At 41.4% G+C, this 115,966-nt stretch overlaps 4 protein-coding genes across 5 annotated transcripts; 2 read left to right on the forward strand and 2 right to left on the reverse strand.

The window, feature by feature from the left end:
* The first annotated feature begins 20,647 nt into the window (after nt 1-20,647).
* On the forward strand, nt 20,648-38,462 carry cables1 (Cdk5 and Abl enzyme substrate 1). 2 transcript variants are annotated; one of them, XM_029525496.1, is made up of 10 exons: nt 20,648-21,366; nt 28,070-28,141; nt 28,262-28,354; nt 29,428-29,505; nt 32,337-32,442; nt 33,025-33,181; nt 33,354-33,457; nt 35,792-35,898; nt 36,054-36,261; nt 36,926-38,462. In XM_029525496.1, exons 1-10 carry the CDS (start codon nt 20,771-20,773, stop codon nt 37,064-37,066), a joined length of 1,662 nt encoding a protein of 553 aa, XP_029381356.1. In that variant the 5' UTR covers nt 20,648-20,770; the 3' UTR covers nt 37,067-38,462. The 2 variants fall into 2 exon arrangements, with proteins under 2 accessions (XP_029381356.1, XP_029381357.1); XM_029525497.1 differs by lacking the exon at nt 29,428-29,505.
* Nucleotides 38,463-42,106: 3,644 nt separating this feature from the next.
* Nucleotides 42,107-55,096, reverse strand: npc1 (Niemann-Pick disease, type C1). Its single transcript, XM_029524440.1, has 25 exons — nt 54,939-55,096; nt 52,986-53,114; nt 52,746-52,852; nt 52,273-52,418; nt 51,806-51,973; nt 51,414-51,663; nt 51,199-51,281; nt 50,651-51,021; nt 50,233-50,459; nt 49,759-49,859; nt 49,362-49,464; nt 49,078-49,267; nt 48,654-48,836; nt 48,328-48,442; nt 48,082-48,209; nt 47,582-47,716; nt 47,309-47,398; nt 46,881-47,071; nt 46,637-46,752; nt 46,145-46,274; nt 45,773-45,958; nt 45,107-45,338; nt 44,608-44,721; nt 44,156-44,318; nt 42,107-44,048 (listed from the first exon to the last, which is right to left on the reverse strand). The coding sequence occupies exons 1-25, from the start codon at nt 55,014-55,016 to the stop codon at nt 43,966-43,968; spliced, it is 3,819 nt and encodes a 1,272-aa protein (XP_029380300.1). The 5' UTR covers nt 55,017-55,096; the 3' UTR covers nt 42,107-43,965.
* A 946-nt stretch (nt 55,097-56,042) lies between these two features.
* egfra (epidermal growth factor receptor a (erythroblastic leukemia viral (v-erb-b) oncogene homolog, avian)) lies at nt 56,043-92,668 on the reverse strand. Its single transcript, XM_029524083.1, has 28 exons — nt 92,395-92,668; nt 74,217-74,368; nt 73,293-73,479; nt 73,056-73,187; nt 72,855-72,923; nt 72,563-72,681; nt 72,031-72,172; nt 71,384-71,500; nt 70,960-71,086; nt 70,805-70,878; nt 70,629-70,716; nt 70,284-70,483; nt 69,945-70,077; nt 69,420-69,510; nt 68,923-69,080; nt 68,072-68,110; nt 67,825-67,969; nt 67,551-67,673; nt 66,249-66,347; nt 64,968-65,153; nt 64,270-64,425; nt 63,135-63,210; nt 62,206-62,352; nt 61,884-61,981; nt 61,599-61,766; nt 59,486-59,533; nt 59,272-59,365; nt 56,043-58,197 (listed from the first exon to the last, which is right to left on the reverse strand). Exons 1-28 carry the CDS (start codon nt 92,471-92,473, stop codon nt 57,854-57,856), a joined length of 3,591 nt encoding a protein of 1,196 aa, XP_029379943.1. The 5' UTR covers nt 92,474-92,668; the 3' UTR covers nt 56,043-57,853.
* A 7,451-nt stretch (nt 92,669-100,119) lies between these two features.
* mmp16b (matrix metallopeptidase 16b (membrane-inserted)) lies at nt 100,120-109,027 on the forward strand. Its single transcript, XM_029525065.1, has 9 exons — nt 100,120-100,240; nt 100,768-100,884; nt 101,980-102,284; nt 104,672-104,833; nt 105,210-105,427; nt 105,519-105,657; nt 106,680-106,830; nt 108,144-108,259; nt 108,669-109,027. Exons 1-9 carry the CDS (start codon nt 100,137-100,139, stop codon nt 109,025-109,027), a joined length of 1,671 nt encoding a protein of 556 aa, XP_029380925.1. The 5' UTR covers nt 100,120-100,136.
* Nucleotides 109,028-115,966: the final 6,939 nt, after the last annotated feature.

The raw sequence follows: 115,966 nt of genomic DNA on the forward strand, positions 1-115,966 counted from the left end.
CCTCTCTGGGCTGGTTTATGGGTCAGCTCTTCAGTAAACTCCCCCTCAACTAGAAAAACATCTCTTTTCATGCCATGTGTGTTTGCAGGAATAAATAGATTTTATGCAATGTCTGTGACAGGCCCGGCACAATTTGACTATCAAATCAATCCATGTTATAGACAATGGATTTCCAGTTTTGCCATGCAAGAGTTCTGTTAATCTCTAATGGAAAAGCTATTTCATTACCAGGCTCTCTGCCTAGAGGAGTCTGGGCTTTGAAACTCAGCCACTAAATCATGTAACTCGTGTAAGTATTTTCTGCTGTGGTGATCCAAGGAGTATGCAGAGATTCCTGTGAGTTCAATTTAAGGTTACAGCTATCTGTCCTCTCCTACTAGCCCAACAGTCAGCCTTGGGTCCAAGGCGTTTTGAATTAAGTTCAGCGCGCTCGCGTATGGGAACCTGAGCTCGCCGCCAAATGCAATACTTCCCGGAGTATTTCTGTCAGAACCCCGGCCTTTAAAAACAAAACATAGTGAAATCACAGCAGGCCTGTTTTAATCAATTAAACATATGTCAACAAGCAATATGCTAATCATTGTCTTGACAGGGAGAGCACATTCCCTCCTAGTGATGTATGATCACAAGTCAATCATGATTGTGGAAGGACTTGCAGGCAAAATTGGGTTCAGAGTTACGTTTTAGATAGATGAGAAATATTCTTTGTTGATCACATTTTGGGAAATTAAGTGGCACAAATCTAAAATGTCCCATGAATATTATTATTTTCGTGACATTTTAGCACTCATTCCGTGATATCTTTGTTGTTCAGGCTGGTGTGAATCCGACAAGGCTACATAGCGAGTCAGAGTTCCATGCTCTTGTGCAGCATGTTGCATGTTTGTGCTTTTTGTCTCGGTGTTTGGCTTGGATGAGGAGGGACCCATTCCTTCCTGGCCAGTATCAGTCACTGACGGAGAGTCAGTGCTTTAGTCATTTGGGTCAGCAGTGGGCTATGAATTTTGATGGAACTTAACCACAGCCCTTCCTACTCAGAATGCAGTGCAGCTTCTCAGACTTCAGGGCCCGCACTCTCTCAGAATGAGGTATGCTTGTGTAAACACCATTTGGTTCAGTGAAGTCTTGAAATGTCATAAATTTTCATCTAGAGCTCAAGATAGCTGCAGAGCCGTACACTGTATTTGAGGACGGGGGATAGATTGCAGGATGCAGCAGCCTAATGGAGGAGAAATTCGAGGCTGTCTGCTGATTGGGCAGCTCTCTGCTGTGACCCTCTCGTGAAAGCTCCTGATAAGCAAATGAGCATCTAAAATAAATAACAGGCTAGTGCATGACCAGGTCCCAAACAGAAGATACTTCTGGCTTTTAAAAACTCACCAGCCATCATAGTTTTTAAATCTTTTGAGCAAATGCTGCCACTAGTGAGCTAATCTGCATGCACGCTCACTGTTAGCAGCGTGAGCTCTTCTGATTCATAAACATTATTGTTGACTATTGATATTATTTGTCTACTGCAATAAAATCAAGCTGTTTTCCTTCATTATCAGACGTTCTTCTAACCCAGACGTTTTGACCTTTGAGTCCTTGAGTCAAAATCTGTATTTTGTATTCAAATTGTTGCTATCTACAAGTTAGGTTTGCACAAGTAGTCATACAGTATGTAGGAGGCACGTTGACTTGATACCGGTCTTTATTTGAACTTGTCGCTGCTCGCACAGCGGGACAGACCAACATGGCCACCAACAACCAACAGCATCTTATGTGGACTGAGCGATTTCCTGTCAATGTCCGATTTAGCATGCTTTAGTTTTCGTTTTAATAACATCAGAAGTATGATCTGTTTTCAGTCTGATGTGAACCCGGCGACTGAGCACAGCAACAGACCCACTTCCTTGCCTCTGCTCCCTTGACCAGGCAGACCCTCTGGCTGAGGCATCCAATTAATTATAGACGTGACTTTAAAACTTCCTGTTTTTCCCCTCTTAATGAAGCCAATCTGCCCTGCTGCTCTAAAGAGAGGAAATACCTCAAAATAGTTCCCAATTTCAGCACATTCAATTATTTTGTGCCCGCCACAGATTGCATCAGTCTTGTTAATGTACGAACCAACAACGTTTGATCGCTGGGAAATTATGTCTGTCATTTCTTCCTGCTTTGCTTCCAAATAATGTGGGAATTGTGAGGAGCCTTGGTGCCCGGGATGGGCATGGATTAGTAACTACGTGCCTTCAGTCAGGACCATCCGACATCAATCTCTGTCTGAGATGTTTATTATTACGCTCATGTGCTCACTTATTCTGAAGAGGGAGAAAAAAAAAAATCCTGATTTATGCCTCCACTGTTACCCTTTCCTGTCCTGATTTGTAAAAACAAAATTCCAGTGAATTCCTGCAGTATTGACGCTCGAAGCGGTTGCGAGGTCAAGCTTTCACTTACACTGCACAATTGAACTGGCCATCCACGGATTATGCTTTCACAGTTTGCCGTTTGGAGCAACATGCCACGAAAGAACAGTGAAGGAGGCTGCACACAAACTTCCAAACTGACCTTGACAGCAGACACACTCCGTATCTCACTCTGACCCCCCCCCCCCTTTTCACTACACTCTACTGTAAGTCAACTATACTGTTATCACAAATGCACCGCGCTTGTTGAATACCTGCCAGTACTTTTCAGAGGTGCCCTTTTAAACTCTGAACTGAGACCCACCTCTAGGCCTCACCCTCTGCTGATTTCACTGGAAAACAGGAAAAAGGAGAGAAAAGTGAAGATGTATGTAGATGCAAAAACCAGGGATAGAACATTTTAAAGCGTGGAAGTTATTTGGAGTAAAAAAATAAATAAATACAGACTTTCTCTCATTTGAGAATAGTGGGAAGTGACCGGTTCTTTCATTTGTCACAGCAGGTGAAAACAAACTTTTGTGCTCGGTTGTATCTTTGTGTCAGATCAGAGAAAGGAAGGGGAACAACTTCACCAAATATTCTCAGTGTCACAAACATATATTGTGCATTCCAAACTTTGTAACTGTCCTTGGAAGATCATATCAGTACAGTATTTTATTATACTGCACACAGATACATTTTCTTCCTGGAAGCAAAATATTTCTTGAAAATAAAAGCTTTTCCAGCAGTGTTTTTGAAAAAGGGGCATTTGGCCACAATGCTGATGAATTGACGTTAAATGATAGAGAAGGAAAGTTTTGTGGTTGGTATCAAGGTTACTTCATAGTGTCTGAAAACTCACATAGATGTGAATTCCTTTTCCTTTTCCCATTTCCCATTAGTGTGAATGAAAATGTGTAAACTATTCCACAAAAAGTGAAAGGTGAGCTATATGATACTCTCTGATAAAGTGTTAGCCGGTTCATGATACACAGCATAAATAAATAATATTTCAATTTCTCCTTTCTTTTACATGAGAATTAAATCAAGTGCTTGTCGTTGAGATATGATCTGAAATTTACTTTGTTAACTTGGGGAATATATTTTTTGTTTTGATATGCTGAGTGGGACTGACACTGCCTATGTCAGTCCCACTCAGCATATGACCCCATCTACCTTTAGGCGACAGTCAACCTGTAAATGTAGGTTAACATAACATCCCAACCTCCCGTTTTTAAAAAAAAAAGGAGCTCTGTGAAGCCACAGAAGAGGACGTCTTTTCTATTGCACCGACTGCTTTAAAGAGCCAGTCATCTAAAGATATTTAAATGGAAAAAGATAACAGGCTAATAGGTTCATGCAGAGCGCTACTTTGTTCCCAGTGGGTAATAAATCATAAAATATTGCATCAAAAATGTGCTAAGCATGTATATTGTTCTTCAAGTGGCTGAATTCCTGTAATTCTTTGGAATCTGAAGAAAGTGAAAACATACTCTTATAATTTGTTAATCTAAATACAAAGGAAACCGACCTGGTGGCTTATGACATACTTGGCAGGGTGGACCAGGACTGAGTTACAATCATTCTATATCAATTGTGACAGTGTTTTTCTTAAAAAACATTAAATAAAAATAGGCTTTGCACTAAAGAATTTTAGCATTTTAATGGCTTTTGACGGCTGCTTTCACATTGTCACACTTTTCTGTTTATTCATCGTGATACTTCCAAATTTGGCAACATATGAGGGCTGATCTTGAGTAAAAGGATGCCTGGTTTGGTGGACTGGCCGTATGATATCATCAAAAGGAAACCCAGGAAAGTCTACTAGCTGTCCCGCTAGAGGCCCCTCAATAAACAGGCTGGTTATCACATCACTAACATTTGCTTAACCCCTCTGCAGAAGGTGTTCTGTTAGAGAGTGTGCAGAGGGGGGAGCTGTTAACGAATCTCTTTGGCTGACCCATTACCAACCTTAGGCAATGTCCTAGCACGTGCAAACACAAACACACACATACACACACATTACACAAACTCAGGCACCAAACGCCCTCAGAGATTCATATATTGACACACAGTTGCTGTCTTCTCTCTGCCATTAAGACTTTTGGACTCATCTGAAGAAATCCCCCTGCTCCTTTGAGCTCCATTTTTCTCCTTCACCCACTTCATTCAGTCCTCCCAAGGTCTGATCATCTCTCTTGAACAGAGGACTGAAAATATGAGTTCAGAAAAGAGGGGGGTGAAAGGATGTGAGCATAAAAGGATGAGGGAACACTCCTATCCATGGATACTTCCCACCCACCCGTAACCGCATCCATTCCTTTCTTGTTCGTAGTGAGACGGTGCATGCAGCTCTCTCCCACACATCTCCACGTCCAAGCGCCAGGCCCTGTGTTTTCTTAATTCATTACTTAAGGAAAGAAATGTAGCCCATACCAAAATAAATACGGTCCTCTTGAATCAGACCATGTGTCATAGTGTGATAGCTCCTATGAAAAGGCTGTTGTTTTAACCGTAGGAGGATGGAACTGTTTGGCTCTGCGGAGCGTCTGTCACTCTGCTCTCTGTCTCTGTCACACAGAACAGCGAACAGCCTTATCGTGTGATTTAGACCTAAATACATTAAATCAAAGTGGGCTGGCTGCAGTTGCAGTACTCAGCAGTACAACCAGATTCAGTGGGTGTCACTGTAGAGTTAATGACCTGAGAATGAGCTCTTGGCTTTTTGTGCTTGTACAACCTTAGCCAGCAGCATGGCTGTAATGGTGTTAATGTCGGCTCGGGGGTCGGTGAGTTGGTCAGCCCGTCAATGTGAACAGCACACAAATGTCTGTTCATGACATATATTTCAACTTTGTGCATTAATTTACAGACAGACACTATCGGTCCTACAGGGATGAAGCCTAATGTCGCCTGTTTTGACCACGAAAGTTGATAAATGTGGTTTTGGTGAAAAAGCTCCAAAACCCCTCAAATGGATTGTATGAAGGACCAACTGAAAAAACGTTAATCATCCTTTAAATTTTATTCAGACACTCCCACCATGCCAAACCCGATTCAAGATAAACAATATACCTGCAAAGCGTCAGTGTTGTCCCGTCCTAGTTTCACCAAATATGTTCAAACCACGATTATAATCTCAGAGAGGCACAAGCACGGCTGTAGGTAAGACCATAATCACAAAATGCATTGTATTCTGTTTAATGTCAAGCTTTTGTATCAATATTTGGGCCGTTGGTGGATTTAGGGATAGTGATAACTTTAGACTATGACTTTGGAGGGCACTCAAATTCAAAATCGTTGTTTTCTGTTTTCTTGAAATGAGGTGTTGTGTATCGCGATCAGGACTTGGGTAATTATTTTTTTCCTATTTACAGTTTGCGGCTGTTTGTTTCAGGGAAGTCCAAGCACTTGTCATTCAGACTTGGTGGCTGTCTTCACAGAGTGTTCGCTTCGGGTGAGGTCTGTTAAATGGCCAATTGAATGCTCTGTCAAGCAGAACCTTCCTGTGACCCTAGCTCACTCACTCACACACACACACACACACACACACACACACACACACACACACGCACACACACCACACAAAAACCACACACACACAAACATTTACTGCACTGGCACAGTCTAGCACAATCCTTTGCTGGAACATCAATAGTTTGTTTATAATTAGCCCTGGCACCTCTTGACTACTTAGAGAGTGATTGTTTTTGAAAATGGCCCCTGGGGTCCTGTTGACTGATTGGCCTGAGGCGGTTCGCTGGCTGAGGGGGTTGTTCAGGGTCTGCAGTTGTAGTAGAGGGTCTGTTGGCCCACAGTTGTAAGCTGCATTCCTCTCAAGCTGCTCTGGACCCCGGTCTGACAGCCACGCCGATAATATCCCAGTCAGATAGAGTCGCAGGGCCGGCATGTCTGAGCCCTGTTCTGAATCACTCAATTAGTGGAGCAGAAGGAGGAGTGGGAGGAGGCGAGGAGGGAGTCTGAAACCACTTTGTTCCCCGCAACACAAAGGAACACAAAACAGCAACACGAACGGCTTATGCGCCATTAATAGTAGCACGGTCTACGCAGAGAAATGTGAGGTGTAAATACAGTTTGTGTGGTCTTGTGGCGAACTTGCTTTTGGTGCAGGAGGTGTGACTTTGTTTGTGTGTGTTTGTGCTGACACTCATAATGTTTATAGGAACATCACCTCCTAATTTCATGGGTGCCAACACCTGCTGAAGAGACGCACCACACGAATATGAATCTTGAATCTGCACCTGCATTTTGCCTGACTCGAATGTGTTGTTGTGTTTGAAATGTATTGTTCCAAAGAGATCTAACTCAGACGACGGAGTAGCGTTATTAAAAAAGAAAAGGATATAGGATATAGAGTCTTTAAAAAATATCATATCTTCCTTTTCTCACCTTTATTTCTGTTCATTACAACATCATACACACCCAATTGATGGCAGCAATCTGGTGAACCTTTTTATCGCTATGAAAAGGTTCAAAGGTCTGAACTGGGCTGGACTGTGTAAAATGGGCTATTAAAATAGCAGACAAGATGTAAACAAGCCTGATGGTTTGTCCAGATTACGTGGAGGTAAAATGAAGAAGGAAAACAAGGGTGGCGTGAAATATCGTTAGAAATCTCTCAGTGTTCAGAAAAACTGTCAGCAGGTATGAGTGAGAAATGTTGAACCAGGAAGCTGCTCTGAACTTGTGACAAATGTTTAAAACTGACAGTTTGACGCAGTTTTCTAGTTCCTTTTCTTTTCAAGTGTCTTTCTTTATCAAATTGGTGTCTCTTACCGTGCTTGTGTTTGGTTTATTACCAGGTTTATATCCTGAATGTTCCCCTTGTCTCGCCAAGTGATAACTTTTTTATTTTCCGATTGCTCAGTTTTTGTCTGTGCATGGATTTTATCTTTATGTGTGTTGGATTGTCATTTATGAGCGCTGATTTTATTCGACCGGGTTTAAAAAATTCTCAGCCACAAAAATTAAATGAGTTAATTAGATTTATTGCTACATATAAATTTTCTTTTGGCATTTAACAGGATAAGAAAAAATTATTGCATTATTTATTAAGACATTAAGCTACATTACTATAGAAGGAAATGAGAAACACAGCACAGAATTATGAATGAATGAATGAATACACAAAGAATACCGTCTACGGCATTGTGTAAAATCATTCCTGTTATGTAAGTCTGTGTGTGTGTGTGTGTTTCTTTTCTTAATCAGAGGTAATTTATATTGATATCGATACTCACTTTGTTTTACATACATAGGAGATTTTCTTCCTTCTTGCACATGAGACAAATACGTTTCACGGCCACCTGTGTCAGAGCCACAGATTACTCAGCCAGTCCTTTGATAAATATGTCTTGTCCACTTTATCGCATAATGAGCTGTGTCGTGTGTGTGTGGAGATATTTTTCATCAAGTCCATTGGGACTATCTGGTTTTAGGGGCCAAGAGCATAGTTTCAGCTGAGGTGCAGGATCTTTGACAGGTAGAAGTAAGAAGTCAGAGGAGCTTTCCTTTTTCTTTTTCTCGCCGTTGTTTCTCAGACTTGCGACTGACCCCTCACCTCCACGTGACCCTGTTACCTGCAGACACCCTCTGTGGCTGTCTTTGATGTGCTGTTTACTCTTGTGTACAGTAGGGGTTAATCACACACCTTGAGAGCAACGTGGCGTTCCATACAATGGCTTCGCTGGCTTGTGTTGTCAGAAGGCTAAAAGGAGGGATTAAAGATTTAAAGGCAGCCGGTGTGTGAGGCAAATAGCGGAGAACAATATTTTACCTACTCCACATTTAGTCAGCGGATGTTGATGTCAGTCGACTCTCTTTCTAGATATTGAGTTTTGACTAAAAGGCTGAAGGCTGCCAGGACTGTGTGTGTTCAGTTAGTTCTCTCATTGTTTTCACTTTTGACCAGGAATTTCCTGTAGTTAGGTATAAAAAACGTGGCAAAATAGGATGTATTTTAGGTTCTGCAGAGGAAAATATAAGCATTCAGGTGGCTAATTGTGATTGTAGTTACCACTGATGTTTGAAGACAGCATGACGTAAAGGCTGTGGGAACTTTGAGTTTTGGTTACATTTCTTGGAGCATTGAAAGTTATCTGATTTTGATTTTATTGGACTCATCATTTCATGCTCATACCTCTTGGTTTGACATTTGTTCTGGATTTATATTCAAATTGCACAAAAGAACACTCTTGGCCAGACCTCAGAAGGTGTCAATGGAAGTAATATTTCAAAGAATACATGATGTTGTTTAAGCTACCAGGTTGTGCTCCCTCACTTTTTATATCGAACATTTATGGGAAATGTTTTTTCTAAATCAAACAAAGACTCATTTCAGTGAAACCTAGGACAGCTAAACCATGACTACAACAAATATGCCACATCCATCAAACTAATGTTCCTTTCCGTCTCTGAACCCCCCCCACCCCCGCCCCCCCCAAAAAAAAAAAAAAAAAAATACAAATTTACCATCATTGATCTTCTAATCTGGGAAGTGACCCAACGTCTTTGTAATATTCATTCAATCTCTCAGCTTTATTGCAAAAACTTGCTCCTGCTGAAAGACAAACTCTTCAGAACAGAAAACATATTCCCTTGACCGATGAGCCCCGTGCAAAGGAATGGTGCCTTAATTGTAACAAGACACTCCCTCAAGAATATGGTCATTCACATGCTAATTGAAACTGAAGGACTTGAGTTATAGCGTAGTAATTTCTCATAAAAAGCAACATTTATTTTTGCAGCAGCAGAAAACAAACCAAACCAACAGTAGATATCCCTCGAGAAGGTATAAAAGACACATAAATAAAGCCGTCCCAGTGACACCGCACAGCCGTATTTCAGCCAAGCACATTGAGCCTTTGCACTGCCAGACAGCTTTAATGGTGAATAATATTGTGACAATATTGACCTTGAATCACAGTCTCTGCAACGCAACAGGACGGGGAGTGTAGCTGCACAACATCACATTTGTCACTGCCCTTTCAGACCATAACACCTGATCAGCAACCTTGTCACCGCCACAGCGTCATCTCAACTGCCTGTGTGACCGGCAGCGGCTGTTTCTTTCTTGGTAGCTTGCAGTGAGTATGATACTGGTGTTTGCTTAAAAAAAAAAAAAAGACTTAGGGTATAAAAACATAGTCAAAGACTTATTCACATTAAAAATAATTTTATGGACATGGATAAATATACTGCGTTCTGATTCACAGTGTTGAAATGCCCTGAAAATTATAAATCTAGACTGTGACATGGCCGAGAACCGAAATGTTAGACATTGGTGTTGAAACTTTGGCGTTTGATGTCTATCCATAAAGAGGCCAGAGACAGCGCTTCATGGACAGTGAAACACTCCCCAACAATAAATCTTTATGTTTTTTCTTTTGTTTTTTTTAATTAATGAATTAGCCGCTCCTTTAAACCCTCCCTGGATTCTGTTGACCAGCTGCTGATTAGTGGTTCATTTTGAATCACAAAAAAACCTGTGGTCAGATTTTCAGATGTTTCAGAGGCTCTCATGATGTCAGGCGCAAAAATTAAATAAAACCCCACTGAGAAATCACACACCTGGAAGGGACTGCCTTGTATGCACCATCTGTTTTGGTCGAATGCAATTTTATTAATGTTTGGAAATTACACTTTTATTCAATAGTCTCACATGAGCAAGAAGAGGTCTGTTTTCAGTTGTTCTTTTCTTTTGATTGCCATCATCACTTTGTGAAAAACATTTTGTGGATCTGGGAAATACAATTTTTCGTTTTCTTGCCAAGAGTTTGATATTATTGATGCTACTCTGTTCTTTGTCCATTCAACATGAGGCGATAGACTCAGGAGATGGCTATCTTTGCGTATCGGAGCTTAAGAAAGTAGAAAATTGCGTCCACAGCTAACATGGCTCTGTTGAGGACTCAAAGAGGCCATTAATAATTAAAAATCCCAATATTATGAAGGTGTGATCTTCTAATGTAACTGAGAAAAGAGTTAAAAACTTTATTTCTGTATTTTTAAAACACTGAACATAGCATTTCAAACTGGCTGATTTCGAGATTAGATATAAAGTTAATTTTCTCTGGAAACTAAGAAACAAGGATGGGAGTAAATATACCAAAAGATTTGATGCAGTTGAGTTCATTGGGATTTTCTGGTGCGTTTTCTCAGAAGGGATGTCAGTAGGAGTGGGCTGCTTGCCTGTGAACAGGCCTGGTTGCTCTTTGCACAACATGTCCATCCCTCCCCTCCCACTGGAATCTGATGACAAACTAGGTTAACCTCTCAGCTATGAGGAGCTCAGTCCAGCTCCTTATTGCTCTGTGTGGAGGAGTCGCTTGCTCAGTGGAAGATGATTCCTTGTGGTAGGTTATGATTCAAGGCAGAGGGAGCTTTGTATTTATGGTCAGTTCAGCCTACTGTGATTTTTACTGAGAAGCACCTTTAGTGCTATATCATTTGCAACTGCAATTTAAAATATGAAGAGATGGAATGGGAAACAATGAGGCCTCCCTCCCACAACTGGCTAAATATAACATGAGTGTGAGAAAAATCCACAAGATTGACTTTCAAGTACTTTCAATTTGAACCTGCATGATGTCATTTTTTGTCACAAATTTGAGATAGTGATTAAAGTCAGCATTAGCATTACAAATCTAACGCCTCACTTGTCACTTCAATTGTTAAATTAACAATAAAACGAAAGTCAGTGCATGCACCGCATACATTCTGATCATTTTTAGATTAGTCCACAGCCCATTTGGCACAGTCTGCGATTGCTATGTTATCAAGAATCTGCAGGCAATGAGTGGATATCAAAGATATACGCATTTTCAGAGCCTGTCGCTCAAATTAAAAGAGCATGATGTATTCATGTTGAGGTTGCTGCTTAAAGGAAAGACGTGTAGAGTTAATTCACACGTTCTTTTGGCACAAGGTGATACTCCGAGACTTGTTTAAAGTTTGGTAGGAATTTTGCAATTTTAAAAACATGCCAACTCTCTACTATGGACCTTTAAAATACTTTATATGTGATTCAAGTTTCCAGAGATCTGGCCACTGATTTGCTGGTGAAATCTAAATGGCGCTGTCTGATTGGCTGGCACACTGGTTTAAATATAGTCGTCGGTGGAGATAAAAACAAAAGTGAAAGCTCAATTATCTGCACTTCAAAGCAGTCCAATTGCCAATACGTCCCCCTGGCATTTCAAGTTGTGCCAGTTCTTTCATCTCTGCCCATGGTCCTCGAGGGCTAAGCGTTTAGATGGAGTCAGGAAGTCAGCAGTAATGTTTGGCATTCGGAGATGTATGGGGGGACTGGCACTGCATAATATACAGAAACAGTCATACTTACTGGAGCATATATATATATATATATATATATATATATATATATATATATATATATATATATATACTGGAGCAGTCCGACCTTGTTGCTGTACTTTGTGATATAGTGGTGTGTCTTTCTCCAAAGTTCATTTTCTCTAAGCTTCACTGACTCTGAATATATGACTTGCAATAAGAAGAATTCATGTTGTTTATTACTCCCTGCAGACAAAAGCCCTGACTATTGAGAAGCTCAAGCAGCTTTCTCTTATTGTCACCACTTGGTGCCACCAGCTCGGCTTTCGCATGACAAATCATCCTCATTTCCAGCCTAGGTGTTTCCTCCGAAGCCATTTCACAGACAAAAGAAACCGAAAAGTGCTGATGTAGCATGAAAGATGGTGTTTTCATAAGTGGTTCAGCGTCTCTGTCCCAGAGCCTTCCACACACCACTATCCATTATCTTTCTGTGGGACAGGGGAAGTTATCTTGAGGACCTATTGTGTACTCAGTAAAGTTTTGACTGTGTTAAATGTGTATGTGGCACCTCTGTTGCTCACACAGGAGGTGTCGGGGAGACCGGGGCTGGAGCCTCAGATCCCAGAGGAAAGTCTTGGCTCCAGGGGGCCTGTCTTCCCCTTTGGCCCCTGCTGGGCTGCCAGGGAAGCCAGGCGTGGACACAGTGGGATGGGGAGGGGGCGGGCGGCATGGAAGCGAATGAGCAGAGGAGGTGCTGGGCCGGCTCTTGCCCTCTCACTGACAGGATCTGGTCAATGTCCTGCCGCGTAGGGTCGCGGCCCAGCTTACGCACACAAACTTATCTCCAGTGCATCTGCCGGGCCGCCTGCGCAGTCAGGCTGTCTCCATTGCAGGCCACAAGCGTTTTCCTGCTGAGGGTGAGAGAAGGATGGTGGGAGGATGGAGGGAGGAAGGGGAGAAGGGGGGTGCAGGGGGGAGAGAGAAGCATGAAGCAGACAGAGACGGGCGGGGGCTCAATGTGAAACTGCCCCTACGCAGGCCTGCCAAGTCACTGAACTACATGGAAAACACGAGCCGCCTCCAGGGTAACAGGACCACTTCTGAATTTCTACAAACAAAAATAGCTCTGATGTCTGGCTACGACCTTTCTGTTCTCTGGCCCTCGTCGCTCTCTGCATGTCTGTCACATTCAAATTCCCACACAAAGACCAAGCTCATGCTCAAACCTAAACAATCCGAACAACCTCATTTTCTTTTGAGTAGAGAGAGAAAAAAAAGAAGGCAGAAATGTAATAATTATGTGGAGGAGAATGTATTTGTCATTCCCTCTCTTCTCTCAGATGGAGATGACCTCTTGGTGACCAATCGCGTGGACCTCAGTCGAGGTCCCTTTGGTGAACCATTTCATCATTTAAACAGCACCAGTTCCAATTCTCATGACCTAATGCGTTGTAGAATGCCTGAAATCCGCTGCTTGTGTTTTCTCTTCTCTCCCTCAACCCTTTCTCATCAACAGCAGCAGGGATCTGTAACAGGAAAAAGTGCCTGACAACTCTGAGCTGCCGGGACGAGGTGATGAGCTCGCAGGCCTGAACTTTGTGTTGTCGAAGAAACTATTTCCATTTCGATTAATCCATCATTCGTACCGTTGATGCTATAAGCTTTTCTTTTTTTTGCCTTTCCTTGACTGTTGACGTATGAAATGGAAAAAGGAGCGACAGAATTGTGATGTGCTTCAAAGGCCTTCTGCAGAAACTGTTGTATGAACACCTCGTGATCTTCATTTTCAGAAGAATCTTATTTTTGGCCTTCATTGGCCTTCATTGCTACTGCTTATCATAACAGTGTCCATGCCAAAATATTTGCTGGAATCTGGCAATGTGTCAACTTTTGTGGAAATTTGGGGTAAAAAAAAAAAGTATTAGACATATCTATCGGAAGTAGACCTCAATTTTAAATAATCGATAACCCTCAGTGGAATGATCACAACGACAATTAGTTGGCTTCAGCAGGTCAAAGTTGAACCCAGAAGCTGGTGTGTAAATTGTGATGAATGTTTAAAGTGACTGTGCGAGCAACACTTCGTTTATCTTAGTTTCCTGTCACACACAACCCCCCCAACCTGTACAGAAAAGATGTTAATTCCAAAACTTTCCTCATTTTAATTCTGACAGAAAGCTGTACCTCCACTTAGCTAAGTTTAGCATAGCACCTTAAAACTGAGTTTTCCTGGCTCTGTCTGTACGTCACAAAATCTCACTTAAGCTCACTTAACATCCTACGAATGTAGACGGCCAATAAACAAGGAGCAGATATGTGAATTGATATCTTATATACTCCGTCACTATCCAAGCACAACACTGCCTCTGCTTTGGCACTAAGTATTAGCCAAAACAGTTTATGACCATTTTCCCCGTTCATATCGTACATCTTTTTCACAAAGTGACCATGTTACCAAATCTAATATCTTAGCTTGATGCAACATTTATGTTACCAATGGGAACAATCGCCAAAATAATAGTTATAAATAAAGGCAGGAACAGCAGTTTAATTATTTGGAAATTCTTCTTATGTTTCAGACAAGTTCTCAAGCCTCACAACGAGAAAAACAAGACACATTTGACCTTTTTTGGCTTTCTGAGATTTAGGTTCCTCTGTGGTCTTTGGGTCAGTTACGTTTAAGGATAATATTTCACATTTTGGCTCTAAAGCAGTGTTATTCCTCCTGCACTAAAGTCCCAAGACCTGCAATAGATCCTCCAAGTGCTGCATGACAGCACACCTGACACTGACACATGCACACCTATAAACCTTACACACACAACTCCCCTCATCTGCTACTCATTGGGTGCACTGTTAAAGCAGGACCTTTAACACAAAGGTAAAACCCTGCAATGGGTGTTTACAAGGTAAAGTTTAGCCATGTGACCTCCAGCGCTAAAGCAGTTTGACAGTAACTGAAGGAGAAAGGGAGCAGCAGGGTGAGGGCTTGATGAAGGTGTGCTGCTCTTCAACCTTTACACACTCGTGATGTTAGGAAATAAAAGACAGTCTAAGTTCATTTAGTGAATAGAAAGGTGAATGGGAAGTGGTGCATATATGAGGAAGAAGTTGATGTACCCTCGAATTAGAACTTTGCTTTTTACAGGTTTTAGAGATAGTTTTTTGTTTTTATAGGGGTAGAAGGAGAAAGGCAAGAAAGAAAAAGGAAACGAAGAAGAAAAAGGCTGAGGCAAAAAAAGACAAGAAGCTAGACGACCTTCTTAATGTACATTCTGTTCTGCTTTGGCTGTGATTCACAAGGTTGCCTGTCTATTGTGTGCATGCATGTGTGTACGTGTGTGTGTGTGTGTGTGTGTGTGTGTGTGTGTGTGTGTGTGTGTGTATGTGCAGTGGTGCCAGGCACAGCGTCTCTTTTGGCTCGCACACTGTTGACCCTGCCCTGTACTCTCCTCCTACTATGGGCGAGGCTTGGTGGTGCAGCACGTAGCAACACTGCTTAATGCTGATATGTTCATACACACAGATAGGTGTGGACGCTCACGGGCCAACAGACAGACACACATACGCACAAACATACACACCTACGCACCCTTAGAGAATGAAGAGTGTGATATTTGCTCACTGCAATAACACCTTTAAAGTTCAGGATTATCAGGAAAGAATCACTGCTCGTAGTGAGCAGCAAAAGGCTCAGCTGCAATCATTCACTGCTTTGCTGTGGCTGCGGCCAAAAGGCTGCCAATCAGAACAGCACTGTAGTGTTAAGTGTAAGAAGTCATCAGAGGTTGTTGGGGGTTTTTTTTTTCTTTCTTTTTTGAATAGAGCGCTTTAAAAGAACAAATAATTCATATAAAAGAAGGCCTTTTCTTCCCCTTCAGCTGACCCCACCATTAATATTGTTAAACGCCGTCCGCCGCCACTTCCATAAGTGAGACGAATATTCCAATGTGAAATGAATTGCAAAAGTATGTGACGGTACATTCCTGCAAATGACTGATTTAAGGCTTTCTGCTCCAACATTTAGGCTGTTTAAAACCGCCATGTTCATGTGAGTGAGTCCATGTACCCGTAGTTACACAGCCTGATCGTATCTTGCTACCAGCCCACTTTATGTCTCTCACCCACTCAATTCCAAATGAATATAAATGAGTGTTTTCATTGTGAGACAGAACAAAAACAACAAAGTATGTTATTAAAAACACTGACTAATACTTGCCGTGAACCAAAACAAAAGTGGCATATTCTTGCATAAAAAAAAAAGAAGAAGTTGTAGACAAACTGTTTTTTATGTCTGCGTTTGGCTAATGTGGAAGCTGCAGACGAGCTGGTGGATGTAGGAAAGATAAGCAAGAGTCAAAACCATTTACTGTAGCTAACAGTTAATAATTAATGTCTATTGTAATAGATTTGAAAATCAACTCATGTTTTATTTTTGGCATTTTGCTGTTAATCTAAACCATCTTCCAATAAGGGCAGCAGTAAAACCGGCCTACATTCCTGGACTAAAAACATTACAAAGTGACTAATAGGAGGGAGTGCAAAGGTCAAAGCAACAGGAACAAGTCACTACATATGACACAAATTTGTAAAAAAAAAAAAAAAGAGAGAGACTAAAATTTTTATGTACAAGAACCACACATCCTAGCTTCCTATTTAAGAGGAAATGTTAAAAAAAAAAAAAAAAAAGACACCCGCACTATTTTCCTTTAAAGATTACGTCATTTTTGTGGAATTTTGGAAGATGCCAGGAAAAAGTCAAAGATATAAAGGAGGTTTTGAATAACTTGAACCCTGCCTGCCTCATGTTTTAACACAAAGTATGCGCTAATGTGTTTATAGCATTAGAAGAATAATTACAACAACGCACACACACAAGGGTATCAACTACTAAAATGACATTCGTGGGTAATCAATCAACTGTGATCGATAATTGGGATATAAATATCAGCTGGCTAACTGCTGAATGACTTCACTAACTGGTCTGTAGCAGAGTCTGGGATGTCTTCTTCTGGGTCTTACTAGGATGTGAAGGATGCCTCAGTGTAAATCTCTCAGTTCAGGACCTGGGCTGACCCCAAGTTTTAGCCTTTGTTTGGCAGACGCCTTGGCCCCCTTTAATCTTGAGAAGAGATAAATCCTTTGATGGACCTGGCCTGCATCAGTTGAAAGTGCTGCCCAGCCATCTCCATATATCAACATAATACAGCATGTTTGATGTTGGGGGGCTGTGGCACACGGGTGGGCTCTTTCTCCGCGACCTATAACAGAGTCATTAATCCCAGGCCACAACCGCAAGACCCCATCACCTCTCCACGCCTCCTGTGTCCTCCCTCTTTTCCCTCCAACCCCCCACTCCATCTCCTCTGGACATGCACCCGACCACAACCAGCTCTGCCCTCTTGACCAGAGAACACTCACACTCAACCAGGATAAGCATATCTGTCCGTGTCAGACACAAACAGGCAGACTCCGAGACGACAGCTTTTTGACACAAAGATGCATATTCGGTGTAATAACTCCTTTCAATTTAAAGGAATAGAGCAGTACCCAGCTAAAATTTCATCAAAAGTCATACAACATCTAAATATATAACATCATGCCAAGCTTGCTAACCTGCTTCTGGCTCCAGCATTACATTGCATTGAAAGATATGAAAGTGGTGTCAGTCTCCTCATGTATCTCTGGGCAAGGAAGCAAAAGCCTCCCTAAATATTAAACTATTCCTTTGAATGCACTACAGATAATTTCCTCATCTTCTTCCTCTGAGACTTGATGAACTGTTGACTCATCATTATTCCTGGAATAAATGAAAATATTCTCTCGATGTTTTCTTCCCTATGTCACGTAGTGTTGTTTTTTTTTTTTTTTTTTCCTTCCATGATTGTCTCTCTTGTGAAAGTGAATGGTGCTCACTAGCGTACACCACGGGGCTATCTCAGTGTCATCCAAAAACCTGTGATTAAACTGAGGTGAACTTCAGGGAGCTCTTTAGATTCCTCTGATAAGACCCCAGGTTCTATTAAGACAGGCAGTCTCTGTGTGAGAGCTCATTGCTGGCCTCACACACTCGCCCTTATCTTAATCCTTCATCAACACACACCTAATCTGACCACGGCTGCTAATGTTGATAGATCTGATTCCTGACAGGGGAATACGAGAGAACTCTGACTCAAAAATCAAACAAGACCAATTCCATTTCTTTATCTGAATGTATACATTCATCTTAATCATAGTTAGAATAAAGTCTCATGGCACTGTCTACTGTGCAGTATATGCATAAGTGCGGTATGTGGTAGTTTTGTTATTCAGGAGAAGCAGGTGTTGAGGCGCTCTATAGGTGATGCTGTCATGCTTTCCTGGCCTCACGGTGTGTGTGTGTGTGTGTCTGTGTGTGTGTGTGATTGTCTGCATGTAAAGAGTGTGTCCCAGCAAGACCAACTAAGGCAAGCAGCGACATTAGCACCCCTGAAATAGCTTGGCAGGCATTTTAATTGCTTTTCCCTGCAATGGCTCAAAATGTTATTGGTATAAAAAAAAACAAAAGGGTGAAACCTTTCCCAGGCGTAGGATTACCAAAAACATTAATCATACGTCACTGACAGGGAGTCTCTCTCAGTAAGTGCTAAATTCCATAACTTAAATAGAACAATAAATACCTGGATAACTGGGTTTTATTTCTCTATTGTTGTCCCTGATCTTTGCCCTCTTCCTACCCAAGTTTAGCCTCTCACCTTCATCCCATTTTTCTTTTAAACTTCTGTTCCCATTAATAAGGCCATAGCTATTGCAACGCTGCATCCGCTACGAGATTACAGTACAGTCGTGTCTCAATAGGAAAATTTATGATGCACACCGGCATGATGTTTGTCTTTAATCATTGTAAACGTAATAGCAGAGTCATGTGCATGAAGCCTCACAATGAGGTGCTGAAGTGCTGTATGAGTAGGAAACTTCACACAAACACAGGAAGCTCAGTGTTTCTCACCAAGGGCAGGAGTCTTTACTGTGCTGCTACAGGGGCTGATGGGACGCTCAGATTAAATGGGGCCAAAGAACCTGCAGTTCCTACACTTCATTGTTACCCAGGCCGTCTGCAGAGAGACATTGGAGCGCAGATCTGCAGAGTATCGTGTTCGCACCCCATGATTAATGCTAAATGTAGACATACTGTACGTAGCATTCTGCCAGGAAATGTTGACACTTTCCATGTACAATAATACAGTAAGCACTCGATTGGATGAAATACATCATCTTTGGGTTATCATTAGAAATGGAAATAGAATAAATCCAAAAATGGAGAATGAGTCATCATAGATTAGTTGTCTGAATTATTACCAGAACCTCACAGAAAGGAGAATTAACAACACTGATGAGGCAATATCATGCAGTTTAGTGTAGATTTGAGGTCCAACAGAGACCTCTGTTGGTAAATAAACGTTAGGTCCTTTGCAGTTTCTACAAAGTACATTCCTGTGGCTGACATGTCCATTATATTATTTATTTTACGTTGAATGAGCTGTAAGTCAAAGTTGATTCTTTACAAATCATTCAAGAAATGTCTTCTACATTTATGTCAGCGTGTACATTTGCCTGTTATTTTGATGCTTATATGGACTGTGATCATGAACATGAGACTTTGAGGGAGTCATGTGAGAGATCAGTAAATGTTTCGATTGATAGTCTGCATTTTGACATGAGATTAACAGACAGGCATTTTTCACATCTCTGCCTCAAATATTTCAACAGTTGTGTCAATGATGTTCAATTGTGCTCAGCTAAATAGATTAAATTTACCAGGTTGTACGCTAGATGACGACAAAGAACATCACATTTGATTATTCAGCACTGCTTTAACTCAGTTCCCTTTTCTCTGTGGCCTCAAGTGTGAAAGTCTGAATGTGTGACCGGTAACAACTGTTACCTGTGTCATCTTGGTCGTAGCTACCGATGTAATTTCCCTTTATTACAGTGGTCTGTCTGTTCATGATCATTTGATTGTTGGCAAATTATTAGAACTGGCTGCTGAACTTTGCTCTGTGCTCACACGGCATTTATTCTTAAATGAAGCATTGTTTCATTGAAATAACCTCCTGAACACCTGACACAGAGACAGTGTTTACAGGAGTGGTTGTTCTGGAGGTGCCAAATAAACTTGTTTGGCCTGTCATGTTTTGTTTTGTTTTGTTTTTTGTCCTTTTATCACATCCATTTGCAAATAATGTGCTCAATAATTTGGTCAAACCTTCAAAAAGATTATTCTATGTCTGATTTCCACCAATGTCCTGCTTCCCGTGAACTCTTGATCAAAAATGTGAAGCCTACTGTGGATGCGCCCCCCCAATAAAAAAAAAAAAAAAAAAAAACCCCAAAACCACTAGATGGCATAATTAACAGGGTTTGTGGCCAAAAATCTGCAGACGCAATGTGAGCAAAGCAGACAGATGGCGCAATTGTCGCGTAGCTGCTGACTGGTCCGGCTGAGAAAGTGATCTATTTCCTCCAAACAAACAGAGCCAGGCCCCGTTCAGGTCAGAGCCATGTGCACAAACACATCATGGCTGAGGGGAATCTGGGGTGCAGGAAGCTGTGGCAAATGTTCCCTTGCCATTATGTGAAATCTTTATTGGAGGACTGCCTAATGCATATTGATGGATGGGGGTGGTGGTGGGAGGAGGGGGGGGGGGGGGGGGTAAGATGAAATGTTGATTTCAGACTACTATTGTGCAAACCTGACAGTTGTCCAGATGCCGTGCCTGGCTGCTGGTTTGTGTAATTTTGCCATGCAGAGAGGAGCAGAGAGGAGCAGGGGACGCTCCAGCAGTCAGGAAAAGGTATTGGGGAAAAAAAAAAAAAAACGTTTTCCTGGCAGCTCATTGGTCCAAATTTTCCCTGTGCTGCCACAATACTGCACACACGTGACCTCCCTGTTTTCACCCAGTTAAACGCATGTACTTAAAAGACAGGCCACTGCCATTCACCAGCTCAGGCAGCGACCGTCACCGCCTCCATGTCGCCGAGCTAAGGTCCGCCGCTGCGGGGACTCGGATCGCCGGACGGGGGCCATGGCGGCCGCCACGAGCAGCAACACATCCGCGGCCACGCTTCAGATGAAGCACCCCAGTATGGAGCATACGCGGAAACGCATCGACCCGAGGAGGAGGCAAGCGGCGCTGTCTTTTCTCAGCAACATTTCTTTGGATGGGCGACCGGTGCAGGACGACGGGGACAATCGAACCGAGGAGGACGTGTCGCTCGAACCGAGGACTAGACTGAGCCTGGCCGCCTCGGAGCGCTCGGCGTGCGGCGCCGCTGGCTCCGGAGCCGCGGGGGCTGCAGCGGCTGCGGCGGCGGCGGCGGCGGCGGCGGCCGCCCAGGCGCTCGCCTTCGCGAACCAGGCTCTGCTGGCCGGCAGCCGGGCCAGTTTTGGGTCGGCTTCGGCTGCTGTCCCATCGGCGGCGGCTGCAGACGCGGAGGGCGACGCTTTCGTGTCCTCGACGTTCAGCTCGCCTTTCTCCGCCGTCCCAGCCTCGACCAGAGGGAGGCTGCAGACCTACACTCAGGGAATCCTTCCTGCCTCCTACTCCAGACAGCCCTCCCAGAGCTACTGCCTGGAGGGCGGACAGATAGCCAACTCTGCCATAGAGCTCCAGAGGTCCAGGTAATCCTCCTCTGCTGCATGTGGGACAGTCTGATGTTATGTTGGTCAATATATCCATGCAGGTCTGCAGGATTCTGCAGCCAGGCCATTGTTTACTTGTTTATTATCTAGAACAACCCCCCCCCCCTCTCTAGATTTCAAAAGTGTGCCAAGTAGTGTGCACAAAAGCTGGAGGTCATCTTGTGTGTTTGGTTAGAGTTAGAATGAGATCTCACCGACACACCCCTCATTGCGTTTCATTCTGCTGGTCTGAATGCCAACCCACAGCCAGACAATCATTTCATTTGTGAATCACAGTTCATTCATCTAAAGGTGTGAGGTTGAGTTTGCACGTTGTGTGTTTAGCCTCTAATGGGTTAAGCTTGTTTGAATGAATGAGCTCGAGGAACACTTTTCCTCCAGATTTCTTACAGTCAGCTGTTTTGAAAAGGGGGCAATTTTGGGTCCGAGCGAGGCGCTCTGCCTGGACTCAACAATAGACAGCAGGAGCAGAGAGAGTTCACTTGTTTGTATATTTTCTCCTTGCAGATGGTCGCAATGACTCACAGGTCCGAACCAGGAAAAATAAATACATACAGAACGATCACAGGTCCAACAGCTGTGCAGGCATAACCCAGTTTCCCTGGAGAGGGGACTCAGCATCACACCTCATCAGTTTCTCTCTGTCTATGTTTCGGCCATGTTCTCTTGCTCTGTCAAATTTATTAGACCTCAAATTATTTTTAGTGAATGTCATTCCAAAGCTTGGCATGCACCTGCTGTCTCTTTGGCATGAAGTTAACATCCTGTAACTCTACACTCATGTTCACACAAGAGCAAGACCATGTGGAAGTCTTTTTTTTTTTTTTTTTTTCCCAATCCCCCTCTTTGTTTGCTTTGTCTTCACTTGGGAGGAACGAGGAGAGGTTGGAGGGTCTCACCTCGCAGCGGGGCAGCTGTCAGTAACAGTCGTCCCGTGGCTCTCTCACTGTCAGAACCTGTTGTCAGAATCTTTTGTGCGCTCCGCTTCATTCAGAGTCCCCTCTCTTTCCTCAATCTTCTCCACTTACTGGTGACATTTCTCAGGAAGCGTTAATATATGGTGAAACTAGTTCCCCTTCCTGAGCTCATGGAAGTTGCACTGCTGAACTAACAGCTTCCGAAAGTTTTAATCTGTACTTTTTGACAGAGAAAGAAGTGGCTTAAAAGTTGCGTAACACTCCAAGACCTCATCAGTCTTGTAAATGACAGACTATCTGCAAGACAGAAACACCTACTATGGCTCCAGAAATAGTAACACAGGTCCACAGTGCTTTGATTCCGTCAAATTGCTTGTTTAAATTTCCATCTTCCTGTGCATTTTAAAGGTCCGGACCCTTTTATTTTGGAGTAAAATTAAGATTTAATGTTCATACTTAACCATGGAAACTTCATTTAACAAGATAATTTCCCAAGAAAGAAAAGAAGCCTGCACTTTCGTGACAGCTGAGCAAAGTGGTGTGATGTGGTAGAAAGCTCCAGACCAAATACTGACTGAGATTGCTCTGTCGACCCAAGTTATTACCCGAGGTCAGAATCGAATTTCTGCTTTTAAGGTGGCAGGGGTTTAGTTCAGAAGGGTATAGTTTGGTGGCCTTGGATTTTACTGGCATCTGTTTGAGCTTTGTTTAACACGCTAATACACGCTGTTGGTAACGTTGACTTTCTTTCACTTCCAACACAACATTGCCCGCTGATAGGACATTTTCTTAAATGTGGTACCCATACTGCAGCTTACATTTGTAAGAAAAGCATGTTTTTGTGACACGAATCTGGTATTTGTAAGTACACTGTGAAATTCTTAAACTCTACCTGCACCCCTGCTCTTTGGTATGTTTTTAGAGGACGTCCACACAAAATGAATTCTAATGTTGAGAGGTAAGCAACCTGTTGACGGAGCATGGCCATATTCCACCGCTGCGCAGACAGACAAGCGCCCCGCACAATGCCTGGTTTGTTTTCTGAGGGCAGCTGGTGGAAACGTGTCCAGGAGGTCCCTGGCTAGGAGAGACAGGATGCCCAGGCTCTCTGAGAAGCAGCCTGGCTCTCAGCTCTGTATTTTCTGTCCTCCACTTCCTCTCCCAGGGGCATCAAAAACACACTCTGCACTCAGACTTTTTGGCCTTCACTCCTGCTCCCCATTCAGGAAGTCTCCAAGCCTTTGATGCACGGCCAGAAACGACTCTCCCAGGCCAAAACTGCTTCAGACCATATCCTAATCAGAACCTAATGCGTGAAAATTATGGCTGATTTTTAATATTCAGGTTTCCTTCCACTCCGAATTCACCCATCAGGAATCAGCATGCTAAGAGCTGAGTTTTAAATATAGTATACAGTACCTATTACCATCTGGCGTTGTCCGCCTAAGGTGGAGAGCTATTTTAGCTCCATCCTTTCCCCACTAACACAGGAAGGCCAAGTCTGCTCGAGTTTTCTTTCAGTTAGGTCTCCGTCAACCCGAGAGCGTGCAAAATCATGTACTTTAATACGTTTTCTTCTCGAGGTTGAGTCACTTCGAAGCTGTGGCAGGAAAACAAGCAGCACAAGCCGTCATAATGATCCTGTGGATTCTTTTGCGAATGGGTCACATACTTTTGGTCATGATTGATTGTTGTTCGCTGAGGTCATGGTTGGCATAATCACAGGCTTACATAACCATGCTTCATTTTCCTTCAGTTTCTCAGCTTAAAAATGGCCATAAGATTTGAATGAAATTCCCACAGTGAGTAAAAACAATGAAACAAGGGTTGCCATGTGTTTTACCTCCATGCAAGATCAAGTGAGAACCCAGAGTTAGACTTCCACATTGTGATAGGTTTGGTCTCCGGGCCTGAACAGCTCAACGGTGTCATATATTTCTTTTAAACAAAGCAGAGCTCTTTTCCGTCTCTGTTCTCTCATCCTCTTTTTGTTCATTTATATTTCAAATCTGCTGACACTTCCCATTTATCTTCCCTGTACGTTTGAGGATCAGAGAGGCTGAATTGCTCTGAATGGATTTTTATGTTTGTTTTTTTTTTTAATCAGAATAATCACATTTCCGTTTTCTGGGGTGTATTTGGGAGAAAAGTCCAGAACATTACAGTTATTTCCATTCAGTGATTCTAATGGAGAAACAGAGGACTATGTCCTGTGGAAAGCTGCCAACAGGGCGTACGTGTGAGACTGTTTAATCTCCACATCTAAACGGTACACTTGAGTTTTATAGCGTTGTTTTAATGTCACCACTAGACACGAAATCATCAATAACTTTTTGAAAGGGGCTCATTTCCCAAAGGATGTTATTTTGGCTGCAGCAGAGCAGAAATAACGTTGAATGGGTTGCATTTTTGAAAAATGCTGGGAGAAAATTACTTGAGGCAATAGTCTCAGGAATTGTTTCAAAGACACAGAAGAATGCCTCTTGTGGTTTGTTTGCCATTGATTTATAACCAGGCTTCTGATACAGCCTTGTTAAAGTCAAACTCTGTAGAAATTGATTGTTTCTAATCCTACGTGGTGTCGTTTGTGTCTATAGTGAATAAGTCTCTCGGCCTGTGTTATTGTTTCCAGGCTGGAAAACATTTCTTGCAGTGAAACATGCTCTGCTGCAGCTGTTCATCTGCAGTGTCTGGATCAAAGTCCCCTCAAGCTCTGTTCACTTGATGACCTGGAAACAAGCCCGTTGGCCAAGTGGCGAATGATCTTTTTTGAAGAAAAGTAAAGACTCACAGAGATTTAGACTGGGGAAAATGGCAAAATGTCACACATAATGCAGGTGAATACTATGTAGCTTCAGTCGGGGGCATACAGTAGTTTTATAGTGGTAGCTTTCTGAAATTATCACGCCTGTCTACTTTGAGAGTGTCTGTGTAGTAATTTCCTCTGTTCTGTTTTTTCATTTGTGAAAAAGGTTTCAACTGCAGCAATCACAGTGCTCTGCAAAGTTGTTGCTAAAGTTGTTGGTTTGTTTGTTTGTTTGTTTGTTTGTTTGTTTATTTATTTATTTATTTATTTAGTTAGTTAGTGCGACATTTCAACTTTGCTGTGTTGCACTTACAGAGGGACGTTTGCACTAAATTAATAAAAAATAAAGTTATAGGGATGGCTTCCCTACTGGGATACATTATAGAAAATATCATTGTCACAATGTACATGTTAGCACGAGTAATATTTTAAGTTAACTGAAAAAAAAAAAAAGAAAAGAAACTGTACGACTATATGTCTGAATTATTTTGTCCAATTTGGCCAAGCTATCAACAACAAATATGACTTAAAATATTTGTTAGAAGTGTTAGCAAACTCTTTTTTTTTTTTTTCCTTTTAGACATCCAACAGAGACAACAGAAGATAGACAACCCTTTGGCGTTTATGGCCACCTAATCACTCAGTTTATCTGTTCTGGCCTCCACCAACCCCTGAGGGAAATACATGTTTCTTAAGCTACCAAACGCTCTGCTATCTTTGTCCAGTGTTACATTCTTAGCAGATAGATGACTAAGTTGTTGTTTTTTTTTTTGTTTTTTTTTTGGTTGGTTTGTTTGTTTTTTGTTTTTAAGCTTGATGAAAATATCTTTCTGCTGTCTAAAAAAAAAAAAAAAAAAAAAAAAACAACAACAATTGTGAGCTGTCTTTAATTAAAAGAGAGCTGGTGTGTTTGGGTGATGATTGTTTGTGGATTAGATACCACCAGAGATGCTTTTGATGTTACCCATAATCATTTGACTCATTGTACACATGAAAATATTGATCAGTGCAGTTTTAAATTAATCCTTCCTTTTTTTTTTCTTTTTTTTTAATTCTCATTAGATGAGGATTGCTTCCAAGATCTTGTTTGATCTTTAAATGCATCAAAAATAAAGACTTTTTTTTTTTTCTCCTCATGCCACAAATAGCTTTGAAAGCTTCATTTCCATCAAAGTAGTGATGCGCCAGCAGAGCAAAGCAGGAGGGTTGTTCACTTATAATTTATTCATCCAATCCATCGAGGAGGGTGATGTAAGACTGACCGTAAATCATGTGACCCCCCCAAAACTCATCTGACCTTCAGACAGAGGTCAAGCCCCTTCGTTATGACCCTCCCAGTGCACAGCAGCAGAGACAGTGTCGACGATGTCAGCCGTAATCATTCGGATTAAGAAGTGGACTGTTGATGCCTTTTATTGGAACTCGGTGTTCGTCCATCCAGTTTATGATCATCCAGGTTTGTCAGAATAAAAGCCCTAAGTGTCTTGTCTGTTTTAACAGTCTGCCTCCTTATGATGTAAACACTTATCTCAGCCCATCTCCGCACGTACACTGAGTTCACTCGGCCTGTGTTGGTTTAAACCCAGAGAGATCCTCGAGTACACAGTCATCTTTTGTTAATCTGTCCTCATGCGCTGTCGTTTATTAACCAGCCTTTACGCTTCGCTGTCTCTCCCTGTGGCTGAGACGCATCATGAAGAGGGTCAGCAGTATCATCAGCTTTCCCTTGTCCTCCGGCTGCAGGCTTTACAGCGTTTCACCACCTTTTGATTTGTTAAAATAATAAGTCCAAGAGGACGTACAATATCCAGGGTGTGAACAGGATCTTACTCAGCGTGGCAGCTGCAGAGCTGTTTCATACTTGATGACATACTTGAGTTAATGTCTTGTGTTTTCAGTTATTTGACCACCAGTGTGTTGATTTCTACTTACTTTTAATTGTGGCTACTTTGTAAAGCGGGTTAATGAGCTGGATTAGCTGTTGGTATGGTGCCAAACACCCAATCAGAATTTAATTTTGGAACAGCTCAGTCTTGCTTAGCTATCACATGTGAGGTTGTTTCTGATATTGGCAGCCAATCATTTAAAGCGTTCAGGCCAAATTCGGCTGTTGAGTCGTGCAATAAAGTGTGAAATAAAGGCCATCTGTGACAAAATGTGTTACACAAAATGTTTTCAGAGCCAGACGCTTATCCTCTTAGCAGGTCAGAGGCTGGAAAATTCTCTGCGATCTACACAAGCCTGAGGAGTGATCATTGAACACAAAGACACACACTGGACACAATGATGTTCAGCCATAACTCTGCTAGTGTAAATTAACCTGAGAAGATGGTGATCATTTAACACTGGTAAATGATCACCAGGGGGCCTTAACACCCTCATGTGAAGGGCTTCGTTCACCGCACACACTTTTTGGTCAGTATTAAAAAAAAATATATACTGTAATCTTATATTAAATATCTGCAACATCAAGTCCCAAGGAGTAATTTTTCTGATTATTTGATGCGAATACACAACATTTGGACACACTCTCTTGGCGTTCCTCAGCGGTTATTTAAAAGTACAGTGAAATGAATCGTGGATTATTGACGAGTTGCTTTGCAGTAAGTAGGTAAATGTAGATTTAGTTCATTCTGATATCTTGGTGTATTGTAGAATTTAAACTGACCTCAATTTGTGTGAAAAGGACCTTCTATGGATTTTCAGTGCTGACCTTTTCCATTTTAGTTATTAATGTGGAACAGACTTTGATTGACTGTATTGCTATTTTATCAAATTCTCTCACAGTGAAATGTATTCATATGTTTGTTATGAGAAAAATGCCACAATAAGGATGTTTTCTTCAATTCTTTCCACAGATGTTCATTTAAGAGCTGTTGAATGACGGTTGGCCCAGTTTGGCTTTGGTAATGTCATAATTTCCCCTAACGTTAAACTTCTCCTCTGCCTGCCTTATCAGACGAAGACTCATCTCCCAGCGCTCTTCGCTTGAAACGCTAGAGGACATTGAGGAAAATGCTCCTCTGCGCAGGTAGTACACTCCTCTGAATTACCCTTCTCATTCACGTTGCCCGGCCGATGTAATGTATCCTACTGGCACAGTTTCTCTCTTTTTCGCACACTGAAGCTGTGTGTTTATTTAACATTTCAGATGCCGAACCCTATCGGGTTCACCCCGACCAAAGAGCTTCAAGAAAATCCACTTCATAAAGAACATGAGGCAACATGATATGCGCAATGGAAGGTATGAAGGCAAACAATGCCATCCCTTAGTCAATACAAGTCCTCAGTGCATAATGGCAGGCAGCCCCAGTCAATGAACTGCAGTTTGATGTTTCTCGCATTACAAGCCACATAGCAGGCGAACAGACCAGGCTCATTCACAGCACAGAAATATTGTTTGTTTGTTTGTTTGTCCCCCCCCCACCCTTTATTTCTTCACTTTTCAAATTTTGGAATGACGCTGCAAGATCGATCTATTCAGCTGCTTAATGTCATATCCCCCCATCTTTGTGTCAAACAGACTGTGAACCCTTCGATACAGACATATATGATACATTTTGGTGCAGTGCTGTTAATGTTGAGACTTTACCAAGAAATGTTTTTGTTTTTTTTAATGTAGGCCAGGAGACCAATAATGCGCTGCTTCTTTTCAGACTGTGGCACTGAAAAGGAATTGAGTTAACATCTTTCCCTGCTATTTTGTGATGCAGAGTACAAGATCAGTGTTTGTTTTTTTGTTTTTTTTAAGTAAAGAAGCCCTTATTTTAACTTGACTGGTTCGTAAATCATCTATTAATTAATTAGTTAATTAAAAAAAAATATTTTTATTAAAGTCTCTCAGCATAATGAAGCAGTTAGTTTCTTTCCCTTATATCCAAATCTGATGTGAAAATATAAAGAGTTAGATTTTTCACATCATCAACACATCATGAGCTTGTTGATTAACTGATGCTGAAACAATGATGATTTTTATTCTGTGAGTTGCAGCTATTAAAAGAAGCAATTAAGATGTCATTTAAAGTCAAAGGCATTAAGTGATTCTTAGCAGGTGGTCTGACCACACACTGTTTGTAAGTTTAGGAATGGCGGACAATTCAAGTTATTAACGTTATAAGATTTTGCGGCAAAAATGCATCTTTGTTGCTCCCAAACCACTGACCATGAGCTCCGATGCAACCAAAACAACACACACTCAAACTGGATTTCCAGTTCATTCTCCTCATCCTGAGTTCTGACTGTACTTTTTCCAACTTTAACCTATGGGTCTTGTCAGATAGATATTCATTAGCTTGTTTACCATTTTTGTTTTTATAGGATAGTCCTAATCAGTGGCAGAAGATCCTTCTATAGTGTATTTTCTGTCCTGCCCTATCGAGATTGTAGCCAAGCAGGGTATGTATCCGACAGCATGCCGAACTTTGTAACCTCCTCCAGCCTGTGCTCCCTCTTTCCTTTTGTTTTCCCATCCCTCTTTTTCTGTGGATGTACTCTCCTCTGACTGATGCATACATCGCTACGGGTTGGTTTTGGTGGATGCATTTTTACACTAAAAAAAAAAACAAAACATAAACATTGGGCTATAATGGGCTTTAAAGGCTTACCCCTATGTAGCCTAATGCTTGTTGCTTGTATTGCTTTTTCCACAATGCCTCTGGTGGCTTTTTGGGCACTCATCCTTTTTGTTCAAGTCAACCCATTTTTGTCTGTTGCTGGCTTTGCTATGTAACATTCAAGACTCACCTTCCCTGGGTTCTTGCTGTCCTTGGGTTTTGACATTTTAAGTCTTAAATTGAAAGTGTTATTCAGTGGTCTAATCATCCTCGATGTTGACAGGTTGGTATATTTTTTGGGGGGGTTTGTTATCAACTGTGTTTTTCCTAGTCTAAGTCTTTGTTTAGAGTTTACATTTCTTTTAACTCGAACAGAAAACATCTCAGGCTTATCTGTAGATGTTTTTCCCTCTCTGTTTTTAACGCAGCATAAAGTTGTAGGTAAAAACAAACCCATGTGACTTGCATGGGGATCACTCTGTTATGGTTGGTCCTCTTGGCCCAGATGCCCCAGTGTCACATGAAACAGTGTGTTTTGGAGGAAGGGAAAGAAAAAGCTTAGTGAGGAGCATGGAGGGGTCAATCCCTTTGTGAAATTCTCCAAACAAGTTTATCAGTGCAAGGTCGAAGGTTAATACACCCCCAGGGATACACTTGATAGTTCATTGTTGCGGCTGGACAGTTTACAGTTAACTAAAAGGCGGCTCTGCTGTAAAACTGAGCCAACCAAAGTCTAAGTGTGCACCATTCCAAATTAATCCTCAGGCTCAGAAATCAAATATTGATTCTCAGTTCAAAACAATAGTAATGGTCTTATACAACACATAAGTATGTTGTATAAGACCCATTACCTGAGCTGACATATGACCTGTGTGCACGCATGCTTGAGCAAGTTGGTGCTCATTTGAAAGGTTACTGAGGTTAACCTCTGTTGCTGCATTGGTGAGGATTCACTTACAGCTAAGACCATGAATGTTTGACAGAGTTTCTAAAAAGTTTTATCATTTTGAGAATATGGCGGCGCAGACAGACAAACATCCAACTCAGTAGGATTGGCTGTAATTTGTGTGACAGCATTAAAGGTGAATGGACACACAGTGAACTGAAGCCACATTGGGCTCTTCCTTTCAGATGAGCTACAGTGCAGGCAAAGGTAGAAACAAGTTATACTCAAAAGTCAAAACATTAAACATTTTTGCTAGGTGATTTCTTGGCAAGAATGAGATGAGAAGATTGGTACTTCTTTTTGCATATATCTGTTATGAATATAAGACATCTGTGTGTTGCAGAGCTTTTCACACTGTAAAGCCGTCCCTACCTTCGATATTTAAAGGACTGGCTTGAAAGTTTCACAGCCCCTCTCATCTAAGAAATTAGAAAAGCCTGCCGCCTGTCGAAACTTAGGAAAAGACAAAAACCGACCAGTGCTGAGTGAAGGGCTATGTGACTGGACATTTGTTTGTGGGGCATCGCTGTCTCATGACAGCCTGATGCTCCTGTGTTCAAATCCCTCTGGAGTCAGCAGTATCCTTTCTGTCCGGACCTCACATGGTCTTTTTTGGGTTTTCTTCCATGCACTTGAAATCCTCTGACCCTAAAACATATACATGTTCATAGTCTTGGCACTGGAGAATAGCTGTGGATGAAGTTTTGAAGACTTTTGGTACTATTGGTACAAAACTAAAATGTTAATGACCCTTGAGGTTGGTGGTCCAGTAGCTTATAGGGGGCACGTTGAATTTGATCATGTTGGTTCTTTGTTTGCCTGGGGCTGGATTCAGAAACATTTGGCATGACACGATGAGCATTGAATTGATCATGATGCTACTAACATACAGTTTGAAGCCAGTGAATCCTGTCCATGCATGTTACTTGGCAGTATCAGCTTTTCTTATAATTTCCTTTCATCTCTCCTTATTCTCAGCGGACTGAAGCTTCATAGAAAAGCTCTCGTCATAGAAAGCTTTCTGTCTTGTGTGTTTCCCCCATTTTTTTTATTTATTCTTTTTTCTTTCTGTGCTGTAAGATGTCTGCTGCCTAATGAGCTCCATGTCTATGATGCATCTATCAACACTGTGTCCTGATGTGCCTGACTGCCAGATAACACTGTTTTCATTATAACAGACTGGCCTCACATGTCATCAAAACACTGGGAGAGTCATGTGAGGGCCAACTGTGTAATTCTTTTCTATTTATCTGGGATTCATGCTAATTCAATTTTACAAGTGATTGCCTCTGTCAACCCGTCGTACGTTTTCAGCAGCAGACATGAAATACAAAGAATATTTGGCCCATGCAAAATATGTTCAGTCACACTTTACTCTGCAGCCATATGTGGTTTTTACTTCAACAACCGTCTGACCTCCTGCGAATCTCCCACAGCAGTATGGCTTTTCAGGCTTTGGTGAGACAGTTTGAAGAGCCTGGCATGCTAGAATAAATCCATACTCTCCCCTATCCTTTCCTCCCATGGGTCTACATTATTTCTGATTTCCCTGAGTTGCACCCATGGACATGGACAATTGCAAAGGCTTGGTCAGCTGATGGGCACAGATCAATACGGGCCTGTATCCATGATGTAGTGTAGGAGGTCTGCTATAGAAAAGGCCCTAACAGGAGGAGATGGCAATGAAATGAGAAGTATTGTTTTAAAAACTGTGTGCTCATCATCAGGGATGTAAAGATGGAAGGCGGCCGTCAGCGGCACCCATCAGGAGGCGTCAGTGCCAAGGAGATGGTGATCGGGTTGGAAGGAGTGGAGTTGGGTGCAGATGGAAAGGTGAGAAATGAGCAGAAATGTGTGTGTATGTGGAAGTGGAAAGTTTTGAGGTTTTAAAATGTGGTTAGTAAAAATTCTGAAACGGCTGTCGGTCTTTAGTGAGTACAGTTGTAGAGTCCATGATGTTGCTGTGATGAGTCTAACCCTAACCCTTAAACATGCAGCCAATCCCATTTTAGCTGGGCACTTAAAAAAATGGCCTTTTATGTCCGTATGGAAATTTTCAATTATTTAATAGCTTTGGAAAAGGATGAGACTGGCTGAGGTTCAACAATATAAAGCCTCTTTCTAGCAGTTATTTTTTTTTCCCCATGAAAAGTGGTAGCTAATATTATTTGCAGTGGCACGTTAAAATGTTAATATCATGCTTAGTAACCATTTTCCACAGTATCCTCACACCTGTGAGTGTGTTAAATGCCTGCATAGTAAACACAATCGGCCAACCATACTGATTGAATTTTATTATATTATTGATGCAACTTGTTCTATTCTTGTTCTGATGAAATACTCTAAGAGGCTCCACAGATGCAACCTTATGTGGGGTTTTCTGATACAGACGTCTGTATATTTCCGTGTCTGCAGACTGTGTCCTACACTCAGTTCCTGTATCCCACTAATGTGCTGGGTGGTCGAAGAAACACCATCGACTCCACCTCTTCCTTTTCTCAATCTCGTAACGCCAGCCACCGCAGCCTCAGTCTGGGCCGAGCCAACAGCAACCAGAGCAGCCTAGACGCAGGTTAGTTGGCTGCTAAGACACGTATTAACTGCTCAACGTTATTCATGGCAGCTGATGTGTAATCCTAGCCCTCGTTTTTTTTTTGTTCTGTTTTTGTTTTGTTTGTTTTATCCAGTTTATTTTTATTGGAAGAGAAGTTGTGCCTCCAGTGTTGTGTTTGTGATCATGACAGGCAACGATTTGGGCGACTTCCGCGAGTACGATCCCAATCTGCTGGATGACCCTCAGTGGCCTTGTGGAAAACACAAGAGAGTCCTCATCTTCCCCTCCTACATGGTGAGAAAGTACTCTAGATGCGTACAACACAGTGCCATCAGCAGTAACAACAACAACTGCATCGTTGTCCTTTTGAGGGTTTAATGGAAAGGTTGTTTTTGTGCAGGACCTATTTAGCTTGAATAGATACAGCTCTGTTTTGACACGTTTTCTTCAGATGTCCTTCAAAACAACTTTTATCCCCGTGAGCCATTCAGGTTTCCCATCATAACTACAAACACTAACACACAAAGAAGATTTTTCTAACTTGAGAATCTTTCTTAAAAAGTCTTTCTGAATTTTATCATATGTCATTGAAAAGGAGCCAGCAGGATGTCTCAGATAGTTTTAATCAGGAAGGTCAGTGGGTGCTGACTCCCTCCCACCTTCTGAGGTTTAAATAATATACACACTTCATGCCCACGTTGAGTGCAGTAGCTGTTGCGCGGCCCTTGTCCGGTGCTGCTGTGTAGTGTTTGTCTCAGCACTAATCACTCTCACTTTTCCGGAAAAGAGCGGATGTTTTATTGTGGTTAGGGGGAAAAAAAAAAAAAAAACCCCACTCTGACTAGACTCCCACCTCATTCTTTCCTGGGCTCTGTTTTTGTTGCAGAGACTGGCAGAATACACAAGGACTGACATAGTTGAAATGTTTAGTCAAGGCCAGACTATACTTTTTTTTTTTTCCTGCCGTCTTCCTCCAATTACTAAAGCCAGCGTCTCACAACAATAGCTATTGTGTTTTGCTACAAGAATGCAACCAGTATACTCAACATTTCAGCATTAAACACAGACTGGGAGACATGACTCCCGAACTGAACTTCAAGTAGAGTTCAAGCAGGGATTAGATCTTCCGCATGCAATTGAGGAAGTGCTTGTATGAACTAGAATATGATTATGAAGCAAAGAAAACCCTACTCATTTTAAATGGGGCAAGTTTAATGTGTTGTACCTTTTTCATTTATTGCTTTTATTAAAAGCATGGAAGTGTTTTTGTGCGGATAAAAGTTAGCGTGAGACAGGGTCATTTTCTGTCATGCTGTCAGTGCTGCTCATTCTTCTGCTCATTACTTAAAGCTCCAACCATTGATAAGCATTCGTTCTCCCTAATGCTTCATGATCAGTAGCGCAGTGTGTTGAGGCTAAACACAATTATTCACACTCCACGCCCTGCCTGCAATGCCACACATACATACAGAGGATCATTTTTATATTTTTAGAACTACTGCATAGTGTGCCCTTATTTCATTGCTCATTCTCTCTCTAGACACTGTACTTAAGGATAACCTCATTGCTTGTACAAAAAGTCTTATTTTCAACGTCTTCTGCCATGAAAAGTAGAGAAAGTAGTTTTAAAAAGTTCTACTTTCATTCCCCCCCCCCCATCAAAAATAATGTCTTTCAACAATCCAAATAATTTATCACTCACAGGCAATGGTATTATATTCATTTTTTGGTGTAGCTGCAGTGCAAACAACCGATGCAGTTGTCTTGGAGTGCAGTAACAGTCAGCAGGGTAAGCGCGTATGTGTAAGTTAGAGTGAGATAAAAAATGGGTGTGTGTGCATAATCTGTGTATTTGATCTGTTAGAACGGTGAAATGCCAGTTGACTGCTTGAGGGAGTGGGAAGCAAAAAACAAATAAACGTACCTATAGGGTGGTTTGGATAAACTGCTTTGAGTGTTAGAGGTCAAATCAAAAGTCGGAGCAGCCAAAAGTTTTGGCAGTAATTCTGAGGTGAGTCGAGGTGAAACCAGAAAGTAGGCATTATGACTGATCTCGTGTTTTCAAAGGACCATTTGAATAATTATTTTTCTGTTTTGGTAACAACTTCAGCCTTCATCTCCCTTTGCTTATTCTGAAATGACTAATGCTAACCACGGGTTCACAGGCCCCATGTTGAAATGATTCGGAATAACTCCACATACGATTCAGGTTGTCACCCTAACCCTAGAAATGCACTTTGAGTTAATCCAAGAGTCAACTCCTCAATAAACTGTCCTAATGCGTCTCACTCACTTTGTGCTCAGAACGTGTTCTAACAAGCTCCGTTTGTTTTAGAGAACCCTGAAGAAGCTATAAAAACTCAGTGCGTTCTCTCTCCTCCAGGTTTGTAGAGGAAAAGGCTGGCGATAGTCCTTTTTTCTTATTGTCTCGAAATCTGTTCAAAAGATAAAGACTAAAAACGTGGCAGTTCTGTCAGTGGCCCTCAGATGTGCAGGAAAATATCACCCAGTGACACCAACGCTCAACAGGCCTCGCTGTGGGACGGTGGAATCCAACACTGGTGTGTGAGGATCCAGTCACCGTGCTCAGTTGTGAGCGTGTAGTCATTCTCCGGTTTTCCTTTTCAGACTACGGTCATTGAATACGTCAAACCCTCTGACCTCAAGAAGGACATGAACGAAACCTTCAAGGAGAAATTCCCCCACATACGGCTCACACTCAGCAAGATAAGAAGGTAAAATACACAGAAAGCAAGTTTTTTTTTTTTTTTACAATGAAGATTAAAATTTTAATTAGGCTGTATAATTTTGCTTGCTTCAATACTGTCTTTCTCTTAACTCTCCCCTTTCTCTTTTCTTTCTTTCTTTTTTTTTTTTTAACTTCTTCCAGCTTGAAAAGGGAGATAAGAAAGTTGGCCCAGGATGAGTGTGGTTATGAGGAACCAACAGTGGCCATGGCATTCGTCTACTTTGAAAAACTCGTTCTTCAAGGCAAACTACATAAGCAGAATCGTAAACTTTGTGCTGGGGCCTGCGTCCTTCTGGCGGCAAAGATTGGTGGTGATCTCAAGAAACATGAAGTGAAGCTCCTGATAGATGTAAGTTTTTTTTTTGTTTGTTTTTTTTTTAAACCCTTAGCAACACCTCAAAAAAATATAACACTGCAAGCTAAAAAAACACAGAAATCTGTCCACCGGGAAGTGAAATGTCTGATAAGCCAGGAGTTTTCATCGTTGTGAGAACCACAAAGAAAATGCTACTATAGCTGGCACCAGATGAAACAATACATGAGGGAAAAAAAAGATAACTTGAAAGATATAGCTGTGAGTATGTTTACAAACAGAAATGAAAAGGTATGATATTATAGTCTGTGAAAACAATATTAACAAAATGCGACACTATGAAATAAACACAGCTACAATACAAAAAAGACCTGTTGATATTAGCTTTCAGGAACATGAAAGCTGATCTTAAGAGCCACATCTAGTATTTCCCTGAAAGCAGCACCAGTCCAGTGGCCATCTGGTCTGGGTCTCTGACATGCTTCACCAAATGTAAAAATCAAAGTCTGTTATTTTAACATGAATAGGAATCACTTTTACTCTCTCTGTCTGAGTCGGCCTTCAGGTAGAGCAGGGCCCAGCTTTTTGCAGATGAATGGGTGGCATTAACAGCAATGAGGAATGCAGCGTTACACACATCTATTGTTTAATCTCTTTTTCTCTTCCTCGTCGTCGTCTTTTTTTTTTTTTTTCTTGGCAGAAACTGGAGGAGAGGTTCCGAGTGAACCGCAGAGAGCTGATAGCCTTCGAGTTCCCTGTCCTGGTGGCGCTAGAGTTCAACCTCCACCTGCCCGAGCACGAGATCATGCCCCACTACAGACGCCTGCTGCAGACCTCCTAGCATTAGTGACCTATCAGGAGGAGGGCTGGCAGGTCGTCCTCCTGATCTACTCCCCCACGGTATCCATCCTCCCACCGCTGTGTCACAGCTCTCACCCGCCGTTCGCGTTGTCGCCGGACAGCAGCCACTCACCACTGCCGACGACACTCTCCTTCATCTCAGAGACTTGGAACTAGCCAAAGGGACACATTTTTAAACAAACCATTCTCACGTTTTCTTTTTTTTGACTTCTTCATTCACCATCACTACATGGACTTCTAAAAGAAACTGTCTGCTGTCTGAAAACAAGCTGTTTTTTCCAGTTTGCATGTTTCACATCTTTTTGTATACTTTAGCACTCTCTTGTTGCTTAAGAGAGTTTTTTTTTTTTTTTTTGCTTGATGGTGATCTTAAATTTTTTATTTTAATTTTTTCCAGTTAAACCAACCAATGATTGTAACATTTTTATCATCTATTTTCTTTAATCCTTGTAAACATTTGGTATGATTTTTTTTGAAACAGAAGCCCTTTAAGTGGCTGGCTTTGGCTAGACTGATATTCCTCAGTGACTCATCTTCACATTGTCTTAAAAGTGCACTTTTTGAATATTGCAAGAGGTAGGTAGAGCGGGAACATTTTTTTTTCTCCCCCAGACTTTTAATGAGCTTGGGAATGAACCCTGACAAGAATCTGTGTTCACAAGCGCCACACACAGTTCGTTTGAATGGACCATTGGATTTGTTTTTCCTCTCCTGTGTTTTTTGTCACTATTTTCTAGCCACAGCGGCTCCGCATGACAAGAAATGATTGTTTGTACGCAGGTACTCACAGACAGGATGGGACTTCGTATTTTCCCTGAAGTGTTCCATTCATTTTATTTTTATTTTTTTTTCTACCAGTCGGATGTTTGCCATTGACGTAAGGAGACCAGACCCACTTTTATCAATGTCAAATTTCCTGTGCTCTATGTTAGAGTGTATCGCTTGCACATTTACAGTGCGGTAACGGAGGTTGAGGTGGTCGCACTGTGAAGTCGTTAGTGAGTGCAAAAATTGCCATTAACCAGTGATGAGGATCGGCAGCAGTGGGCCCCTGTTTCTTAGACCTGGTGGATCTGGGTCAAGTCCCCATGCCAGTAATTGTCCTCCTGCTGAAGTGTCTTTGAGCAAGACACCCAATCCCTTCAGGCTTTGGGAATGCTGCTCTCTAACTGACCCCGAATCGACAACGAGGATCAGTGACAGCCCCAACATTTACATAGATCTGGAATTTGCATCATTTGTTGATTTGTAATCTAAAAAAATTAAAACAAAAAGAGGAAAGAAATGTGCCAATGTGACCAATTTAAAAAAAAAAAAAAAGTATTCTATTTGTTTGGCATGTTATCTTAACTATATTTTCTTTATTACCTTGAAATCACACAATACCACAGTGTTGAGAGGCCGTCAACTCGGGCAGAAAGCCTTTTTGAAAATAGTATTTAATGCTGTTGCAAGTATTGATATCTGAGCTGAAACGATCACAAGACAAAAGCTAAATTGCAGCTATGGAAGTTTGGATTGTGCTGATTGTTGGGGACGGGTGGGGGTCCTGAGCTTCTTTCTGTTTGCAAGCCCAAAGATTTCGCTGTAAGGTGCACATGAAACACTCTGTGAGGAAAGACTCATGGGCGACACCTACTACCTGTGTATGTTTGTAAATAAAATGCTTTGCTTGTTCAATCTAAACTGAACTCTGATGTATTGATGCGCCGCCTCCATTAATCCTACTTTGAACCTTTTATTTGGATGACTTTAATGATCTCCAGGCTTTAGGTTAAGGTTACATGTCCCAGCAACGACTGGATGGACTGCTGCCAAAATAAAATTCAAGCACAGTCCTGCAGCTGCTAACACAGTGCTAGGCTAGTGGTTTCTAAAAAAACAAAAATAAAATCTTATCTTGGCTATTTTTTCTAATTTGATGAGCAGAGCAAGTTAGCTTTGCTTCAAATTCCTTGGCACACTGAAAACATGAAGATCAACTTGTATGCAGGTTTCATTTATGCATCTGGACGGCTGTCTTTTCAGTCTAAAGTTCAGCACCGTATTCTTTGGCCTTTTTAAATACACTGCAGTCATAACACAGCTAATGATTAACTCATGGCTGAGGACTCCTAAGGTTAAAATTCTCCATTTCTTTCTTGTTGACTTCATCTTAATCTTGTCAACTAAACACTTAAATTGAATTAGAAAAAGACAACGTAAACCCATCTGCAAAGATCTGAAATGCAACTTCAGCCTTGTGCAAATTACATTTTTAAATTTAAATTATTTAACTGCCAAATAATAAAAAAAAAAAAAAAAAAAAATGTAGATTCGATTCTATCTTTAAGATTGGGGGCTGCCTTTTATGTTACTTTGCAAGATGTCATTTACAAAGAAAAGTCCTATTAATCACATCGGACAATGTCATCAGTAACTGATGCTGCTCCATGCTGACAAAAGCTCCACTGTGTATGTCAGTATCAGCAATTCTGTTCATTTCTATTTCACTATTTTACCCTCCATATTTCACGTTTGACGTGTGCTGCACGGCAGCCACAAGCATCACAATGTTATTAAGTTCTTAGTCGATGGAGCTTTTTGTCAGAGTCATGAAGCAGCAGTTCTTAAACTTAACATGTCAAGACAAGTTTTTCCACAATAATGCCGGTCAATTTAACGAAACAGCGAACACAAGCCCAGGCCTGAAATTAATTGCACCTGTTTGCCTTGATGCGATTGGAGAGGTCAATTTCTCACTGAGTGGGAACGCTCCAGCCTGACACATATCCAACGTAAACAAGCCCCGCAGTCACGCCAGTCTCGTGCTGCCATCAAAACAAACAGGCCAGGGCCGAGTGTGGACACATGGCATACGTGGCTTAGTCCCTTCCATTGACGGCCTAATTCCCCCCTCACCGCCTCATAAAGGCCTCTATTGACAGCCCTTCCTGAGCCCTGCTCTCACATAAGTGGCCCTCATTGTGAAAATATGTGTACCATCGTTTGGGGCAAGCTGCGGTCTATTGCCCTTCCCTTTAAAATAACAACATTTGGCTGAAACGGCATTTTGCCCCTTTCCTGTCATGATACTGTGACTCAGGGATTTTCCACTATTAGTAGTAGGTAGTAAACATAGAAGTCTGGTCACTGAAGCTTGTGGCACAGTTAGCGTTGAAAGCTTTGGGTGGTGGGGGGGAACTGCTCGATTTCCTCAAATCTTCAATTTTGTTCAGCAGCAACCTCCACAGGAAATTATAAGTTTGTCTGTGCTTTCTCTGTTTTGGTTATTTGCAAAAAGTACAAGCAGGTTTCTAACGTGATCAGCTACCTTTAACTGTGCCAACCTTTAGGTCAAAACTGGTCTGTGGTCAGGAGGGGAAAGCACTGCAGATGGAGCTGAAAATCCGATCCTCTCTACATGTTTGACAAGGCCACCTAATCCCTTTTGTTCCAGCCAAAGAGTCTCTTTCAGAGGCAACTGAAGCCACTGTAACAGAAAACCAGTGACGCAAAGCGGCACATTAAACGCATCTTACACTTATTTATTGATGCGTCTTAAAAGAAAAAAAAAAAAAAAACAAAAAACAAGCAAACAACAAAACCCCCAGATCAACTTTTTAAAGTAGATCAGTTTGAGGCCTCAATGTGAGACCAAGGATGACTGTTGGAGGAAAGGCTGAAGGACGGACAGATAAGACTTGGTCTGTACAAAGGAGACTCTAGAGTCTTTAGAAAATCTGTTTTAGAAGCAGCTGTGATGCACACAACACATAACAGACCAGAAGTACGAGTTAACTGCATTCATGATATAACCTTAGATAAATAACGCCACACAGGCACTTTCTATCCCACACATAGCCACCAAATTCAGCAGAATGACTGTTGTAATTAGAGCTCTGGGGGTGTATTAGTTAAAAGATTATTGAGAGATTATTTTCCAGATTAAGTCTGTTATCCGAGAAAAAAAAAAAAAAAAAAAAAAATTCCTGGGATTGATAATGCACAACAGGGGGAGTCAGTGAGCAGGAGAGTCACTCACCCCATCAGAGTAAATTACCCCCCCTCAGAGAAAAAAAAACCATTATAAAATTCCCCTGCGTGACTTTGCAGGAAATTACATCACATAGATGAAATTTACTTTCAGTTATCATCACATTATGAAAAAGTCTGAAAACTGTCTAATTTCTCTATAATCTCTAAATTTAGTTTCAATTACTTTTTTTTTTTTTTATTCTTTCTACATTTGCACACAGCAACTGTAATTAGAATTCTTTTTTTTTCTTGGCTTTTGTTTCTCGAAGATGTTTCTTACACCCTGTTGAATGACAACACCCTTTTTTGTACAGTATGTGCCTGTCATAATAAAAGATGAGGGCAGGTCAGAGTCTAGTGAAAGGCAAAGCCTTCACGTCTTACATAACACTGCTCCCACAACCTGTGCATTCTCCCCTGCAGACAGCACAGCAGTCCCCCAGAGGAAATTAATATTTTAATCTCTCAGCCAGATTCAAAGAACTGGCCCTGCTCTCATGGGGAAACGGATAAATAAGTCATGAGCTGGAGGTTTGTGTGACAACAGGGCCGGACAGACAGTAACAACAACACACACTGGGAGGAAGTGAACAGCTCTGGATTTGGCAATGACTTTCCATTAGGATGTGACTGAATGATGGCCTATAAAGTTTTAGATTAAATATCCGACAGTTATTCTACCACAAATAGCTCCATCATTCTCTGCCAACTCTCAGATAGTGGCACCATGCACATATTTGGCCCACTGACAAAGTAAAAAAAAATAAATAAATAAGAAGGGTTGCTTCTCTTCCAGGCATAAAAATGAGGTCACTCCCACTATTTCACTAAGCATGATGCAGATGGAGCTTCATGAACAGATGACGCCACACTGTGGTCGGTCTGAACAATCTCAACATACATGAGTGAGTTTTATGTTTCAGACTCTACAGCTGCTCTTTTCTTCAAGGAACTTCTCCAAAAAGTCTTCCTCAGGCAAGAAATGAAAAGACAAGAGGGTATTTAAGAGGAACTTGATGGGTATAACTTTAGTGGTATATCCAATGCATCTGCAAAAACATCAGTACAGGACATACGCTTGGGGATAGGAAATATATTCATTAAAATTAATACATTTTAAAATTATTAAAAACTAAAACACAGGACTTGGTCTAATCCTCAATGCTGGAGATTATTTGCCCACGTCGACAGGGCGCAATGTTTACAAGCACAATTGTGTTACAACGTTTTCAGCCCGTCACTCATTGGCAAACATTTCTTCAACATTCCAAAATATATTACGGCATCATGAAGGGAAATAACAGCGGCAAAAGACTAAAAACAAAAACACACACACACACAAAAAAAAAAAATCTGTTCCTTCAAATACCCAAGCAGCATATCCTAATGTCTCAGTCATTAGGACCGAATGACAAGCTCCACTGAATGATGTCTCAGACATGCTGGGAGCGCAAAGCTTTTTGGAAAATTGGCCAAACAAATTAGAGGAACATACATAAAAAGGAGAGTAATGCAGGTAAAGTCATGTTAATGGTTTACAAAATAAAAAAACAATAACTTACATTTTTAGGAATGATTAACTCAGGACCATACCATTATCATGTGATTCTACAGATTTCTGTATATCGTAGTAAAAATGACCACAGAGAAAATCTTAATTAGTTGTGCAAATGCTATTTACAGTTAAACGTAAAGCTTTGTCTCTTGATGCTACACAAACCCTTTTGCTCAGTAACTGCTAAGTGTTTAATTTACACTTTAATGTAAAACCTTTATTAGCATTATAGCACCCTTTATATCTGGCATTTACATGCATCTTTGCTGATTTCAGTCTTATTGCCGTAACCATTTCTGTTGCACCCACAATTAACAAAACAAAGAAGCTAAAATGAAATGTGGGGCAGGATAACATCCACACATACCAATGAGATAGTAAGAGACATCGCATGGTGGATTTCGGAGAGCAACAATGCTTTTATGTTTTGGCTCTTAACTGAATCTGAATAGAAACAATACCTGTGAGGTTTCAGTTTCAAGGGTTTGTATATCCATGTCTATATGGATCATGTTATTTTTCACCCAAGAAAATAGTGTTACAATCCCTGCACTGCACTCCCGACTCAGATTTGAACAAAGACACTGTTTCATTTCAAACCCACTTCAGTCAACACAGCTACCCAAATAAGTGATAAAAACAACTTCCGCTTTCTTTTTGTGCGCAAAGAATATTAATACATATATTGCTAAATGGAGATATTGCAACTAGATGACCTGTGTTGTCATACAGCTCTGAATACGATTCATATTAATGCCAGGTATAATGTGGGCCTATAATATCACTATTGTTATCTGTTATTTCCAGTGTGGGCTCTGTTCCAACCATTAAATGGTACAAAATATCAAAATGCTCTATAAATGATTGCAAAAACAAGTTCTCTATTTTACAACTTTTTCTGGTATATATTATAAAAACCTGGAAAAAAAAAACTAACCAGTTTTACCCCTTTGAATTCTCCAAAATCAAAATAATAATAGCATATAGATCTGACTGAGGTTATGTCTGTAAACTAATGTTTGGACTGTGTCTCTCATACTTCCACACTGTCAAAGTTTTGTCATCTGTTCCATACGTGACTCTTCCTTCAGAGTCTGTAGTCATGTGTGTCCTGTAGTGCGAAGAGAGATGGTAGGGCGCCAATGTCCTCTTTTAAAATCAGTACATATGCAGCTGAGCAAAGGTTACTCAGTTGCTCCTGAGTTAAATCCGTGCAGAGTGTGTCAGTAATCACAGAAACAGCTTGCACTCATACCCACACAGTCCATCCGAGACAAACAGTTAGTCCATTGTTCCACTTTAGGCTGCTAGTAGTTGAGTAAGCGCTCCCTTTCTGTACCAACATAGCGCTGATGAGCTGCAAACACCTTTGCTTTGTTCACCGAAGGACCTGTAAACAGAGTCAAAACACATTACATTTAATATAAAATCAGCATTAAACATTTGCTCAAATCTTTGTTTTTATGTCTCTCATTTTAAGCGTGCGATATTACTGACCTATGTAGCTGAGGAGTACAGGGAGGAAGATAAGGCCATGCGTGGCCCCCAGAAGAACTATGGCCAAGTACATCCTAAAGTAGAAGACCTGAAAGATCTGTGACTTAGACAGTGCCAGGATTAAAATGCCCCCAAACTTCGTTAGCGTGATCCCACTGAAAACCTGTTTATAAAAAAAAAAAAAGGAACCAGTATTATTAAATTGTTTGTCATTAGGGTGACAATGAAAATTAGACTTCATGTGCAACAAGCAACAAGAAATTTTTAACAGCTAATTTTGTTTCAAAGAAATAAAAAAAAATTACTCTTTCAAGACAAAGCAGATATGATATGTAATTAGGTTTTGCCCCCAAACTAAATAAATATAAGCTTGTATAAACACTTAAATGCACATAATGAGCATGCAAACTTTTTTGTCTGGTCTGTTAGCTAAGAGGTAAAGTGCATCTTACAGAGCTGCCCATATAAGCTAGAGCCTCTTCAGCCCGCTCCACTCTGTTCTTCTTCACACTGATGGAAAATGCTCGTACAATGTGGCTGCAAAACTCCACTGAAATACCACAACTCTGCAACAGAGGACAGGAAATAACTCAGCATTAGAAACATGGAAATGCCAGGATGAAAGTCAACCAACCAAGATTGCCTTTGCTGTTATAAAGCAATTATTTATGGGGTGAGAAAAAGGCAAAGCTTCCAGTTCCCTGCTGCTTACAGCAACATTTTACTTTTCCAAAAACAGCTCCAGACATTTCAGAACATGGAGTCATTGCTTGAGAAAAGTCCTATAGAGTAAGTGAAGCAAGGGGTCAAACAGCCAGACAGAACGCAAAAAAATGACAAGTTCAACATTTTTTCTATTGCTTTACTTAAAACCTTTTAGTCATTCTGTCTGGGGTATCATTTATTTGTTGCAACCACTGTTAGTGTCAGATATGTTTTATGTTGCCTCACCATCACCAGGTTCACCAGGGAAACTGCATTGAGGCTGATATCCCACAGCCACATGACCCCGAACATGTTGACCAGGATCATGGCAATAGTTAGGCTGACAAGCACCGCTGACCACACCTCCAAGCCCAATAACACAGTCGACACAACAAATATGGCAGCCAGTGACACGCTCAAGTTCAGGGCTGTGTCATATGCGATGGTGAGGTACTGCTCATAAAACACATAGAAGACGCTGTAAAAGAAGGAAAACATATTAGATAATGGCTAGTATGAAATTTGCAAAAGTTGTCTAGTTACTTCAAGTGAAGAGAACGTCTAAACAAATCTACACTATTTAAAATTAGTTGATATTTATATCCGAGACCTCAGCATCTGCAGTGGTAATGTGACTTTTGTGATATAACATACAGTAAAACTGCAGGATAGTCATTTATTATTTTCCTTTGTGCTGGGCTTGACCTACTCCCATGACCTGCCCCCCCCCACCGATTCCCTTGAACCTTGAGTTCAAAACAAGTGCAATCTTAGGTGACAGTGTTTCACTTTGAAATACGCACACAAAAAAGCCCCAAATACAAAACAGAATTAAAAATACCTAATTATTTTCAAGAAGACAACATTGTTTATGATTTGTTTATACAGCTTTAAAAAGAAAGCACAACATACCTGTATGCAAAAACTTCATGGTCCATAGATTGGCTGATATTGTGAGCCAGAGCTCGGGCCATTTTCAGAGCATCGATGTAGTCGGGGGACTCCTTCAGGATGGTGTGGTAAGTCATAAAGTAAGTGGCTCCCACCCCTGTGTCGTCTGGATACAGGTCGACTGCTGTGGCATAGGCAGCATGGCCGCTGCAGGAGCATGAAACCAGTGTGAGTGAGATCAGAGAAGAGCCATATCACAGCCTACAACAGCACTGTTCACCTCAACTGGATACTTTTAAACACATGGGAAACAGAAGTTTTAGGGAAAGTTCAACTTCAACATTCAAAGCATCATATGTTTTCAATTAAGGTCTGACAGAGCTCTGAAATTACCCTTTTCCACACTTGACGTTGGGATTGTCTGACAGGAACATGGGGAGAAACCGCATGAAGTCTTCTCCTACGGGCCTCTGCTTTCCAGCAGAGGTCATGGGCCGACAGTGCACACAAGATGGGTTTACCACTGGAAAAACAACAGCCGGAGTAAAGTCATGGATTTTACCAATAGGTTGTTAAAAAGTATGTATTATAACTGAGACAGCCGTTAACTGTAAACAAATGAATAATAAAACGGAACAAAAGTCATGCTAATTATTAAAAATACTAAGTTCTAGATAAATATGTAAAAGCAATCCATATATTTGAAAGATTATATTAAATTTTGTTTTTAATTGCGTTAAATCTTTAATTAATTCGTTCTGCTGGAATTTTCCCTGGGGTGGTATTTTTTCCACTGCTTTCAAGTATGAGGAACTGCCCAAAACTGTTGAACATGTCACACCATGACTGTGCGTCAAAGGGCTCATTGTTGACGCTGGAATTTACCTGAGGCATTGCAGAAGGCCCCTGTGGTGTTGTAGTATCGGCAGCAGGTGGACTGAGGTTTCACCCAGTCAAAGTAGTCATCAATCCAAGAGGATGGTGTGAAAGCAATGGTTGTGCTAAAAAAAATTAAAAATGTAGAGATTATAGAATCGTACACTTGCTGGAGCTAAGCTTCAATATTGATTTTTTTTTTCCTGTCCAATCAAACCATCCATAATCTACTTTCTCCACATCTCCGTCTTACTAGTTGCTGATGAGCGAGGCTGCGTAGACTTGTTGAACCAGGGAGTTGTTGTTGCAGCCCACTCCTCCACAGACAACATTCTGGCCCTCCGGGCTGCTGTAGTTGAGACCATCCTTTACCACGAAGTACACTGGTGCGCCAGTGTGGAGATACTCGCTCATGTTCCCAAAGTAGTCCAGCACGTACGAGTCCTTGATGGACAAGCAAAGCGTCAAATTTAACCACAGCAAGTGAAGGAGCTCATAATATAGAAGAACCTTACAAAAATGTTAAGTTATGGGCATTTGAATAACACCACCACATGGAGAAAACTTAAAAAAAAAAATCTGCAGATATTCAAACATAATCACTTTTAAAGCAATGTTTAGAAATGGTGTCCAGTAGAAATCCATAAATAAACAGGTACAACATCAACCGAAATGACTTACATCAGGCATGGACAATTTCTGGTCGAGTCCAATCTCTACTTTGTTCACAACAGCGATGCTGAAGGAGAGTATTCCAACAAACACTGCCACCTAAAGAATGAGAAAGAGAAGGAGACGTGATCCATTTAGACTGACCAAAAACAATATTTTATTGATTGGAAGATATGTCTCAAACTCAATCCATCAACACATTAGAAAGCTGCATGACAGATGAAGTCTCTCTAGAGATAATGTTGACGTGGGTGACTAGCAAAGTGTGACCAAAGTACTTACTATTATTGGTCGCACCCACTCTTTGAGGATGAAAGGGGCATAGACTTTCTTGAAAAAACGGAAGAGGAACCCATCTGTCTTGGTTTCCTGAACTTCTGGTAGCTTCACACAGCAGACAATGTCAAATCTATTCCCCTTTTGAAACAGAACAGACAAACTGCATTTGAGATTCAGAATTCAGATTAACTTAATCTGGAACAAATCTAATGAATGAACTTCTAATATGTGTCACTGAGACCAAAGAGTAGAGCTGCAAACAATCGCCACACTGACAGTGCTCTTTCAGTGCTTCTCAATCAATCATTCAGTAAATATAGCTGAGTTAAATCAATAAGTACACTAACAGGAAATGTGTACGCGTGTCTGAGTGTGTGTTTGAAATTGATGTTGGGTTGTTGAATCTGTAGGAGAGTTGTTTTTTTTTTTTCCCCACATTAAATCCTTCAGCTCCTGACAAATCATCTTCATCAACTGCAATCTCAGGTTTCCCTCAAACGCACCTCCTGCCTTTTGGCGTCCAAACCGAGCAAGCTGACAAAGCAACTGATCTGCAGCAGGAAATCAATAAAAACAGCCAAGCCAGCAAACAGGGAGAAAGTCCTCACTGCAGGCATATTGGACAAAGCTCCTGCAGACAGAAAATTCAACAGTTCAATCAGCATGTGGCGAATCAGTAAACCAAAGCAGTTCCATTATATTGTAGTACAATTATTATTTTAATGACAATTATAACGGGCCCATTTCACCTAGAAAGAAGGCAACTGTCTCAGACAACGATGAGAGGAGCATGCTCGGAGCAACATCTCCAAGAATACGACCAATCTGCTGGTGAAGCTCCTCATGTGACATCCGCTCATCTCTCTGTTCACAATTGTGTAATAAAAAAAATCTGTTTTAGTCAGTTTAAGAAATTACTGGCCACATTTAAAAGCTGTATTGTTCTTGAAGTCAATATTTTTGTTCCCTGAGAGAGGAATTTTCTAAACCTTTGAACCACATGCACATTAAACGGCTCATTCTAAAAATTTTATTTGATTTTTTTATTTTTTAAGATGGGGAGAATGGGGGTTACCTGATATGTTTGCACTATAATAAAGATGTTGTCCACTCCAACAGCCAGCACCAGGAAGGGTATAACCTCAATAACAATGAGTGTGAGATGGATACCAGCATAGCTGAAAATTCCCAGTGAGGCAGACACAGAGCCGAGCACAATCAGGATGCCTGCTATACCCAGAGAAATCTTTGAGTCCACCTGTGTGTGCAAAGACATCAGGATGAGTCATGTTTTGGCTTTGACACCACCTTTTAAACGTAAGCAGAGGAAGGAAGTTGATAAGCAAGTTGTACCAGTTTTAGCTGTACCAAAGCTTGTGTATCACAAGCTGGAAAGACCAGTGGTAGTGCATGATTAAAACTATCCCAGGAATCAGTCAGGGCAACAAGCACATGGAATAAAAATGATACAGATGCTGTAGTGGGGCTTTGACACTTACCATCAGTCTGTCAAAGCTTTGAATGTGACCCAGAGCCAGGGAAATGTAGATAAACATTATGACATAGCTGATGACTATGGTTCTTATGTCACTGTTGCTCTCTCTGTCAATTTCATCTTCAATACTCCTTTCTGCACTAAATGCAATGGTCAGGTTGGGGTTTTTGAATTCCTTCATGAACTTGATGAATCTGAAAGGCATAAAGACAATTGTAGCAAGTGCACATAAAGAACCATTATCTAAAACAAAGAGCAGAAACAGAAAGTAACAGATTGATGTCTCACTCTTTCTCCCATGCCAGAGCTCTTTCCAGCCGTACTGAGTCATTCAGATAGTTGTTGAGCGGAAAGGTGATCACTAGAGCAGTGGCATTATTGTAGTTGGTGCCTGTAGTGCAAAAAAAGGATACATCAAAGAGGGCCATTATCTAATCGATCCTCAATTGCACATACCACAATGAATAACCCGATAGCTACTTGAATCAACGCTGTATAGTCAGCTGTATCAACAACACCTTGCCATGTGAGGTGTTACTGATACAGCTTTGGTTTGGTTCTTAATCCACACTGAAAACCAGTGACCAAGAAGTCATCACATGACTGATTACGTAAGTTTAGCAAATGGAGAACTATAATTGTTGTCCATTTTTTTGATCCGTCAGCATGCATTGCTCCCTCTCACCATCATAACCCCCGAGAGCTAGCCATGGGAAGACAGGTCCACCAAAAGTGCCCAAACAAGGGTCATGGAGGAGGGTGGTGTCGTTGAGGGACGCTGGTGCGCTGCAAAATGAAAAACAAGCAGAAGTGAAAGCTTAAACAATCACACAAAAGTTATTATTAGGAAAAACAAAAAACAAACACGAAAAACCCAACAGACCGCCATGTCATGACAACCAATGAGGAAGTATCACTGAGGTATTTTAAAAAAGACGCACAAACTCTTGCCCACATATGGAGCAAAGATAGATTCTTGTCATCTGCAGGTGTTGACTTCAAATCAGATGACTTTAACTAGAGATCAGAAACCCTCTAACAGATGTGTGTGGGTGGCTAAGAGCAAAGAAAGACCTCATTCAAAATAGTGGCAACGTATGTGTGTACACTTAAAAGGGAAAGGAAACTGACAGAACTCAGTTAAAAAGAGAAAAATCACCTGACACAGTAGAGGAAGTGGCTGTGATAGTCAGCATAGATGAAGAAGTCATCTCCTATGCTGTGGTCCAGCATAGAGTGGCTGTTCTGGAAGTAGTTGAGGACACTCAAAATGGTACAGTTGTCATTGTACGGGGCCAGTGGAGCCAAACAGATGTCCTTAAGTGTGACGTTTTGATCTTCGTATGTGGCTACTAGTGCTTCAATTTCAAGCTGCAAATCCAGCACCTGGTTATTTATAGTTCAAAAAAAGTGAGGGTGGAAAAAGACAAGAGAACCAATAAGTCATGGTTTTAGAAACTCAGCTACTTTTCAAGTACATTGAGTGACAGAAGCCATACTTCTTCACACGAAACATACAATGCCTCTAATTACAGCCAACCTATGAAAATTCCTAATGATCTTCAACATTGACTCACCTGGTGCAAGATGCCTTTATCCAATATTGCTCCAAATGGGACATCTGATCCTCCAAAGTATGGAGAGTAGATGGTCGTGTCATTGATTGGAGTGGTTATAATGAGCTGAACAGTTCTAAAAAAGGGTCCAAAGTGGCTGTCAAAATAGACCTTATCTTGACGGGCCTGACTAGTGGGAGATGACCACAGCTCAACTGGGTTTGTGGTGATGCGCATGTGGATGAGTCCCCCAGAGAAGGCTACCACAAGTGTCAGACTGACCAGGATGACCAGACCAGGATGTCTCACACAGAAGGAACCCCAGGTACTGAAGACGGTCCGTAGTGCATTCTCAAAGCGTTCGCCTAGAGTTTCACAGCATGACGCATTTCCTAAGAGAAAGAGAGGGGTAGTTAGTTGTGCAACCAAGTCCCAAGAAAAAAAAAAGAAAATAAATAAAAAGGAAAAATAAGTTGCTTGTATCACATCTAATATGCAAGTTACTTTTTGTGGCAAACCGCTAACAGAGAGAAGAAAAATAATGAGCCTTTATTCAGGCATTACTATACCTTGGTCAGAATTATCACTGTTGAGAGACAGTGGGTTATTACTGTCCAGTATTGGGCCATACTCAGACATGATTGTCCTTTTCCTGAAAACAAAATTAATAAGACAAACCAATTGAATATTAACTTCAAATTCCAGCAACAGAACTAAAACATCATTTCCACATTAGGTGAGTATGAGTGACAGCAAAACACTGCCCGAGAAGAAAGTCCTTTACTTGTAACACCACGTGCCCAGCACGAGGCCAAAAAAGATAAGCAAGAAGGCCACATAGGAGATCCACATGACGACTGTCATGCCATCGATATCAAAGATTGTCCAGGGTGGGGGGAGAGGGGGAGGCACAGGTTTCGGCCCACAAGCTTTTGCGCAGTCCTGGCAGGAGCAAGGCCCTGAACCGTCCTCTAAGCTCTCGGTGCACGCATATGTCTTGTTGTTCATGGGAGTGAAATCAGAAACTGGGACATCTAGTGTGAAGAAACAACATAACACAGCATGATGAATTAACAATGCAAATAGTATCGGATGAAGGGGAAAAAAAAAATTATACTAACAACAATAAAAAAAATAAATAAATGAATAAATAAAAAATACAGCAAAATTATTTACCTGAGAATATTGGGATGATAGGGAAAGGAGTCTGTCCATTATTAATATCAAACATGTACTGGATCCAGTTAGTAGCATTGCAGTCCTTTGCATCCCTGCCACACAGCAGTGACAAAGCTTTCACGTTGCTCGATGGTGCTTCAACATCTTTACAGGCATTGTACATTGCTGAAAAAGTATAATTTCATTATTGGAGGGTAATATTTAAGATTTCAACTGAAGTTAAAATGTAAATGCTCATTCTTTGATAAAAACGAAAAAGTAATGACCACAATTTAGCCACGTAATCAAACAACTTGGAACACAAGTGCATGTTGAAGTAAGGTTTCAGCAGCAGTTTTGACATGCAAGCCAAACATTGCAGTTTTAACTCAGTACATTTTCTCTAGAACAATAAAAAAACATAAAAAAACAAAATGAAGTTCAAACTGGTTATGTCTTAATAATATATTTGGATGTAAGCTCACCGTTAGCAAATGTTTGTCCAATATAGTACTTCACTTCTTCAACATTGGATGCATTGACCTTGGTGGCCACCATGAACTGACTCTGGTGGGGACTGCAGGTCAGCTCACAGAAGAGGTTCATCAGATTGAAGAAACAGGCGGGACATCTGGAAAGAGATGAAGTGAGTGTCAGGAGCCTTACCCAAATGTAAGATAAACAAGTTAATGTGTAGAGGTTTAAGATGGCTGCAAACAACGTAGTAACAATTGTGGTGAAGTAAAAATGATAAAATCTACAATGCGCCAATGGCATCAGTTGAGCCTACATGGCAGTTCTTGTCGAACCTCTTATCTGGAACATGCAAAGAAAGGCTTCACATAGTAAAACAACAAAATGTAGAGCAACAATTGAGCAGCAGATGTATTGCCATCTTTAAAAAGGCTCTTTTTTTCAGGGGGTGGTAATCATGTCCTTCAGTTGTTGTAGTGCATACCTAGACAGAAACTGAAGGGGAAGCTGAAGACTCCCTTTGAGAGTGTGCAACTGGTCAACATTACAGCAAAGGTTTCGGTCACCATAGTCATATCCAGGGCAAAGTTCCTGCATGTAAACAAAAAATTAATGGCATTCTTTTGCACAATTTCTTTTCACATTCTACTAAGTATGTTATCAAACATAAATATGAGAGTCAGCAAATTTAGCATCAGCAGGTAAAATGCAATAAGAAATATACCATGAGAAGTTCATAGCCCTGTGGCTGGAGGGGGACGGGAGGACCAGTGTAGTTGCAGTTGTACTTTTTTCCAGGCACCTTTTCAGATTCCCCACACTCGCCATACCACACACAGTGTTGGGCCTCAACCTGATAAGACAAAAGAGACACAATTATTATTTATGTATGTTCACAGAGGAAGTTTACTTGGCCTATTTTTTTCTTCCAGTGGAACCTGGGGAAGCTTTGTGCTTATGCTTATGCTTGATTTTGTCTCATGGGAAAAAAGAAAAGAAATCTTGCCACGAAAACCAAAAACTGTTAGAAAAAGATCCTCTCTGGCCCATTTCCAACAACTTTACCTTCCATATCTGAGGTGAAAGACCCGGTTTGAGGTTTTGTATTTACCAAGATAAACCACTGGGAATGTTTCTTTTCCTGTTTCTAGTTTGTCATGCTTTGATGGTTTGCTATGACTGCAAACAAATTCTCACATCTGCAAAGTTTTCTCTTTCAGCTTTAGAAAAGCAAAGGTTCGAAAACAGAGAAGTTCAATCGCCTTTCACAACTATATCTAGATGAAGGTCAACATCAATGTCAAATTGAAATAAAGCAAGAAAATAGGAAACATTTTCTATAGCAACACGATAACAATGTTATTATGGATTGACACGTCTCTTCCACAATTAAATTAAACACAATTAATTTAAATTCCAAATAATTAAATTACATCCCCAAAAAAGCAATGCATTCACAGACTACCTAAAATTATTAAAATGTTTAACACAAGCTCAAGCAGTTCATGTTTTCCATGATTTGTCAGCATCAGACCTCTCACGTGTTTTTGTTGAGAGGGGTGGTGAAGGGAAGTTAATTCACTTACTCTTCAAACTGCTTCATGAGTAAGACCAGTGTCACACTCTGTTCTACTTGTGGCTTGTGAAACAACACTCATATGTCATTTCTTCCCTGGTTGGAGTTAAATGCAGCTGAAGAAGAGGCCAATGCATTTAGGTATTTATCCAAAGTCAACTTGCAAGAATCAGAACCAGTGGTGTAAAATCTGTTTGGAAACTGGGCCCTACCTCTACAAAATAAAAAGAAAAACCCTAAAATCACTTTCTTCTTATCCGCTGCCATGTTCAAATAATCAATATTTCTACTCACTCCACGTTCTTGTCATTTTAGCCTGGATGCTGATATCTTATCTTGAAAGAGTAATGATTAATCTGACCCACCCATGATGGTATTTTAGGACAGTGTAAAAGAAGTTTCATGCATTGCCTGTGGGCTGACCTAATTACCCAAAGAATATGGAGGCAAACAAAACAACAAACGCACTTTACAATGCACTATGCACATCTGATTACATCAAATCCAAATATTAAGCCTCTGTCAAACTTTTAACTTTTACTTGCTTATTGCTATTTAACACAAGTACAAGTACATTTAACACTCAACATCCAAGTCTTATGTGATTTGTCACAATAAATCGTGATATAAACCAGTGGTTACTTTAGATTCATCCATCCAGCTTTTAGGCTGCTGTTGGATGAATTTCCGCTGCAGCAGATCTTTCTTTTATCTTATTTTTATGAGTCAGTTAAACCAAGTGGCTAACTCTGGGAAAACTAAAGTATAAACCGGGGCCCGGACCCAAGGAACCGAGCGGGGTTAGTTCGTTTTGTCCTGCCGTGTCCGACACCAACTCGGAGCTTCTCAGACCAAGTCTAGCACAGCCTGATCGGACTCACAAAGCTAATGTCGGTCCCGGTTATATATAGCACCAATTCTCCTTTATGTGTACTAGCCGCTATTGAAACAATTAGTGAACCGGGTGAAAACCGCAAAACGGCTCCAACTGACCGGATCCTCCGGTTTTAGGCTGGCCGCCTCAAGCAAACATCACAACGGCGGAGCGGGCTGAGTCACGTTTAAGTCACGAAAAAAAAAAAAGAGGTAAAACTAACTCACCCATCGGAAACAGCCCTCCGACAGGACGGTCACTAAGAGAAGCGAGCACAGAAAGCTTCCCCCCGGTAAGAGTCCCATCCCTGTGAGTCAAAACACCGGATCAGACTGACTGTGAAGTTTAAGTTTGCATAGCTTGTTGTCTGTGGTGGGAGGTGGCTATTCTTCTTCTTCTTCTTCGTCGTCGTATTCTTCTTCTTCTTCTTCTTCTTCTTCTTCTTCTTCGGCTCTTTTCTTGCAGACGAGCCGTCGCCTCGATGCTGCCACCTAGAGGTAGACGCCGCACACTGCGCCCGGACAAACGGGGAACAGCTCTGATCTGACGGAAATCAAAAACTCACAACCTTTTCTTATTGTGAGTAACGGAGCTGTCTTGGTTTGGCACGGTTGATGTGACAACACTTTATTTATTTTTTTTGTCAATTAAATCTTCCAGGAAGTGGAAAACTTCAAGTGGTTAAAAAATACATTTAAAAAAAATCATCAGCTGCTTTTGAGAGAGCCTGTTGGACCAAAGCCTCTGTTTGAGGCAACCATCAGAAAACTAATTTTGAAATGTGTTTTGTTTTTAATCCTTATAAATGGATTTTTAATATTGAGAATGCACCAAGTCGAATTTTTATTTTTCCCCATGTTCTCTTTATTGAGCCCATAACACATTTCACATAAAAATGGGGCAAAAAGTATTTTGTGCAAGAACAGAAGAATGCTCCAGCTTTAACACGTTGGTACAGACGTGAATGTATACTGCTTTGTTTTTACAAATTCACAATTTTTAATAATTGGCTTTGTAATAACTGGTAAACAGCCAAAAGCCTATTTTCATTATTCATTGCTTTACATTCATTCCACTGAAGTGAAGCAGCCCATTGACACAATCTTCTTTTCAAACAGGAGAGCCATTTAATTAGCAACATGTTTGTGATGTTTTCATGCGAGGACGTCCTCCTAGCCTTTGTTTGGTAGCCACTAGTTTCATGTTTATCTACTTAAAGTTTGAGGAAAATACCAATTGAAACTAATCAAAGCTCATTGAAACCTTCTTGATGAAGGAGATCAGTGCTATGGCTGAGTTTTGGTTTTAAGAAATAACAAAACGCATTCCCATAGAAAAAAGAAAAGATTTATTCATGTTCACTTTTGAATGACGTAATCACAATTGAGGAATAAGTGTATATTCATGTATGATGTGACAAAACTGTATACTGATATTGTAATATAAATTATAGGTGACTGTTTTGGGGTATATTACAGAATAGTCAGTTTTCTGTGCAAGTACCTGTGTAAAATCTGCAAAAGTTGGTCTACAGGTTGCTACAATACTATATTCCTTTAAAACTAGGAATAATATTTGCAAAGTTAATGCTCTTGCATGAATACAAGACTTTAAAGCTGGAACAGATTCATAGATATGGTGTCAACACCCTGTGTGAAACAACAGCTTACAATTAAAAAAACAATAACAAAGCAAAACAATGAAAATTCTCCTTGTATCATAATAATAATAATAATAATAATAATAAAGACACATTAGATCACAAATGTCAGAAACATTCTTACTTTGTGACATTGCTCAAAACCATTCAAATAGTCTCTAAAATACATTGTGTACATAAGGAAATACTACTTTTATTTAAAAATTCAAACAAGTTACTCAGATGGCCTAAGACTGTCATGCCAGCATTTGAAACAAGTGAATGCAACTGGAGCTGTTTTTACACTGGTCTGTTTAAACTTAGTGCAGTGTGTAAAAATATACCATTGGCAGCTAGTAATTAGTAACATGGCCAGAAAAAAGCTCCCTGTGTGAGCAGGCTAACATGGCAGACGGATATAAAACGCAGAGTTTATCTACCTTTGTGTGTCCACATAAATATGCCTGGTCCAAAAGTGCTACAGGTTTTCAGCTACAAAAAAACGTCTCTTAAATATGACCCTGATCACATTTGTCATATTTACTGTCACATTCTCTACATAGAGGGTGTGGTGTCACACATCAGGAGACACACTCATTTCAATCTAGATAGAGGGAGAACACGCATACAAAACTGTCTTAGAGCACAAGAGTAACACATTTAAATGATACAATTCACCAGTATTCCCCTTTAAACTGTCTTTACATTCTATACACTGCAACATTTGGTTTCCTCATTGACTCATTCTTCAGGAAGAATTTCATCAGGCCTCTGAGGACACCAACAGTCGCGCTGGCATTTGACTTCCTTTAATCATCTCCTTGACTTCATCAGAGATAAAGCTTCTGTGACGTCACATCAATGTCAAGTGAGTGCACCTTTGTGTGATGTCAACCCTTTCAATTCATATCAATACTATTTGTTGAATGCGTCTCTTAGCTTGCGATTGTACAACATGAGTACCTTCGGTTGTGTTTCTGGTTGAGCTGCCAGTTTTTGTTCGTTGCAAGAGAGAAAAATGGAGGCGCTTATATCTAGCGAGTTGGCATTCCTCAACTGAAACATCTGGATCACATACAGGATTTTTTAAAATGTATTTATTTATTTTTTGCTGAGTGTTTAGAGAGATTTCCACTCCTGGGTATTTTCAGCTGAGGATTTCACTTTCTGACAGGGGATATAACTTTAGGTCGGTGGACATCTGGTCCTGAAAGTCTCAGCTCAACTGAGTCATATGTGAATCAGCTTTCATCCAGCTTTCCTCAAGGAAAAGTCATTCGTTGTTTGGTTGTAAAATAAAACTCGTTGGAATGAGACAGATTTTACGTGAAGAGTAGGACAACATGCAAACAACACGGAAAGCTCCACCTGACTTCGTAAAACAGGATATAACATATATGATTGATGGTACCACTTAAGTATGTTTTTCCACCCAGACATTAATGCCGTTTCTTAATGGAAAAGTAAAGTGTCTCTTCTCTCTTATCTTTATCCACTAAGTCCTCAGTCTGGGCCCAGGTATTCTGCGTTCTCTGCTGCTGGGATATGCCCATTGGCGTGCGTCTTGAAGATAGGGGTGAAATCCTGTTGGTAATCTGGGTTGTCTATGCTGTTCTGGGGCTGGTATTTCTGAGTGCCGTGGACTGTGCCGTTTGAAGTGAGCGGAATGACGGCGGGGGATGGGACGTCGTTCAGGTACTCAGGACCGTTGGTCACATTCTTAAAGCAGTTCAGGTACTCTGTCTCTGTGTTGTCTGAAGAGATACTGGGGAGGAGGGTGCGGGGAGGACCGGGCTGCTGGTAAATGGGATTCATCACATCTGAGACTCCGTTCTGGTTCATGTAGTCTGTAAGAAAGCCATTTATTTTAGTGAGTAGACACTTGACAGATTCCCATTAAGTGAAAATGTAGTTATATGTGAAATTTAATGGCCCATAATGATGGTTTTGCTTGTCTTTAATTAGTTTTGGGGGAAGTTCTTTTTTATATTTTTATGCTATAACTTATAGTGAAGATGACAGGACATGAAAGAACAGAGATGAGTAACAACATACAGTAGACATTGTCATCTTAATGTAACTTGGACATTTCTTAGTTCATGGCTGGTGCCTTTAAACCTTTCTTGGCTTTATTTTCTTCAAGGGTACATCCATTATGTGCTAACGCAGTTGTTAGCAGGGGACACTCATCTCAAGCAACAAATTCAGGCAAGTTCTGAAATGTAAAATTTAACAGTTAACTAAGGTTGAATTTATGAGCTTTTTTTTATATCAACTTTAAATAAAAGATGTATAAATCTCTTCTGTTTAAGCACTTTGGAGTATTTTCTTAAATTTATGTTATATTTTATTACATTGACAGTTATTGACTATGAATGCCATAATGTATAAGATCACGTTCTGCTTTGACAAGCAATAAAGTTGTACTTGTAGGGCTGAAATACAAAGGGATAATGTGAATTTTGTAGTTTATTGCATTACAAAACTTCCAGTTCAGCAGCTGACTTTCAAATCTACGATACTAGATTTACCATGAAGTCAGAAAAATAACTCCTATATGGTCTTTAAAAGTCTAATAAAATTGGCCAGCAGTACACAGACAGCAATAATACATATATTTATATGTTGTTATGGTGCAATGCTGCCTGTATTCATTCTGAATTCCCCACTAGAGCCATCAGGTCTAAAGATTTATGTACTAGGAGTATTGTGAAAGCAGTGTGAGGCAAACTGCACCAAAACTTTGGCAGCCTATATTTTCAGTCGAGTAGAGCAGTATCCTTCTTGTCCAGTAGATGCCTCCCTTACTCACTGAATCAAACAGAGGGGCCAGTGGAGGTTACCACTCAAGTGATATAAAGTTTCACCAAAAACAGAGGAACCACTGGGGGCCATTGAAGTTGAACACCAAGCACACTTGCCTGGAGCTGGCTGGAAGGCATTGTCTACAGTTTTGTCTGTGGGGTCAGGAATGTAGCGGAGAACCAGGCTCCCATCTCTGCTGGGTAACCCGTTCTGTAACAAAAGATAGATGTTTTTAGGGTTGTGGCACTGAGGGAAAAAAACAAAAAACAAACAAACCCCACAAACAATTCAAAACAAAGATGGTGGTCATTTTCTGAGATTTTCACTCACCAACAAACCATTTCTGCTGTGGCACGTTCCAATGCTGCTGTTGAGGCTCTGCAAAATGGATCATTTAAATTTCTGTTAATATTTCATGATGACACCAAGAAGTACATTAAGATAAGAAACACGCAATTCCAATGCACTGCAAAAATACATCAATTTCTTTTCATTTGAATGTGTCTGATTCCAACTTCTTTGATTGATAGTTTTTTTTTATGTGAGTTTAGTACTTTTAGTCACTGTAATTTATTTTAAAACCTATCTGGGCTCTGAACAGAGATAGTTATGCTTTTCTATGGTACCCGAGGAATCATAGCTGTCAGTTCATTACAAGCTGAAAAGGATTGTAATAAATGTCCACCAAACAGATTCAGAATCATTCAAGCAAACTGATATGCTTTGTTGGATCTGTCAGACTCTCCGGTCAAAAGCACTGCGAGTGGCATTAAACCAGTGAAACTGAGCGAATAAAAGGGAAAAGAATGACAGCTGTGGAAATTCAATTACTTTTAACAAGAAAAGGAAATTAAATACGTTGAGTAAGCAACCATCTGTACAAAGAAGAAGAAGAAAAAAAAAAAATCTAGACCCTGAGTGGCCTCTGCCCTAACATGATATGACAAAAGAAGGCATACGCTGAGATTTCATTGGACAAATATTTGAAAGCATTTTCCTGGTTGCCTGTAAAGGTAATCAAGCTTTAAGGCTCGTATGGACTAACTAGGCTGTCAGTGGCCGGCAGCTATCCCAGGTAAGAAAGCCAGACCTACGCATGGCCCTCACTGAACCTTAGATTGAAGAGCTCTCCTTATTACACACTCATCAATCACAGGGAACCTGGGAGGAAACGGGGGAGAGGGGGTGATGATGATAATGATGATGACAGGGAGTGGGCAGGGGTCAGGAAGACAAGAAATAGTCCCACTGGTGAACGTTAAACAGAACGAAGGCAAATGGAGGGGGAGGGTGGGAGGGTTCAAACCAGGTACGACGGGTCACCAGGTTCAAGTCGGGAAAATGAGTTAGACGCTCCCGGCTGTATGATCACCTGGACTGAGTTAACCAGTGACTGTTCTGCTTCTGCTGACTGAAGTGAAAGCAAATTATTTTCAACAAGGTAAAAAAAATAAAAAATAAAAAATAAAAAAAGACTGCCTCTGTTTCCATTTGGACTCAATGATTTATGCAGAAATCCCAGTTTCCCTAAACACTGTTAATATGGCAGAATTAAATGATCAAACAGTTGACTGCATGTTGGTGTGTGCACTCGCTGCCAAAGCATGCGTTACAGTTTCTGGAATCTGTGAGTGCTTTGTATTGTGGGAAATGTTATTCTAAAGCTGCTGGTATTCCTCTTTGACTGTTTTGATGGAGGAGAAGGTTAGTATGACTGAATCTAGCGTGTGTCTGCAGGAAACTATGTCTGTGCCCCATTACATATACCGGTTCACTCAGCTCTACGCTGGCCGAAGGCTCACAGTATAGAATACTGTGAAAATAGTCTGCAGCTCAGGTTTCTGTTTTCTCAATTTTTTATGATTAGAAGAACATGTGATGGGCCACGTCAACAGCCACTATGATTTAAATATGAGTAACTGTATCATAACATTTTATAATCTATTGGGCCCTTTGCTAATATGAAATAACTGTAACATATTTATATGTAGGCGTGGTTTTAAAATCCATTTGCTGAATACAGAGCAGATGTGTCTCGGATAACAGTGTACAATTTCATTCTCTGGCTACTAACGGCCACCATTACTCTGTGCAACATGTGATAACACTTTAGGTGGACAATCAAACATCATATCTTGTGTTTGTTAAATACATTCAATGAAAACACATCATCTTGAGGAAGAGACACAAACACACAAAACCAGCTATCTTTTTGTTTTAACCACCTGCCCGCAATGCAAGTGAGTCACCTCTCCAAGTTATTCTGAAATATCAACAGTGGTATTGAAAAATCATTGAAGTTGTTTATTTTGTTTTCTTTTTTGTGGCAGGATGCTTAATTTTTTCCTGCTGTTGCCCAAAGCTAAATACAAAAAAAAAAAAAAGATAGCTGAGACGCGCTATACCAAACTAAAGTTTTTTGCTGTTACAAGACAGATCTTACCGTAGAGTTGAGCATATGCATGTGGGAGTTGCTCGGACTGCTGAAGAAGCCATGTTGTGGCACCAGGTACTCGTCTGCATCCACAGCATCCTCCATGTCTTCCCCGCTGATCAGGCTGCGGTACAATTTTGTGTCTGCAGGAGTCGGTAGGTGCATACGGTCGTCACCCTGGGGTAGAAAAAGAATTGAATTCTTTAGATTTTCGTACCTGATCATCAAGAATTACTCATCAACAAAATAATTTAATATTTAAGCAAGGAAGCCAAGCTTTGGTTAAAATCATACCTGTATGACAAGATAACGGGAAGGATCCCGGGCCATCTTTGTAAACTCAGCTATTAGCTCCCGGAAACGAGGTCGACTGTCTGCATCGATCATCCAACCTGTGCAGACGCATCAGCAGATATCATCAAAATGAGTTGCCTAGGTGAGGTTAAACTGGCATTGTCCTCACAACCAGTAATGTGAGGACAATACCAGAATTTAGGTGCGTCTCAAACAAACACAATTGCTTGTGTGATTACAGGATTAGTGTATGTACCATCATAGGGAAAAGCAAAAACAGACTATATGGTGGAGGTTTCAGCCAGCCTCCCACTGAGCTCACATTTCACCATGATCATGTAGACATCTATGGTACAGATGGGTGGCTGAGGCAGTCGCTCTCCTTTCTCCAGGACCCCAGCTATGTCACTGGCAGGAATACCATCATACGGTTTGGTTCCAAATGTCATCAGCTCCCAAACGGTTACACCTACAGAAAGAAGGGACAGTTGGTAAGCGCTCCACTTTGTTTTGGTCTCAGTAACAGGGAAAAATGAGAGCGACAGAATGCGAGCTTCTCAAATATCAGATGGTATCGAAATAGCTATGTTGACAAATTGGCTCGGCTTGCAGAAGTGGGAGTGAGCAGGATGCATCTCTGTGCTGGAGGAACTGAAGAAAGTAAAAGGAGGAAAGGAGGGCTGTCATTTCTGCCAGGGTCTGTTGATGTTTTTGCAATATTAAACGGAAGGCATGATCAGCCCCTCAGGAAAAGACGATTTGGAGGCTGGCCCACTCAAGAAAGCTGTGCTGTGTTTGGCCTCCGTGTAGGCATCTGTGCATGTGTGTGCTCCTGCTCCTGCTCCTAGGCGAGAGAACCGGTCTACGTGGGTTCAGGCAATAATCTTGTCTGACATGATATAGCCCATCTGAGACTGCTGGTGTGTAGGTGTGTTACATGTGTCCTAAACCTCACAGATACTAGCTATAAAGATATTCTGTCATTTTAAAAAATGTTGACAAGCCTTGCTAGATCCAAAAACAACATCCTCTCCAAAGCTTCAAAGTGACCGTCCTCTCTGCCTCACTTGCCGTAAAACACTTTGTTTAGGAGTGAATAAATATTTCTCCTGTGAGACTGTCACCGATACTCAGGGGTATAGAGGCCCAGCTGTTTCAGATATCAGATGTTACACAAGGACTCCAGCTCAATCTGGGACACTGCAAGTGGGGCTTCCTGTTGGGTTAGAGGGAACAAAGGAAAAGACTTACCGTAACTCCATACATCACTCTGATGGGTGTACGTCCTGTTCAGGATCGATTCAAGAGCCATCCATTTTATTGGAACCTGTGAAATTAAAGTTGAATACATCAAGCAGATGCCAAATGTGCTACGTATATTGCATCTAATCCAGCAACCTTTACAAACTGGGAATGTCTTCATAATAAGCGCACATTGAAATTCTGCTGTCACCTAGTGGTGCAGAACGGCAACAGTCACACACAAACAAGAAACACATTTTATTTCTTATTGCTGCTAAAAGTTCTACCGTTCAACGCTAATTTCTTTGGAAGAAGACAAACTACTCTGAACCGGAGCTTGCACAAGCGATGAGAAGCAGTATGCTGTCATACAAAGTGCGTCACACAAAGCTTAAAAAAATTATTTCTGGGATGGTTTCCTGAACAAGGATTAAATCCAATCCCACACTGAAGATGTTTTTTAATGGAAGTCTGTACTCAATTTTGCGTTTGTCTAAGACAAGGCTTAATCTCTGTCTGGGAAACTGTCCTGTAATGTTTAATTAACACTGTAGCAGTGCATTTAGCTAGAATGAGTGAAGGAAATCTTCACAGCTGCAGATGTCTGTGCTTGAGTCCAGTTTTTACCAGATGCAAAAACTGAATGGCGTGGACACGCAATAAAATGCCTGGACTGAAACGGCATATTCTGTCACATTATTATATCACTCATGAAAACATACCAAAGAAATTGTGTCAGTCAAATAAAAAAACATCAGGAAATATTTTTATGACCAGGACATTCTGCCAGATTTTTGGAACCGAGTTTTTAAAAATAGTTGTTACAGGAAGCTATATTGGTTAATGCTATGTTTTCTGTGAGAAGTTGGGCAAAGAAACCTTGATAAGAGGAAGGAAATTATCTGATCAGCCATTTGTAGGGACTTCGAACTATTTTAGCACTAAGATAGAATCTAAAGCAAACCAGAAAAATCATTAAGCTAGAGGAAAAAAGTCAGTCTTACCAGCAGCCTTTAGTAACACAGATAAAGCTGTCTTTTACCCCCTCTTTTTAATTTGTGGGTCTACTTATGACTGTGTGCAACCACAAAATGAATTATAGTGTGAGGTACAAACTTTGTCCAAACAGTGTTAATGTACCAACCTTTCCACCATCAGCATGGTACTCTTTCTCATCAGCATTAAGGAGCTTGGCCAGACCAAAGTCAGTGATCTTGACATGCTGAGGAGTCTTCACCAAAACGTTTCTTGCTGCCAGGTCACGGTGTACCAGGTGGCGCTCTTCCAGGTAGTTCATACCCTTTGTCAAACAAATGATGAAGTGCAGGTTATTATATAAGTCACACGGGGGAAGTTTGCTTTATCGGACACAATAAAAAGATCCAAAGGCGCTGAAATCAGTCAGTGTAGACTTGTCAGACTTGTCACCATCACCTGATATCATTCAACAGTATATCAAAGCGTTTACAGGCTGTGCTTACTGCAGCTGTTGTTAAAACAAAAACAGCATAACTTGAATTGTAGGAATGTACATTTAGAATCTTTCACACATGAAATACAGTTTAAAGTGATTTACAACAAAAAAAGTGAAAGTTTTTCACAGAAAAAAGAAAGGAATGTGAAATGAGATTGCTTTTTCTTTTTTTTTTATATCATCCAGTGCATTATTTAAAATCTAAGTAAGGTAAATCACTTTGAATGATTAAAACTGCTCTGAACGAACTCTTTCACAATGTAAGGAAGCAAACATTTGCGACTTGGCCTGTATAGGTAGGACCGATTGAAAAAATAAAAAGCCAACCATGTAACTTGATACTTCTACAAGGTTTCTATTTTTTTTACCTTGGCTATCTGCACACACCAATTGAGCAGGTGCTGGGAGCCGATATTGTCCTTGTTCTCCTTGACATAGTCCAGCAGGCAGCCGTAGGGCATCAGCTGGGTGACGAGCTGCACCGTGGAGGTCAGGCAGATCCCAAGCAGACGACACACATGGGGGTGTTCAACGCTGGCCATCACATAAGCTTCCTGTAATGTGCATGTAGACAGGTGACATTACCTAATGTGTAAACAAAACAAATCCCTTCTGTAGAGCATGGTACAAAGAAAGAAAATATTTATTCTGTAATCAGTTTTCAAAAGCATATTTGCCATTGTCAGGTGATTTTTTTGCAGCTGCAGCAGTCAGCTACAGCCAGCTAACCATCTTTTAGCTCAACAACTTTGGTGGAAACTCTGTCTACAGTACAGAAAAGTGACGTTGGGAAGAAACTATGAGGATAATCCACACTGACCACCAACAAAAGGCTTCCCACAAGGAGGAACGTGCACACAGCACTTTAAACTGGGCTTTATTTGGTAGGTTTTTTGCTGTTATTGCATCAGTTGTAGCTCAGATATTTTATTTCTTCTCTTACAGTATCAGCATTATTCATAAAACAACCACTTCATTGCCAGGAGCTCTTTAAATTTGACAGGTTAAGAAAGAGGCATGAAAGAAAGTTCTTTTTTCCTCCCTCCTGAAAAGTGGGACTCAGCTGTTCTGTCATGAAGGTCGAGAAAATGTGTTTTTTCACCACTGCATCCAGATGCACAGTGACTGAACAACAGAAACACAAAATCACCGAATCTGAGATGCACATTCAGCCCTTTTCTTCTGTTTTTGTTTTTTTTTTTTTTTTTTTTTTTTAAACAGGCTGTTCTTTCAGCGTCGCTTCAGGCTTGCATTCCTATCCAGAGCACCCAAGCCTCAGATTGTACACCAACACCCACACAGAGTCGTCCAATGAAACAAATCCCATTTCTACCACCTTTTAAGATTGCACTGTGTAGAAACATGACACATCCTCCATTATAAGGACTGTAGTTGGCCATGAACTTCAATGTGCCACAAATGACAGACTCAGATCTTTAATTTAAAGAACAATATTGTTAAAATTACCAAGAAAAACACAGGTGCGTTTGTAGCATTCATATTTCCATTGACATTTCCCATCAGCACCACACTCGTAACTGAAGTATTTTGGGAAATAGCATTTCATATGAATTGCTGTTTCAGGTCTGACTCAGTATTACAGTAAATCCAAAGTCCAAAAAAAGTACCACATAAATCCGTGAACTTACGTCCAAGATCTCTTTGTTTGCTTTTGGTGATGTGGCCTCTCTCAAAACCTTTATGGCAACTGGTATCTTCACATCCTCTCCCTCTGGAACCCACAGACCCTGAATGGACATAAGTGTGTTATTTCATAGGCTTCAATTACACCTGAATCATCAACTGAGTACAAGTGCATATGTACAACTGTTAGTATGCTATTTATAGTATAATTAAAAATGTTGATCTTCATGCAGTGCATCCAAACACTTATATTCTACTGCTGTGGAAAAAAATGTAGCATATTTACCCAACTACTGCACTTCAGTAATTTTCTGCTATTTCTCTGCCTGTCGAGTGCATTTCAGAAGTATGCATTTATGTTGAAGACTGTATTTTACAGAAAAAGCTCATGACTGTTTATATAAAATGTTGCGCCGCCTCAGAGTAAACTGGGAACTATAAATAAAGAAGCTAACATGAGCTAAATGCTACTCACACCTTACTGCACCAGTGATGATAATCCATTATATTATGGCTCTCTGACAGGCCACTCTGTCACCTAATGAGGCCGAACCTTTAACGTGATTCCTCCAGAACATTTTGAAGTATATTGCAACGCAGGATGTTTGATTGTAATGGAGAACTTTTACAGCAAGTTATCAGTTGTTCGACTTAACTCACTACTTCTTTCACTGAATAAATCTTAAGTTTCACAACTAAATGCCAAAGCCCAACCCTAACCCTCATTCAAGAAGCCCTTTGGAAAAAATGCCTTTACTTTCCAAAAGCATTTCTCCTCTCAAGGTCTAAAACTGTGGCTGGTCCTCTCAGAGACAGAAACCTAAGAATACAAACGCACACACTTGTTTTTGTACTGGAAGTAAGAACATTGAGTTGACCTATATTCACTGACTGTGGAGATTTATTCTAACCTTAATCTGAAACTGACTCTAAAATAAACTTTTAACCTTACGGAGAGTCGTGTTTTGTCCCTGTTTGTTCCTGCAAAGACAATGTGCAAACACATATTTGTGATTCTGATGAATGAATGGATTAAAGGTACACAAACAAAGGGAGGCAGAGGGAGCTCTGAAAGTGAGAGTAAAGTCATGCATTATCTGGCAAGTAAAACATTTAATTGAAAAATTGACTACAGATGTGGATGGGTGAGAACAGAGATGGGTGTTTTATTTTGGCACATATGCCATCCCTGAGTTTCAGCTTTCGTAAAACTCAGCACTGTGGTGTAATTTGAACAGAAGATGTTTGGGGATTTTCTGTGTTTTTTTTTTTTTTTTTTAAACACAGACCTTGAGGCAGGGTTTTACCTTATAAACTGTACCAAAAGCCCCTGATCCCAGCACTTTGGTTTTCTTAAACTCAGGCTCTTTAAGGATCCGCAGCAGAGCCTGGTTCGGTGCCTCTCCGCTTGGAGTCAGAGGTTCAACCAACTGGAAGAGAAATAAATAGTACCAGACCGTCTCAGAAATAGCACCAGTGATTAGCTACTCAGTACAAAATACAAAAAGAAGACAGCAAAATAAGTAAAAGTTGTAAAATTGTGAATCTCTATGTCTTCTTCTGACTCATCCCTCATCTTACCTCTCTTTCTTGGAGCAGCCTGCGCATTGTCCTCTTCCTCTTTATGTGTCGTCGGCGTAGCAGCACAAAGACTGACAGGCCTGCAATAAGAGCAGCCAGCAGCCCACCGACTACACCAGCCGCAATCATAGAAAGACCAGAAGTGCTGAAAGACAGGTAGGAGCTGCTTTGAGAACACGGAACTCAACAAGGACGGATGAGATTAGGGTCTAACTGCATAATAAACATTTTTATTGCATTTACTCACCTTTTAATCTGGCAGCCGTCAAGACCAGGCCCCATGCACCTGTAAACAAATCAATGCAAAGAATCTGATGTAACTTTACTGTTACTGTGCACTCATAGTACAAAGTCCCAAAGCCATCAGACATCTCTTGATTTCCTCTTAGAAGGAACACTAAAAGGAAATGCTTTGCAATCTATGTTCCCCCAGTCATGTTTGATATTTGATTCAGTTCTGCTGATTTTGGCTCCAAAAAGCATTTGAAATAGGCGATAAGTCTATAAGGCCAAATGCATGAACACTGATTTCCATTAGGGCTGCTGACTGCCCCATAAAAAAAACAAAACTAGTAAAAATCCATAACTTCTAGACAGTCGCAGACTCCAGGTGCACACTGCTGCTTGCAATAGGGACATCGTGCTATCCCTGGACCACTTCCTTCAACAATCGCAATATCCATCAATCTAAATACATTAGGGCTGCTTTCATTATTGCTTAACTTATCATTGGTCTGCTCTATAATGCTAGACAGATACCTATCAATTAGAAACTGAAATAAATGGAAACCAGTGGGAGAGCAGAGAACTAAATAGTGTGCATAATCACACACAAAAAAACACAACACAGAAATGGCAGAAATGATATGATTTATTTGCAAAAACTCTTGCTTATTCAATCATTCATATCAGAATTCTCAGATTTTTCCATTTACCTCGCAAGAAAAATTGCATCATGCTTAAAACAGAGCCCTCTCCCTCCTGTAAACCACAGCCAACCTCTGATTTAAGTCACTGCATCAACGTTACCACGGACAAATGGTTGCAACACGGGAACATGTTGTGCTATTTCTCAAGTCGGGAGAACACCGTTTTTACCCTTGAGTGCAGTTTTTGTGGCAGAGCTGGCACACTTTCATCTCATCTGCGTATTTCCACACTAGTGCATCTCCCTCCCCCGGCACGCCTTGGGGGCAGCGAGGCACACAGAACAGTCCATCCTGGAAGTTGGCACACTTAGTACAGTTTCCAGAACCCTGAAAGTACAGAAAAAAAGAAGACTCATGAAGTTTACAGCCCTCTTGGGGGGAGTAGTAAATATTATGCAAGCTGGACTGCCTCCTAGTAGTAGTTTCTGAAAGAAAGTTGCATTTCCCTTCCTTGGTAAGATGCTGGTGTTAGACGTTAAAGGCTTCAGTTTGGCCCATTACAACTTAGTGCTCTTATTAGCTATTAGCTATAAATTCAGAGTGACTGACACCAAAATCATGGTATTTATTTTTGACATTCAAAGCTGTTTAAGAAGACTAATGGGGTTTTTTTTTAGTTTTAATGGCCTTTTTAAATAATAGCTTGGTGATCGATGACAGACATACCGGCGCACTGCAGGTTGCAGACCCATTCACGCGTTGACACTCAGGGTGACACTCTATACAGGTTTTGTTCATGACTGCCTCCCGCCGCTCTCTGCAAAACCAATAACAAAGCATATCATTTCAAACAGTTACGTCTGAAGTGAAATTATTGCTCCCTTCTTTGAGGACAGAAGTTAAATTGTAAGCATATTGAAATTCAATGTTTGACAGAGACCCTGACGGAGATCTGCTAAGATAAACAGCTCTGAGTGAAAGGGCCCTTTGAGCTGCACACACTGTTTGTCTTATATCTACTGGGGGTTTGACTGCAAAATACCTTGGATCCTATTTGGTCTTAGTATTGCTTTCCATAACAAATCCTTGAACTTGTCTAATGTCATAGTCTAGAAATGCTCTTGGTATGAAAACAGGCTTTGGAGCTAACAGTAGAGCACAAAGATCTGATGGTTCAGACTGTTTGTCTTAAATAGGGAGCATTGCATTTCAACACTTAAAAAGGGAGTAAAATCTAGATTGCGGTCTTACCCATCAAGGATGTTGCAGGAGTCAACACAACTCCCGTCACGGCTGTAATCACGGCAGGAGAAACACTTGTCTGGGCCCGGACCCCAGCAGCCGTGTGCGGTACACTTCCTGTCACAAGTGTTGTTCCTCTGAGCTGAAAACAAACAGATAATCTGAAGAAGAGCTCTTTCCCGCCCAATTATCCTATTAGGCCCAAATTATTTTCTCATGATTATTATAATGTTGAAATCAGGCTTGGTTAATTGGATCTGGCTCATTTCATTGAATAATCACATGCTACTCAACCCTACAACAAAAGGATTTGACTCATTTCGACGTAGGAAATTAAACTCAATCTACCACATGTGGCAGCGTCAGCGTTTTCCTCAACAGTGGCACTTTGGCTTTTGGATTTGAAGAACCTCTCCCAGTGGCTTTTATTGGTGTAGCACAGGTTGCGGTTCTTGAGGATGACCACATCCCCATCGCTAATTTCTTTGAGGGAGCGAAGGCCGAGGTAGGTGATATTGAGCTGAATGATAACCACGCTGCGGCTCCCACTAGTGAAGCAAACGAGGGAGAACAAGGATGGGAAGGGGGGAAAGAAAAGATTTAATAAGAACCTCTTTTTTAATCCAGCTGCTGTGAATCAACAGTTGGGGCTGGTGGGTGTGTGGGGGTCTGACGTTTTTACAAAGAACACACCGTTTAGTCCGTCCACGAATGATCTCCAGATTCTCAAAAGGACTGAGTGAGTTAATGCTCTCTGGCCAGGTTTGAATCCACAAGTACCCTGAAGGAACACATGGCTTTGTTAACTGTGAAACTCTTTAGCAGGCTAGTTATGCGTCATGCATTACTCAGGTATTACACAGACTAACCAGTAATTTCTTTAACCGTCTTGAACACATCAAGCTGGGCAGGATCCATTTTGGGTGTTTTGGTATATTCATCCCTAAATAATCAGAACATACAGGTTATTAGTGTTGATAAAAGCGATCGACTGCATTCGATGCAGGTGATATAGACGACTTACCCATGAATTGATGTGTGGATGATAGCGATGTTACCATTGATTTTTGTACAGTTTCTGAAGGAGTCAATGTTGGTGGCATTGATAGACAGGATCTTAGTCATGTCTCCTGTTCCAAGTCCATTACACACTGTAAAGCATTAAAAAAAGCAAGAGTACTTAATGTGTCTGTAGTGTGTTCCCGTGGAGTTTTATCATTAGTGATGATTAACATGAAAGTATCCTTAGCTTGTTGCTGCCGGGCAATGGGAAGCAAATTCTTACAGCTCTGTACATATTAGATAGCTCAGCTATATGAATGCCATATTAAATAATATAATGATATGATTATAATTTGATTATTTGACTTAAAGTACATTTTACCACTGTAAAGCACGTACTGGAGCAAGAAACAGTTTCCAGGGCGCACTGGGAGACACCCCCCTACCTTTTGGACACAGTCCATCACACGTGGCGCACTTCCTGATTCCTCCCTCGTCCACCTCATATGTGTTACCGGTGCACGTTCGCACACAGGCTCCATGGTCAGTCACAACGTAGTTATCTGGAAATGTTACATATTACGAACAATCACATCATATCCAAATGACTGTTTTCAGTCAATAAAACGTTTGAGCGATACCAAGTGTTGTTATTGGTACATGAGAGCGCTGCAGGCCATACAGCTCAGTTTTGCCTCAGTAATGCTGGAACAAACTTGTGGAAGATTAACTGATGAAGGACAGTTCTTGCATTAACACGCCCCGAAACTCAATCATTTTCTTTCCTTGTTTATACAGTTTATAATTAAACTGTAACCGTGTGCTGTAACCACTGAATGTCTAACAACCTTGAAAGACGGCCTGGTCACTTTTCACATACCATAGTATGAAAAAGCTTGTGCTCATACATGATGTTTTTCATAGTGGGCCAGCCAGGATGTCTAGTTTTATTTTATTTATCTGAAATGTCAAGGCACCAGCTAAAGTGCAGTAATAAATATATCAGAGTCTAAGGGGACCGAAACCTCAGTAACAATCTGCCCTAACAACGACAAAGGTCTGAGAATAAGTTTGTTTGTTAAGTCGTTCTTACGTGGGCAGTTCTTTACACAAGTGGCTCCAAAGTTGTACTTTCCATGTGGGTTCGGTACTAGCTGGTGCAGGTTGGGGTCATAACGCATGAGGCCCGGGCAGGCGTCCTTACACACCCCGTCGTCCTGGAAGTCCCGACAGGCCTGCAGCACAAACAACAGTCATCTAGTACACAGGGAGCAAAGCAGAGCCTCACACTAATGATAACACCGCATTCCTCTATCACAGCCTGGGCTTAATCCTCAGAGTTGCACAAAGAAATATGAAAGCAGATCCTGATACTCTAGGCGCTGCCAAACGAGAGATTTGATCTGGAGTTATACATCTGATTGGCACTGAAACCAACAACAACAAAACTCGTGATCATAAAAACAGATGCTGTTGAGTGAGGGCTTTGTTTTGTTGGAGGTTTTGGATCCAAATTTAAGACAGAAGTATGAAAAATTCAGATTATATTTCCTTGAAGCTGCTGTCTCATGTTCCTTGATCATGTCATTAGTCCAGTCCCCCATATGAAGTCATGTTTCTCTCACCAGACAGTCGGTGGGCCGCGGTCCTGTGCAACCTGCCGCACAATGCTCGTTACAGCAGTCGCTTGGTGAGGGTCCTTTGCACCTCTTTGAGCACTGCTGGGCACAGTTCAGCTTTGTTACTGAAGAGAAGAACATAAAATGTAAATTGAGGGGGGCCAGTAGTAGCATTATTTATTTATTTACCTACTTATGAAGAAAAACATTTTTGAAAAGGCATTTCCAATTTTAGTGTTCATTGAGATAAATTAGAAACGTTACAGAGTTCAGCTTTTATAAAAAGATTGGGGCTTACAAGTCTGACAGTTTTCAGGACCAGGCGCCCAGCACGAACCGTTGAAGCAGCTTGAGTCACATCTTTTACCTGAAAAAAAAAAAAAAAAAAGACAGCAACAAACAGAGTAAGACATTTGCTTCTGAACCCCGAATTTCTTTGGAAGTACATAATGCATTACCCACGCAGCCTTTGTATTTTGCTGCAAAATATATTACTTACAAATTGGATTGTTGATGGCCACTGGAAGCTCCATGCTGGGTTTGTTTTCAGCGTTGACAATGTCAAACCACTGTATTGTTTCCACATTACAGAGCTGGTTGTTCACAAACTTTACACCTCCTTTAAGGATTTCTGCAAAAGTTGGGACGCAATTTCATGAGATTGTAATACCACAATTTAAATTTTAAGAGTTTCATTATAATATATAGATTCCTCTTGACTGAAAATGTGACTGACCTGTGAGGCTGGGAAGAAGGAGCTCATGGGCTGCAAGACCCGTAGTTTTGTCATAATTAGCCAGAACAGAGAGGGCAAACGCTCCTTCATAGAGAGAGTGACCTCGAATGATGCGTAGGTTCTCCAGAGGAATCCTGGGAGCTGTGTTGAGGGCGATCAGGACGTAGCCGCCCACTTCTTCTATTGACTGTGGAAGAAAAATGTTGAAAAAAAAAAAAATAAAAAAGTTGTAATGCCGTTGAGATGCCGCTGCACATTTTGAATTACAGTAAATACTTGTTGCCAAAACTCGCTATGGAATTAAGTTACTGTACAGCCAACAAATAAAATTTTATGAAAATGTATGTGCATTTTTTTGCATGACTGCAGGTTCAGGCTGCATTGAAAGGGAATAATAGCGTGTGTAGCTTGAGAGGTGAAACTTGGGGGCCAACTATTATGACAGCTGGATAGGTAGAAATCAACTATTCAAAAAAGGAAAGAAAAGAAAAGTAAAAGGGAACCTAAAATAGAATTTCATAAAAACATGATGGACATGCCCTCAACGCCTCACTTGAAAGAAAGTCTTTGAAACTCCTGCAAGCTATCTGCTGACTGTACGTTACTTCTGTTTGTGTGTGTAAGCTCACATGTGAGTCAGTGAGTGTGTGTGTGTGTGTGTGTGTGTGTGTGTGAGAATGTGTGGCCCCTCATCACATCTGCCCAGTGTTCACAACCTCGTCGCTGCAGCTGGAATTCGAGCAAAGCCCCAACCGGAGGGTTAGAAGCACACTGATTCATCTGTCACTTCAGCGTCAGTCTGTGTGGATTTTAACTAACCGACTTCAGACCACAAAAAGAGCGAAATAAACAGAGAGGGGAAGAGCATTGTCCCATTTGTTTTGTGCATTTTAAACTGTGGCTGCGGCTGAGTGCGGTCTCTACCCTGAGGAAGGACAGGTCACGGTGGCTGTCCATGTAGGTGACTTCCAGATTCTCCAGGACCACAGTGCAGTTGCTGTAGGTCTTGACCATGTTCAGGTAGTGGTCTTCTTTGGAACCAAGAAGGTTTAAACGATTGGTGATGCCTTGGCAAACTGCAGGGAGGGAGAAGAAAAAAAAAGATAATTTATCACACTTTCATTTGAATGTTACTTGAAACACACTGCACGTAAATCATCTGTCTTTTAATGCAGTGTGACAAAACCGACCCCATAGCGATATCAGTCAGAAACATCCCCTGTTTATGTAACACATCAGTTAAATTCACGACTTTCTGACTGTGCATGTGTGCACGTCTCTGTTTGTAGAGGCGGTCCAATCACTCATAACTTGGTCAGCTTTCATGTGAAAATAAGGAATCTGCGTAGCATCTACAACAGAAATCGAATCTCAGCGGCAAGGCCAGTTCTGGCTCATGTGTCAAACAGATCTGGCTGTATTTACACTGGCAGCAGCCTGAGTCTTTCCAATGTTATGCAGGCTTGTTAAAACAACCGCTGCAACTCGGATCTCCAGGCTGTGTCATCTTGGAGATTTCATGTGTCACAGATTCCATGAGATTTGTGAGGGTTTTTTTTTTAATTTTTTTTATTTATTTTTTTTTGGAGGATCTGAAAATCCCCTGATTAATAACTGGTTCGATAAGCTCAGCTTTGTTTAGGCACGTCTGATTTTAGGATAAGTTCTTGACATAATTGTAATCAAATGTTTGGTATTGTGCAACAAAATGCAGGTAGTGGAAAGGGAGGTGGCCAGCTGAAAGACTTTATGAATGCAGTATTTAAAGGAAGAATTGCCTGTCATGTCACCATCCCGTGTTCAGCCATCCTAAGCTGGTCTGACAGGTTCTGACTGGCACTGAACAAAGTCAGCCGTGTTCAACGCCCCCCGACAAACCTGCAGCGCTACGCACACACGTACATACATCACGTACGCACACGTGATGAGCATATGTGTTAGTTCTCTTCTTCAACTCTTAATCTATTGGGTTAACTTGAGCAACAGTTTGAGAGGGAAACAAACAATTTATCATCTTGTTTATTACAGTAGAAATTATGGTTCTGGTGTAATCTGTCCTGGGACACATTCCACAACGTGTCCGCTCTTGACTGCAAAGAAAGCCAAAACACAAACGCTCCAAAAGACACACCTCTCGATATAGTCTGTTTAACTGCAGACTGAAGTGAATAGAAGGAATGGTATCATCTTTGAGCTCAAAAGCAAGAACTCATATCAGAACACTGTGGTTTGTTGTTGTTTTTTGTTGTTTTTTTGTTTTTTTTTTTTTGTATTTTTCTTTGTCCACGGTGTCTTTTCCGCTCAGGTTACTGTGCTGCATTCATGCAAACTGATGCAGAGCCACACTGAATCACTGAGAATTAGGCACAAACAGCTGTCTCCCAACCTTACTCCTCTTCCTCCTCATTAGCTTGTCCCTGAGGGATCTCCCTGATGTGAACCCTGCGGTCTGGCAGCCTAACACCCAGGCAACGGAGGCAAGCTAGCGAAAGCAAGCTGACCGTTTTAATTAGAGGAGCCATGTGAGATGTAATTAGCCTCCATAATTATTACTCAGACTGAGAAACCAAACTGTTATAAACAAAAAGGTTGTCATGACTGTGCAGCTGTGATTATTAATCAATCTGATTTGGACATCCACACTGACAGTTTGCTAACAGGGATACCAATTATGGTTAAATGGTGGCTTGTTGTTTCACCGTATGCACAGTGTTTGCATGCATATAGTGTTTCCTGTTTTGTTCTGTAAATATTACATATGAGTAGGAGCTACAGGTGACTAAAGTTTAAACAAACATCTTCCAACTGAAGCTCAAGCTTGTAGCATATCAGGAAAAAAAACTGTTGATTCAAGCAGGCATCTATGTAGTCATGGTAAACATTCCCCCTGTCCTGGTGATTTCATGACTCTGGTGCAGGTGGTAAATGACCTGATAGGCCACAACCATAAACTGACTTCCTCATTAAGCTCCAGTATATGAGAAAGAAACAAGGTCAAGCTGTATCAATACAGATGTTATGACTTAAAGCTGTCTGTAATTCCATCTAGAATTACCTTTTCTTCTAAGAAGGCAGCATTACACAAAATGAAAACGGCTCTCGTGCTTATCAGTTAAACAATTCCCAAAAAGGTTGCACAACTTGCAAACCACCTCTGTAGCAGCAGGAAGACAACGGCAGATGAGTAAAAGAAAACACAGATCGGAAATGGCAGGTAACGCCGTGTTTTTCCGTGCCACCTGATTCGATTTTGACTCATCAAACATTAAAAACCCAGTTTATGGCCTGCTTGAATGGAAGGGTAGGGCCTGCAGAGACGTAACTGATACTGTGACAAAGACTAATTACCGATTGCTTCACTTCCTACAGCTGTACTGTCGTCACAAATGTCCAGAGGAGGATTCTAGGAGCAAGGAGTGGCAGGTCTACTATACTATTATCACTCTATCAGTGCTGTGTGTGTGTGTGTGTGTGTGTGCTATCTAGAAGTATGCAATACTTGAGTAGTATAACACATTCCCAGGGTTGCGCTCTGTCGATCGCGAGACAAAAGACTCGATAAATCTGGTGATTAGTCATCTGAGGTTGTTGCTATGTGCGGTCGCATATTGCTCTTTGGATGTTTACTTGGGGACTAGCGTTGGAAGTCATGGGTGTGGATAGATATTTGTTTCTTGAGGCTATGGCATCTGTGAGACTCCAAAAAAAGAAAAAAATAATAATAATCTAAGCTTATTATGTTAGATCCTTAGCTCATTGTTAAGGCCCAAAAGAGTATGTGGCGTACAACACAAGATGCATTTCCGACACCCGTGTTGGGAACTCACATGCAACTGCCCCATAGAAGTCATCAGAGAACTCAGAGAAAGGTTGTGCAAACTTTATGTTGAAAAATATATGAAGGCATGTTGCATTAAATTTCACATATCCTACGCCAGGGGGTTGTATTATTAAGCATTTCTGCATTATGAGTTTCGGCAATAGAAGAAGAAACTTTTTCAATGAACTTCGGACCAGAAAAACTTATTTGGCAGAGAAATGGGCTGTGAAACCAGGCATAAAACCAAAGTCATGGTGGGCTACACTTACAGTAAACACGTGAGACATATTCACTAAACATGGTTAGATCAAATGTGCAATGTTACCAAAAGTACAAAAAACAACCAAAGAAAAGGGCCAACGTCTCCCATAAATTCACATTTTGAGGTCTCATTTACATATTTGGATGAAGCGTTAAATTTTCCATGCCATGGAAGGAAACAGTGAATGTTCACCCAGGCGAAGGATGTTGGAATAGCTTTTCAAACCCATCTAATGGTTTCTTTTGGCGCAATGAGCCGTCTGCTATACATTTAAATCATCGTGCTTTATACCTTTCTACAGAGAACAGAAATGGGCCTGCCGCCTTCACTTCCTCTCACTTAGTACCTGCAATTCAATTAGACTATGTCCAGAGTCTGATTATTGCATTATCTGAAAACTTATACATAATTAAAGGGAAGTAACAACGCTAACTGACATGACTCGTTTATCTCTCTCTCCAAGTCAAGAGCATTACGGCAAAGACTCTTACGTAACTCAATCTGCAGTGTTCCTCTGCTGATAACAAATCGATGCCAAGATTAATTCCCTTATTTAGAGGTAAGTTATGGTTAACCCCCTCATATGTCTCTGCAGACAGTAAGAGGAGGAAAAAGACACCAACAGCTTTTATTGGCCGTATGTTTTGAGCAGGGGGCCCTCGGAGTTGAAGATACTCAAATTTCCAGATTTCAGGGATGGAAGCATACATTTCCCAAAGCTCACTATCAGTGACAAGAAAAAAACAACTCCTTGATTCTTTGCGCAATAAGCTCATATTTCCCGTTTTTTTGAGTGGCTGAGATTTAGGGGGAGATCTGGAGTGAAATATCTGATAAAGACTAAACCAGCAGTGCACATATGTGCATTCTGTGGCGTACAATATTCCTATGAACATACTTTGAAGTTCCTATTTTTCCTGATATCCTGTCCCCTTCCTTTGTGTGGGAGATGCATCAATGCATCCCTTAGAGAAAACATCTTGGGGCTTCAGAGGAAAAAAATTGAGCCAGAGGATAACCCCCCCTCACTTTCCCTCCCAGTCCCAGAGAATGCTACAACACAAGCCCCTCTGACATCTCAGGAAGTTGAGCTTTACTCCGGGTCAGTTCCATTGGGCTACCCTGTGATGCAGAACCAGATGGTAGCTGATTGTTGTCTCCAGAGGAGGAGGACAAGGGGATGATCTAAATCCAGCTTAAAATACTGTTGGAGAAAGAGAACTGATGCAAAGGAAGTGAGGGGGAAAAAAAGAAAATGGGCGGAAAAATCCTGGGTGGTTTGCGGTTTAACGAACCGAGGTGGTGGATGCAGCGGCCGGCCGTGGGGTCAAACTGTGGAGAGGGGGTGTAAAGCCTCACACTTGATGTATGAACGTGGCTGACTTTTCCCCTGGAGGCTATAACAAAAGGGACAAACCATGAAGCGTCCAGCTGAAGAACACAAGCAAATGAAAATGTCCCGCTGAATATGTCACATGTCCTCTAAACAATTCTGTGCTGACAAGGTTGGCTCTGCCTCGAGTTGAAGCACGGTCAGAGAAGTTTAGTCTGTTAAAAGTTGAGCAAAGTGACCAAATAAAGACCAAAAAGGCTCCTGTTTACGCTCCGCTCCTCAGAGAGACACTCCAGATACCTGTGGCTGGGCCCATCATAATGTTTACTCTCCACCTCAGTGTGAGGAAACTGGATTTAGGTTCTGCACAAACACAGGAATACAGCATGTGTACTCTCACTCCTGCATTCTGTGATCTACATTTTCAAGGCACATTTTCAGTCTATTGAGTCCACAAAAATGGCACTTCTGACAACCAGAATTGGACCACAGTTCCTTAAATCACTGGATTCAAATTTATATGGAGCATACTGATAGATTTATATGTCAGTTTAAAAAAAAACAAAAAACTTTTTTCCACGGGTTTCTAACCGTTTGGTGTTTTGCTTTTAATTTGCTTTTGATATATTTGCCAAGAGTTCTCTTTGTCACTACAGTGCAATAGCAGTGGACATATTTTTTCCATGTTCAGTGCAATAAAAAAAAAAAAAAAAGATGTTTAAAAAAAAATAACAGCAACATCTCTAACTGGAAACGCTGCCCTTCGTCTGAATGATTCACAGGCCTCATTGTCAACCATTTTCATGGGAAAAGGATCTTTGGGAACAAGCAGTTCCAATAAAAACTCCTCACATTGAAGTCTGTGAATTATCTGAAATAACAGACTTAGTTTCGGGAACAAAACATTCTACTAAAGTGTCATCCAGCTCCTCATTTCCAGAAAAGAAGCTGCGATACATCTACTCTATGACATCTCTCCAGCCTTAAAAAGTAGGCAAGACAACTTGGGCAAACAGCTGGTGAACATGGTGAAGCACTTAGCTGTTATGAAATCAGACCTTTCCCTCAGGAGGTAAAGTAAGCAACAGCAAACACGTTTATTATTCCATGTTTAAATAAGTAGCCGGCAACAGAATGACAGGCTAATGTGTTTGCCATAACAACTTTAGAAGGAGATATTACATCATTGGATTGGTCCAATTATCCTGTTAGCCATTTCACGTAGCACCAGCACATAGCAGTAAATCAAACAGGCACAGATAGAGAGCTTCGTTTATGGTCGTGGCAAACATCAAAACGTGACCCCGCTGTGGCAGGTTTGTCGGTGGCAGGCGGCTTTGAGGGTTTCTGTGAGTGCAGATTCCCCGGTGTTTTCATGCAAGATAGTCTTTCATTTTTAAATGAAGGATTTTACAGATGTCTGTGATGATGGTGTGTTGCAAACATGTCAACGCGGACCAAAATGTCAAACCGACGTCCACTTGGAGCTGTTGCACAGTGAAGTGAGGCCGCGGTCAGTATCAGTACGGTGTGTCCCTCCATCTCAACATATTGACATAGATGGTGCTTTTAAGTAGCCATTCCCATCTGCGACAAATGGCTGAAAATGTGAAATTGAAGCAAGGATTATTTTCATGGCTGCAACAGGAGATAAGTCAGAAAATGTGTTTATTTTTATCATTCGACTCTTTAATTTAGAAAACTAAATTTAGAAAACTAGCTCACACAAGGATTTTTATTGCGTTCATTCTCGTTATTGTTTAAGCTACTGCTGTGAATAATCAACATGCAAAACATTTATCTTAGTAGTCAACGTATTCATCAGCCAATAGCTATATCTGAGACAGAGGAAATACATAAACCATAAATGATAGAAGATGCCTTGAAAAAGGCATAAATCGCTGGGCCCCAAGTTGATTTATTGGAGTTAGTTAAACACAGCTGTGCTCCTATTACTCTCCAGCTGTGACCAGCATATGAAGCACCTAACAGGATGGCCTAAATATAAAGCAATGCAGATCATTAGTCAGATAATTCTTCCTTGTGCCTGGTTGGAAAGTCCATTATAGCTCTCTGCAGGGGTACCAAACAAGCCCACTCCTGTTACCCAAAACTCACACGACCTCTGCAAGTCCAGGCCCCATTTAAGTGCCAATAATGCAACCACCATCCTTCTGAAATGTTCCAACATTCAACCCACTTCCTCTTATAACGTCCAGGCATTCTCCCTATTGAAGCCCATTCAAGCCAAGACACCCTCCCTCCCGCCCCCACACCACCTCCCATCTTTTCTTCTACTTCTCCTTCCCTGTTAAAACTATACTCCTCTTCAATCCCACAGGAAGCCCGAAAGGAAGACTGGAGAGGGAGTGGGCGGCAAGCACACTGCTGCTAACTCACTTCTCTATGTGCCCCCCCCCCCCCCACCCCCCTCCCCTCAAACACCCCACCCCCTCTCCACAAACCGCCAGTTGACAAGAAGAGCAGAGGAAGAGAGCTAAGAGCTAAGAGAGCTAAAGGCAAAAAAGGAGAAAGGAAAAAAATAACAACAACAACAACAAAAAAAAAAACCCCACCACAACCAAAGAAACCCACACATTTCACACATCATTCCTGCAGGAGAGCAGCTGTGATTCGGGAATCCCCTGTTGGTTTAAACATTCCTAGTGCGGAGCAGCAGGCCCAGGTTGGAGCACATCAGCAAAAAGGACAGATAACTCACTCATAGGGCTCCTCTCTTCGTCTAAACAAAGGAGATAGACGCTCTTTGAGGCAGCCTTTCTGCTTAAGTGGTTTCTTATTTTTAGCCTGACTGCTGACATGCTCGTTTCGGTGAGGGTTTAACCGCGGCTTTGCGTTGTTGCCGGCCAACAACTCTGTTACTGCCTTAGTCATGTCTCTAGCAATTTTGCCTCACTGAGATCTTTGGAGAGAGATCCCATAAAAGGAATATTTTACAAAAGCCCGGGAGTCTGCGTTAGTGAGCTTTACACAGTTGCTCAGCCTTTACTCACCATTTCACTCTCTGCTTTACACATCAGCAGGCCCTTAAAACCACCGATGAGTAGTTTCTTCTTCATCGGCACTGCCAGAGGGCAAAAGTCAGGGACAAACTGAGCTCTGGGAATTAGTTTGTACAGCCGAAGAGCTCTCATTATTCTCAACACTGCGAAAGAGTTATTTTGTTACATGTTGTGTTGTACTTGCCAAAAGCATGACCAATTTAATTTGCACAGGAAAGCTCAGAAAAACGTAGTTATGTCTTCCTGATGACACATCAAACTGAAATGCCTGAAATGCAACAGGAGTACCACGGCCAAAGACTTGGGCCCCCAGAGTCATTGGTAATATTTTCAGAACAATTCCAGCTCCACTGTAGTAAGGCGAAGAGCAAGAGCTGACAGAAAACGGTGCTGGTTTTTCACCAAACACCTCTCCCACAAGCCAGCGGCTCAAATTTCACCCATTGTTAACGTGCCGGGCCTCATCCTGTTCCAGACAAGAAAAGCACATCGCATACGCTTAACAAAGCTCCGACAACGCGCTAGCTTGCTTTTGATGATTATGACTGAGGAGGGTGGTTGATTCAAGCCTGCCCCCTCACTACAGAGACACAGAGGGGCTTTTTCACAAGCTAGGGCCAGACTGTTTTGCGTCAGCCATCAAAGGCGTTAGACTTTGCAGGCGAGATCCTTTCCTCACTATCACCACGACGACACCACTGAACACAAGGACCTTGGCTCAGAGTCAACTCCAGAGATGGTTATTATCCCATCCAGAAAAAAAAATAAAAAAAATTAAGAGATCACCTTGCTCCTTTTGCTCTGTGTAATCGAGGATACACAATTCCATTATAAAAATATTTAGAGAAATAAAAGTACATTTTTCATCTCATTGGCTGAAACACAACACTAGGTCCGTTATGTAGCCATTGCAGAGCTTTCATGACCGTCTTCCAAATTCACAAAGTAACTTTTCAGCTCCACTTTCTGGTCAAAGTGGATGAGAAAGCCTCAAAAGAAACCCAAATAACAACGTCGGTAGCTGTGCACACTCCAATATTACATGATTGAAATCAAAAGCTGCTACAGGGATGTTGTGGTAAGAAAAAGTAACTTTTTAATACAGCATTGATAAGAGGTCCTCAAAGCACCCAGAGAAAGGACAGAAAAAAGTTTTACAGCTGGGAATATCTTCCATGCTGAGATATGATGAAAAGCTCGAGGACTCCCCCATAAATGGACATTTTGGTAAGATTGTTTTATCGGTTACAAACATGCTCAGCAGATGTAATGATGTTTCCAGCTCCAAATCCTGGATCTCATTTCAGAGCTTTTTCATTTCGATCGAAAGGTTCCAAGGATTTATAACCCAGGATAAATCTTGGACAGTTTAGATCACTTGGCAGTAGAAGACAATAAAGAAGAAATAGTATTCAAAATGCTGATTTACAAAACCAGAACAACAATAACAAAAGGAAAGGGCCATTTCCTCTGCCATTCTAACATGCATATTTCAAATACCTCCTGCCTGACTGGGTAAGAAACTCAGTGGGGTGTTTTTGTGTCCTCTGACCTAAGAGGATTGGTTGGCTTGGCCTGGAGAATTTTTAATCTCTTGGAATTGTTATGGCCACCTGATTATTGCAATAATGCTCAGATGAAAAACTTAACAAGCGGACTAATATAAAAAAAAATATATATATATATTGCAAACTGCCTCCTGATCAGCTCATGAAGAGGCTGTTTGTAGTGGGTATGCTGCAGGTCCAGATGCTTAATCCTCACTGACTGGCACCAGTCCAACTATGCTCTCCAGGGTATTTCTACCAGGGAACCTATACTCGCCACATAGCAACGAAGCTGAAGTGGTTTGTTTTGAAAATAAAAGGAGAAAGCAGAAGATATTGATCATTTATCGTTGATGCTTCCATTGTAGTGGGCTGTAATGTGATGCAGAGCATGGGAATACACTTAAAATATATGCCTTTCCCTGATGCTAGTGGGAAATCTCACATTAAGAGGGTAAATTCCTCCTTTATGGAAGAAAAGATTCCAAGTGAAGTGAACAGATTTTTTTTTTTCCTTTTTACAGGCCTCTGGCTTTAATTATGAAAACATGTGGTAATGAAGACGGTACGCTCAGAGTCCCAACAGGAAATTAAATCTGAGTTCAGCGAAGCCTTGGTGTTGTTGAAACTTACTAGGCAATTAGGAAAGGTAGTACACAAGGGGTGTGATGTTTAGTGGATGTTATGTTTTAGTGCGGCAGGAGTTAAACAAATCACTGATCACCTCTGTGGCCCGGCACTGCCACCGCTACCACATTATGAACAATGCTGTCATCTCGTTTTAAACGCCCAGGATGAAATACGTTTTACAACACTCATGAATCCCTGAGAGGTGATACTGGCTTGTAAAATGCTGGAACCGCGGAAGGGGGAATGGCTGACATCTTCTTTCGCTTCTCCAGCGCACCCTCACACAATACACTGCCAGCAGCGCCGTCATCATTGTTGCTGTAATTTGGACGGCGATGTGCCTGTAATTTAGTGGCTGAAGGAAGAAACTGTCCTATGGGCATGTAAAAAAAAAAAAAAAAAAAAAAAACTGCCTGGTTAAACATTTATGAACTGCGATTTAGCCTCACTGGCAGCCTGTGTCCAGACTGAAATACATAAATACAGAATATATCATGTACAATACAATGAATTGCAAATAAATTTGGTACAGACCTGCGTGATGTCCAGTGGATGATATCTAAAAAATGAATCCCCTGTTCTTTCCTGTGCTGGTACTTACTGGCCTCCAGTTAAGGACTTTGGTAATTCCCTTACTGTTCTTCTTGCGCTATCATGACGAAAGCAGTTGTGGTTTTGAGTGAAACTTCTGCAAGGATTATTCAACACATCAATAAATTATGGCCAAACATTTGTCAAGCTCAAGACATTTCCCATCAGCCCTGTCTGTACTTTGTATTTTTAATCATCAAATTCTTCGCTACTGAGCACATTATACCCGCTAAACATCTGGCATGTTAACATTTTCATCAAACTCTTTAAGCAACATGGACCTCAAGGCACTACTATGTCTGAGCACAAACTCAGAGCTTTTCTCCTCATTCATGTATACAAGACTACTTATTCTAATTCATTATCAAGCTCAACAACAGATAAATGGATTCTGCCTTTGACTTTCTGCAGCCTGCAGCTAACAGAGATGCTTTTCTCCTCATTGTTGATACAGGGCTGTAAAGTCATGTCTACATGGCAAGTTAAGGTCAAGGAAGACAGATAAGCCCGTGTCAAAGAAGACAACAAAGTCCCAAATAAAGAACCTTTTGTCCAAAGACTTTGGGGATTCAGCGGGAAAAAGAGGCTTTCATTCATGTTTGGTCTACACATGAGCGACAGGGATTGGATGTGAATGTTCCATGCACGTTTTCTTTCTCTTTGTAGGATTTTCTCACTTGCGTCTGTTCTTCCATTATCTCATCCGGTATCCCATTCATGCATATTGGCTCATTTTCAGCCTTCTTAACATTTTCTATAGGAGACACTCCTGTTAAGAAGCCCAGCACAATAGGCCGTACTGTACTGTAAACCGACATTTCAAGCTTTGCAGTCTGCAGTTTCTCAATACCAGGACCATTCAGAACGATGACAGGGGATCTAGGCTCGAATAAACCTGCAGGCAATATCTCTCCGCTAACAAGTGATTCTGCATGTCTGTGTTTACTTAGCTTATGAGAAACTTTGCTGACTCAAAGTAAATTCCTCATTTACTAAGCTATTTTGTTTTTAACGGTGACATCCAAATGCATTTAAATAAAAATTAAATGCCTCCAAAACCACTTGAGTTGTGTGTCTTTTCCTTGCAGGGGACAGAGTAAAGGTTGGCAGAGTTTATGAAGACTGAGCTACTTCCACCACTCCCTTTCAATGAAGCGTGTAATGCCCTAATGACATTTGCAAAGAAAACACTTTTTCATCAGCAGCCAAGCGATGAAAACTATCAGACAAGCTCAGTCAGGATCGCCCGCGAAAGACAAATCATTATGCATTCTAAGAATCAAGTAGACATCAGTTTTTTAATTTTAACATAGTCACCCACACCTTCGGTAAATGAAGTGAAGCTGAACAATTCCTCCGTGACCTTTGCACGTTCTCCACTTTTTAACGGATGCAAATATGGAAAAAGTGAAACCTTTAGACTAATAGAAGAAGTTCAAGCCAATACAAAGTAATGGCAAATAGCCTAATGCTTCAGGTTAAAGCTGATAAAGAGCTCCAACATCCTTATAGTCAGGATGTGGAGGAGGAAGCCCCCCCCTCATCCTTACACTCCAAAGGGGATTACAAATTAAACATCCTGGATCTCCATCCAAATCTCCTTTGAAAAATGCTGGAATTCATTTACAAAAATGGGATAAATTAACCATCATGCACCACAAGGTCCAAGCTGTTAGCAGTGACTCACAGCTTACAATTCACCATTTGGGACCGGAAGAGGGTACATGTATTTGGGAAGCAAGTTTCAACTACCACCCTTGAACCAATGCTTTCTTTAGAAATGCTCTGAGATGGACTTCTGCATGTGAAGCTATTGTTCTCTTCCCTGAAGGGGAATCCGCTTTTGGGCGAGTACTGCTCAATCCGGTGCTACTCAAAATGACCTGCAGGTCCTTAGAGAAGATGCCACGCCTACAGAAAGTCTTCAGGATAATGGTGAGAGATGCTAAAATGAAGCAGTAGAAACTAGAAGAAAGAGCTCACAAGGCCTCTTTGATGAACGATTAATAGAGGGCACAAGTTCTCAAAGCTCTCACTCCAGGCGTCTGATGTTTGTTTGTGAATCTTTGACTTTCCTGTATTTCTCCCCTGCTGTGATTTTCTTTGATCTGCACACCACCCCATCTGAGTCTTCGACATCTTGTACATTTGATATGTGATGCCAAGATCCTTACAGCTCAGAGCTGAATACAAATAAACCCAACCATTCGCTTCCAAGAAAGAAAAAAGAAAAAGCCTCAGACAGTCTGTTTGCTGTCCCTCTGAACTGAACTGAACAGAGGTGCAAATTTCTCTTGAGTTGGGTTTGAAATGTGTTAACGCAACGGTTTTCATCCAAGCTGAAAGCCTCTGCAGTGGAAACATGTTCCGTGCCCACTTTCCACCTTCACTACTGGAGCTGACTTAGTGTTTGAGTCTGTCCCAGTCAGACAAGACACATTCAAAGCAGCTTTGCCAGGCATATGAAAAACTGCCACAACAGAAATGAACTAGTAAACAAGGAAATTACTCCCTTGGTAGAGTCATCAGCATGCATAAAAAATGCAAATGATAAACTGGTCAATTGGTTTATCAACTAATTGCATTATCAAATAGTTCCCTATGACCCAGTGCGGTATCCAAAACAAATATGCAGATTTTATTTGGTTACCAGCTGGAAAGTAGACATTTGTAAGGACTACTTAAAATCTGCTGATACGTATTTTTATCCCCAGAAAAATGACAATTTTTTCGTGCTTTTCCATGAAACAGGCCAAATCCGATAAAGTCATGATGAGCAACACACTTTCATGTAAGATTGGCCTTAAGAGATAGACATACTTAGGCACAATCGCTCAACTGAAGCTGTGGCCTCTTTCCTCTTTTAACACGACTCTGCCCCCGATGAGATGGGAAGATATCAGAGGACCCTTTTTCCAACTTGAATTCCTGGGTCTCTTTCCACTGGAGGCTCTATGCATACATAGCCAGAGGATCATGGAAAGGCCATAAATGTAACGGATGGCTTTGTTGCCATGTACAGACAAAGAACGTCGATCAGTTCAATGAGTAACCACGTTTACTCACTCCCTCCATGTTGTGTTCTCACTGGATATATACAAACTTTAGAGCGGAGCCGAGAAGTTGCAGTAAAACAATTTTTTACTTTGGGTGGGCAGCCAAAGGAAGATCTTAAAACAGTCAGTGTCAGTCCTGCAGCATAATATTATGTGTTCATAAACAATAGATTCACTGTTCTCAGACTGTTAAAAGCAAGAAGAAGAGCAACAACAAAGCTGTTTCACTTCTGCGTTTCCTCTCGGTGACACGTCTAGCCTCGGGTGCGTCTGCTGCACGGCACAGAGATGGGCTGCTCTACAAAAGTATCAGTGCAGCCTGATAACCTGCTCTCTACAGAGGAACTATTGTCCTTGAGTGAAACCAAAATCCCGCACTATGCCGGGAGCTCTTTAAAATCTCAACCACTCAGACAGGGTGCAGTTTATCAAAGCGAGGAAGGAGGGTGGGGAGAAATTATCGTACAACTCCCACAGCTGAAACTCAAAAAAAAAAAAAAAAAAGCTGTACTTTCAACAATATCTGCAGCAGATGGAAGTCTGGCAAGGTCATCAGAAGACCAGCAGGACTCAGCAGCATCAGCAGCAGCAGCAGCAATAGTAAGACCAGGGCCGTTCTGAGCCCTAAAACACAGACTGGAGATTCTAGGATTACACAGGATGAGAATCTATATTTCACGGCCGACATCCATCTAATCCCATAGAGTGGGCTTTAATGAAAAGAAAAGGCATGGTTTTCTGAGAGTGATGGACGAAAAAAAATAAAACAGATGACTGATTGAGGGACTCTGGCTGTGAGAGTCCAACACAGTGCAGAGGGAAAAGCGCTTACTCCGAAAGTTGAAATGCTCTGCAGGAGTAAAATTTTGTCATGATTTAGCTCAACTTTTGCAGGTGTGCATTACAATGATGCTGGAGCTGGACTTCACCTCTTTATGTGGTATATTATCCTCCAATCCAATTCGGCCCAGAACTTGAATGACCTATTAACTCTGAAAAAGCATATTGATATAAGCGGGTTATCTTGTGACCAAAGTGATCTGGGGAGCCTTGTATTAGGGATTAAGGATTTATCCATCGACATGCATGAGATTAGTTTTATCTTTCACAGGTTAACTATCCACCTCGTCAAATGGAGGTTCTCAGGCAGGTTCATCTCAAATCTGCCCTTTAGGTTTATGCATTCTACAAACCAAAGATAGATGAGATCATTGTAAGAGAAATATTTCCACAAACAGCAAAATAAATGTATTCTCACCTCTCCAGTACAACTCCAGTCACAAAACAAGAGAGAAATTGATTCTGACACCGTTTAGCATTTCATCTGGGAAATAAATCACCACAGTTGTTACTTATGGTTGGATTGCAGGGTGAAGCTATGGGCATTGTTTACAGCCTTTCTCCAGACGATGACAGTTAATAAACTGAGCATGGCAGCAGATGGGACAAAGAGCTTTTCTATTATTCAGCAAGTCCTGTCTGACTCCCACGCAAGCCATCACACCTCACCAGGCTTCAATGCTGGGTTTGTTATCAAAAACTCTAATTCATTTCTTCCACATGATGGGACGGCAGCAAAATATGGACGAACTGATGGGCCAAAATGACCACCTGGCTGTTTACTTCCCCAATATGATTTTCATTTATTAACTTTTGGCTGGTGTGACACAAAGCAGGACCGAGCCTCAAATGTTACACAGAACCCGGATGTGTCAGTGGTTAGAGTTTTGTGTAACCTGTAACTTCACAAACTTGGCTGCCTGGCATTGGAAGTAATGCTTGATTACGACTGAAGATTTGACATTAGGTAATGCCCTGACATGCTACTCTTTACACTATTGCTCTTGGGTTTTTGATTTTAGAGAGGCTGAGACGAACAAGGCCGTTAGTTTTTAATTGGCCAAGCAAAATCGACATGAAGAAATTAAAAATTGGGCATTGCTGTATCTGTTAGTGTGTGTGTGTGTGTTTCACTCCACCAAAGGCTTAGTCTCTGAGAGTGAGCAACGCTGTTAATGTGATGATGAGCTATTGTCTCTCTTCAGCTCAGTGATGCGTGAATGGTGAAACTCTAGTTTTCAGACAAATGCATAGTAAAACGGGCCAAACTATTTTTTGCCCTGCATCGATTTCAAATTCTTCTCCACTTAAAAGTCTTTTGCCACTTCCTCGTGCAAGCAGCTGGCCAGATGTTCTCACTTGGCTCAGAGCAACACCAACGCTTTCAGAGTTTACTAAATTAGATTGAATATGCAGCCTAAAAAAAAAAATTGTGTATCGCCCCATTTGGTGGTTTTAAAATAAGTCAAAAGGATTACATGCTCCTTTATGTGTTGGCAAAATTACCCGTCCTCTTAAGACTTATAAACCCCCATGAAACCCTGTTGGATTATCTCAGAAATGCATTGGCACTGAGTTTAGAACAAGCTTGTATTTATTCTTGTTTTGACATTTTGGAGATACTTTGTTTTTTGGGCTTTACACTTAAATAGTCATACATCCATAACAGACGGATCAGGCTGCTGACAACCAGAGAGTTCGAATTAGTAATTTCCTTAAGTTCTTTCTGGTCTTTCTTGTTATGTTCAATAGCACAGCCTGAAGAGTTACAGGAAATGTGGGGGGGGGGGGGGGGGGGGGGGGGCTCTGACGAGGACCCTGCAGCCCCCTGTCCACAGGGTGCACACTCTACGCACTATATCAGCAGCGTCCCAACATTTGTAATCTTTAATCATCCTGCAAAATAGAAAAATAAACCTTTGGATTTTTGAAAATAAAAGTAATCTGATGTCTTGTGTTCAGGTTCCTTCTCAGACAGTCATGTGGTTTTTCTCAATCATCAAACTGACACTCAACAAGTATATTGTTTCAGGTATTGTGTGTACAGTCATTAAGGAATTGGTTCTGCTGCATTGGGTTTCATTTACAGTTAATTGGATAAACTCCAAACTGAAGGGAAAACTACAAAAACACATGGTGGCAGCCTCCAGAAACTCCTTTTGTCGATAATAAAAATGCATTATTGTGACATTTCTGTTTATGATATTAAACAACCCATCCAAGAGTTTGAATTTGAATTTCTTCGATTTCAAAGAAAAATAGCGTTCACATCTTGTTCAAATCAAGTTGTGGACAGTGTGAAAACCTGGTCAGCCACAGAGAAACATCTGTCTCAGCACCTGGACAAAAAACAAAAAACATTCAGCAACAACAGCTATGTCAGACCATATGGCGGCGCTGACACTGCCCTGGAAATGTAAACCGGATCAGTCGGAAAGGATGACGAGTAATTAAACCAAATGAAAGTTCATAGCATAACTATCATTACAGCTGCTCATTTCTAATCTTCTCTGGTTGCAATAAAATTCTCAAATCCTTATTTACTGTGGGAGACTTGCTGCTGCATGAAATGTGTGCTTGACTGGTTTGTTTAGAAGCCCAGAAATATTTAGGGACTCTGTCTTTTTGGCTCACAAACACTTCTGATTTGTTATGGTCCTTTGCAAAGCAGCACTGGTTGTTACTTGTTGGAGCAGACAGGAAAGATGCAACTTGCACGTGCACTGCTGGCAACAAATGCACTCCGCTTATCTACTTATAAGGAGGAACAACAGCGGGGATAACGATGATTCATGAGAATAGGAAGTTAAAGTCAAAGTTAAAGGAGTAAAGCAATACTCTTGGTCACTTTCTCTCCTGACATCTGGCCTCTATGAAGTATGAGTCACTCAGTCTATGAAGTTCCAAACTATAAGTTACAACAACTTTTCAATTCACCACTTAGGCACAGAGATATTTACTGAGCTAATTTTCCAGTCTTATCTATGTCAAATATTGGTATGGACTATACTGATATGGCGATTGAGCCTGAAATAAAAAAAAATATATATTTTTTTTTAAAGAAATTATCTTAAGATGGAAAAACATTATTGCATCATTTAACAGCACATTTGTTTGACCGTAACACCAGTGCACCACTACAGTTCCTGCTATGCTTTTAACAGTCCACACCACACTTTGCAGACTATTTCATATCATTTGCACACAGGAGAATACAGTGACTGCTCATGTTTTCATTTAATTTATCACAGTGAGAACTGCAAGTGCATTACTTTCCTTCTGTGTGAGAAGATGCTCAATATAAATGCATGTGAACAGCTGAGAGGGCTGCAGAGGGAGAGACAAAAAAAAAAAATCTGATGGGAAAATATGGTAGTGTCAGTGACTGCTTTGAGCTTGTGAGTGTGAGGAAAATTTACAAAATGAGTGTTTCAAGGTGACAGCATGCCCCAGTTTTAATTCTATTTTTGCCTGCAAACAGATCCAGAGCACTGAAGACAGAAAGCTCACAGCATGTTCACAAAAAGATGCAAAATATTTCATCAAGGGGCAACAAGGCAAAAGAACGCAACAAAATTGCACAATACACACCCCCTCCTTGCATCACTATCTTTAACGTGGTTCGGGTCAGTATACTTGGATCACGCAAGTTTTACGCAATTTTACGCACAAACTGTGAATTGGCGCAATTTGTTAAATGGCAAATCAGCTATTCTCCCAACTGTAGTCGATCGACAACACTGACAGTAAAAGGCTTAACTTTCCCGGAGGCTGTGTGTCGCTTCAGGAGGTCACAGGCTCAGCAGCCACACTGTGAGAAACTTTTCTCCCACGCTGGATCGAGTTTCTCTGCGGTTTGGTTCGAGTGAGTTAAAGTCTGTGATTTCTCTCTACGCGGTTTCTGTACAAGGCAGCAGAGGCAACGAGGAAAGGCGGAAGGCTTCTCTAACCGTGAGGAGCCCAGCGACAGGCTCTCTGTTGAAACAGCTCCCTGACATACCTTTCCTTTCCGGCAGGACGCAGGAGCCCAGACAGAGGAGAGAGGTGAGACTGATCCACTTCGCTAAACGGACTGCCATCGTGCTTTTTTCAAGCTCCAGGAGCGGGAGAAGGTGTCATTCCATAACAACAGGGCGCGATAATCCGCTTCAGGGAAACCTCGAAACAAGTCTTCAGAGTCTGCTTTATTCAGCCGTTCGGGCTTCAGAGACTTTTCCTCGTCTGAGAAAGTCAAACTTTGACTGCTCCTCCTCCTCGCAGATATCTCCCGCAGTCCGAGCTCAGCCGGAGAGGACGCGCTGCTGCCTGCCGTGACGTCAGAAGGAGGGGTGGGGGGAGGAGGGGGGGGGCTGTGCGCCTCGGCAGGTAGAGGAAGAGGAGGAGGGGTCAGAGTGGACATCTCACTGTCACATTGTCCTGTTTCCACAACCCACCTGATTTAAGGAGAAGTATGCTGTTGCCATCCAATGCAAAATGTAAAAATCATTTTGATTTCTGTTTTTTCTTTTTCACATGAATCAATGCAACTTCGATAGAAGTCTTGGTGAAGCAACCAAACCTTCCTTTCTTTCCACTATATATGTGATTATATACTACAATAAACAGGGGTCACCGTTTCCAAATGGCATAAAACATATAGCATCTTTACTGTATGTCTTCTGCCATTATTTATGACTTATCAAATGACGCGCAACGCCATCTGCAAAAGTAAACCTCTGCAGATGTTTTCTGCATCTCAAAAGTTGGACAACATAAAAATACAAAATGAGCATACCCGATTTTCTTTCTCTTTTTGATTTCTGGTATTAGAGAAAAGGCATTCGTGCATGGCCATCGCCATAAAGTCGTTGTGATATTACCACAGCAAATTCAGCTTTTGATAAGATAACTACGTGTTTATCTGATGATATAAAATATGGCCCCGTTTCATTTAGAAGTTCCAGGAAGCCATTACATTTATTTTAGGTGAAAGCCCGTTTATAGGAAGGCAGAAATATGTTCGTCCAAGATGTCCCACATAACTTGGCCTCATAAAAATCACAATTTCACGCTTATTTACCTGTTGATGCAGGCATGAAAGACAGTCCAGGTATTATTGTCATACGGGGGTTGAACTGACAAAATGTCTAGACTGTTGACAGAGTGTCTGTCTAATCAGAGCCGAACTTAATTGGATGTCAGACTGCTTAAATGTGTTTGTTGTTGTACACAGATCAGACTCTATGGGGACACGAGCGATAGAATTCATTTTTCACACTGGTGTTTATTTCATTACTGCAGCTTAATGGCTCAGCAAATCGTCTTTGGTTGTATTGTTGGAGGAGGAGGTTATTGTGTTGGGTGAAATTATGACCATTCTCCTCGAGGAGAAATTACCTAATGTGCGGCTAATGTTTCACATGAGGCAGCACGGTGCGCCATTTCCACTGTGCTGTGGATGTGATGCAACTGTCAGTTCAACTGTTCAAAGTATTAGCTTTGGGAAACAGACAAAAGCCACTTTGTCATTTCAGCAAGTCAAGGAGAGCATTTTAACAGAGGGATCCCTATTAAGCAGGAAAGTTATTCCCTTCGCAAGGTCACACACTTTTAAATGTTCCAAGTCTCGTGAAGAGAGTGAAGGGAGGTCAAAAACTGCAGTTTTTCTATCATGAAAAATCTAATTACAGCCTCACATCAGGGTCATATATTTGAATTTGACTCAGGGGTTGGTTTTAAATGTTTTGAAACCAAAGTTCATCACATGCTCAAAGCACAATGGGGCTCCATTAAGTCGGGGAAAAGAAAGAAAGAAAGAAAGAAATCACTTCACTCCTTAGTGATAGCTGATTTCTCGACTAATGACTCAGTTATGAAACGTTCCACATAAAAAATTCACAAAAGAAAGAAAGAAAGAGGTCCCAGTTGTTTCAATGTTTCATATTGCCATCAACTGCTGTCCTGAGACTCTCTGCGTGTATTTGGCACAAGTCGACTACAACCACAGCTGTCTGTCAGCCAAGAACAAACACTAAACAAACACAGAATAATGGCCACACCACTGGGGATTCAAAGGAGAGAGGAAAAAAAAAAAAAAAACAAACAAATGAGGGGAAAAAGAAAGTGTGTGAAAGAGCAAGAGGGGTGATAACAGTTTCTGACTGGAAAATAAATACATCTCTTACTTGAAATATTCTCATATTTCCCATCTCTTAATATCTGTAAGCACTGACGGACTGATTTTTTGTTTGTTTGTTTGTTTGTTTGTTTGTTTTTAATGGACAACAGAGAGAAACAGAGACTGTTACGGCACAGCAAACAAGCTGTGGACATTTTGGTTATGTAACATTTACCGTTAGGATACTGGATGCCCCGAAACTCTGCTGTTCTGTATCTGATCAGCATTTTGTGTCCATAAATGCAGCATAAACAAGTCTGAAGCCTCGAGTACGGTTTAAGCTACACATATAAGACATTTTATTAGTTAATGTTCACATGAGGATTCTTATTAGGTGGTTCAGTGAGTTGGAAAGGTTATGTGACCGTGCTGTGAGGGGAGATGAGCTGTTGAAGGTGTACAGCTTGATCAGCATGACAGGGCCCAGATGGACTAGTAACACCCCCCCCCCCCCCCCCCCCCCCCCCCCTCCCCGCAACCCTGCAGAAGGATGTACAAAATCATTCTCCTGGATGAGGATGTATTGAACAAAATCAAATCTAATCAAAGTCTGACGGCGCCTGGCTGACTAGGATGAGGGATTATATGAAGATATTTCCAAGACTCATGTGTAAAATTAGAAAAAATGACCTCTTAAATTTTGGATTGCTGAGTGCTTCCTGTGAATCTGTGCTATTTTAGGCCCCCGTCATGGCTGTACCATTGTTGACACATGAGATAAGACTTGGATTAGATGTGACTGAATCTATAAAAGCTTTAATAATAGCCTTCTAAATTCTGTTTTTCAGCAGAACGGCTGAAAAGCCTCAGGCATTCAGAACAAACTGTCAGGTACCAATTAATTAGGTTTAATTAGAGGAGCCAGTGAGATTATCTCGTAACTCACCATCTGCCTGCTTAAAGCAAAATTTCCTTAAGCCTAACTGACATACCAGGGGCAAATGTTTGAGTGAAAGAATGGATTGTTGCTTTGTAATATTAAGTCCACACACACACACTCACACGTATACATTTTGTTTTCTCTCGGCCTGTGTTTTACCATCTCCCGATGAGGCCCCTGATCTCTGCCTTCGAGCCGCGTTCACTTGCCAGAGCATGTGGTCTCCATGGCAGCCCGATGGGTAACACAGTAAACACCTCAGAGTAAATGAATGAACCTGTTTTAATCCAATAGGAATCCCTTTCTCAACTTCGCAACCAGTCACATCCTGTTTCAAAACATGGAACACCTTGTGCGAGGTTATGAGTAATGTGGAAAACGGTGTGGCAAAAGTCTGTGTGTGGTCAGATTTCAGGGCTTAGCATGCACTGCATGTCATGTGTATGATCACAACAGTAAAAAAATATAAAATGAAATTATCAGTGAATTATTCAGGAAAAGGTTCAAATAAAATAACAGCAGAAAAGTCAAAAAAGGACTGTGCATGCAGGACACACACACTAACACACGCACACACGCATACATGCATGCTTTATACACAGATCTACAAATATTAGTCAGTTAATGCATTAAAGCTATTCAATTCAAACATTTACAGTAAATACAGAAACAGATTAGTATCAAAATCGTTGCTCACATTACTGTGATCTTGCTGCTTGAGCATTTTTCAACTTTATGCTGATGTAGTTTTTGTACATTTCTACCCAGAGATCAATATTTATATGATCGTCATATTAGGATAATCAATTATTTAGCAGGAATATCATAAAACCAAATCCTCAAGTAAAGTACACGTGCTTCATCCGTGCTCTTGCAGTACTTGAGTGAATAATTTCCATTTCTGCCTGTCCACTGCAGACTCTCCTCCTCTCTCCTGTTGGGGTGTCATCATCTTTGATACACGGGACACTCTGGGAAAATGTATTAGTCTCAAATGTGACTTTCTTGTATGGGAGAACAATCTGCCCTCAAGGCTTGGGGTGAATTCAGGCTGATCTTGGTCATCTGGCATTTCCACTCAGTGCTGGGGTCACTTTGGTTCACGGGGCTTCGGCTGCCAGTGTGCACTGAAGTGGTTTGGTGCTGGCTGTGGAACAGTGGGACTGAAGGTCTGCATTCCTAAAGCCGGTGCCGTGGTTCTCTTCCTGTAAAAGAAGGTCCAGCCTCACTCCAATCAGTGATGGGAAAAGTGCCGCTGACTGCATGAGTCATATGCAGTCTGAATAGAGCATCAAAGGACTGGCTGTGACACAAACTCGTTTCAGCAGAACAAATTTTGCATTAGGCTGTGGTCATCAAAAAAATGGTGGTGGTGATGGGGGGGCAGATGAGGGGGGGCTGATGATATTAATTCCAAATCTATTTTTGATAGAATAAGATCACGGGGGAAAAGTCAACCTCTTCTCCTCCTCGATAAGACCATGGACCTGATCCATGGTCTGGGTAAACGGTTTGCTCATATGAGGATGAACCCTCCGTCATGAGCAGCCTCACATCAGTCGCACAGCTCATTATTTACTGTGATGCATGTGAATCCAGGGCTCTGGGTTTTCTTCCATGTCCTCAGAGGTTTTGGCTCACAAATAGCTGGCGGCTACATTCCCCAATGAAACACCGCCATCTTGTGGCTGCTTGGCTTTGAGGCAGGTTGTTGTGGACACAGTCAGAGCTGCTGGTTTAATGTCTGGGTAAGATGTCAGCTGGTCTGCTCTGCATAATGCACACCGCAGATCGGGGCTGTGCAGTAATTTGTGGGACAAATATTTGAAGACAAGTGAACACAATCAGGCTGACAACCCCCTTTAGTCCCTAATCTCCTAATTGTGCACACAGGAAAATGAAGATGAGGATTGGGCTGATTAATGTATCGGTTACTGGCACCATCCGGGGCGCATTTAGTCAGACCACACAGAAAACGACTTTGGCTCAGCTGTATCTCCGGCATCAGCAGAGGAATGCAGGCCGAAGCAGTTTATAAAATCTACAGCTGTGTGTGTGTGTGTGTGTCTGATTTTAATGCATCGAGGGCTAGACTGCGTGCACACGCTTGGCTTTAAATTGCACAGAAGAGCTGTGGCCTGTGCGGTGTGAGGAGTCGAAGGCAGGAAATCTGTCCTGCTCTCAGGATGCTGCCAAGCGGCGCTGCGCTGTGTGAGAAATCAAAGCGCAGGCGTGGAGTCGGGAGGGAGCCCATCCTGCGCAGATTGGGTACTGTACATGGCCATTGATGCTGCTGGGTGGATGGAGCCCCTGATGTAAATAAGAATGGCGAGGGCAGCGGGTCTAACGTGCCGCGTTATCTCCGCTTGACATCGGATCGTTTGATTTATTAAAAAACATTTTTTGTATATATATTTTTTTATTCTATTTTTTTTATTGTGATGGAGCGCCAGGTCCTTTTTTCGGTTTCCATCTGATTTTTTTTTTTTTCCTTTGCCTTGACATCTCAGCTCGCCTGATGGTTTTCATTTGACACAAGAGCCAAAGCAGACGGGTGGCTTCTTCTTCTCATAAAAAAAAAACAAAAAAACAACAACAACAACAACAACAAAAGAAACGAAAAGAAAAGAAAGAAGGGAAGAAAAAAAAAACCTCGGGAAAAACAGGTCATTATGACCTTAGTATCCTCCGCTAAAACAAAACCATCGGATTGCTTTTACGCGGCAGCTTTCTGCTTGCATTTTTTGCTTTGGATTTCGTGTGCCGTGTCCGGAGAAGAGGATCATCAGTTCAGCGTTGAGGTAAGACAAACGGCCTTTTCCCTCCCCGGGTATATCAGAAATGACCGTGTTATCCATTACCACCACCACCCCCCCCCCTCTCTCTCTCCTACATCTTCTGCCTCGGTGTCAGACACCTTATACTTCGACTCTCCCCACGCCATCCGTGGGCACAATCTCCATCACACATAACATGGAGACGTCGAGAGCACACCAGCACGGCTCACCTACTGGACGACGATCATGTCTCCCATCCCTCATCTGTTGGGCTTCAATGAAACAGGAGGTTATTACACTGCGGTGCATGAGCTGAGCTGATCCTCAGGACTGCACACCGAGGATCAGGCTCTGGTGTCATGTAGCTCCGTGTTATAGGCCAGCATAAAAGTCAGACATGCATTTGGCAGCATCACAGTGTTGGAGGAGGAGGTGGGTGGTGGTGGGGGTGGGAAATGAAGATTAAACATTTGCAGACACAAGTTGCATAATAGGATTTGCTTTTTTTTTTTTCTTTTTTTTTTTTTTGTTCCTCATTAATTGATGTCATTTCCATCCTCACCACAGGCTCCCCTCCCACCAGTCTGAAGAAATGAAATGCTGAGGCTTTCAGTCACACTCACTCATCATTATTCAATTTTTATGGCTCACTGAAATCTGCCTGATGTTTCTTCCGAGATGTGTGCCGTTGAACAAGAACAACATCCACGCAGGATGCACACCCGGAGGAGAGAAGGGAAAAAGAGGATAAACAAGGCGTTTAGCTCAGCAGAAAGAGGGACGGTGGTGGTGGTGGGGGGGGGGCTCGACAGATTAGCTAGCTAGAGCATTTCTCATAGGCTGTATGTTGACGGAGTGGCAGCTGGTCGTGGCGTGTGGACAGCTGTGGATTGCGTGGGCACCTTGTGGCCCCTCAGCAGACTCTGGCGATGACCCCTGGATGATGCTCCGTGTCTCTCCTCTCCTCAGCATCGTAGGGCAGGAGGAGGCAGGGCCACAGTCCTGGCCATCCAAACTGTCCGGCAGCTGCAGAACACAAAGTCTGATACAGCTCACAAGGAGGAATTGAAATACAAATCAAATCTAAACCCTGTGCAGCCACTGGGTGGATGATTTAATCAAACAACAGACTAAAGTACATAGCATTTCGATAAGTATGTCAGCCAAATTTATGTTGCGTTAACTCATACATCCAATGAGAATGGCTGAGTCTCAGGTCTTACGCTAATGAAAAAATATTGTAGCAATTGTTAGTCATCTCACAGCCTCTCGTGAGATGCAAAATGAATGACGTGCAGCTATATTCATATTGATTTTTATCTCGGGCTTGGCAGTGGACACGAGGTTAAAGAAACAGGTTTGTGGTTGGGATTTTGCCAGCTGCCCAACCCAGTTTTTCCCGGATAATGAGATTTATTAGAAAGAAAAAAAAAAAAAAGACAGCTAAAAAAGCAAAACTTTGTACTTTGTGTTAATCTCTTCCCAATGGTGAAGGAATATTGGCAGTCTGTGTTTGTGTTAGACAGCCACCAGTATCAAGTACAGTTCTTGACAATCGATTAAATGTGTTGAAATGGTTACATGTGGGACCAAATCTAATCAAACTGGTGGAGATTCAAGTTCAAATGTGCAGCTAGAAATCAGCCACACAGAACAGACTCTGTAGTTGATTAACTTTGGATGGATTGGACATCATTCCCAGTTGATAGATATACTTTATTGTGAATGTTTTACCTGACATCATGCCTTTTTAGCCCAGGACCTTTTTCACATGTCATTTCCCCCCCTTCACATTGTTCCACCCTGTTTCCCCTGACCGAGTTTTCTAATGACGAGTGTAACATAAGCCTTTAAATAGCCACAATATGTCTTCCCTCTTGCAGGGATGGCTCCAGCAGTATGGCTACCTTCCCCGAACAGAACCGGGAATGTCTTTCCTGCGCTCTGCACAAACCATGCACTCAGCCATCGCTGCCATGCAGCGCGTCTATGGTCTCAATGTCACAGGGACACTGGATGAGAAAACCAAGGAGTGAGTACACACACGTGTCATGTACGTGCCAGCTGAGCTACATGTGCACTTTCACCAGTCTGCTGATGGTAGATTCATGCAAATGCTCCACTCATTCATTTAAATGTAAGCGGAATGGCTATCAATATTTCAATGAATACGCGAAGAACAGAAACAGATGCTTATTTTAGTCCCCGCCACCTCACCTGAAACAACCTCAGGTGAAGGTTTTAACCCTTCTTCCTTCTTCTTATTTTGCATGATGATGCAGTGATATCACGCTGAGGTGAGAATCCATGTTTTGCCTAAGTATTGTGTGAGTGTGTGTGTGTGTGTGTGTGTGTTGTGCTTGTGATAATCCGATTTGGTATGAATGAAAAAAGTAGATAGTAGTTTGGAGCAGTGCTTTTGGACAACACCCCATGATTATGTGGCACCTGTCAACAAAATAATGACTAAATACACTTCGCTGCTTTGTGTTGCCAAGTGATGGTGTTTATATCCAACTCTTTCTGACTTCTCTTCTCTCCTCTCCTTTTCTCTCCAAGTTGGATGCAGAAGCCTCGCTGTGGAGTTCCAGACAAATTTAGAAGTGCTTCGAGGTCACGGACGCGTAGATACGCGCTGACAGGGCAGAAGTGGCAACGTACACACATCACCTACAGGTGAGGGACGATGGAGGCAGTTGTCATAGTGACGATTGAGTTCAGCAGTGCTTATTATGGGGTTCAGATGTGCCAGTGTAAATTTTCTTAGCTCTCCTCTTTCTCTCCGGTCCTCCTGGGATCACATGCTCTGTGTTGTCATAGAGACTGCACAAGTACGTCACATATGTGGGGGCATACACACATACAAATATAGTCATATTCACACATCCACACACACACACACACACACACACACAGATGAACACATAAATTTTGTCCGTGTGTGCTGTGAGCATGTTTATTTTCTAGTGTATAAATAGTTTTCTGGCAAAATGGAAAATGGGATCAGGCTGCTTTTCTTTTAACTCTCTTCATTTTATTTCCCCCTATTCATAAAACAAAACAATTTCAGCTGAGCAGCAAGAAAATTTAAGGCTTTTTCTCTCCATCCTCTGAAATTGGGTGGAAATCCTGAGAGTAAATTGTCCATAATCGCAGCAGAAATATTCCAACTCTCATCTTATCTTGCCTGATTAAGCTGCAGCTTTTAATAGCTTCTGAGCAGAAACGATAAACGGGTCTCCAGCATAACTGCAAATTGACAGGTTACAGCAGTAATAGACGATAACACTGTCAATTTATTCAAATCCTTTCCTTCCTCCCCGAATTTGAATTGACGAGCCACCTCTCCTAATGGAATGTCAATCAGTGCTGAGCCAGTGCTACTGCTGACTGCACTTTATTCATGAAAATGAGTGGAAAGGAAGGGAGAAGATTTCCCATTCCTCTCTGCCTGCCAGCGACTGATAACGACTGCTGTGTTAAAAGTTCAGTGAAAGCTGCCAGGCTTGAAATAGTTGTGTCAAGTGAAACTTTTTTCTGTGTGTCACCTCACATCGAAAAGTAGATGAAGAACAAAAAAAAATTAATTGGATAACAAAGCACGGGCTTTAGACACTGTGTATTTTACTTCCTCTGCTGTTGAATGCTTTGTGCCATTTAGTTTCACAACACTGTCACAGCTAACACAACATGCACGGATACTTTCTTAGTCTGGAAGCCTCAATACATCAGCAGCCTCGTCTCATAGTTTACGTCTTTTTCTTGCTGCAGCATAAAAAATGTCACGCCAAAAGTGGGCGCCAGGGAGACTCACGATGCCATTCGGCGGGCGTTCGACGTCTGGCAGGGTGTGACTCCCTTACGTTTCGAGGCAGTTCCATACAGCGCCCTGGAGACGGGCAGGCGTGATGTCGACATCACCATCATCTTCGCTTCGGGTTTTCATGGTGACAGCTCACCCTTTGATGGGGAGGGTGGATTCCTCGCCCACGCCTACTTCCCCGGCCCAGGCATCGGAGGGGACACACACTTTGACTCGGATGAGCCCTGGACCCTTGGGAACCCCAACCATGATGGTAGGTGGAAGACAAAATGGTTGTAGATCCTAAATGAGGACAGAGAGAACATTTGTAGTGGTAAGGAGCAAGGCTTGGAGATAAGGAGAAATCAAAAAGTTGTGAGAAGTAAGAAAAAAAACATATTAAATGAGGGAAAAAGAAAATAGTTAAATGACAAGACTGAAGTAAGGAAGAAGAAACGGCAGAAGGCTAATTCAAGGCTGCAGTGTGTTGAATGTCGACAGAGAGCCAAAAACAGTTTTTGGTGTCAAAGAAATGAAGAATGTGGAGACAACCGAAAAAAAAAAAAAAGCCCCAATCATCAAGACGGAAAGATAAGGACTGATGGAAAGCAAATAATGGAAAAACAGATGGCCAGGCAGCAGGGCAAAAGGACAGAGATGGTATCGTGGGGCAGGGTATGAAGGATGCTTAACCAAAAACAAAAAAAAATGCAGAGATGTCTTTGATGGCTGTGCTCTGTTAAGACGCATCACCCCATCTGTCAGGATTTTGATGTTTTTTTCTGCATAACAAGCTTTTCAGATGACAGGATAGAAAGCCTGGCTATTTTAAGACATTAGTCGCTGGCACATGATTATGGTTATTCTGTTGTGTTCAGTGGTAAAAAGGATCTACATACCAGTGGCAATAAGCAGCTATAGCATTGCTTTTCATTTCAAGACACTGAGGTGTCATGCAACGCAGGTTTATACGTTGAGTTACGTTGTGTCGTCTTGTGTTCAGTTTTCTTGCGATGTCATGTCATGCTGTGCTGCGTTGTGTTATGTTGTATTGTGTACTTTGCTGCTTTTGGCTGTGATGCAATGTGACACAATGTAATGTGATGAAATGTGATGCTATGTTGTGGTATTTTATGTTTTGAGGTTACTGTTATATGAATTTTCATGTTGATTTCCTTCCAGTTTTGTGTGTGTGTGTGTGTGTGTGTGTGTGTGTGTGTGTGTGTGTGTGCGTTACGTTATGTCCTTTCAATTTATGTGTTAGGGTTAGCTGTCAGTGGTCTCATTTCAGTTCAGTAAAGTTCGTTTATTATGGGTTGTAGACCGAATGTGCCATCTGTTTACATTCTACCATCCCATTAGTGTGAGAGGGTGTCTGCAGCTCGCACTGTGTTTGCTCTGGGAAACTGCTTGCCACCCATCAGCTGCCCTCCCTCCCCCGCCTTTGTTCTCATACTCCAATGGCAATTGTCTCAGATGCCCAAGTCAAATTTGTGTTCATCCCTGTGCAGTGTCCCGTGGTTATCCATGTGGAGTGCTGAGGCTCATTCTGAAAAGCTCCTGTCTCAGCTTTGTGTCCAGAAAGCTGCACAACCTTTAATGGACTTTCACAGCGGTGTAATTGTAAATGTTGCATGTTGACATGTGCGCTAATGGTAGCTCCGGCCCGTCTCCCGGGAGTCCTTATGGAGCGGTACTGGCCAGGGTGAGGGTGGACCGTTGTGCTAGAGAAATGGGGGGAGGGGAGAAGGTGTGGTGTTTTAGCTGCTGGCTGAGGGTCAGTGGTTGTTCTGTGCACCGCTGCTGGCAGGAGTGGATATCATGTTTTAAAGGGCAACAATCTCCTGGGGACTTCTCTCTAAATCTAGTTGAAACTGAGAGCTGAGTGCTAACCATACACCCTGGGACTTTTTTTTCCCTTCTTCTTCTTTCATTCATGTGTGTGTTGTATGTGCTAGGCTGACATTTGTACGCGCTCACTATATATGTGTTGATGTGAATGTGTGTTCGTATTTGTGCCCTGGGCGGGAGCATGAGTGTGTGTCCCTCTGCTTGCTCGGAGCTGCGGCTCACATGTGGCTTATCGTCTCTTCTAAAGCAAAAGAGAGAAAATACCTTCAGTAATCCGTACTAGTACTACAATGCACCACATCGGTTCATTGAAGGTTAACTCTTCGTCATGGGTCTGCAGGCAGTGATTATTTTCGTTGTTGATTAATCAATCGGCTCATTTGTCAGTATTGCTTAATGGTTTGTCTCTAAAAAGACATGACACGTGCAGCAAATGCAAGATCTACGCAACAGTCAAAAGAAAAAAGGCTTCATTCTCACATGTGAAACCTTGAAACGAACAAATATTCACCTTCAGATGGATTAATATAATTGCTGTTATCTTTTATGCAGATTGACTTATCGGGTAATCACATAAGACTTTAAGAAGGTGGATTTTGATGTTTTATCTCCGTGTCTCTCGCAGTCTCTCACTGATTCAGACGTCGCATTTTTAGCCATGAGCCGGAAGCTTTCATGTGAATATGAATCTTGTATTTTTATTTTTTTTTTCGGTGTGTTTCTGTGCTTCATTTTTGTTTCATCACCTTTATTATACCTTCGTGGCATGTGCTTGCATTTTCAATGCGATTGCCCCCTCCGCCTCCCCAGGTAACGACCTGTTCTTGGTTGCGGTTCACGAGCTGGGCCACGCCCTCGGCCTGGAGCACTCCAACGACCCCACTGCTATCATGGCTCCTTTCTACCAGTACATGGACACAGAGAACTTCAAACTACCTCACGATGACCTACAGGGCATCCAAAAAATCTATGGTAACCTTTCACCTCAAGCGCCAGTCGCTCTCTTTGGTCTGTGCATCAGAAAAAGTCCATTTTCTTCTGAACACCAGCAGTTTGAAGTTAGTTAGAAAAGACACATATGGATTACATCACTCTGACACTGTTGCTCTGAAGTACACAGCTTAGTCACAATTACAAATGCTGCAACATCAGTCATGTAGGCTGAGTGCAACAAGGATTTGTCAGCTGTAAAATAGGTCAACTAATTTTCATTTTCAAAACAACGTGAGTCAGCCAACAGTTTTACAGTCCAAGTCATCTGTAGCATGATCCAAGCTATATTAGTTAAAATACTGTAAACAGGGAAAGGATGGAAGGAGGAAGACACACCATGATGTTTTCTCTTTAGGTCCACCCGACAGAGCACCGCAGCCGACCAGGCCCCCACCCACAGTCCCCCCGCCTCGCTTCCACCCACCGTCAGACCCCCGCAAGCATGACCGCCATGCCAGACCCCACCGCCCTCCGCAGGGGGCCAAGCCCTCCAACCCCAACTCCAAACCTAACATCTGCGATGGAGGCTTCAACACCTTGGCCATCCTCCGCCAGGAGCTTTTTGTGTTTAAGGTGGACTGCCTCGTCAGTTTGAATGAATATCGCTGCAGGTTTGGGAAGATGATGAAGACGGTGATAATTCTGCTTTATCTTTTTTAAACAGGACCAATGGTTCTGGAGGGTGCGTGATAATTCAGTAGTCCCAGGCTATCCGATGCAGATCAACTACTTCTGGAAAGGCTTGCCTCCCAAAATCGATGCCGTCTATGAAAACAGTGAAGGGAGATTTGTCTTTTTCAAAGGTAATTCTGTGGCAATTTTAGCACCCTGGAGCTTTTTGCAGCTCCCTGCTGGTATCATGCACATCAGGAAGGACACACAAACACACACAGAGACAAGATGAAAACTCATTTCTGTCAAAAGTCTCATAATATGGCATTTTGCTGACTGACAGTTGGTGGTTGTAACATGTCAATAAATGCCAACAAAGTTTATTCATTTTATTTATTTATTATTAAGAAACCTTTTAACCAGATTTCTTCTTCCAGAATTTATTGTACAAATATAAAATGGAATCTACTTAATCCATGAAACTATAACTTTTCTTAACATAATAACTTCATAAGAGACAAAAATGACTATAATCTTTACCGTTCACCAGGACTACACACGCGTGTGGAATTAATATTTGTTTATTAAAAATTATATTTTTTGTATCCTGCATTTATAGTAGTTGAGTCGGTGACTGTAACTGTGAGGTTGTTTTGTGTTCTGTGCAAACGGGTGCTCGTCCAGTTCAGACGTCCATCCATCAGGCAGATTAACATGACATCTGTCACCCAGTGGGATCAGAGTGCCTCATGCTTTATTTATTCTCACATGGGGACTTAACTGTTTGCCTGTGTGTGTGTGTGTGTGTGTGTGAGCCTAGCTACTTACTGCACACCACCACAGCAGCTCTCCTCACTCTGCCTCAGGCACTTATGATCAAACTGAATTAAACGCAACAATAGCTTCAATAACACTCAAAACAACAAGTCTCTGTGGAGTTGCATTCAGAGCCTCATCTTGCTGTATATTGTATTATAGATAACACTACATGGATTTTCTGCTGCAAAGGTATTTTGAAATGAGGTGATGTGTATGACCTTTGAAATCACATGAAGAGAAATAAATAAAAAGGCTTGCATTTTTGTTGTTTTTTGTTTTTTGAAAGAGCTGAGAGCTGGCAGTGTTTCGTCTTGCAAAAATTTTGAGGTCATCTTTATGATAATGTCTTTGTCCCAGAGCCCTTCCTGTCCCTAACTGTGAGTGTGTATTTTAGGAAACCGTTTCTGGGTCTTCAAGGACACGACTCTCCAGCCCTCGTACCCTCAGGACATCTCGCTGTTCGGGAGCAGCATGCCCACTCAGAGCATCGAGACAGCTGTGTGGTGGGAGGATGTTGCCAAAACCTACTTTTTCAAGGGAGACAGGTCTGTGCAGAATGATTACTGGGGTTGTTATGAAGTCATGCAGTTGGGCTGAACTGAAATCTCTCTGAATAAAAACAAGAACTATGAGGTCGACCAAAGACCCAAACCTCTGTCTGGACAATGTCTTAGCAAACCATACCAATTTTATTTTGCTTTTAATACGCTGAGGAGCCACCAAATGTACTTGTCTGCTCCATCACTTCTGTTCTTCTATGGTGATACACTGGGGGGGGTGAGGGTTAGAGTTAGGGTTAGGGTGAGGCTAACCCTCACATTAGGTGATGATGTCTTTGGACGGTGGGAGGAAACCCACACAGACACGGAGAGAACATGCAAACTCCACACAGAAAGGCCCCCAGGCCTGAGAACCAAAACCACAACCTTCTTATTGTGGGGCAACAGCGCTAACCACTATGTCGTGGTGCTGTCAATGGCTTTTTAATATTTGCATAAATAATTTCATTATTCGCCATCCTTCCGGCACAGCAAGCCATCAAAATTCACTTTGAAACAACTGATTGCCTCGTTGCTGCTTGGCATTCAACTCATAATGACCTGGTGCTATAGCAGCATTTGTAATTATAATTATACTACTTACAGGAAGTTTTTCCAAGGAATCAGATAATCATCAGATAATCTGCTGTTTTTCTACGTGCGTTGCATGCACGTCATCGTGACTCACATTTGTTCAGCTGTCATGATTAATCACATCTGAGAAGGCCAGGGGACCTATTATTTAAAGCTGACAAAATGCCTGATACAGTCATCACACGACCTGCTGCTGTACATCGTGACAAATATGATTATGTCTGTCTCTGTAACAGGCTGGTATTTGAGTTCATTTAAGACAAAAAAAAAAAAACAAAAAGACCGTTTATACCAAGATTTATGTGTGAAAATCAGATCAATTACCAGCAGTCTCCGGAAAGAACGTGTGTGACTGAAGAACACGGCAGAGATGATTGATTCACCGCCGCCTCTGGTAATGTGAACGAATCAGTTGGTGATCATATAATGGCCACTGAGATTAACGGCTGTTGTTCTAAGTCTGGTCACAATTTAACAGCAAAATGTGCAATTTGTTTTAGCCAGTATTGTGTCAGGCTATACATGCGTGATATTATTCTCCTCGCTTCTGTGCTGTGTTAAACGAACAAAAGCGTCCCCACTTGCTGGACTCCAGACAGTTTGGTCAGCCTCAGTCCTCCCAAGGCAAAAACATTTGATAAATGTCTCAGCTTTATTTTAACAGTCTGCTCAATGATGAGGAAAACAACAGCAACAGTAAACCTCTAATGTCTGTCCCGTTGTAGATACTGGAGGTACAATGAGGATTTGAGGACCATGGACCCCGGCTATCCCAAACCCATCACCATCTGGAAAGGCATCCCTGATTCTCCACAGGGGGCTTTTGTGGACAAGGCCAATGGTATGCCCACTTTACTGACTTTAGAGTTTTGTAGTTAGGGAAGTTGGAGGGATTCGATAGCGGACACTTTCAAAGGAATCAATAATGTAAAAAGAGCTTGTGAGAGTTGTGTTTTCTGAAGAGTCGGTCAATCACGTGTGGTTATTGTGAGTAAAGTCCTGAATGCATCATCAAGGTCAAAGGAAAACGGTAAACTGACAGAAGAATATTTGTCAGCTGTAATTTACAAGTTTCATTTCATGGCTTTCCAGAGTTGATGAAAAAATGAGCTCATATAGCTTCTTAGATCGTCTGCACATGGCTGAACCGTATGACTCATGTCTGTACTTTAAAATCTTCAGTCACACAACTAAAGAACACGTGCTACATTTGTTTGAGGAAATGTGTCTCCCACAATCCTTCTATCCAGGCTTCACCTACTTTTACAAGGGAAAGGAGTACTGGAAGTTCAATAACCAGCTTCTTCGTGTGGAGCCTGGCTACCCGAGGTCCATCCTGAGGGACTTCATGGGTTGTGATGGCCTCCCTGCGGACCCAGACTGGGACTGGAGCCCTCCAGTGGCAGAGGAGCGCCACTACGACAATGATGTGGATGTTGTCATCAAACTGGACAGCACGGGGGGCACGGAGAAAGCCGTGGCCATCGCCATCCCCTGTGTCTTGGCGCTGTGCATGATGGTCCTCCTCTACACTGTTTTCCAGTTCAGGAGGAAGAGCACGCAGCGCCACATACTGTACTGCAAGCGCTCCATGCAGGAGTGGGTCTGAGGGATTGTTACTGCACTGAATAGAGAGGGATGATAAGCTCTGATAAAGGTCCAGTTAGTGCTTGGAGCCCTACAAACAGTAACTGGAAACACTGTAAAGGGTACAGTACATAAGGACTGCCATGCCGGCAGATTTTAAAACTGCTTGAACTCATAACATGCAAGTTGCAAAGAAGCAGAACTCGACTGCAGACAGTGAGGAAGCCACATCTCTAATGTCCAGCTAATATGTATGTATCTGCTTTTGACTTTTTTCTGTATCTTGGAATGAACTCAATTAAGTGAGACAGAGTTAAGCTTCTGTAAGTGGGACCTTTGTCTATCCTCGTCTCTGCACGTCGCTTAAAAAGCCCCTAGCACTAACTTCAGTGGACAAATTAGATATAGGCTTCTACTTTACTTTCCGTTCTTAATTAAATCGCCCTAAGCTGTGCTCTTTTTTTTTGTTTTTTTTGTTTTTTTAAGGGTCCCTGTAAAAGATTACTCATTGCATTGAGGACTGATACACAAACCAAATATGACCTTTTCTTCCAAAGAGGATTACTGCTCTATGGTATTTTGATGGGATTGTTTTTTTTTTTGTTTTGTTTTGTTTTTTTGTTGGGTTTTTTTTTTTTTTTACTTCACGGATCGAACATCTTGGCATCATATACAGATTTCCTTTTGCCATTTCTATTCATACCCACCTTCTGCTGTGTAATCTGTGGGGATAGGAAGCAGCCGTTAGTAAGAGCTAGGAACTCAAGACTGTTGTGGCGGTCTATCTCCAAAACAGGGGCCAAAAACCTCTCTGCAATATTTATGAGACTGCCTTAATCACAGATTGCTTAAATGTCCTTCTCTTTCTTTCTCTGTTTCTCTGGTAGTTAGGTACAAATACAAACAGTATATGACGGCATTCAGTAGTGTCCATAATGCAACTTCAAAACTAGTAGTTAAGGGCAGTTTGGTCCAAAATGGGTCCATTACTCTTAAAAATGTGCTAATTTCTAAACACCTGATGGCAAGTAGGCCATCGGCTTTCATTTACTGCTTCTCCAGAGGCTATGGGAGAGGCAGTGAAGGTTAGTTGTGTGTGCAAGAGAAAATAATTGCCCACTCCATGTGTACTGTACTGTAGTCAATGAACAGCTAAAATCCTCTTTCCCTTATTTTCTGATCAACACTGGAGACCCCAAAAAGTGTCAGTCTATTGATTTTAGACAGGTCTACCAATCTATTTTTTTTTTTTTTTAGTTCTTGTACAAGGTTTGTAAATTTCCATATTATTACACATATAGAACAGGACAAAGGGAAAGAGAGGAGACAAGAAGGGAAGCAAAACTAAACGTGCCCATTTTTAAAGACGCATTTCTTAATAAAAGGAAATCATGTATACATGTCTAGTAAACAGCTGCCAGTGATCTTGCTCAGTTGCTCCATTATATCACCAAGTTGTTAGACATAGTTTTCGAGGAAATGCAAGGCAAAACAAGTGATGTGAAATATAAGAAAAAAAAGATGAAGAAAAAAAAATGCCATAACATGAGGAGAAAAGATACAGGATTAAAGAAACTTGGGTATGACTGAGAAGACGTTGAGCAAGTGTTGCTGGTTGTTTTGTGCACTAAAATTAACTACCGTACTAAAAACTACACGTGTGTTTCATTAATAAATCACTAACAAATGATTAAAGAGCGACTCCAGCAGTGTTTGTAAAGGTATTTTGGAAAACCCAAATTAGCTAAATCGAGCCTGATGGAAAATATTTAACATGTATCTATGTTACAGGACACTTTAATCAGAGAGGTATGGAAATCAAAAAGATGATCCGACATCACCTAAGCAGAAGCTTTTTTCCATGACCGTGTGTTGTATTATAAATACAACGCACAGACAGATTCCAATGAAATACGCCGTCTCCCAGTTGCCTTTGGTCTCCTGCCATACACCTAACAGTATGGCTCCGGTGCAGCATTTCTCAGAGTTTGCTAGATGACCAGTCTGTGAGCACTCATAATGTGACATGTTTTATATTTGTGCTTGCTGTTTTTGTTATCTTGGACTTGAAACGGTCATCAAAATCACCGCGCAAGGACATCTGATGAAATCTTCTGCTGGTATCAAGGCATCGGCATTTTATAACATATCACAAGATTTTAAAATATACTTTTCTCATAAAAAGGATACACAGAACTTTATCGGGATTGATGAGTTAAATCCTGATTAGATGTTTTCTCTCATCGTTATCTGTTAGGTGTAAAAACCTAAAAAAAAAAAAAAAAAAAAAAAGTAAATAAGGGCAATGCATGCCGTTGTTAAACTAAGATGTCATTTTTGGACACTATTGTACTATTCTCAGTCTTTCCCTCTGCGGTTGAATAAAGTGACTGATCAGCATTGCAGGTGTCTGCTGGACGCACCAACAGATTCAAAACTGTCATCTTTTATAAAATCATGTGGGTTCACAAGGTTCCAGTCTGTTCGCCTTGTTTCAGTCTTCAGTCAGTTGTCAAAATAAAGAAGGAAACAGGGAGACATTTTAAAGAAAGGAGCATCTTTCCTTTCTGTTCATATCAGTCCAATTTGATCCACGACCACTGTAACATTAGGCGGAAAGAAAAACCCTTTGGCTCAGTGTTGTGTGTGACGTCCTCTCAGTTTGTGTGTTTATGGTGAGGTTCTGATAGCTCCAGCAAGTGTGAACTTAAGGTGGCCAGTGAGGCGAGTCCGTACTGTATTTATTGCCATATTTATTCCTCTGTGCTCAGCACTTCAGATCTTGCATTGCATTGTACTGAGGGCAAGAAACTGTCAATAAAGTGGGTATGAAATGCAATGGGGGTTTTTTATTCTCTCTCTCTCTCTCTCTCTCTCTCTCGCTGTCACCAAGTTTTTCTCCCCCTCCTGTTACCCCCTCAACAACAAACAGTCCGTCTGGTTTGAATGTTTTTCCCTCAAAACTAAATCACAAAGAGTGGCGTTAAATGTGACATCGAGTGAAGTCCAAAAGTGACACATTTGCATGACATCATACCTCCGAGGTATGATGCATGAGGAGTGAAGGTAATATGTACATAGACACAGCGCCGACACTGTTTGCTTGAGACAATTTTGTTTTAAATTCATGGCATAAAGTAAATGCTGTGTGTTGTAAATAAAATAAGTGCACAATGAGAGTGTCCTGTATCATGTTCTCACACAGTCATGCAGTCTGGCTTTTCAGACATTCATGAAAGAAAGGGTTGTCCCAAAGAGCTCCATGAATTTGAATGTGGTCCTTTAATAGAATAACACAGTCGCAACTAGTCAGTTGGTGAAAGTTCCTCCTTTCTTGATAGTCCGCATTAAGCTGTAAGTGGGATAATTGCAAATTGGAAGCATTTAGGGGTGCTGAGGCACATATGCCTACACTACAGCGTTAAAAGCCGCCAACGCTCTAACTGCAGAGATCTAAATGCCCTCTGGCTTCAGAAACAACCCAAAGTTTTATGCAGGAACTCCTCCAGACACACTTCAAATCTTACAGAACGCTTTCCCAGAAGAGTGGAAGCTGCATTAGCTGCAAATGGGGATCAACCACATATTAATATCCATAAATTTAGAGGGGGAATTCATAAAAGCTCCTGCAGGTGTAATGTGTAGAACTCATACTTAAAAGTAGTCTATTTCACACTCAAGTAAGTTTCTGATTCCTCTGAAGGGCACATTTCCTTGCTGGAGATCTTTCTGTATTCCATTTTCCAGAGTCATACCTTCGAGAGAGAAGTTTATTTACAGCCAACATACTGAGTTTGGTTTGTTGATAAATGGTAAGTTTAGTTCATATTTAAGAATACGTTGAAGTTTGATTTGTGAGATGAATGAATTAGTTAGGCTTCGGTTCTTGGTGGTTTGGACAGTTATCTGGTGCTACTGTTTTAATTAAAGAACACAGAGATAACACGGCCCACCACTGGAAAAAGCCTATATTAAAAAATAAAGAAATAAAGCGTTGTGAATTGGTTTACTACGCCTCTTTGACCGTGTTAAATAAGCGGAAATATCCGTATTGGTTCCAGTGAAGAAGACGTTTCCCGAGATCATTTCTTTCCTCTCATTGTCACTCACAAGTCAGATGACCAATCATCCCTATGGAGGTCAGGTTGGTTTGTTTACATTTGTCACCCTTCTGTTTTTTAACATGTTTTGGTAGCCATCACCGGCATGTCACTCAGTATGTGGAAGCTTTTGTTGGCCTGTTCACAAAAGGCCGCATGTTCCTTTGTTCCACAGACAAAGGAGGGCTCTTTGAACTCAGCAACCCCACACTTTCCATCTTTTCACACCATGAGAAGCCAACCAAAAACTTTAAGTCCTGCTGATATTGGTCACTGCTGCTGTATGACGTGTGACCCAGGTCGACGAAAACCTCTGCTCTTCTTCTCACACTCCCCCATTTTTAATCTACCCACACACATACAGTAGTTTCTGTGTACTTGGTTCTGGCATCCCATTTGGCAGGCCCAGCCTGCTGGCCTCTTACACCGTCCACCTCATGTCCAGGATGGTCTCAGGGGGAATCTCTGATCTTGGAATGGTGTGGCAGCTTTTACAGATCCTGCACTCAGAGCCTGTTCCTGTGCTGCCATGAGTCGGCCCTCTGTGCTGTTTTTCCACTCCAGCCTTTTTCAAGCCACTAGCAGAATTTTTCTACATCACCCACTTCTTCTATCTGCCCAAGGAACATGCCCCACGTGGGGTTCGCCCTGTCATGATGCCACCAGATCACATTTTTGTTGCACGGCTAGTGCTTTGTCCACAAAATCTAGAAATCCTGTGCCGTCAGACATGAAGAGCATTTCCATCCCTGTTTTGATTCTAGAAAGCAGACTGATCTCAACTTCAGGTTTCACGAGAAGACCAATGAATGGGCTTTCCTCACCACCTGGAGGACATAACTAGCTTTAATAAGACTGAGGTTCAGCATCTGAAAAAGATCAGGGGATCATCCCTTGGAAATTTCAAAATATAACTCCATCTTCTTCTCATCCACATAGCTGGGTGAGGATGTTGTCGAGTCTTTGTTAAGTGTTTCAGTGTTCACAAGTGTACAAATCCTGATGATTGCAATATTTGGTATTTATCTTTTGGAGTTTATCTTTTCTAATACATATTGGTTCAGATCCAACAGGCCGTCACATTACACCTGGATTCTTTGTCTTTGTCCTTATGAGCACTGAAATCCTTGTGTTGCAACTTCATCCAACTGCGTTCAAAATGACAAGACGAGACTCTGAGCTTCAAACTCGTCTTCTTTGTTAACAGCAGCAGTTCGCTAATTCAAGATAACACCTGTCTTTTAACTACCCCCAAGGCCTTATGGGTAATTAAGTTCTTTTAACAAAGACATTCCCCTTCTAAACCATCTGCTGTACTTCATTAAAAAAATAAAATAAAATAAATGAACAGCTCTATCGCTAACTGAATATTTCACATTAACTCCCACCAACATCAGTTTAAATCCAATAAAGTTACAACACTTTGTGCAGTCTACCTGAAAAGCAGATTTGTAGTGAAGAGCAGGCTGCTGCTCCATCACTATGCTAGCAACTTTGTCTGATGTGGGCAAAGAGTTGAGGCGTGTTTGGAGGCAATTTTTTTGAGTTGATTTAGTTAAGTAGATCGTTCTGAGTAATAATTTAATACAACAGACAAGCTGTTTTGCTGCAGAGATGAACTATTCCCTGACATCATTTTCTCTTCATCACACTATTTGGAAAACATCCTCCCACACTTGGTCATTAACCTGTATTTTATGTTGATAAGCATGATCCTTGAGCCATCTCTTCTGTGCTCACAATGTAGCATCCCAGTATTTATAAGCATTGTGCAAATGTATATTTGCACAACCATCGCGGTGCCTAAAGAACCAAGGGGCTCTGATCATGAGAGGCAGAGTGGAAATAGCCCTGAGTGGGAGACACGGCAAGCATCTGTATTCATCGGATCTTCCACAGTTCAAAGGTCCGCCAAACATTAGCACTAACTGCAGCACTGGTGGAGTGAATAAACACGCTAATGACATCAGATATTTTAATCTGCACCAAATAAAAGAAGCTGGCAAGCAGAGCGATCAACTTTGCTCTACCATTTTGGAGAAGTGTAAATATCATATACATATCATATCACAAATTAATAAACATTGGCAGATTTTAATATTAATAAAGTCTACAACTTGTTGTCGTGTGCTTTCTAAAATGTATGAAAATTACTGTATCTATGCTGATGTGTGTCATTTTTGGATCTCCTTGTGACTTTGCTCTGACCAACTGAGTTTACTAATATAATAAACATTCAATGAAATCCACTTTGTTTATCCAAAGTGGATAAAATCGAATAAAGTAATACGTATTAATTTCTTAAAAGCTTTTGAGCAGCATGTATTTATGTCGACTTTTTTGGATTGAATATAACAGCAGTGTGTTGTGTATGTTCATTTACACATTATCACAGAAAAATATTTCATGATCAATAACCCATTTTGGGTATGAATTGTAAAATATACAATTCATGCTGAGTCTAATGCTGAATCTAATTCATGTTGTTTTTCTCACAGGAAATCCAGAAATAGCATCGCACGTACTTAATGTGTGATGAACCACTGCTGCACGGGAAAGGAAATCATCAGGGTTGATTAATCATGAATAATCATCAACATTTGAAATAACTGCTGTGACATCTTCAGCGCTGAGATTTTTTTTTTTTTCTTCCACATTCTGCTTTATGTTCCAGTCAAAGTAACACCCATCAAAGCCTTTCATCACAATTTACAGTAAGTCAGTCAGTGTAACCCACTTTGGTTACTTCACTCAGATCTGTCAACAAATTGTAGACACGGTCAACCTGGGCCAGCATCCAGCTTACTCCACCCCTTCAAAGTTAGATTGTAAAAGCGATGATCACGTTGTTTGTCTTCAGT

This window comes from Echeneis naucrates, chromosome 17, assembly GCF_900963305.1.
Source record: "Echeneis naucrates chromosome 17, fEcheNa1.1, whole genome shotgun sequence".
NCBI classification, from domain to species: domain Eukaryota; kingdom Metazoa; phylum Chordata; class Actinopteri; order Carangiformes; family Echeneidae; genus Echeneis; species Echeneis naucrates.

Excerpts from the sequence above, each read along its gene's own strand:
- mmp16b (XM_029525065.1), top strand. The coding sequence starts at position 100,137 with ATGTCTTTCCTGCGCTCTGCACAAACCATGCACTCAGCCATCGCTGCC. Across the intron at positions 100,241-100,767 it reads CTGGATGAGAAAACCAAGGA|TTGGATGCAGAAGCCTCGCT; the intron begins GTGAGTACACAC and ends TTTCTCTCCAAG. Across the intron at positions 104,834-105,209 it reads GGGCATCCAAAAAATCTATG|GTCCACCCGACAGAGCACCG; the intron begins GTAACCTTTCAC and ends TTTTCTCTTTAG.
- npc1 (XM_029524440.1), bottom strand. The coding sequence starts at position 55,016 with ATGGGACTCTTACCGGGGGGAAGCTTTCTGTGCTCGCTTCTCTTAGTG. Across the intron at positions 52,419-52,745 it reads CCCCTTCAGTTTCTGTCTAG|ATGTCCCGCCTGTTTCTTCA; the intron begins GTATGCACTACA and ends ATCTCTTTCCAG. Across the intron at positions 50,460-50,650 it reads ATAAAGGCATCTTGCACCAG|GTGCTGGATTTGCAGCTTGA; the intron begins GTGAGTCAATGT and ends ATAAATAACCAG.
- egfra (XM_029524083.1), bottom strand. The coding sequence starts at position 92,473 with ATGGCAGTCCGTTTAGCGAAGTGGATCAGTCTCACCTCTCTCCTCTGT. Across the intron at positions 69,081-69,419 it reads CTGCAACCTGCAGTGCGCCG|GGTTCTGGAAACTGTACTAA; the intron begins GTATGTCTGTCA and ends CTGTACTTTCAG. Across the intron at positions 67,970-68,071 it reads GACGGCTGCCAGATTAAAAG|CACTTCTGGTCTTTCTATGA; the intron begins GTGAGTAAATGC and ends CCTGTCTTTCAG.
- cables1 (XM_029525496.1), top strand. The coding sequence starts at position 20,771 with ATGGCGGCCGCCACGAGCAGCAACACATCCGCGGCCACGCTTCAGATG. Across the intron at positions 28,355-29,427 it reads CATGATATGCGCAATGGAAG|GATAGTCCTAATCAGTGGCA; the intron begins GTATGAAGGCAA and ends TTGTTTTTATAG. Across the intron at positions 29,506-32,336 it reads CGAGATTGTAGCCAAGCAGG|GGATGTAAAGATGGAAGGCG; the intron begins GTATGTATCCGA and ends GCTCATCATCAG.